The 112,676-nt window shown below is 48.7% G+C and overlaps 1 protein-coding gene across 1 annotated transcript; it reads right to left on the bottom strand.

The window, feature by feature from the left end:
- Positions 1-5,389: 5,389 nt before the first annotated feature.
- TLL2 (tolloid like 2) lies at positions 5,390-112,333 on the bottom strand. The gene is made up of 21 exons (XM_084749680.1): positions 111,638-112,333; positions 90,403-90,513; positions 66,398-66,472; positions 56,622-56,777; positions 53,501-53,618; positions 48,033-48,211; positions 46,498-46,603; positions 40,148-40,272; positions 36,843-36,958; positions 32,168-32,270; positions 25,718-25,834; positions 24,689-24,834; positions 23,387-23,582; positions 18,485-18,610; positions 17,660-17,820; positions 15,865-16,045; positions 13,647-13,772; positions 12,157-12,284; positions 9,368-9,581; positions 7,126-7,376; positions 5,390-5,609 (listed from the first exon to the last, which is right to left on the bottom strand). The coding sequence occupies exons 1-21, from the start codon at positions 111,804-111,806 to the stop codon at positions 5,475-5,477; spliced, it is 3,039 nt and encodes a 1,012-aa protein (XP_084605806.1). The 5' UTR covers positions 111,807-112,333; the 3' UTR covers positions 5,390-5,474.
- Between the last annotated feature and the right edge of the window lie 343 nt (positions 112,334-112,676).

Here is a 112,676-nt window from a genome sequence, read left to right as displayed (position 1 = left end):
TCAAAACCACCAAGAGGAGACTGTAGCATGAGGTAAAGAGAGGAAAAGCTGAAACGGGCAGAAAGACCGGAGGAGGCTTGGTGTGGCACAGACCTGTAGGCTTGGCATGCGTGCAGACTTCCACCTGGTGCACACTCAAAAATCTCAGGCTGGTGTGAACAGGGACACAGACTGGAGGCTAGGTGTGCACACAGAGAAAGCCTTCAACTAGGTGGGCTTTTTTTCATCCCATCTGCATACCTCAATCCCATGGGGACTTAGAATTTCCCAATGCCAAGGCTCTGCCTTCAGAGACTCTCTTTAGAATGACCAGACTGGGTCAGAGTGTTTCCTGGATGTTAATGAATAGTCAGGAGCAATAGCCATTGTTGTCATCAGTCAGTGAGCAAGGCATTGGATCCCTCCACTGGACAAGACCCATGTGGCCTCTATTTCTGGGGGCTTCTAGTTCCCAAGACCACTGGTACCAAGAAGTCACAGAGTCAACATAGTGAGACCCAAATGTAACGTCACAGCTGCCTCTGTGGAAGGTGAGTGCACCGACCCAGCCTCCGTCTCTGAATCTACAGACTCAACACAACTGTTCCCAAGCCACTTCCAATGTACGCTGCTGCCAAAGACATAGAATTAGAGGTGGACCCAAGAACTTTGCCAACCTCCAATCAGAGAACCTTGGCCCATGGCCTGTGGCCTGGCTATGCATGCACAGGGCCACTGAGGTCCCTCCTGGCTCTTTTCACAATGTACTCAGTGATCTCCAACTCTCTTTCCGATGGGTACACCATCTCTTCAGAAGAATGCTTGTCAGCTTGGTTAAGTGGTACATCAGCTGGGCGTCTTGTACCAGACATCACCGATGGATGGAGCGGAGCATGCAGAGAAGAGAGTCAAGGAACAAGGCTCTGGGAAACAATGGGTTGCTCCTGAGGTTTCAACAGCAGAGACTCCTGGACAGCCCCCTGAGGTGACCCCTCAGGGAAAGTGTGCTCCAGAAGGTCTCAACCCCTTTTGCCAACAGAAGGAGTAGCTACTTGATCTGTAATGAGTCACATGCCAAGGAAGACTGACTGCTTCCTGGTCCCCAGTACAGGTCCCCTCCAATTCCTAGATGTGGGTTTGCAGGATGCACTTGGATGTTTTAGGCCAAGGAGGCAGGATGTGTGAGGTAAGCAGGCTCCCCTCCTCTGGGAGTGCAGACTCCTTAACTTACAAGGCATATGTCAAGAATTCGTGGAGCACATCCAATCTCCCAAACCTCACAGCTTAGTAACACTATTAGAGTGTCATTTTCCGCCATTTGTGAACAACATGGTGCCATTGGAGAGTATCTTATCTCCTATTGCTTGCTTGGTCAAAAATGGAAATTAAAAATGTAGAAGCATGGTTTCTACCAAACACATATTCTTTTTACACCGTTATAAAGTTTTTCCCCCAAAACAGTTTCATCCAACCACAGTAAGTTTGGGGCTTCCGGTATGGGGCCAGGAGGAGCATCTCCTTAGAGATAGCAGAAGGAATGTCTTTAGTGGGTGAGGGTTGGGACTCAAACCCTGGTTGTCCAATCATTTATGTTTTCCAGTATTAAAGTTTGGACATACCCAGTCATACCAGTGGTTTGTGAGGCAGGAGCTCGGTTATCTTAAGAAGCTGGTCCTGTCTATATGCTAAGCGGCTGCCTAGGATGAGAGAGTTGCATATGCTGGGTGCCTTATAAAGAACAGGGTGCCTTATGCATATACTTCTGGAAAGGTCAATTCCAAGACCGAGGTCCCAGCAATGTGGATGTGTGATAAGGTCCATGTCTGGTTCATGGACAGCCATGTCCTTGCTTTGCTCTCACATGGTGGACAGGGAAAGGGAGCTCTCACTTTCCAAAGGAGCACCCCCTAAATACATCACACTGGGGCCAGGGTGTCACTGTACTCATGTGTGCTACAAAATACTATTGCAGTGGACTTGTTCTGACTTCTCCAAATGTTTCTCTAAAATGTCAGTAACAGAGACTGGAGAGATGTCTTGGCAGCTAAGGGCGTTGGCTGCTCTTGAAGAAGACCTGGGTTCCATTCCCGGCACCCACATGGTGGCGCCCAACTGCCGGCAACTCTAGTTCCGGAGGATCTTATGTCTTCTTCTGACCTCTGAAACTACTGAGCATATACATGCATGTAGTCAAACTCTCATATATAAAAAAATAAAAACAAATACTTAAAAAAAAAAGTGTTGTCCGAAGTAGTAACACAAACCCAGAACACAGCAGAAAATCCACATTCTTTAATGAAACCACCATTTTTAGACAAGGGTTATCATCTCCCCGTGTTCTTGCCAAATGACACTTTACATGAAATGTAGTTATTCAAAATAAAAATACACTTATATTTATAGATAATAGCTTTCTTTTAAAAAAAAAAGAACATTTTTAGATATTTGGAGTACTGATTGGAACTTTGATCACAATCTGCAAAACAAACTTTAAAAACAACTATGGATGCTAAGGGACCACCTCTTCCCAAACTCCAGGGTCAATACCAATGTCTATAAAAGGCAGGAAAGGGGCCAAACTGATGTCGTGTTCTTATGTAGATTTTTCTGGGTAACTGTCTTTAGAGAATTATTTATTCAGGCTGGGCAGTTTATGAGTACTGTGACTGTGTAAAGGGAAATACAGAGAGAGGAAATAGTGAATCAATTCACAGCCTCCCCCCAGTGTTTGGAGAAGTTTTCCATCCTGGGGTGCAGGCTCAAAGTTCTGCTAACTCAGGGTACACTAGAATTAGATCTGCCTGGAGACAAAGCTCCAAATACCTCCTTAGGTCATTTGTCCCTGAGGTAGTTCTTGGGTCTTAGAGCTCCATGGGACACCCAGGCCTGGCCCCAGATAAAGGGGACAGTAATCTGAAGAGCCTTGCATCCCTTTATCTATCCACATCCAGGGACATTTTCAGGAAGGCCACTGAACAATTGGAAGGACCAAAGTGGGTACCTGGGTCTCCCTGAGGAGTTGACTGTTCTTGGAAGGCAGCCTGTGGTTCTTTGCAGGGCCTGTGTCATGTGTGAATCCCTGTGGGTGTCAGCCTCCAGAGGAGGGGCCCCCAATCCCTGTGGGTGTCGGCTTCCAGAGGAGGGGCCCCCAGCAGCCCTGGTTGAATTAGAGCCTGTCTTCTGGGAATATGTCACTCACAGGACTAAATAAGAGCTTTCATGTGAGCCCTATTGTTGGCCTCTGCTAAAGCTGCGTGCTTCTGAAAACATCATCAGTGTGTCACCAGGGTGGCAAATACTGAGGCCAACTCTGTCCCTCCAAGGTTCCCATTTTTCATGGCGTTTGCCAATCTTATTTCAACTTCTAAAGGTTAAAAGTACCAAATTTTTGTCTCTGTGGAGTGAGGTTGGCAAGAGATACCTAATGCATCCTGATTTCCACTCTTGACAGACAAGGTGAGGCAAAAAAAACCTAAACACACACACACACACACACACACACACACACACACAGAGCATTCGTGCATGCAGACACGCATGCATGCACCCATGCAGGCACACACACACACACACACACACACACACACAGCATTCATGCGTGCAGACACACACTCATGCACCCATGCAGGCACACACACACACACACCAGAGAAGTGGAGTCTGCTACAGTGGGCCAATAGAATCAGAACCATAGCATATGCTGTCTCTTTTGCCATATAAAGCTCCCTGGGCGGGTGTGCTAGCAATTAGAACAAAAAGATGGAGGTCAAACCTCGCAGTTGAGGGCCAAGAGAAGCTAGAAGAGATTGAGGTTTTGAGGGGAGAGGCGTAATGTGGGGGCCAGCACCATAATCTGATGATAAGCCACAGCCAGTGGGTTGGCGCTGTCACACCACCCCGATTAAGGCTTTGATAGCTGATCCTTACATACATACATAGATACATATATACAGACATATATTAATAATAATAATAATAATAATAATACTTGGATTTTTTTTTCTGTTTTAAGAACAAAAATTCCCATGCATTTCTTTCCCCTTTCTTTGTGTCATTCCAGTTTTTGCTCCCAGCAGTCATTTCAGTTGGACGTCATCCTCTGGTTGGTATATTGTGATTTTTTTTTAAAGTAGAATCTTCAACTTTCATAAACACTTTGTTTAAAGTGATGGTCCATCACAAAGGGACTCTGGCGCTCGGGAGCCGTGCCACTGCTAATGGAAACACTCTCCTGTGCCACCCTGTGTTCGCCACCAACCCAGCAGGACTTGCGGTTATGTAAACATTATTTCAAAATTATTCCAACATAAATGTTCTTGTAAAGCTAACATACCACAGCTTTTAGCTCTTAATGCCCAGAGATGCCTTAATGAAATGCCATTCAAAACGACTTCACTATTTCAATTATACGTTGAGGTGCTAAAATTATGTAAACATCGCCCTCTACACGTACGTCTCTGGAACAAGTGCCAGACTGTTGAGAACTCTGAGTACAAACTGACGCTGGGTCCTGGCTAAGCCCAGCAAAGTTGCCGACCCACTCAACCTATCTGGTTACGCGAAGTGTGCCACAGACAGACTTGCCAGTAGATAAAGGCTCTTACATAACTTGGAATTACTAGCCTTCTCCTAGCAAGACCTGAATTAGTCATGAGATGACATGGCAAATCTTACAGATGCTGTTTGAACTGGCTGTCCAGGGCCTGAGGTTCGCTAGAGCAAGTGCCTCTGCAGCTTGGGGTTCTTGGAAGCCAGTGGGAAACCCAGCACAAGTGGCATCTTCTCAGCCTCCGAGTGGAAGGATATCGGGTGAACCTAGGTGTAGTCTCAGCAACCTGGGGGTGCTCACCAGCCAGTGATCTCCTGGGGATGACCATGGATTCGCCTTCATGAGTGGAGAGTAATGAGAGGAGCACCCCAGAGGAGGCAAGGACAGCCCATGACAGAGGAAAACGCTCTAGCGCTATTACACTGGTTCTTAGGCTAAGCCTCCTCTCTGTGCGCCGGGGGATGCCTCTTTAACTCCTGTGTCCACATTCTCAGGTTTTCTGACTGGCTTGACTCTGGCAGAGCTACGTAAAAACTTCCAACCACACCTGTGAGTAACAACTTAGACATTGCCAAGCTTTTATCCTTGATGCCCAGTGCTGACGGAAGGCAGCCACGTCACCAGGATAACTTCATGTTGCTGGTTACCTTTGGAAGCCAGTCCAGAGCTGAGAAAGAGGCAGCCTTTTGCCCCATAGGAGAAAAAGTTGGAGAACAAGTGTGAAGGAGCACAGCTTGTCTACACTAACCTCAAACCTTGTTCTCCTTTAGAAGCTGCTATTGATAATGCTGCAGCCAGAACCAACAGGGCACCCTTTCCCCTCCTCCTGGTATGTACGTTCAGCCAGATAGATAATTCGTTGTGGAGAAAAATACTGTACACTGGGGTCTGCTCGTTTGTTAAGTGTTTAAAACATCCTAGTTTCTGTCTTTCCAGAACCGTGGCGCTATTTCCTCATGTGCAAGGCATCTTGGAACTTGGTGCTGGTGTATCGTGCATGGAAGCCTTTCTTGTTGATGGTGTCATCTGTGTAGAATCGAATCATCAGCGAATCTCCTGCAGAGTAGATTTCCTCTAATGGCTGAGGGAAAGAACGAGGAAAGCTAGATTTTAGGTTTGTCGGTTACTGTTGGGATTTAAAGGAGGATGTACTGAGAAGGCGCCTAAGGATGACCATGGCTGCCATGAGGTCACTAGAAACTCTGACGGGCATCTCAACAGGCTCCTTCTCAAAAAAAGACTCCCCGGGCCCTGCTTTTACCTATGTTGAACCTATGCACATAACACATATAGCATCCATTAGGACCCAGGCGGGCCAGGCACTGTGGTGACCACACTCAGACCTCCTCTAGTGAAAACTTCACAAAAGTGTCATAAGACAGGTACTGGCTCCATTTTACACATATGAAAGCTAAGAGCCAAGTTCACATAGGTCAGCAGGACCCACACCTGGGGCTCTGTGATTTGTAGTGTGATGTGAATGCAGACCATCGTTCAGGCCTATGTCCTGTCCTGGCCAACAAGTGGGCGGAGCTGTTACTCTTGTCTGGAGGCTTCTGCCAGGTGGTCTGCAAGGTGGGAGCCAGATGCCAAGGCCACTGCCTGCTGGATCCTAGGGATGCCAAACGCAGCTTCCCAGTAATGGTGAACCCCAAGGGGCTTCTCCCCATGGACTCCTTGGTTTCAGGAAATGTATCAGAAACATCGGGAGGTCTCATTTGGTTGTTCTTTCTTTGGGGGAGGACAAGAAGAGACATGAACTCCGGGCAGAATGTCTGTTTTGCACCAGGAGCAGTAGTGCAAAGTGATTTGCACACAAGCCCAGGCAATAACAAAGAGGCCTGAGCAATCAGCAAAGACAGGGGTCGAAGCCCATGGCAGATGGTGTACGGTGTGGTGTGGCTGGGGAGTGGCCAGGACACTGGGCTCACTGGTTCCTATACAGTCACTGTACAGTCTCCTATGCATAGACTATCCGTCCACCCTGACTCAGGTACTGGGGATACAGTGAGCCCAGGAGGTGTACAAAAGAGGGGGGGACAAAGAAAGAAAAAGAAAAAGAATGACCTTGAATATAAACATTGTGATTATACCAAGAATGATTTGTAATCTCCCAAGACACTTGGTTTTGCTTAGGATAATAATTGTGAATACACCACGTGGTAGTGGCGCACACCTGTAATCCCAGCACTTGGCGAGGCAGAGACAGACGGATCTCCGTGAGCTCAAGGCCAGCCTGGTCTACAGAGTGAGTTCCAGCACAGCCGGGGTGACACAGAAAAAAAAAAACATGTCTTGAAAAAAGGAATTGTAAATATGTATGTTTGTATACATGATGAATTAATAAAGCCCAGAAGCCAAATAAAAATTAGGGAGAGGACTCTCTTCAAAAACAGGGGCAAAGTGCGAAAGGATGAAGTGCTCTTCCACGGCTGATAATGTCCTTCCTGTGACTGGAAGGCCCCTGACTCCTCCCAACCTGTCTCTGGGGAGTCCCCTTTCCTCTCCTGGCTCTTAGTGGCAGCACTAGCTAGGACCCCAGCTCAGGTGTGATTCCCCACGCATCAGGAGGTCGCTTGGCTATCCCTCACACTCACCCCTGAGCCACAGAAGCGGCCAAGCCTCGGTGCCGAGCTGTCATAGCCGTCATAGGCCTCCATGTAGTCATAGCCACAGTCTGCCTCCTCCTCGACTTCAAAGGTCCGGAATATCAGCTCTACACCATAGCCATCCTCCGCCACCAGCACCCAGTCACAGCGGGCCTGGCTTGGGTAGTTGTTGTCCCCAAACTGGGCGTGAGAGTAGAGCTCTTTGGTCTGCACTTCAGCTTTCAGCCTGCCCCCACACTCTGTAGCAGAGAGAGAACAACAGCTTACTGGCACCCACTGGCTCTGACATCCCCAAGAACGGGCCTTTAAAAAGACTAATTGCTGCCCTCTCTCCCCACCAAGGGAGAAAAGGAGCCAAGGAGTGGATTGCCTAACTGTTTGCAGGGATGGGACTGATCTAACTACTTCCAACCTAGGGGATACTGGAAGAAGATACTGCTCCCACCGGCTCCAGGGCATATTGTAATTTGTAGTGTTGACCAGCAGAGGGCAATAAAAGCATGTCAGAACTGCTGCTGAGCCCGGCAGCACAGAAACCTCCCTCTCTACTGGAAAGGGCTGCTAAATGGGGGGGGGGGGGGGGGAAGATAGGGGTGGGGGGAGGGATGGGGGTAAAGGGTAGAGGGATGGTAGTGTGGGGAGGTGCAGGTGGAGTAGGGAGGTGAGTCTTTACTCCTGTCTTTATTCTAGCTACAGTTGCTTCATGCCTGACCTGCCTTTCAACTCATGAGACATACAATGAACACAGAGAGGGCAGAATGCCTCCTCCCCCACCTGCGGCAGCACCACCACCCCACCTCCCCAGCGACCTGACACTCTGTAACTGGACTCAACCCTTGGCAACACTCACAGGTCGGAGGGAGGTTAGGCACCTTGCATCCAGAACCACCCCGACCCCACCCCCACCCCCACCCCCACCCCACCCCCACCCCCACCCCCACACCATCCATTCTTCCATACAGCCTTGTGGCTCTCAAACCCTGTCCTGTCCTCTGAGGTGTCCCCACACTCTGCAAGCCCCTGCTGTAAATAGTCCTTTTATTCAGTTCTGCAAATGTTTCCCAAGTAAGCCCCAATTCCCCATGGACACCTTAACACACCCTGAATGGCTATATTTTATTTTACTTTATTCCGTGTGTCTGGGTGTTTTGTCTGTGTGTCTGTGTGTGTGCACTGTGTATTCGCAGTGTCTGGCGGCCAGAAGAGGGTCTGAGAGGCCCCTGAAACTGGAGTTACAGGCAGTTGTAAGCTATCATGTGGGTCCTGCGAGGGCAGCTAGTGCTCTTAACCACTGAGCCACCTTTCTTACCCAGAGCACCCATATTCTGCTCCATGCACAGGGACAAGAAGGTGAAGTCACTATCAGTGGCCTTAAACTCTTGTGGGGGAAGCATAGATCCTTCAGAGGTTAGAGAGGGTCTCATGAAATGTGGGGCGTCTGCCTAAGCAGGGAAGGCTAGACTGCTTAAGCATGGGGACTGTATTTCTGTTTGCTCCGAGCCTTGTTTTCTGGCTCTGATTTAAAGGGGTGGGGTGAGGCTGGGGGAAGAGGGGCTATAAAAGAGCCACAGTGGGAAAGGAGCTTTTAAAAAGAATGGCAGTGCCCCACGATCGATTGTGACCTCCTGCTCAGTGCCACAGACAAAAACCAGCAGGTTCTTGGGCAGCCCCTGGCTCTCCCACAATTAAATGCCAGGATCAAAGGGCCTACATTCCTCCACAGGGCTGACTAAGATGACAGAGCAGAGTCCATTTCCTTATTGGTCTTCTTATATTTAACAGTGTGGATAGTTAACATTTCCTTCCAAAGGACCCAGCAGAGCTCCTGACGTTTGGAGCGCCACGAATTAAAAATGACAAGCAAAGGCAGAATTTTCAGAAGTGGCCCCTTGAGAGTAAAAGGACTGCTTTCCACCATTCAGTTCTCAGACCTTTGTACTTCCCAGGCCAGCAAAATAACAAACACGTTTTTAAGGGGGAAGAACTGGAGGAGGAAAAGAGGAAGATGGGGGCGGGGCGTGGAGACACAGCCCGGACAAAGCATTGCCACATCTGAGTTTGTCGATTAAAAACATCAAAGGAGAGTCAGCCCATCAGCCTGTGGCAGCTGCGGGTGCTTCTGGTGCCCCGCTCTAACAGGGACGCCTGAGCACACTTCTCACCGAACCCTGCCCTGGCAAACAGACAGAGGGCGGTCCTTCACCAGCCTGTGAGGCCGGCAGCCCCGCACCTGTGCTGTGCACAGCCTGGAAGCCTTTTCTCTGCACCGAGGCATCCGAGTAAAACCTGAGAAACAGGCTGCTGCCCGTAGCCACCACAGCATCCGGCTTCTTGCTGCCACAGAAGCGGCCGAGGATGGGGGCCAAACCGTCCGTCCCGTCATACAGTTCCAGGTGGTCATAGGCACATTCCTGATGCTGTTCGATTTCGAACTCGTTGAATGTCTGGGGATGGGAAAGCAGAAGTCGAGGCAAGGGTCAGGCATTGAGAAGGGGAGGGGAGGGGAGGCACACACGGCCTGGCGGTATCTGTCTACCAGCTTTGCAGGGGTGCCCACCATTGCCACAGTGATACAACGACCAGACCCAGAGCCAGGCTCCCAACTGCCTAGATCCACTTTCCCCCACCCTTCCTCTAATGCTGGGAGCCAGCTAGGACTGAGGGCTCACCATGCTGGCAGCTGTGTTATAAGCTTTACAAACGTCCCCTCATCCAGTCCTTGCACAATTCCTGCAAGAAGATACCAGATGGCTAGACCTGTGATAGGTAACCTGGAACCTGTGGCTTCAGAGATGCGGCTGTTAGCCTGAGCCCACAACCACACAGTTGAAATTCTACTGGCTTTGAGCAGGGCCACGCAGTCCTGCCATCATTCTCAAAGCTGATGACATTTGTTGGGTATTATTTCCTTTCCAATAAATTACGAGAATTTTCTCACTGGAATTCTAATGAAGTTATGGAGATCTATTAATATCTCAAGTGAGCAGAAGGAGAAACTGAGTCATAAAGATGCTAATTGGTTTGCTTAAATCTATTCATCTGGAGTGAGAGGGGAACACGCCCCAGAGCCGACCTTTTCCAGGACACCCTATTAACCATAGCCAGATCCTGCCTTTCTTCCTGTCCCTCCATCAAAGACTGTCCCTGGTTGATGGCCTGGGGAGCTGGACAGTTTCAGGCCATGTATAGCTCACTGGGTGCTTGGGAGAAAACTGAGTGGCTAATGAGCTGCCTGTGATGTCATGGTGAGCAGGGAGTGTTAGGTGAAGGCTTGGACCAAAAGCACAGATCAGGAAGGGGGACACTAGTGGGGTGTGTGTGTGTGTGTGTGTGTGTGTGTGTGTGTGTGTGTGTGTGTGTGTGGGGTAATCATTACTCCTTTAGTAACAAAAGACAGAATTCAGTCAATACACCCATCAACCATTTTCAAAGAAAATGTCTTTCTCAGACTGAAACTTGTGTGCAGACACCTCAGATAGAGGCTTCTCACTGCGCAGGTTGGGAGGTCCCACGCCCAGGACACACTGTTCTCTGTGATCACCAGGAAAGGACATTGCCAAACAAAAGCGCAGCTTTCCTGCAGATGGCAGTGTAGGGCAAAGCTGGCCTTTCAGGGGTACTCCCTAAGTCACCCTTACCCAGATTCCACACTGTTCTGAGGGACCTAGGGCAGAAGAAGATAGTTTCTATGTAGGCAGTACATGTCATGTACAGGAGGTGGCTGAGGAGCATGCCCCATGATCTGGTGTCCCTTCTGTACCCATGATGCCTTGGGAGCCCATTAATCTATCCTTGTACAGCAGGAAACACCCTGGCACTAGCATCTACAAATCACCCTGCTCTTTCTGTTCTCTTCTCTCCTCCATGCATTTTTAGTGTGCCATTCATAAGGCCCATCTGCTCATCTCAACAGTCTGGGTGTGTGTGTGTGTGTGTGTGTGTGTGTGTGTGTGTGTGTGTGTGTGTGTTCCAATGTATGTGTGCATGTGAGTGTGTGTTCCAATGTATGTATGTATGTATGTGAGTGTGTGTTCCAATGTATTTGTGTATGTATGTGTGTTCTAATGTATATGTGTATGTGAGAGTGTATGTGTGTATGTGTGTGTGTGTGTTCCAATGTATGTGTGTGTGTGTGTGTGTGTGTAAGAGAGAGAGAGTGTGTGTGTGTGTGTGTGTGTGAGAGAGAGAGAGAGAGTGTGTGTGTGTGTGTGTGAGAGAGAGAGTGTGTGTGTGTGTGTGTGTGTGAGAGAGAGAGAGAGAGAGAGAGAGAGAGAGAGAGTGTGTGTGTGTGTGTGTGTGTGTGTGTGTGTGTAACAGGTTCTCTAACTGTCAGTTGCTTCAGACTCCAAACACTATAGGTCAGGGGTAGGGAGCTAGGCCATAGGAGCCAGAGAACAGACTCAAGTTTTTTGGTGTTTTCGTTGTTTGTGTTTGCAAGACAACCCATCAGATACACAGATGAGACTTTAAATGATTTGCAAGGTAATTGTTGCTTTTTTTAACTGGTCCTATTGTTAATTGAAAAAGATGTAGATTGCAGAAGAGTATTAATAATTATATTTATTCTATGTGAGTGATTTGGGTAATTAAAAAAGTGTGGGAAACTTCTGAAGAGATCCACAAATTTCTAGAGTGGGAATGGGGCACCTGAGGACTTGTGACCTTCCCTCTCAACCTTCTGTGTAAATTAAGTCTTTTGGGCTTGTTTTCTTCTTGAAGACTGAAATTAATGTTCTGTAAGAGATCAGCTCTGGACACAACTGAATCTCATACAGCAACTGCAGACCTGCGTGGTGGCTGCTACCTTTCTGGCGCTGGTGTTACAGAGCTCTGCGCATGCTCCCTTCATCTGTCCAGCAGCCCCTTCCCCCGCAGTACAAGAGTCACAGCATCGTGTCGTTTCCCAACAGCAAAACTGAGACCTGGACATGCTCCATGCTGGACACAGAGCAGGGATCTGAACCCATGCCTGCCTACCACCAAAGCTTATGCTCTTAACAAACCAATGAGGCAACTCACAATTTTCACCCTGTGCCCTGCGGTTGACGAAATGTTCCAGGTACATTCCTTCCGGCTGGGGTATTTGTCAGGCCAATTCGGGCTCATCAGGGTCCCCTCTGCACTGCTGATCTTGTACGCACAGCCAGCTGGAGGTCAGAAAGGGACACACACACGCAGAGGGATCATTCAAATGGGGGCAGCATCATGGGGGGGGGGCCTCAAGGTCAATGTCCAATGTTTGGGCAGCCAGCTTGGATCTGGTGTGACCGGTGTTGGCTTTGTTTGAACTGGCCCAGGAGGAGAGAGGTTTCTGTTACTATGACTGTTCCCACAGAGGTTGGCATGGGAACATGGTAGAGTCAGAACATGGTTAGAGCTTAGACACTGGGGTCGGTGGTGTTCAGTGAGAGTACTGGCTCCACAGCTTATGGTATTAAGACCTCTCAAGTCCTCAAGTGTAAACGGGGTGCCAGGCTCATGCACGTGGGTTAATGTCACAAGTAGAAGGTCCAGAGAGTGCCACTCATGGTAAATGTTAGTTAACAGAGATCCCTATGAGAGCACCATGCCTTTCCTCCATCAGTCTCATCCATGGGACACCTGCTTGGTCTAGGTCACATGTTATTAGCCAGGAGTGGTGCCAGGGCTTGCTTGGTGACTAGTATTTTGAGTTTGTCTTCCTCTGTGTTAAGTGGGTTGCATGCACCCTCTCACTTAGTTTCTCACATCCCCAAATAAGAAAACAGAAGGAGGCAGGTGGTCTTCACCTCTTCCCCCCAACTCTGCTACTGGACCCAGGGCTGGACAAGGCCTGAAGCTGTGTTCATCACAGACAAACAATTCTGCTTCACTGGGCAAGGTGAGAGCTAAGAGCAGGATTTTCCCACAAAGGCTGGACTTGCAAAGCTGTCTGACTCTGAAGGATCTCAGCAGAGAATGAAGAAGGAAGTGAGCAAAACTCCTATTTCACTCTCAGTCCTAAATGGCCTTGTTATGACAAAGACATAGGCCTAGTGCTTGCTGACACCTAGAATACACAGTATGTGCAAGACTGTCTCAAACACATCCTTGTAGAACCCTTAGGGAAGAGGCATGCAAGAGGCATGCTTACCTTATTTGTCACAGAAGAAGAACCCAAGGCTCAGAGTATTTAAGTAGCTGCCTGCAGTTTGCACAGCTGGTAAACGGCAGAGCCATGGTTTAGATCTAGGTGTATTGATTCTGGAGCGGACTAGATTAACTAGTCTACAATAGGCACTCATTTGGGGCCTCCTGAAGAGACTGGCTGTCCCCTGGGAGAGCCACCAGAGTGGTGTCCTGCCGGAGGGCCACTGGGATGAAGATTCAGACAGAGATCTGATGGCACTGTGCAGATGGCGGCTCCCCAGGCTGATTCCCACCCATCCCTTCCGAGGCTGACTCCCACCCTTCCCTCCGCCACCCACTCACACGCGGAGAGAGGCAGGTGCGCCCAGACAGTGCCCGCCCAGCAGGTGCAGCAACCTCACCTTCTTTGCAGCCGTGTCCATTTTCGTGGAGCCGGTACCCGTTCCTGCATCTGCACAGGTAGCTCCCGAATGTGTTGACACACTCCTGCTGGCAGCCGCCATTGTCTTTAGCACACTCGTCCTTGTCTGCTGAGAACAACGGACTCTCCTGAGAAGGGCTGCCAGCTCGCCACTGTCCCTGTGGCTCAGAACACCTGCTCCTCCAAGGAGCCTCCCAGATCATAATCCCTTAAAGGGGTGGCAGTCATGGAGGGAGCATCTTTGCTTGTGATGGGCACCCATTGGTCTCTTTGGGGTTCTCTGTGCTCCTAAAGCGCTGTCGTCTGTTCTTGTCTTGCCTCCCACCCAAAGCAAGGTGCTCCCAGAAGGACGGGCTCACATGAACAGCAACAGCAGCAACAATGAAAACGACCAGCATATACTGAGTACTTACCACAGAATAGGTCCCTGGCACCTCCTATATGTTACTGTTATCTAAGTTAACTCCCTCTCAAGCTTAGAGGAGCATATATGTACCCCCAGTTTACGTGCACAGAAACAGGCTGAGGCAGCTCAGATTCCCAGCCATTCAGCAGGAAGCATTTTATGACCGGAAGGTCTAGACACACACTGTCCCCTGCATGTGGAGAGGTAATTGCATGGGCCAGGAGCCACATGGTGAGTGCTTGAGGCTGTGTCTCAGTTGTCTCAGGCCTCCTTGGGATGCTGAAGGGGAAAATGAATGGGAGCCGGGAAAGCCCTTGGGAGAGTGTCTGGCCCCCAGGAAGTGTTGGTTGTTACAATTGTGATGACATGTGACCTCCAGTGTTGGCTCTTATCCTGTGATGCCTGAGGTGCTAACTGCTGTGGCCACCGTTCTTCTGCAGTAAATGAGGTTCTACTTCTACCTTACTCACTATATACAAGCCTCGGGGATGCTTGCTGCCACCCTTCCCTAGTACTCTATTGCCACTATCGCCGTGGTGACCTACGACAGTTCACATTGTAGCTTCATCCTTGTATTTCGTGGGGACAACCAAGAGCCCACCCACAACTCTTAGATGCAAACTAACTGCTGCAGCCCAGTACAGGCCCCTCCTCTCCCTCCTCTCTTCCAAAGTCCTCTTGCTGACAGTCGTGGGTCTCCTCCTTGCTCCCCAGATCTAGCTTCTCCGTCCCTGGGTTCTGTGTGTAAGCATGAAGCTGTACCCCGACATTAGGACCTTGACTCCTGAGGAGATTTCTCAGCTCCGTTTTGCATGGCCTGGTTTGATAGCATGGCCTCCCTGCTCAGACCCTACCAGAGCTGTGCATCTTGTCCCATGGGATCTTATTCTTCAGCCAGCATTCATGGCTCATTATGGCCATGCGACCTGGCCCACCTGTGGCCTCCTCAGATGGCCATGGTCCCTGCCACTCTGGTTTTATCTCAGTCTTTGTGAACACTGAGGAACACCCCATACACACACACACACACACACACACACACACACACACACACACACACACACACCCCGAATCTAACCTCGTGACATCCCCTCATCTCCAAACCTTGATCGCTTCCTTTCTAGTCATATACCATTGCTTCCTCAGCCCTTCAGATCTGGCCCAGATCACACGCATCGGGCAGAGAGCTTTACCCGCTGCCTCAGGCCCCTTCTCCATAAATGCCAACCCTTGTCAAGCCTGACCGAAGGTGAGGCTTAGCAGGAGGAAGATGTCTTTCTGGCCTCTCCAGCCAGAGTGAAGCTTATGCAAGGCCAGATGCCATCCGGGCAGCCCCTGAGCTCAGGTCTGTGTTGTGCCCATGACACGAAACAGAACTTGCTCAGTGAGAGACCACCTGGCCCAAGAGCCAGAGACAGAACTCTGAGCACCTGCAAAACCAACACATTATGGGCTGCTTCGACACTGAGCCCTTAGTGACCCAAACACCCCATCCAGCAGTTTATACGCCAGCGGGATGTGACCAACAGGACCAACATGCTCTGTGGTGTCTTTGGATTCTGATTTCTGCCTCATAGAACTTAAGAGAGTAAAATCCTTTGTTTTAAGCCACACTTGGTGTGTGACAACTTGTTGGGGTATCCCCAGCAGATGAACTGGGCCACTAGTATTTAAAAAAAAAAAAACCACCCTCAGGGTAAAAGAGGAAGAGGAAGTTGGAGAAGGCATAGAGGAGGCTTCAGGAACCCAGGGTCCAGGAGCCTTCGGGCCTCTGCAGGCCCGCCCCACCTGCCTGAGAAGAAGTGAGCCCGGAAGCCCCGCTTGGAGACTGTGTTGTCAGACTTGAACTCCACGCGCATGTTGTTGCTCTGCGACGTGATGACCTCAGGGGTCTCGGAGCCACAGAACTTGCCATGAAGCTTGGCGTCGGGGGAGAGGCCACTGCGCACCTCTACGAAGTCATACTTACAGACCTGTGAGGGAACATGGACCAGGGCAGTGTGCTGCCCCTCAGTTTCTCCACATATGTGTCCTCAGGGGCATTGATGTCACCCCTCCCTCTGTAACCTCTTGCCACCATAGTTGTGGTGTCCTGGAACTCTTTGTAGCTTCATCCTTGTATTTCATGGGGACAGCTAAGACTCCATCCAGAGCAGTAAGAGTGCAAACCAACTGCCCAGTACAGTCCTCTCCTCCCCCTCCTCCCATCCTAAATCCTCCCACCAACACTCGTGGGTCCTCATCAGCATCCTCATCCTAGAACTATACTCTTCCCTGTGAGTAAATGGGCTCAGCAAGTCTTGGACTGAGTCCTCTGGATTGTCACTATGCTGGTGAGCACCAGCAGGTGATGGCTACTTTGGCTTTCTAGCCGAGGCTCCGTGAGGTACCACTGCCTGGCAGCAGAATGCAGGATGCTTCTACTTGGGCTACCACAAGGCACAGGCTTCAGCAAGGGGCCCCTGCTGTTAGGAGACGGCAGAAGAGGGGACAGCAAGGGAGGGAATGCCTTCAAGCAGCCCCTCTCCATGATAGTCTCATGCAGACAAACTAATGCTCAGAAGGTAAAAGACATTTGTCTCATGTCACTTGGCTCAGCAGTGAGAGAGCTAGAACTAGATTCCACAGTACCTGAGGTGGCCCAGAACTTTCTTTGAAAACAACTTAAATACTGAATGTCTGGTCAGTCACTTTCAAATGGCTATTTTTTTCTTTCTGTGAAATACTCATTTTGAGGCTAACCCTGATGGGCTCTAAAACTCTCTCTCTCTCTCTCTCTCTCTCTCTCTCTCTCTCTCTCTCTCTCTCTCTCTCTCCCCCTTCCTCCCTCTCTTAAAGATGTGTTAGTTGCATCTATGTGTGTGAGCGCAGGTGGCCATGGAGATCAGAGCAGTTGTAAGCCCACCAACAGAGGTGCTTGGAATGGCACCTGGGTCCTCTGTAAGAGAAGTATACCCTCTTGACTGCTGAGTCATCTCTTGAGCGTCCTGCATTGGGATGTTGGCATGGAAGCCTCTCTTAGTGCCCTAAAGAAGTGATGGAGTGGGTAAGAGCTGGCTGTGGCTGTTGATAAAGTGACCGCCTAAGCTGGGCTGTGGCAGGGGTACATACATGGAGAAGCCCACATAGCCTCAGGGGCTTATACTAAACCCAGGTACAGACATGGGGTGTTCCTGTCACCATCCTGACGTCATCATCCATGGCCACTTCCAAGAGAAAGGAACAGGCTATTTCTAGTATCCTTGACGGCTGCTAGCCCTCAGCACCTTTTTTCCTCTTTGGCTAGACACTAGTCCTCAGATCCTCGCCTTGGAGTTTAGATCTGCCCTGACTACGCTACCCACAATGCCTGCATCCTTCACTCTTGGCTCCATCTTCCTTGCACTCAGTGAAAAGGACATGCAGCTAAAGTGACTCAATGACACATGCCCCCCTTCTCTCCAGTCCCCATTTCTGCCTAGTCTACCCCTCCCCCGCAGGTCTCCACAGAAGTGCACCCAGGCCACCTTCACGCCTGAAGAGCAGGCCCTCGCTGAGTCACTTCTCAACCCAGCCACCACCCCGTGAGTTACAGGGCAGAAACTTACGTCATTGCCTTCCAGCTCAAATGCTTCGAACTGCAGGGAGATGCGGTACTGTGTGGGGGCCACCACCTGCCAGACACAGTTCTTGTTTGTGGGGTACTCCTTCGGCCAACCAGGGCTGGTGATGGTGCCATTTAGCTTGGTAAGGAATCCACCACAGGCCACTGCATGGAGGGAAACAGACTTTAGAGCCATCTGTCTTTGGTTCCAAGTGACCGCCATTTCCCCCCAAGCATCGGGAAGACCTGATGCTCTTTAGTAACCATGAAGGAATGAGACAGTGAATGGTTTCCGCTGAGGCTTTACAGGAACAAGGTGGGGACATGCCTACTGTTTTTAAAGTGATGATGTCACATTTGAGCTGTCACACGGTAGCACAGGTGGGGGTCTCCACAGCTCTTGGACCAAAGGAGAGTGAGAGGTGCCTGCACCAAGCTACTCACTGCGCCTGTCTTGTGGGAGCAAGCAGGTTCGTGTAGATGGGTAGGTGGGCTGAACCCAGACCACATGGGAAAGAGGCAGATGAGAGCTCAGCAACTGAGTCATGCCAGAGTGCTCACAGTTCCTTGCGATTTTGCCATGTTGACCACATGAATCTTACGCATTCACAGTAGGCAACAAGCTGCATCCTCTGTGTCACAGTGTCAAGGGTGGCTGGAACCTGTTATGCTTGCGACTGTCCCCACTTGTTTCTACTTCAGAAAAGTAGGTGGCTCTTCCTGTACACTGTTAATTTCATAGTCAGCTGACTGCCCATCTCTGTCCCCACTTCTCCTAAAACTTGTCTCCCATTCCCTGTCATTTCAACTAGACAGGTCCAACACCAACCTTCACATGTCTTCTTGTCGGAAGCCAGCTCGTAGCCAGGGTCACAGGCACATGTGTAGCTGCCGAGTGTGTTTACACAGCGTTGCTCACACCCTCCATGGTCTGGCCAGGAGCACTCATCCACCTCTGTGGGGAGAGAAAGTGACAGGGCTAAATTGTCACCACTAGGCACAGTCCATTTCCTCCCTTCCATGTCCTAGGGCTCTAGGTACATGGCTCTGTGACAAGAGCTAATCCCAGTGGCTACCTCCTAAGAACTCCCGTGTCTACACTTAACAGTCATGTGCAACTACAGGCAAAGGTGGGATCCTGATCACATAAACGGGAGAGTCTAGTTAAGAACTTTTTGGAGGGCTGGAGAGATGGCTCAGAGGTTAGGAGCACTGACTGCTCTTTCAGAGGTCATGAGTTCAATTCCCAGCAATCGCATGGTGGCTCACAACCATCTATAATGTGATCTGATGCCTTCCTCTGGCTTACAGGTGTACATGCAGGCAGAGCACTGTATACATAAGAATAAATAAATAAATCTTTAAATAAAAGAATTTTTTAGAGACATTAGGTAAGGGATTGTAATAGACAGATACATTTCTACATGAAGAGGTACAAGTATCCTAGACAGAACTAGAAGCCTGCTCCACAGCATTTTTATAGACATTCTTATAAAGTTACAGAAACTTGGGCTCAGGTTAGCCACTGCTCCTGGGAGAAGCTGTTGGGTAGGCAGAAAGGAGGGTTGGGGTGGGTAGCCTGAGGGGTTCAGCACAAGCCGTGTGCTCAAGGCATTAAACAACACTGAGCAGGATGGTTGGGCTCTGACCGTAGACAGGACACAGGAGTCGCTGGGGAATCCCCCCAGAAGATGTTAGCTCACACGCCACCGAAGAAAAGAAAACTCTTAGCCTTGGCCATCTCCAAGAGGAGTTTTAGAAATAAAGAGGAAATTGTTCAGTTGCCAGGCTGTGGTGCATCTAACCTCGAGAGTGACAGAAGGCTGGGTATGCTCTGACTGTGCCAGAAGGTCTAACGAAGGGACCACTCAAGATCATTTAAAATGCAAACTGGGTGGGGCAGGAACGGGAGTACAGATCCGTGGCACCAAGGAAAGTAGGGGCAGAGAAAGCATGAAGTTGTCGGCCAATTCTTGAAAGAATCAATTGCATAAGACATCTGAATGGCTAAGAGCTGGGAACAGCCTGACAAGTTAGCTACCCAGTCTCACCACCATGGCAGGAACCTTTAATAATATCCTTGAAACATGGCTTCTCAGAACCTTGCCTACTGTTTCTCAGAGATTTTCTTGGGTTGTCTGACTCCTCAAACTACCAGCAAACTACCTGCAAAGTGCAACCCTCTGTCTACTAGTTTTCCCTCTCTACCACCTTCTTCCAACTCAAACGGACCTACCCTTTGCCCATCTTCCTTGTCTGTCCTTATCAGCCTGATTGCCCCTTCCCAGTGAGAAGAGAGCTTGTCAGTGCCCCAGTGGTTCACTCAGTGGATAGCATACAGAGTAACTCTGAGGACTGGATGTTCTTTGGCCCAACAATGACTGAAATGAGTTGGTCTTTGGGTGCCAAGAGATACCGTAGGCAGGGAGGTTGAGGTGAGGTGAGGTTATCCAGGCCACTAATAAATGTAGTATGAAGCATTTTGAAACAATGTTCAAGTAACTATTTACTTATCGTGTTGAAATATGCAAAGCACTTTCTTAGACATCTGCCAGGAATTTTGAAAAGAAGGAAATAAAAAAGATAATACGGGGCGGTAGAAAGAGTCTGGGCTTCCAGCTGAGCAGGGCCCGACTGGACCAATTGACATGACCCAATCACATGGACGTTAGCTTCTCTGAGCCTTCCTCTACCTTGAAAATGACAAGAGTAGCCTTGGCTCCTGTGGCGATCGAAAATGATGCCCGTGAGGGACTGGCACATCGTCAGTGTGCAGGGTGGCCACTTCAAACAGCTCTGCAGCAGCTTCTGCAGGGCTAGCAATTGTAAAGATGACAACGCGGGGAGTAGAAGGCGAAAGCAGCCTGGGCCTACTCATATCCAGGGGCAGGAGAGAAGGGCGGGGCAGATGGAGGGAAGGGATTCAGGATGAGCCAGTGAAGAAAGAATAGTCGGACGGGGAGGGACGGCAGCAGGTTCCAGAAACTGATCAGAGAGCAGAGGAAACTCAGCAAAGATCCCATGATAAAGGACAAAGATAAATAAAGACCTAAGGGGAGGGGAGGAGAGGCCTGATGCCAAGAGATGCGGTGGTTGTGGGCAGGGCACAGAGGCAAGAAAGGAGGGAGGATCACGATTTCTTAGCATAGTTGTTGCCAAGTGAGAGGTGAGAAGCTGGTGGAATGGACTTAAAGCAAAGAAAACAGCATTCATACAGAGACAAAAGGATAATCTGCTGGCCAGGGTGATAGAGAAAAGCTGCAAGGCAGTGGGCTGTGCTACTGTCCTCAGCACTGCGCCAGAGTGGGTAAGTGCCAGGCAAGGGGACATCATCATTCTTGCCAGGGTCTGGCTAGCTCCGTGGCCTCCACAGGGCCACCTGAGCCAAGCCCACTGGCTCATGGTCACTCCACATAGGGCACATCTTCTAAGAAGACCTGGGAGTGTTCAGGCAGAATCTGGAGCTCTGGCTTCTCTCCGTCCTCTAGGTACACAGAAAAAGAAGGAGCCAGTCGGCTGCTCAATAATGAGACCCAGGTAAGATCTTAAAATCATTGCAGACAGAGGTAATGAAAGGAAAGTTAGTGCCAACCACAGGACTTTGAAGGGATGCTTTGAAGAAAGCCTCTACCACCACCCTTCACCCCCTACGGTCCCTCAGCACTGCAATGATAGTGCCTAGGGATTCAAGATGGATTTCACACTCCTTGTGTAGGGGTGTGGGACCAGCCAAGCCTTGAATGCCACCATCCTCTCTTGAAAGAAACAGAAGTGTAAGGCTCTGCCTGCTGCCTAGCCAATTGGCTCTTAGAGGGGCTGCCATCTGGCACCAGGAGATCAGCGCCGAGGCCAGCTGGCACCCCGGCCAGTGTGATAGGCCAGCTGGGCCCCAGGCAAAGGCTGTTGCCAACTGGCATCGAGGCCCAAGGTTCTCTGGCTCACCCCAGCTCTGCCACAGGCTTTGTGGCTGTGCTTCCAGTTCCCTCCCCCTGGCAAAGGCACACGAGCCAGACATGGTGTTCTGGGGCATCCTACTGTGGCCTCCCTGGCTGGTCAGAGGAAGCTGGGCGTTATGCTTTTCATTCTGTCTCTTGCTCTTCCCTGCATGGCACAGAAGGGAAGAACAATAGCCCCATGTATCACGTGGGGCTCAACAGCTTACAAAGCGTCTCCAAGCCATCATTTTATTGGAGCTTCACAATGCAACAGACTGTCTTCTTTCCGTTCTGCAAAGGGAGACTGGGGCTTCAGTAAGGGAGTGAGGCTGCCTAGCAGGGTGGTATGTCTTGAAGTCAGGTCTCCTGACAGCCAGCCCTTCACGGAGAACCCAGGGAAAGGTATCTAAGAAGAGGCAAGGCCAGAGATAGCGGCTCACATCCGTTATCTGAGCACACAGAAGCTGAGGCCCAGTGAGTCACAGGCCAGCCTGGGTTATTATGGTATAATACCCTCTCTCAAAAGCTACAATAATAAAATAATAAGGAGGCACAAGGAAGATGGGGATGGAGGGAAGGAATTAGGATTTTTGTCTGTCCCAGGCACGGCACACAGGAGATGGGAGAAGGGAGGAAACAGCTCTCTGATGTGGGTTTGGGTGGCTGGACACCAAGTGGTACCATAACGAAGGAGCCATGAAGAAGAAGCTGCAGGGACCCCTATCTCTACCAAGGGCTTGTAGCATGCATGGGCACACAGCCATGGGCCTAGGGGGTACTCCCGTGTCTGTCTTAGGGATGATGTGCATCCTTTGGGGGTCCTGAGTGCCTTTCCAGAGAAAACACAAAAGCCCCTTCTTATTCTGAATTGCTCTGTGATCTGGGTCTGATTCCATCAAGGAGATTTGTTCCCCCACTGTCCTCCCACATCACTCTCTTAGGGACCAGCAGGGAGGATGGGAGACAGTGTCTCAGGAATGGAAGACCTGGCTTGCTCCTCCCTCTTGCACCAAGAAGTGTCAGGCAAAGTTGTAGAGGCTCTGGGGTCTGGAGCCAGACAGGGTTTGCATCTTTAATCTGCCACTCATCCCCAAGAGCAACCCTGAGTGACCTTCCTCAGCTCTGACCAATATAATCCAAACCTAACTGGAAGGGTTATCACAGGAACAAACTGGTATCAGGTAAAGCAAGTATCCTCCACAGGCTGTGGGACACGGTGAGCTCAGTTAATAAAGTTGCCTTGAGTGTGTGGTTATTAACTCAGGATTTTGTTAAGTGTAGTTTGACTGGCAAAATCGCTAGGCCTTGAAGGCTGGGTTCACTAGGTAAAGTGCTTGCTGTCTGAGTGTGGGGACCTGAGTTCAGAGCCCCATGAATGCCAGGTATGCATGGCAGCCTGCTTATAATTCCAGCATCAGTAAGCTGACTAGCTAGGCCAGCGAAAAGAAGAGGCCCTGCTTCCATGGACAGGGTAGGAAGTGTTTGAGAGAGCCTCCTAATGACAGCCCCAGGCATTCACATGTGCACGCACACACGTACACACTTACACACACCCACGTTTCTGTGAACATGCTATCTCCCTCTTCCATCTCTCTCTCTCCAAATAGAATAATTTCCTTGTAGAAGCCAAGTGGTGAACCCCCACAGGGCCCAACTAGCAGTTATAAATGACCAGCCTCCTCCTTGCAGGAGTTTTGCTTGCTGTTAAAGCCTCATCTAGGGTTTGAGATTCTTATGCTAGGGAAAGCAATACTTCTTCCCACAAACGCACACAGGAACAAGCTGCCAAGCCATACCCTTGAAAAAATTAGCCGCGAAGCCCGCTTTATTGATGGAGCCGTCGGACACAAACTTCACCCACAGTCTATTGGCACTGGATTTCACAGCCTCTGGCTTCTCATAGCCGCAGAAGTGGCCAATAAGGGCACTGTCCTCTGTGGGGCCGTCGCGGATTTCCAGGTAGTCGTACGCACAGCTGTCATGCCTCTCAATCTAAAGAGAAAGACAGAGGCCATGTGGTGACACTGGTGGGCGTGGCTTCGAGGTTTTTTCTTTAACTGAGAATCAAAACCTTAATCATCACTCTCAAATCTAACTCAGCTGAGCTCATTCTCAGCTTGTCCGAGCTGTCTCTGTTGCCGAAGTCAAGGCGAACCAAGCTGAAGAGGGTATAAGAGAAACAAGGAAGACGGGCTTGAAATAAACTTTTAGGTTCCTGTTTTTAACTAAAAGTGGGAACTCGTGTTTCTTGTGTGTGTGTGTGTGTGTGTGTGTGTGTGTGTGTGTGTGTGTATGTATGTATGTGCATGTATCTCTGTGTCTGTGTATGTGTGTCTCTATGCATATGCGTGTGTGCATGTCTGTGTGCGTGTCTGTGTGTGAATCTGTGTGCATCTGTTTTTGTTTGTTTGGTTGGTTGGTTTTGGTTTTTTCAAGATAGGGTTTCTCTGTGTAACAGCTTTGGCTGTCCTGGAACTTGATCTGTAGTCCAGGCTGACCTCGAACTCACAGAGATCTGCCTGCCTCTGCCTCCCAAGGGCTAGGATTAAAGGCATGCACTATCTGTGTGCATATGTGTGTCTCTGTGCATGCCTGTGTGTTTGTGGGGGGGGCTGTGTGTCTGTTTGCGGGGGGGAGTGTGGGCAGAAGTAAACACCTTAGGTGTAGTTATTACTTTGTGTTTTTGAGACAACCCTTCTCATTAGCCTGAAGCACACCAGTTAGGCGAGGCTAGCTGCCAGCAGCCTCAGGGATCTGCCTGCATTGCCTCCCAACCGGTGTACAAGGTAAACCATTATGTGTGGCTTTTTAAGATGGGTACTTGGGATCCAACTCAGGCTCTCATGAGGGCAAGACCAGAACACAGTTCACTGACTGAGCCATCTCCCCAGGCCCCACCCCCAGAGCTTTCTGTTTGTTTTCTGGTTGAGACAAAGCCTCAGGACATGGTCCAGTCTGGCCTAAAACTCACTTTCCTCCTGCCTCAGCTCCTGAGTACAGCATCTTTGTAGCGCTGTAAGAGCCTAACTTTACAGAGCAAAGAGTGTGACAGGAGCAGATACCAGAACACAGTCTGGAAAGCATCCCGGCAAGCTCACCTCAAAGGACTGGAAGGTGAGTCCCACGTGAAACCCATCCGCCACGGTGATCCTCCACACACATTCCTTGGAAGGTCTGTAGTCGTCAGGGTAGTTGGGAGATTGGATCTGGCCTGCATCTTTGGTGATGTCTCCCCCACACATGGCTTTAGAGAGAACACAGGGGAAAAAGAGCATCTGCGATCTCGTCTAACAGATGCAGGTGGCTACATATCGCCACTAGGTGGCTGTAAGAGCCAGCGTTTTTCATCTGGGTTCTAACAAAGCTGGCTTTGGGAAAGTGTAGTGTTTGTTGCAGCCCTGTAGCTCCCTCTCTCTATACACCGGAACCATGCAGGGCACCGTTCCAACTGTGGGGGCCTGGCCACACCCTTAGAGTCTTACTCAGGTGGGCCCGGAGAAGGTGGAGCTGCAGAGAACGTGCGTGTTTGCATACACTGATGGGCCCGCATGTACGCATGTAGACGTGTTCCCTTTTCCTCTTACAAAGTAAAATTTTGGAGTCTCCAAATTCTTGACGATTCAAGGCGAAGCAGGGGCCTCTGCTACTTTTCTAGTTCCATTCTTTTGTGAGTTGGGGGAGTTAAAAACATACAGAAGCAGGCCTGGGTGATCTCACGGACCTTATCATACGTGAAAAGGGACCTCTAGGCAGAATCAGGTTTTCTTCTCACGGATGAAGCAAGAACTGAGAGAGGCCAAGCCCTCTCTTTGAGCTCACACAGGTGCTCAGAGGCCACTACCACCATTATAAGACTATACCCTGATGCCTTTCACACCCCAACTGGACTGAGAGGGGAGCTCACCACAGACACACATGTATGCATGTAGACAGAGGCAGAGCTCGGCACACCTGGCCTTTGCCTTCCAAATGTGACAGAGGCAGTGTAAAGTCCTCAGCTTGGACCCTGTGATAAGAGCTAGACCCTTTTGCAAGCTGCCCCATATACCTGGGGAGGAGTCGGGCTGCATTAGAAGGGCAGATGTTTGTCAGTAGCCATCTGCCCGGCTGCTTTATCAAGAACAAACCTTCATATACTGCAAAGAAGCCCTTGCCCAGGATACTGCTGCTGCTCCGGAATTCCACCCAGAGCCGGCTGTCCGAAGAGATGACAGGCTCAGGTACCTTATCACCACAAAACCTCCCTGCAAAGGGAAAGGACAGTCAGAACACTGTGGACATCGAGCTCACCTCACCACAGCCTGAAGGGAAGCTAGGAAGGTAAGCAATGACCCTGAAAGCGACAGCTGATCCTGTAGTGCACACAGGGCCAAAGATGGGCTCAAGAGTGACACATCAGTACACCCAGGGGGGGACAAGTGCAAGGCAGAGGGCAGGAACCTTCTCCTGCCACATGGCTCCTGTGTAGGTCCTGTGGTGCTCTCAGGAGTCAAGAGATGGTGCTGAGTTATTAATGATGCTTATTTTCCTCTGATGCTTCTGAAGACACCACATGCTTCCTGGTGGGCACTGGGCATTTTGCTACCCTTGCCTCAGGAAGTAGAGCCAGAGACCAAGAAACCAAAGCTTCTTTGCATTTGAGTTAATTCATGCAGACTTGGGGTAGAAGAAGAGGGGATTTCCCAGCCTGCTGGTCAGAGAGACCCAGAGAGGAAGGGAGGGAGACAATGATGAAGAACTTTGGAGGGACACCATGGAGCCCCCTAGGGACTGATTCCTTGTCTCCTTCCACCAAACTAAGACTATGGCCAGGGAAGGATGATAGAGACCACAAGAATTTGAATTTGAGCCCCAGGAGTGATAGAAGAAAGCCACCCAGGCATGGTGGTGTGTGCTCACATCTAACGCAGGGGAGGAGTCACCTCGTTGGCCAGCTTATGGCGGGTGGTGTCTAAAGAACAACACCTCGAAGTGGTCCTACCTGCATATGCATACATGCTCCTGCACACACAGTCACCTTCCCCCTCCCCCCACATACACAGGTCCTACCTGCATATGCACACATGCTCCTGCACACACAGTCACCTTCCTCCCCACCCCCCCACCCCCCCACCCCACTCCAACACCCCCCCCCGCCCCACATACACATGTGTGCATATGCACTCATGCAGTCAAAGAAAAAAAATATCAGGGGCCTATAAGCTTTGGGTAATACCAATTATTATGACGCGTTTTTAGAAAACAGCAGGTAAACAGAAGAGAGGACTGCTTTTTAGCAACAAGAGAACTGAGCGGTCAGTCCGTCAGCAGGATTCCTTCACCAAGCCCAGCTTTCCAGTCGGCTTCTCCTTTTAAAACCCCAGCTGCCACAGCTACTGAGGACTGCTTTCAGATGAGATGGGGGAGGTCCCCATCCCCATACTGAGAGATCTAACTCAATGAGAAGAACCATCTGCCACCCTGCCACAGGATGCTCCACCCCTGGCTAGCCCAGCCCAGCCCAGCCCAGGCAGGTGCATTGTTTTGCCTCGGCAAATCTCCCAAATCTCTTTGTAATTCTTAGCTGGCATCTCAGCTTTTTTTTTTCCCCTTCATCCTGGGAGCTGTATCAAAGCCCTCTTTTGTCACTGGCCATGTCTGTGTAAAATCCTGTCTGGAGCACTTTACGTGGACTGCCTCGTTTCATCACCACTTATTATGGTTTGAACCTTCAATACGCCCTTAAAAGCTCCTGTGTTGAGAGTTAGGGTCTCAGGGCAGCAGTGATCATCTGTAGGGCCTCAGGAAAGGCTTACTGCATCACAAAGCCTCTGACCTTATCAATGGATTAGTCCACTGATAGATTGATAGCTTTAGGGGTGAGGGAATTAGGTCATGGGGGACATGCCCTCAAAGAATATTCTCTCTTCTCCATACACACCAATGTTAGCATTAAGTACCAGCATTGTTTCCTGCCAGGTGCTTCTGGCCTTGTCACCAAACTAAAAGCAATCACGTCAAGTGACTGCCACAAGCTCAAATAAACCTTTTCTCTTTCAAGTTGATTCCCCTCAGGTATATTGTCACAGACACAATGCTGCCCCCTTTAATCAGGTATTGTTGTTATCCCCATTTTACAGATGAGAAAAGTGAGGATGAGAGCATTTGCCTCAAAGTTGGAAGCAAGATTTGGAGTTTGACAGCTTGAGATCCAGACGTTTACAACTTTCACTGTCTCCTTCATCACCATCACCATCACCATCACCAACACAAGGAACATGGGTGTAATTCTGAACATTGTTCAGTTTTGGATACAACACCAAATGTGCTTTCTGGGAATGCGAGCGCCACGTTCGCTTCCCAGCTCAGAGGAAGATAAGTACAAACGAAGATCAAGCCCTCAGATCGCAAAGCACGTTTGTGCCAGGGCCAGGCTTGGCTGATGGCCTTACGCTATCATTTCTGTCCATTTGGGAAACCACCCTTGGCCAGGAAGCGTCAGTAGTGGGGCCACGAGACACCGATGGAGCAGCCTGGCCTTTCTGAACTCCCCTCCCTGTTTCAAGGTAACAGGATAAGGGGCTTTTTGTATGTACTATGGTAACACCAAATGCCAAGGCAGTCTGCAGACAAAAGGACAGTGCTTGGAGTCACTTCTCTAACACCAAGAGGAAGGAGGATCCACCTTGCAGGACAGTGTTTAAGATTACCCACTGGCTCGTCTGTAGGCACCACCCCTGAGCCCCCACATGCATCCTGTAGAAGGTAAGGAGCCCCTGGGACAGAAAAGCCCTTCTGTGATCTTTAACTAGCTGTGAATTATTCTCATCTACTTAATTTTCTTTTGAAACCGGTAAGTGAAAAACGTGGGTCACAAACAGCCTCCCCGGGAAGGAAGAGGTTGGGCAGGCTGTGGAGAAACAGGCGCAGCGACGGTGTCAGTTCCTACACTGAAATCTGGTTCCTGGGCTTAGAGGCGTTTAATAAGGATATCAAGAAGAGGAAATGCAGATGAGGACACTCCAAGTGGGCTCTGTGGGGAGTCATAAAGGGTCCATTCATAAAAAGTTATGTGCGCATTATGCCTGGATTTTCACACACTGCCCTGGGGGGGAAAATGTGATGCCGAGGTTTTCAGAGCAAAGATGCCTACTTTACAATCCGCCCTAATCCGTTCTCCCTCCTGCCAAAGGGGCATTGACCTGCCTCCTCCCAGCAGATTTCATGGCACTGACCCCTCCCAGGGACCAGCTTAGCCAACACAATGCACTTGTTCCAAACACAAAACTTCACTAACGACTGCATTTGGAAACATCAGAGCAGACCAAATAGTTGGCAAAGGAGGGCGCCTGCAAATGAAGAGCGATGGTTCTAGGCACCCGGCCATGCCTTGGCTACATCACTATGTGTGAGAGAACACACACACACACACACACACAGAGAGAGAGAGAGAGAGAGAGAGAGAGAGAGAGAGAGAGAGAGAGAGAGAGAGAGAGAGAGAGAGAGAGAGATATTCAGGAGATTCAGTAAAATATAAGCCCTAACCTCCCACCAAATCAACCCAAGCCATCATCATCACCAGTAAGTTGGCCAGCTGCCCAAGCCCTGCCCCAGTACTAAGAGTGTAGCAGAGACACCAGGATCTCTATGAGAAAATTCCCATTTGCCATTCAAGCAAAAGGAATGCCTGGAAACCAGCCTGTGTCCACTCTCAGGAACGTGCCTTGGCCCTCTCTGGGGAACTTGGGCTCCTTCTTCCAGTGGCTTTAGTCTAACCCCTTCCTGGGGTGTGGGGCTGCCAGCCTTGGCAAGCAAAAACTCAGGAAGCCTGGGCCACTTTGAGTCCCAGATGAACAGCACATGGGCTATTTCATCTGACAACATGGGAGGGAAGGACTGCAAATGTTTAGCAGTCACCTGTCGCCTTCACCGGGACACTGGAGCTCTGCTTTGACTTCAGTCCCTAGCTTGCCGTGAGGCCTTAGGCAGCCAGTACATGTGGGAAGCTTGTCTTTCCCATGAGGTAGGGGTGGGGGGGTGGGGGGATGGGGGGTTGGGAGATGAGGGTAGGGGGTGGGGGATGGGGTGGGGGATGGGGTGGGGGATGGGGTGGGGGTGTCAGTGACTTGAAGGTATCACTAGGCTGAGGGGTCTGTGATTCCTTGTACTCATGAAGCTCTTCCCACAAAGCCTTTGTAAAACGTTATAGTAGACAATCCAAACCATCGAGAAGTGTGCAAAACCTAACACAGTGCTGCCCAACACCTGCACGCCTCTTTCTTGGAGCTAACCAGTCCGTCCTCTGATGAGCATCCTTTCTGTGTGCTTGGTACTAGACAAGGGCACGAGAGGGGCCGTGATATCAATCTCTGACCCAATCTTGTGGGTTCTGTTTAAGCTATATTCCAGGAGTCTCGTCCAGAAACATTTTCCAGGCCACGCAGACAGCACTCAGACACATTTAGAAACCCCTGCTCCCGGGAACCCAGGCTTGTTGGGAGGTGATGGATTCAGGTGAGTACATACACGTGCACTTGCACATATGCGTGGATATGGATGCAGTTGTATGTGTATCCAGGTGCACGCGGGGCCAGAGGTCAACATCCTGTGTCCCCCTCACTCTTCATCTTATTTTTGAGAGCAGGGTCTCTTGCTGAATCTGGGCCTCACTGATTCCACTGGCTGGCAGGGCTAGTGAGTTCCAGGGACCCAGCTATTTCTATTACTACCCCTGCCCCCAGTACTGGAGAAGGACACACACTACAGTGCCTGGCTTTTTATGTGGGTGCTAGGGATCCAAACTTAAGACCTCATGTTGTGTAAAAAGCACCTCACTGGCCGAGTCACCTCCTTGCCCTGTACCCTGTCATTTTAGCACAACTGACCAACGCTGTTGCGACCTGTATCTCTGGCTGCTACTTCAGTGTCTGTTCATCATTAGGCAGGAAACAGAACCCAGTGCAGTCTACTATGTCATGGGCAGTATATCCACTTGTCTGTGCCAACATTCCTATGCATACTCCTGGGGAAAACTTGGCTTGTGCATCTGAACTATTACTAACGACCAGATGGATCCCTCCCCCCCATGCCCCCCACCCATGATGGCCGTGCAGACCTTGCCCTAGCTGCTCCCTAGCATTTCAGAGCTTCCGAGGATACAAATTCCCGCCTATTTGTACCTTTGAGAATTTAAATTCACATCCCTCTAGATAACAGGTCCATTTGTGCTATTCCCATTCATCGCTGGCGTGACTCACGCAGAAGGCTCCAGGTTCCCTAGAGACTGCTCTCTCTGGTGTGACGTCTCATCCCGGTCCCCGGAGATCTAACACAGCATCAGGACTTTCTTGTCACCACCTGCAGCCAGCCACTCTGGCAACTGTCCCTTCCCAGGCTCATCTCCAGCCATACAGACATGTGTGGCTTTTCCCACTCACATAAAGGAATGCCAGGGACCAAGTCATCACCAAAACCTTAGACTTGACAGGCCAGGAGGCCATCATACAGACTGTTCTAGCAATGAGGATACCCTGCTCTTGATTGTGACTCCTTCACCTGCCTCTCCATTGGTCTGTTTCTCTCTGCAGCTCCATTATCAGCTGTCTTCTTCCTCAGGCCAGCGAGGCCCAGCATTGGCTCCCAAAACCCAAGTCCACTGATCTTCTAGGCAATGTTAATTGTCCCTAATCACCAAGAGAAATCTATCTTGGGGGAACCTTTCTCTTCATAGTGTCTTCCTGGGACCTTTTGCTCAAAGGTCTAAGCTGTCTTTGGCGGATGAGTCCATATTCTTGTCTTTTCCACAGAAATAACACCTGCCCTTCAGAAAGTCCGGATGAGGCAAGTAAACCATGAGCAGAACAGAAATGTTTAAAAATCCTTGACCAGTCTGAAAGAACTACTACGTGTATTTCCATGTCTATTTTTATTTGAGATTTATATCATAAATCATAAAATCATTCCTTGCCGTTGGATTCAGCCCTCACAATGGCTTAAATGATTTAGTTTTGAACCATCTGGGGCAGCACAGTTAGACTCCTTATTTTTTTTTTTCACGTGGTTCATTCCGTTCATCTCTGCCTGGGACAGCAGTTAACTTTGCAGCTCCTGGGTTATACACATCTTTATGTACTCATACATGTTTGAAACAATTCTATTTACTCTGTTCTGTTAACATGCTTTTTGCAGGTTACCTGGTACCGGAAAAAAATCTCTCTGTATTGATACACACTCAACTCCAACATTAGTTTTAACGGATGGGACTTTTCTGGTTTACTCTGCTAACCTTTACGGTTGAACATTTAAACTGCCTCGATTCATCCTGCTTCAGTGCACTTCCCTGTGGCTAGAGCTGTGCACACTTCCTTAATTAGTTCCCTAGGAGAAATTCCAAGAAGTGGAGTCACGGGGTGCTGCCAGTTTTTAAGAGCCGTGAACACGTGTGGCCAAATGGAGTGCTCAGAGTTTTACAACGACAGGAGCGCCCGAGAGCTTCCTGTGACAGCTGCCACAATGGAACCTTCCAGATAGAAACAGCACCCCCCCCCACCCTGAGAACACACCCCTTTTCTTCTTCCTTAAGGCCGAAGTCCACTCACCCAACAGGGGGGCCTTTCTCCAGTAACCATCCCGGACCTCCACGTAATCGTACCAGCACAGGCGGCTCTTAAACAAATCCATGGATGTGAAATTTAGGATGATCTGTAAAGAATCACCATAGAGTAGGTTTGAACAACAAAGCCTGATTCTTAAAGATGCATCTTCCGTGCCAGTGCTCTCATGTTACCCCTTAGCATGCAGAGCCCTTAGCCCGCAGTAGGAGCGTCTTCTCAAAACACACACACACACAGGAAACCTCCTGACATCAAATAATAAACCTTAGGCGGGATGGGGAGTAAACATAAGGAGATGGGTCCTTTAGCTCCGTCTGGGGAGTCACTTGAGCTTTTGAAGTGGCTAGGTGGTTTACAGAAAGAAAGACACATTAAAGGATGGGCCAGGGCGAGCTGAGACTGGGGATTTGGGAGGAGGCAAAGGGTCAGTGAGGTTCAGAGATATGAAAAGATCTTGTAACACCATCAATCATTCCAGAAGGTCTGGGGTTAGCTCAAGTGCATCAGCATCCCCTCAGCCATGACCTCCCACTTCTAAAGGTTTGTAGTCTCCACAAGCCTTCAGTCCACCCACTAATGTATTCATCTTGTTATTCCTACTGGTTGGCCTTATAATGTGTGTTACTGTGTCGTTCCTCTGCGATGTCCCCTCCTAACGGCTACCGTTGGGATGATTCCCAGGCTGCCCACAAGTACAGCTTCTAGGTCAGTCTTCCACACCTCACATCTCCCATGCTCAGGAAACCCTTAAAGAAGCCCCTCTGCCACTGCCTCATACGTCAAACTGCTTGTTTTCCAGACTCTCCAAGCCCAGCCTCTGTGCTTATCTCTACGCTCTCTCAGTGTTACAGAAGCCTTGCTCATGGCATCTGATCTGTAGGCGTCCCCGTTCTCTCTCCCTCTCAGAGGTCTCTAATCGGACAGGTCTGGACTCACACCTCAGCTCCACCCCTCACTGACTGTAGAATCTTGAGGAAGTGCTCACCTTCTCTTCTGGAAAGCAATGTGCACACCACTAGGTTGTGGAGGAAAGCTGCATACAAGGTGACTAGTGCTGTGTCTAGCTGTGTCTGACATACGGTTAGTCCTCCATAAGCACACTTCTAAAAGTCAGACTATATTGCATATGCCCTTAGCATATCACAGCCGACACTGCCCACCCTCACGGGCTTTCCTTCTCTCCTGATTAGCGCTGAGAGTGCCCACTCCTTCCTTAGGGTCAATACCCATGCAGTCAGATTCTTCCACAGAGCCCAGTGGCCTCCTAGGAAACGATGAGTGAGAGCCAGAGAATAACAGATGGGGTTGTATGTGGGTACGTGAGCGCCGTGGACATGTCTATAAGATTCCTAGGGAGAACCCAAGCTGAGGAGGATCTTAAATTGGGATGTCCCTCAGTTTCTACCAAGGCTGCATCATGCTTGTGATCAGGTGGTAGGGTTCAGGAATGCTTATAAACTGGTCCCGCAAGAATTCTTTAGTCTTTGCTCTTTTCAGACTACAGTGAGAAAATGTTAGTACAACTTCCTTGGAAACACATTCATGGTCTGACCGAGAGGGAGAATTATCCAGGCTAATTATTTTAATTATGTTAGTGAACCATAAAGACCAATGGGGAAGAGGTGATGGGCAAGAGGCGATACAAGAATCAATCAAGTTTGCTAATTACCAGAAGCTCTAGGGAAGGCTGGGCGAAGCAGAAATGGGAATAATTGCAGGAATTTCAACGATGTATATTCTCTGTGCCCCCAGTGAGCACTAATAATTGAGACTTAGTGAAGCTTACACGGTCCGAACATATCACATAGCCCTGCTGCGCAGCAAGTCAACAATGTGGGGATTACCAGGCCCCCTCCTCTTCCTCCTCCTCCTCCTCCTGCCTCCTCCTGCCTCCTCCTGCCTCCTGCCTGCTAGCACCTCTAACAGACACAATCATATCCAAGCAAAAGATCTAAGTCTTGGGTTTGAGAAGAAGAAAACCACACTGTGTGTGTGTGTGTGTGTGTGTGTGTGTGTGTGCATATATCTGTGCACACACATGCAGAAGGCAGAGGAAGATGTCATCTGTTTTCCTCTATCACCCATCCCTTATTTCCTAGAGACAGGGTCTCTCACTGAACGAGAAGCTTGCCATCTGGCTATGGTGATAGGCCAGCAAGCTCTCAGGATCTGCTTGTCTCCATGCCCCGATGCTGGGGTTATAGGCATGTATGGACCATGCTTGGCTTTTTGTGCAGGTGCTGGAGATTTTAACTCATGTGCAGACTTCCACAGTTAATACTTAACTGTGAGCGTGCATGTTCATGTGCAAGTGTGTGTGTGTGTGTGTATGTGTGTGTGTGTGTGTGTGTGTGTTTGTGTGTTTGTGTGTGGGGGTGTATGTGAGCTCTGTCTGCTCTGTGTAACAAGTTGACGGTCCAGTGTTCAGGTTCTCAGGCTGTTAATGGCGTGGGCTCACATCCCAACTCTCCATCAAATTTAGTCACCTTGAGTAAATCCAATTTTCTACTATATGAGAAGCAGGGTATCAGCATCCAGTGTGTGGGGTTGATACAAGGATGTAATTAAGTGACCTACATGGTTACTGAGGAAAGACTTCAGTCTGTAGCAAATGCTTTCAATGGGCCCTAGCCACCGTTCTCTGGCTCTCACAGGACACTTAAAGTTATAAATTAAGAATATCTGTCGGCTGCCTCGGACACCTGAAAAATACCCAGTTTATCCCCACCACAACTAGTTGTCCAGGTTTCACCCCACCCTCGTACATCTACATATCCATCTGGCAAAGGCTCATTGAGCCGTGGCTGTGCCATACAAAGTGAGAGGCTGGGACTGATGTGGACAATCTCTGTCCTCGGTGTGCTTAAGGGCTCTCATGGGCCAGCACATCAGTAGCTGTGATGTTAAGGCATGCTGAGACATGGGTGCTCCTAGAGAATCTGGGAACACAGGGACATCCCCTTACCTAGACACAAGGAAGGAGGCCTGATCTGGTCTGAGAAAATTTGAAAAGTGTCTGGATTTGTAGAGCACACAATGAAAAGATAAAGACTGGCGAGCTGGCTCAGTGGTTAAAAGTGCATATTGCTAGCAGAGGACCCTAGTTCAGTTCCCACTGCCCATGTTGGGTGGCTGATTAACTGCCTGTAACTCTAGCTCCAGGGGATCTGGATCAGCCTCAGCTCTTCTGGACTCCATGGGCACCTGCACACACACACACACACACACACACACACACACACACACTCACATGCATGGACATACCACACATGCATACAAGCACGTACACCCACCACATGTACACACATGTCCTTAAACACACATATACACATACTTAAAATATAAAATAAATATTTTAAGAAAAGATAAACTTCAGAGTTCAAAGCCCAGTTCTGTATTTTACTATGGGATTGGGCAATTTCCCTTCACATTCCTTGTCCACAAAATGGACATAACAGCACCCTGTAGTGGAGCAGGGCAAATCCATCATTGGAAGAAAAGAGGCCCTGGGCCTAAGCTCAGCTCTAGAGGGCCATGGAATCTTCAGGGCCAAAGGAACTGTGGGTACAGAGCTTGCTACGTACAGCTCCTAATGTCTTTTTCCAGGGACCCAGGGCCTTGGCATTCCCTAAGGCCACTTATAAGACATGCCATGCCTTCCTTCCTGGATCTGACAGCAGACACATGTCTGGCCACCCTATCGGAAGGCAGCCATGCAACAGCTGCTTGAGAGGCTGAAGTGCGTGATGCTCAGGGGTGTGGGTCAGGGTATCAACACAGGTGGAGATAGAAGGCTGGAGAAGAGAAGCCAGTTATGTCGGCCACGCTGCCACCTACCAAAGCACTCCAGTGAGCCAAGAAACACTTGTCCTCTATAGTTTTACAACAGTGTGTTTGTCAAGGTAGAGGACAGAGCGTGGTTTGCCTGGCAGTTAACTTGATCCATATCTATGTGGGCACTTAGTACATGCCAGGTGTCAATTTGTACGGGTAAGACTGGCCGTGAGGGCATAAGACAAGGGCTGCAATGCAAGCCGTGGTGCTCCTGGCACTCGGTGGGTACTCAGAACAGCTGCTACCACTACCAGAACAAGGTAGAATCCTGCTACCCTACCTGACCCAGAGTGCCACAATAGTCCTGAGGGGGATCCGACCTACAGGACCCAGAGGGTCCAGGAGCCCCACAAGGAGCCCATCAAGGCTGGTGGATCTGGACCAAGGTGGCCTGCACAAAGTGCTGCACCAACCAAGGACAATGCATGCAGTGAACCTAGACCCCCTGTTCAGATATAGCCAATGGACAGCTCATTCTCCATGGTTGTGAGGAGAGTGAGGACTGCCTCTGACATGAAGTCTGGTGCCCCCAATTTGATCACTTCCCCTTGGTGGGGACTCCTGGTGGCACCACAAAAGAAAGGGAAGCAGGCTATCAGGAGAGGAGGTCTCCTTCTGTCAGAGGTCTAGGGGAGGGGAATAGGGCTAAAGAGGGAGGGAGGGTGGGAACAGGAAGATACAAACAAGGGGAAAACAATCAGGATGTAATCTGAATAAATTATTTTAAAACTGGTGTTAACCGTTCATGTGTATGGGGTGCAGCTGATAGCCAGGTGTGTGCACAACATGTACTGATCCAATCAGGGAAGTTAATGCTCTCACCTACCTTTTCCCCTGGGGTGACGGAGATCCTCCAGACACAGTGGGAGTAGGAGGGATAGCCATTCGGGAAGCCGGGTGCCGAAAAGTTTCCTGTTGTGTCCTGTAACGTCTCCCCACATGCTGCAGAAGCAAAGTAACAACTCTGATCCAGGCACACACAAGGCTCCCATCTGAGCTACCCCGCCCAGGCCTGAGGAGTATAAGCCTTTCCCGAGCCAAAGCCCTGATGAGGAGACAGCCAAGTAGATGCTCTTTTTTTTTTTTTTTTTTTTTCTGGCCAGGGCAAACAAAAGTAGCATTTTGGGGCCAAGGGGTAGAGCCCAGAGCTCCTGCCAAAGGCTCACAGGATGCAGTGTGGCTTGACCTGGGTACAGATCTCAAGTCTCCAGCCATGAGCTGAACCAACACAGGGGGGCCAGTGAGATCGCATGCATCACGTGTAATGGGTTCACTCAGGGTCTGGCACCCACAGAGTGTTCCAGAGATTGTAGAAATGATTTACTGATTGATTGATTGATTGATTGATTGATTGATTATGAGAAAGGTTGAGTCCAGAGCTATGGGCATACAAGACAAGTGCCCTAACACTGAGTTTCATGTCTCCAGCCACACTGGAGCCTTTATAACTGCTAATAATAACAACTGAAGCAGGGAGAACACAGAAGTACAAGTCAGGAAAGCCAAAAGAAAACATTCTTCAAAACTCATTTATGCCGTTAGTTTGATCTTGCCTCCCTCTAAATTCTTTGCTTTCTGCTATTCACCTCTGAGAGAGCCAACAACCAAACAAGAAAGTAGAGAAAACGCAGAGGTACAGGCAGTTATCCCAGGATGCTCCACAGTGTGCTCTTGGGCCCATTTTGTCTTTCCCAAGCCAAAGCCCTGTGAGTGACTGATCAGGAAAGAGCCAAGTAGATGCTCATTTTTTTCTGGCCAGGTCAAACAAAAGTAGCATCTTGGTGCCAAGGAGTAGAGCCCGGAGCTCCTGCCAAAGGCTCGCAGGACACAGTGTGGATTGACCTGGGTTCAGATCTCAAGTCTCCAGTCATGAGCTGGACCAATTCCAGGGGGGGGGGAGGGGCAGTGAGATCTCCCTCATCAGATGGAATGGGTCCACTCAGGGCTTGGTACCCACCGAGCGATGGTTACCCTGTAATGAATGAGCTTAGAACAGAGAACCTGCACGAGAAAAAAAAAGTACTTCTGATTCATCCTTAAAAGCAATGAAGAAAGAGGGATTCCTGTAGCTTGGGAGCAAAAGATATTTGTATTTTCTGAACCTTTGGGATTGACACCCACCTAAAACAAAGGCAGTGCCTTGCTAAGAGAGCCCAACCATGGGGGCTATCCACAAAGTGCAGGACACAAGGATCCATCTACTCCGTCTCTTGATGCCACTTCTGCTTGGCCACTGCCCTCGCTTCCAGTGACCCCTTGGCTTGCCCTCTGCTGCCTCTGGAGCTGCAGGAAAGGGCATGTGGAGGGCTGCCCATCATTTGCCTCAGGAAATCCTGGCTGTCGGGGCCTCAGTATCACATTACAGAACAAATGCCAGGCATAGTGAGGCTCACTCCCAGCAGCCAACACCCCCCAAGGGTTCTGTGGAAATTATTTTAGAATAATCATCAGCATTCTGCAAAAATAGACGCATTACTGTGTGCTCCAGAGTATTTACCAGCTGCCTGGAAGCCTTCTGGGAAATAAGCAGCATATACAGTGTAACTAAATAAATACTATGGCATTTCCCAGGGACTGCTATAAGATTTCGCTTTAAATTCAGAGGTTATATGATATGTGTGTCCTGTATTTCGGCCGGAGTATGCACCCAGATGATTGAGAGCTGGTTGAAGATATTTCCTCATTCTGTGAGGACGCAGCCTACACAGCACTCTGCAGTCCCCATGATCCTGCATGGTAGGGCAGTGTCACAGCCCAGGTTTTCTCCAGTGGCCCCAGTTGCAAAAATTCCATCGCAAATCAAAAACACATCTGGTTTGAAGGGTATGGAAAAAGCCTCTGGAGCCGTTTGGTGATGGGACCTTCCTTCTGTTTTCCCCAAGCCCCTAATATTCATTCTGCCCCATCGGTGGCACAGACTTGGCTGCTACAGTCAACATTTTGAATGGAAGACACTGACCCCAGGATGACAAGCTAAGAAAAGATACCAAAGCAGATTAGTTTTTTGGTTTTTGGTTTGGTTTGGTTTGTTTTTGGTTTTTTGAGAGAGGGTTTCTCTGTGCAGCCTTGGCTGTCCCAGACTCACTTTGTAGACCAGGCTGGCCTCGAACTCACAATGATCCGGCTGCCTCTGCCTCCTGAGTGCTGGGATTACAGGCGTGTGCCACCACCGCCCAGCCTTAGATTAGTTTTAAATGTCAATTTGATACAAGATAGAACTCCCGGGATGAGAGTCCTACTGAGGAATTGTCTAGATCAGTTTGGCCTGTGGGCATGCCTGTGGGAAATTGCCGTCATTGTTAGTTGTTATTTGAGGTAGGAGGACCCTGCCTTACTAGGTAGCACCATGCCCTAGGCAGGGGGTCCCAAGTTACGCAAAGACAGGAGACAGCTACATGAGATAACGAACAAGGAAGGATCCATGCTCTTGACTGTGACCGTTTAAGTTCCAGCCTTGATTTCCCCCAAAATGGATTGGAACTCAAAACCCTAAGCCAAACAAACCCTCCCTCTTCTCCATTGCTTTTTGTCAGGAGATTCAATCACAGCAACAGAAATGAAACCTGAATAGAGAGGGAGGCAAAGAGGCCAGTCTGAGGAGAAGGGCCTGCTTCTGTAGCTCAGAACAAACTTTTGCTCCACCCCTAAGGCACTCGCCGGTCTTTAACTGCACATGGCTGATAACTAACCAACCCTGAGGCCACAGCACGGAGGCTTGCTCTGACTGTAGCATTTGGGAACCGGGGCCCCTCTCATCCCCAAAGCATTTCCTTCACTCTGTCTTTCTGCCAGAAGCTCATGGTTCTTCCTTTGCCATATTCGCATTCCCTAGTTCCCTAGAAAGAAGAAGCAATGGGTCACAGTGTACTGGTCCCTCTGCACTCAGGGCTTTGCCAAGGAACTTCAAAAGCCTTCCATAGCAGGCTATGGGCTCCGAGCCTGCTATGTGCCTCGCCAGTCCAGCCTTCTGCGCTGCACTGCACACTTCCTAACGAAGACACAAGCAACCACAGCTGCCAAGGAGCGGCCCTTCCAGTTCCCAGCAAGGGGATGGGGTTTGCTTGCACACAGCATGCGTGGTATAGCATGGGATTCTAGGAGTCGCTGGGAATCCCCGTGGCTCTCAGTTACCTGGGCATTTGTACAGCTTCCTGGCTTGAGCTATATCTCCCTGACTGAGCCGCACGCGTTGCCCAATGGTTGGCCTGACGCCATTGTCGTCTCGACGGGGGAGGATGGTGTCTAAGAAAACTCCTCTACAGGAAGAAAAAAAGAGAGAGAGAGAAAGAGAGAGAAAAGTCAAGGCTGCCAGGCTATGTGTGAGGAGACTCCCAGTCTTTTTTTTTTTTTCTTTCCTGGTAGCCCATCAACATCCCTGTAGCCATTGCTTGCCGCCCTCCCACTGCCGCATGACTGAGTGGTTTCTTTCACTCTGAGCTGCCTTGCACTGTTCCTTCCCGTCGTCTGCCTACTCATTTCCCAATGGGAAGGCAACTGCCAAGTCAAAAAAAATATACCCTAGGGCAGTAGTCTGAAGCCTGCCTTCCGTGTACTGAGTGTGCACATGAAGCTCTTGAGGCCCTCGCCTTGGGGCCATCATGTTGCACAAACCAGACACCACCATTCGGAGACCACAGTGTGAGTGGTGCCCCCTGGAGCTGTGTAGATAAGTCTTGGAGCTGCTTCAGGAAGAGCCTGGGAACTGGTCCAGCAGCTTGACAGCACGCACAGGTGGATGAGCTGTTCAATTAGACTTGGAGTGGCTTTGCTGGCCAGATCAGATAGACCTGGAGCTAAACCAAGAGCACTAGAGGTCATCAAAAGATGCCAGGCTGGATATTCCTATGCCCGACCTGCCTCTGCCGTTGGGTTTAACTTGACAAGCCCTTTCTCTCCTCTGAACATTTCTGAGCCTCGATTTACTCCTCTGTACCATAGGAGATTGTCTGGTTGGTCATAATGACACCTTCCAGCCCTAGCACCTTACTCTATACTCATGTGACTAAGATCTAAAATGCCAGGTCATTTTTAAAACACAAGAGTACGTCCAGATGCCTTGCTGAGCCCTGGCCTAGTCACACCCCACTGCAGAGTAAAAGACCCCTCCTCTGCCTGTAGACTCTGTGCCAAGCTTGTCCTACAGGTTGTCCTTTCTCCAAGTATCCTCTGTTCCTTTCTTAACCAACTCTCTGAAAAGAACCATCTCTATTCCTTTGTGATGTTCAGCTTTCATTAACTCTTCACTCAGATTGTGATCTCCTTCTAGGTCTCAAACTAATTCCTGTGTATACTGTCATCTCCCCAAACTACCCACCCCCAGCCTCCCTACCCCCGTGTCTTGCCTACTCACTGACTCCTCATCAGCTATCTCTCTGTCTTAAAAGCCTTCTCGGACCCTTTCTACCCCTCCCATCTGGTGTTACGGTTGTGTTGGTGATGTTTTCTCCTCTGTCAAAAGTAAGTTTCTCAAGACTGGATTTTTCCTTTCTGTTCTTAGGAAGTGAGGGGGCAAAAATACCAAAAACACAAACTCCACTTTGATTAAATTATGCAGCCACAACCAGTCACCATCTTCAACGAACTTCACAGAATAGCTATTTACATGCAAAAGAACCAGCTACAACGTACACAGCCTAGCTATTAACTGTTCTCCCTGTGTGTCTCTGTCTCTGTCTGTCTCTCTGTCTCTGTGTGTGTGTCTCTGTCTCTGTCTCTCGATCTCTCTGTCTATCTCTCTATCTCTCTCTCTCTCTCTCTGTCTCTCTGTCTCTGTCTCTCTCTCTGTCTCTGTCTCTCTCTCCCTCTCTCCAGCTCTGTGTTGTCTTAAATTCTCTGCCACACTGGCCATGACACATCTCCATGGCTTTCTGCTTATACCAATCACCTTGTTATCTTTGTGGCTACGAAATGCTTGTTTCCCTCAGGCAGACTCATAGCACACTTTCTCTCCGATGAGCCCAAGAGAACCCAGCCCGGAGTTGGGGCTCCTTGCCCAACATTTAGCCCTCTGACCTGACTTTCTCTGAGTCTCATGTCCCCATTTCCCAGAGTTCACCAAGACACTTCAGTGGCACCGCTGTTCTCCCCTCCTCATACTAGGTTTTAAACTCTAAATCATGACCCCTAAGACAACTAAAATTCTGACTTTGTTTATCCGCTGCTCAACAGAGACACTTCTGCCCAAACAAAAAAACATGGCACCCTGTGACAGTTTCCCTGACGAAGGAATTTTGCAGCACAGACAACAACGGTGTTGTGTAAGGAGTAGCCTGTGGCTTAGTGGTTGACTGGCAAAGCCGCCAGTGGGCTTGGCCTATATAGACCATGTTCCCTCTTCCACTGTTTTTAGTGCCTTCCAATGTGTCAGACCCTTCCTGTCGTTTCATCTTCAGAGGATTCTGGGAGCCAAGCCTATTGTCACTAGGTTCCCCAAGTGACTTGATATAGGGACAGAGATAAAAGTGGAGAGCCAGCCCCAGCACCTAGGCAGGCCTGGAACCTTCTGCCAGATGTTTTCATCGTTTTGTCGAGTGCTCACAGAACTGTGCTTCCATGCACAGTAGGTGCTGGCATGAGCACACAGAAGGCTTGAGACAAAGTAGCAGGCTCGACATGGCCTCACACCCAGTCTTTGGAGCTAGGACATCAGGGCAGTTCCCTGGGTTCCTGGATTCTGCGTGTGCTCTCAGAGCCATCCTGTATGCAGCACTGGAGCAATGCTTCTTTCCCCTTTCTGGATGAACAGGGCCCAGCACCGACTTCAGGCTAAACTGAGAAGATTTGGCAGATGCCTTAGGGGATAAAAATGTCAGCTCTGAGTTTTCCAAACAAAGACATCCCTGTACCAGAGAGCTGTCTCCTCATCTCCTGGACCTGTGCCCAGCAAAACTTCTAAGGACATTACTCCCCACCCGCCTGGGACCAACCAAGGGGGAAAGGAGAAGAAATGGCCATAAAACCAGAGGGAACAGAGCTGAAAGGAGACAGCTCAGGTCGTAAAGAGACTCAGAGACCCCGTTTCCCATCAGCAGGAAGGGCTTTGTCCCACAGGCTTGTGTTCTGCAGGCAATTCACTGCTCTTTCACAAGCTGAGAGGCAAGGTACCGTGCAGCCCCAGAAGAGGAAAGAGTTGCACTTAAGAAGTAAAGAAATGAAGCCGCTTAACAAAATGCCAAAAAACAAAAAACAGCCTTCTAAAACTTCATGCAAGAAACCAGCAAAACATACTTAAGTGTTGGGGCGGGGGGGGGGGGGGTGGATTTCCAAACTCCTGGGCAAGAGCTGATAGGAGGGGCTAGGGTAGAAGATTAAATAATGCACCTCACCATCTTGATAGTGATGTCCCTTTGAAATACCAGTTGTCATTTCTCTCATTAAGAGGGAGAACGTCACAGAAATAATGTCACGCAGGCTCCAGAGCCTGGTCTTTAGGAGGCTTGCAGCTACCCAGGCTGCCCTCTAACAGCCCTGAGTCCTTAAGCAGAGAAGGGCCTGGCCAAATCTACTGAAGGCTGAGAGGTCACGGAAAGGAAGACCACGGGCTACGGCCAGCTGGTACTGAGCACTGGATGTATGACTGGCTGGCCATCTTAGACTCCACAGCCCAGTCAAGCTGCCGAATGACTGCTGCTGTGTCTCTGGGCAAGACCAGAGAAGAATGAACTGGGCTGACCCAGAGTAACGGGGAAAAAAAAAACCCCAAAAACAATAATTTGTGGTTTAGGACACTAGTTTGGTAGGAAAATTGTGCAGCTGTAGGTATTGTAGAAGTAGCGGAAGTCAGCCTCGGGGAGCACTGCTCTGCAACCACTGCCCATCACACCCCAGTTCTGTCCCCTAGCCGCTCTCCCTCCTAGGGACTCTAGGTATTTTGGATGAGGTGTGATTATTTTGTGGGTTTGGCCCAAGGATCATCCCTTGGTACCCACCTTGGTACCCACATGGCAGCTCATAACAGTCCACAGCTCTAGTTTCTGTAGATCCAATGTGATGGCTCTGAGGGCACCAGGCACAGTGGGGTACACTCAGCTACATGCGGGCAAAACACACATGCATATAAAACAAAAGGACATAAAGTGAGAGAGAAGAGAGACAGAGAGAGAGAGGGAGGGAGAGAGGGGGGAGAGAGAGAGAAAGAGGGGGAGGGAGGGAGGGAGAGAGAGAGAGAGAGAGAGAGAGAGAGAGAGAGAGAGAGAGAGAGAGAGAGAAGAGACTAAGCATGGGCCTGTTTGTGAGCCAGAAAGCAATAGTTCTCTGTGGCAGTGGTTCTCAACCTGTGGGTCTCAACCCCTTTGAGGCAGGGTGTCACATATCAATATTTATATTACAACCCACAGCAGTAGCAAAATTACAGTTATGAAGTAGCAACAAAATAATTGCAGGGTTGGGGGCCACCACAACATGAGGAACTTTATTAAGGGGTCGCAGCATTAGGAAGGCTGAAAACCACTGTTCTATGGTTTGTTTCAAGTTCCTGCCCTTATTTCTTTGAATGGTGCACTATGACTTGGAAATAAAAGATGAAATCAATCCTTTCCTCCTAAGTTGCTTTTTGTCAGAGTATTTTATCACAGTAAAAAAAAAAAAAAAAGGAAACTAGAACACCTCCCAACTCCAAAACAAACCCCCAAGGGCCTAGTTTACCAGTTCAGAAGAGGAGGCCCCTTTGCTTCAGATTCCCTGTGTGGTAATGCACAGAATCACCTGTCTACCCCTCACTCACCTGTGCCAGACTCAGAGATTGCTGCTGCACGGAGCTGGAGCTGGAAGGGGCCCAGAGAGCAGCTGCTTCACCCATCTCAGAAGGAAACCACCAGAAACCGATCTGAGCAGCTCTCTCAGATGAAAAGGCTGGGAAGCCTGCAGCAGGCAGGCCACAACTGAAGCAGGTATGTGCCCAGAGGAACAGCATCCCTGAGGAACCTCGGTTTTACCAGATTGGCAACCTCATGGCTAGGACACCTTCCCTAAGAGCCAAAGAGCTCTCAGCAACCGGTTTCCTATCCAGAGCCAACACTCCCAAGGAGACTCAGGAACGCCTTGTTTTCCTCTTTGCCATGCCTACTAGGAAGCACAGGCAGGATTTGCTGCCTGCACTGATGAGCTTCACAGCCTGATGATATGTTTTCTGAGCACTGACTTCACTCTAGACTTCACTTCAGCATTGCTCTGTTTTCCCATGTAACCCTTTTGTGCAAGAGCATGTGTGTGTGTGTGTGTGTGTGTGTGTGTGTGTGTGTGTGTGTGTGTGTGTTGGAAACCACCTCAGACCTTTCTGGAGGGAGGATTAGATAAATGAACAGACTAGTGTAGGAAGATGCTTAACAGCCAACAGGGGGAAATGTGTTTTCTTTAAGGACTGGAAAGACCTACCAGCTGGGACTTGTGGGGATGCTCTTCTGTGCACAGACACTTACAGGGCCTAGACACAGGAGCAGTGTGGAGAACCCTCCACATCTCCCTGCTCAGCTCCACACATGCGACAGACCCCAAGGGTGTTTGAGGTAAAAGCAGGTGCAGCCCTTCATTGGTGAGTAGCACCCATTCCCTGGGACCTGAAAGCGGGAACCTGTGTCTTTGTTTTCACTCTCATCTGGGTTCTGAGAGTGGAAGGAATATCTTGTCTATTGTATGCATGCAACACCTGTCAATTAAAAAAACAAAACAAAACCTATGGCCTATGGCTTAGGCAGGAAATAGGTAGGACATCCAGCAGGCAGAAGGGATTCTGGGAAAGAGCCAGGTGCTCAAGACTCAGCGGCAAGACGTGAGGAACATGGATGCGTGGTGCCTGGGCTCAGGTAACCAGCCACGTGGCAGAATGTATATATCGGTATAATTGGTTATTTTAAGTTATGAGCTAGTCAGAGAAGAGCCTAGCCATATGGCCTAGGTATTTGTACAATATTTAATGAGTCTCACGAATCGTTATTTTGGGAGCTTAAGGATGGGAGGAAAAACCACCCGTGAAATAATGGCGTACTGCTACACCTGAGCTCTCTCGAGATGGCTAGAGCCTGGCTTTCTTTGTCTTTGAAAAGAGCCTGCGATTTACAGCCCTTCCATGCCTGACACAGCCTAGCTTCCAACACACAGAGCCCCTTCCAGGACAATGGGAAAAACACCTCCCGATGTGTTCGGGATATATATTAGTTAGCAATGCCCCCACCCGATGGGAATTCCACAAAAGGCCTCCGGGTTATCCTCCCAGATGACCCTTCCATGATTTCTCTTTTCCAGTTTGCTCCTTGTGACGCGGGGGCATGATGGAAATGCCAGCTTCTCAACGGGACTCAATCTTATTAGCAAGAACATGATTAGATTGTGTTTCACTGCAGCCCAGAGGCCACTGTATTTCAAGGATGAACAGGCCAGCCGTGGTAGGAGCATGCCGGCACCCGCTCACTCTCCGCAGACCTCAGGACTCCTACCCAAGCCTGAGGCGGGTGCAATAAGACAGACGTCCCAGCAAAGGTTCCGACCTTGAGAAGGTGTTCCGGGCGTAATGCATGATGCTGTCAAAGTCGTAGGTCTCTCCCAAAGAGCTCACCTCGCCGGCTTCCATCTTTAAGAAATTATACTCCTGACCTGCGACACAACACTCTGTTAAGGACCATGGAAACAAGGCAGACCGCGAAGGGAAGCTGGGGAGAAAGGGGGCCCAGGGCAACTGCCTGCAGCTCCTGTTGCTTGGGCAACCAGACAACAGGGCTTGTTGGGCTTCTTGTTACTGTTTGGGATAGATTAGAAATTTAAAACATAGGGCAAGCCCTATGTTCTCTCTGTCCCACTGTCCAACACCCGTCCCCAAATGCCATTTGAAACTTTCAACTGTGCTCGCAGATAGATTAGCACTCAATCTACTTGCCCAAAACTATTTCGTTAGAAAGAAAAATCACCCAAAGTTCTGATCTTACAATGTGAAGAAACAAGAAAATAAGCAGGAAATTTAAACCCCAAATGATCAGTCCTTGGAAGCAGGTTTAAAGCAATCCGGGGAGCTTGGTCGGGGATGTGCTCACCTCACAAGCGTTACGACTTGAGTTCGATTCCCAGAACCCAAGTAAAAAGGCTGGCTTGGTGGTCTGAGGTTGTAATTCTAGCCTTGGGGGACTGAGCTGGCTGGATCCCTAAGGTTCAGAGGCCAGCCATTGTAGCTGCTTTGCCAAGCCCAAGGTTAATGAGAAACCTTGTCTCAAAAAATATTATAGAGAGACCCTGAGGAACAACACCCAAGGTTGTTCTCTGGCCTCTACATGCCACAAACAAGTGGACATACATGTATGCACGCGCGCGCGCGCGCGCGCGCACACACACACACACACACACACACAGAGAGATTTAAAGGAGCCATACAACTCAGCTAGCTACTTTCATACTGAATATTGACTTTTTGGTTGCAGGTTTTTGTTTGCGTTTCTTTGTTTTGAGACAAGGTCTCATTAGTTGCCTGAGATGGATTTGCACTCACTCATAGTCGAGGCTGGCCTCCAACTTGTGATCCTCTTGCCTCAACCTCCCTAGCGTGTCACTTCTAAGCCAGTGCTGCCTCATGGGGCTCTGACATGGGAGAATGCATACATGTTTGATCTGCATGTGCTGTTTGCATTAGGGCAGGGTGCTTTTTACATGCATTTGCTTCTTAATCGCATTGCAATTTCAAAAGGCTGTATTGCACAGCAAGGGTGACTTATGAAAGCTGCCAGGAGAACTCTTTTGGCTAACCAGCCCCAACACTGCCATTTATGAAACTGTGGCTAGATTTCACTGCCTCTTACAACATGGGGAATCATGGTTTCTACTCTGCCATAAGCCATAAGCTTCAGTATGTGCGTTCTCAGGAAGGCCTCTCAGGTGGACAGCGGCAGAGCACATAACGAGCGCCTGCAGAGTAGGGTCGCTGCCGCAGCCACCAGCCATAAGCCTGAGCAGCTCCCAGCAGGCCCTCCCCTCACTGACCCAAAGCCTGTGGGCATCCGACCTTGCTGGCTTCTAGACTCCACCCAAGGTCCCTTACCTGGCTGGATGTTCTCTCTGATGATGGTGACATGCTGGTCTCTGTCGGGCCGAGTGTGCTCATGCCAGAACCCAACTACATGGCCCAGCTCATGAGCCACGATGCCAAACTTGTCACAGTTCTTCCCAATGGATATGGCCTGTGGGCCTCCTCCTCGGCGTCCCACGTAGGAACAACAGCTAGGTGATGAAAAATATGAGAATATCAAAAGAAAGAGGCAAGCTCTGTTTCCACTTCACCTTGCCACCCATGGTGTAAAGGTGCATTAAATTAAAAAAAAAAAAAGACATTTCGGAGGTAGAATTTTCTCATTGTCCAACTCCACTCAACAAGGCCCTAATTCACCCAGAATGCATCTGCCTTCTGGTGGCCACAGGTCATCTAGAACCTGAAGACAGAAATGGGCTTCCTACCCAGAGTATAGTGTGCCTACACCCATCTCTCTTCTGATTTTGTGTCTATGGGGCCTTTTTTTGAGGACAAGAAATAGGTGGCTGAGTTCTAGAAAGGGCCTCTGGATGTCATTATCCATGGCCTGAGTGAGACTCTATACTGGCCATAATCATAGGTAAACACTGGTTTTATAAGACTTTATTATTGTTTAGCCATTGAGTGGTGTGTGTGTGTGTGTGTGTGTGTGTGTGTGTGTGTGTGTGTGTATGTGTGTGTGTGTGTGTGTGTGTGTGTGTGTGATGATAGCAGCACATTAGTGTGAGGGTACACACATCCTTGTATGCATGTGGACTTGTTGAAGAATGAAGTGGATGCTGGAAATATAACCTTAGAGCCTCAAGCTTCCAGGGCAAGCATCCTTACCCACTGAGGTATCCCTCCAGCATTTTAGCATTATTACTCAACTATGCAGCCAAGGGTAGCCTAGAACTCATTATGTAGCTCAGGCTGACCTTAAAATTCTTGCTATGCCAGCCTCAACCTCTGGAATGCTGGGATTGCAGGTGTACACCACTGCACCAGGCTTATCAGAATACTTAATAAAGGTATAAAATAGAAACCAAAGGCTCTGGCGAAATGGCTCAGTGGTTAAGAGCACTTGCTGCTCTTGCAGAGGAGCTGGGTTCAGTCCCCAGCCCTCACATGACAACAGCCTGTAATGTCAGCTACCATGAGTCTGATGCCCTCTTCTGGCCTCTGGAGGCACTAGGCCTTCATAAGGGGCACAAACATACACACAGGCAAAACACTCATACAGATAGGAAAAATCCTTTTTTTTTTTTTTCCCCAGACTGGGTTTCTCTGTATAGCCTTGGCTGTCCTGGCTTGCTTTGTTGACCAGGCCAGCCTCAAACTCACAGAGATCCACCTGCCTCTGCCTCCCTGAGTAATATGTTTTTTTTATTAAAACATCCAATAATCCTGCACCCACATATGTTGTATTGAGCATGTAAATATACATGTCAATGTTGCAAAAGACTGAGCTCTCTCACCCTATATAACACCCTTATCCAAAGACAACAAAAATATTTTCCCATTATAAAACTATATCAGACTGTGCATGAATGAAGAACATGTTTAAAACTTTTCATTCATTTTGTCATCAGTCCCTTTAGTAGAGTCACTTAGGTGTTTAGTTTCTCAGTTGACTTTGACTGGGCTTTCCAGGCACAAGGTCACATTAATTCTCAATAATGCAGCCTTGGCCTTGTTTCTGCCCATCTCCACAGGGTTGACTCCACTCTCCTGCCTCGGCATGTTAGCATCCCCAGAATGATGTTAAATAATTGTGGAATCTCTTTGAACTGCTCTCGGTTCTAACAGAAGTACTTCTAGGGTTAATATGCTCTTGTACAAACATAAAGCTTACACACGTACATGAAAAAAGCTTCTGTGTGCATGAAAATTTGCACTTTTATACCTGGCATCTATTGTTGCAATACTTTTAATTAATTAATTAATTAACTTATTTATTTATTTTTCTTTTTTGAAACAGAAGTGCATGCTGGCAGTGCAGACACCTTCAGCTCTGTGGAGATATGCCCAGATCCTCTCTCTGGTCTGTCAATCATGCAGCAAACTTCTTCCTTGTTGTGAACAGGTCTTCTTCTGTAGACAAACTGGTTGGTAGCCTTCCTTCTGCTTTTCCACTGGAATTAACATCTTAGTTGGAATTCTGCAGAGCTGTTTGTGTAAGGCACATCTGTACTTGTTAATTTCTTTATCCATTATAGGTGCTTTTCTCTAAAAAGATTTGGAAATGTTCTTTCTCTTACATGCTCCAAAGTTTTCATATTAAAATAACATTGAAAATTCTAAAAGAATTCCTTGTGAGACTCTGGATTTGGTACTTCGAGGGAAAGTCTTTCTTCCTTCTGTTTATCGGTTTCTTTAAAAGTTACTGTTCTGTCCATCTGTACCAGTCCTGCACCCAAAGAGCCCTGTATGCTACCATGGGGACATTGCAGTCTGTGTTTATCACTGCTGCCTGTATTCATGACAGCAAGAATATTGAACAGCCTAGGTGTCCATCAACAGGCTAGTGGAGAGTGAGGAAGTGTTACACATACACAGTGGGATGCTATTCAGCTGTGAAGAAGAGTAAGATCAGGAAAGTGAACGGCTCTATAAAGCATAATACTAACAAGATGATGCAAACTCAGAAAGACAAAAACTGCACACACAAATCCTAGCCTATAGTGTATATGTGTAAGCAGGCAAATATGAATAAAATAGAAAAACTTAGGTGCTAAGAGAGGATACTGTTCGGTGATGAGAAAGGATGGATAGTGGGCAAAAGGACACATAGGACAGGAAAGAGGAAAGGGGTCTGGGAGGAGGAGACTACAAGGGGATTGGGGAGGGGGGGGGACAAGAACCACAAAAGTACATGTTGTTAAAATATGCCCCAATGGCATCTAACACACTATATGCCAATTTGAAAAAAAAAAAAGAAAAGGGTATTGGGGCCAGGCATGGTAGAGCTCACCTTTTAAGGAAAGGTCCTAGAGGCAGAGTCAGGGGAGGCCAGCCTGGCCTACATAAGTCCCAGGCCAGCCAGGGCTATGTGGTGAGCCTGTCCCAGACAAACAAAAACAGGTTATGGGGTTGTGCCTTGGAACTGGCCGCGTTTCTTACCCTTGGTGTTGCCAGCAGCTATTTGAGACTCTGCTGCCATTTCTGTGGCTGTGTCCGTCTTCTCTGTTTCTAGTTTTGTGTGTTTCTGCACTGTCCCTTTTTCTTGCCTCAAGTAGTTATCCGCTGCCTCTATTTGATCAAAGAATTCACTGCTGGGTTTATTAACCCTATAATGTTTTGCCTTGTGTTCTCATTAGGCTTATTCTTTTGTGATGGTGGTTTACACACACACACACACACACACACACACACACACACACACACACACACGGGGAGGAGCACAATTAAGAGATCACCGCTTCTATGAGTTAATGATGCCATCGTCATTCTTAATTAGCAATGTGGATATTTTGTGAACATATCTTTAGCTTTATCTCCTTCCCTTTGAATTGTAGAAATTACTAGACGTTACAGCTTTTTAACCTTGATTGCCTGATAAATAATGCCTATAGAGCAAGTGGAGTTTTTAACAAAAGAGAAATGTTTATTCTATTTTTATTTCCATGCCATTTGCTTTGCAATGTGAGACTGTTTTAACGCTGTTTCTAACTTTTACAACCTATTGAGATGTTCTTCTTAAAATCAATTGTTTATTTTTGTTTTTAAAATGGGGGGGGGGCATATGTGTGCCAGAGCGCTCACGTAGAGGTCAGAGAACGGCCTAGGGTGTTGGTCTTCACGTTCTGCCTTGTTTGAGACAGGGCCTCCTGCTGTTCACTGTAGAGTTCACCAGGCTACCTGGCCGGTGAGCTTCTGAGGGTCCCTCAGAACCCTCTCTGCCTCTCATCTCCCCATGGGGATGCTGCAGCTACAGAATCCCATGCTCCCTCTGGCTTTACGTAAGCTCTCAGAGTCTGAACTCAGGTCCTCACACTGGTTCAGAAAGCACTTTACTAGGAAGCCAGCTCCCCAGGCTACTGAGCTATTTAGTGGACAGACAGGTCTCTCAGTCTTCCGTGTGCATTTAAGGACATGGCATCATGGTATAAACTATCAGACCTGCAGAATCAACCCTATCAATTATATCTTCCAAATTATCTACAAATCTCTTTTTTTTTTTTTTTTGGTCAACTTGATGCTGACCTATTTGGTCTTAGAGAAATAAAGAAAGTGTCTTAGTGCTGTTTTTCCCTGCATTTTCCTCTTTGGTTCACTAGGCTTGTCTCATGATTCCTGAAGCTATGCTGTGGTGAGTGAAGACGGATAACAGCCTTACCTTCACCATAGCTTGTACCATTTCTCATTATAAAGATCCTTTTTTTTTTTTAGATTCTGACTTTACAAATGAGAAGAAAGCTGTGGGTATGGGTCAATAGTAGAGCACTTGTCTAATATGCACAAGTCCCTGGCTTTGATGCCCAGCACTGAAAAATTAATTAGCTAATTAATTTAAAATTTTAAACCCAAGCAGAGAAGGTCTTCTTTGTACATGAACTTGTTGTTGGCCTCTCCTTCTTCGCTCGCACTTTCTGCCAATTTCTTTCCCTTTCCTTTCCAAGTTCACTCGTTTTCTTTAGTAATCATCCATGTGAAGAGTATGTGCTTGGGATTTTTTTTTAAAATTCAATATACGAGGCTTTTCCTTTTGGTAAGAGAGCATATCTTGTACATTTATCAGCATGATAGATATCACGGTGTGAGTGTGTGTGTGTGTGTGTGTGTGTGTGTGTGTGTGTGTGTGTGTGTGTGTCCACTGTACTTACCCTTGCATGCATGTGTGGAGACCAGAGGTCCATGTCAGGGATTTTTCTCTATTGATTTCCACTTTGTTTTTTGACCAGGGACTTTCAGAAAACCCAGAGCTCACCGTTTTGGCAAGCCTGGATGGGTAGTGTTCTGGGGATCCACCCGGCTCTGGGCCCCGGCTCTGGAGTTATAGGCACACCCACCACACCTGGCTGTTACACAGGTACTGGGGACCTCAACTACTGTCCTCAATGCTTGTGTGTCTAGCTAGCCTAACAGGTTTCTTCCATAATAACCCACTCACTTAATTGTGCATTCTGTTTTCTTTAGGAAGTCTGTAAGCTCTTGGGGCCTCTAACATGGCAGAAATACATACATTTGAATACCCACTTGAGAGCAGGGTAAACCTGCCACTTCATCAGCTATCAGTTCTTCAATGGAGTCACTTTCCCCACATGAAACATCAGCCATGCTGTCCGGGGGACAGACCCACCAACAGTGAGCTAGTCTTCCAGGAGCCGCACTATGGACTCACCTGCTTTGTGATTTCACTGGGGACAAAGAGCTTCCAGCAAGCCCTGCCCTCTGGTATACCACAGCTCAGTGGAAATGCACAGTATGACAGAACATTCCAGACCTCGTATCCTTCCATCTGTTACCTTATATTGTACTGAGGCAGTCTTCCTACTTACCCACAGGTTCTATAACTGAAAACAATAAAGCTTTCCTCATCTGTCCTCTCTACGAAGGTCACACAGGTATGTTTCTCCCAGTGTCTCATGGCCTGTTTGAAAATGGCCCTCTGGCTGCCTGAAATGACAAAGCAATGCTGGTCACTTCATTCTGGTCACACTTTCTTTAGGCAAGAAGGCACGGTCTTAAGACAAAGTTTGTCATCATCACGTGTACACACACACACACACACACACACACACACACACACACACACACACACTGTAACTAAGGGAGGTAACGGATGCATTCATTAATTGGGTTGTGGGGATCATTTTATACAGCACTTAGAATACTTTCTGCACATATAGGTTTGTCAAATACTTCAAATTGTTTTTAGAAGCTTTTCGGGGAACCCAGAGTAGAAATCCACTGGAAATCACAATTTCCTTTGCTGAGGATGCTGGTGCAAGTCAGCAATCCAAGCACTCAGGAGAGAGAGGCAAGAGCATCACCATGAACTCAGGGCAAATCTCGCCTACACAGTGAGTATCATCCAGCTAGGGCAACTTCACAGAAAGATGGCTCAGGGATTAAAAGCACTTGCTGCCTTTGCGGAGGATGCAGGTTCAATTCTCAGCACCAACAAGGCCACTCACAATCATTCCAGGACATCAGACACCCTCTTTTGGCCTCTGTAGGTACTCCATGCACACGTGTAGGCAAAACACTCATAATAAATGAATAGATAGATAACGGTTTGACTCTGTGGGCCGGAAGGGATGCTAACAGTAGACAACATCTTAGGATCCACAGCTTCTCCATTGTATTAAAAGTATTTTTCTAAACTTTTGTCTTACACAGGTCATTTAATTTGTTGCAGGTTTCTGGTTTGGAGGAAGCCTTCCCTCCAACATGGCATTTTGCCCTGATTTTTTGTCACACCTGCAGAGACTGTTGCCATGTACTCTCTAAGTTTATTTGCACACCTGCAGTCAAGTGTTCCCATGCACTCTCTAAGTCTACTTGCACGCCTGCAGGAGAGTGTTCCTGTGTACTCTCTAAGACTATTTGCACACCTGCAGAAGAATGCTCCGTGCACTGTCTATTTGCACATATATCTGTGCACTTTGAATGGTGTTTCAGTGTTTCCTGGGGTCCCCCATCTTATCTTCTTGTAGGGAAACAGATGAATTGTATACTTTTTCCAACTCTGCAGAGCTCCTTGTTTGAAAAGTTCTTAACTAATAGGGCCCCAAGCTGAAAGTCATGTAAAGTCAGTAAGTATTCACCAGCATCTATCAAGATAACAGAATAAAGAATATTTTAAGCTGGGGGCAGTGGTGCACACCTGTACTCCCAGCACTCAAGGAGGCATAGGCAGGCAGATCTCTGTGAGTTTGAGGCCAGACTGGTCTACAAAGCAAGTCCAGATAGTTAAGGCTACACAGAGAAACCCTGTCTTGAAAAAAAAAAAGGAAAGAATATTTTAACTTTGTTAAAAACAACAAAAATAATTCAGAAGTACAAAGGAGGATGGAGCAGAGACCTAAGTTTAGAATGATGCAAAATAAATAAATAAAATGAGGAAAACCAACATAGTCTATAATACAATATTAGTATGATGTTATATTGTCTCAAAAAATATGCACATAAGATTAACTTAGCTGTCTTTTTAAAAATCTATCAATCTATTTGACATCTTGGTATTCTTAAAGATTCACATTATTTGTAGCTCAACCACTTATCAAACTAGCAATCCTACTAAATACATGATAATATAAAGCCCTGTACAAAATATCCTAATATAAAAAAGTTAGCTCCTGTTGATGAAGGTAATATAAATCTCTAGTCAGAAGAACACAGATCACGCCAGACTAGACAGAGCACAGTGAGTGTGTGAACCAAAGAGTGGTAGCAACTGCTCACAGGGCTGCATCTCAATCTCTGGGCATGTGGCTTTCTCTGTCAGACATCCTGAGTGACAGAGAGAAGACTTCACCTTTTTTCTCATGGCAGCTCCTGATTAAGCACATGAAAGCTGGAGTAATCTCACCTAGCAGAGCGGGAGAGCAACCTAGGAAGGTCCCCATCTCTCCCAGGCTCTGTGCATCCCCTCTCAGGTCTGTCAATCAATCAGCTGCTAACTTGCTCATTCACGGTTCTCAGTGGCTGTGGCAAGTCATTGATCCATCTGCCTCTGTTGGAAGCCATAGTACCCCAGGGAGGTAAAAAGCTAATAAAGGCACCGAGAGGCTGAGAAGCTTGCTCAGTGGAACCTTTTTGTTCAGGCATCCGGCCAGTGATGCACTGCAGGATTGCTGTGGGCAGATACAGAGAGAGTCCCTCCCCTGTAGCAGGTACTGTCCTAGGTGCTGGACACATAGGCATGGATAAAGAGGGTTTAGTCCCTGCTCCCACAGAGCCTAGGCAAAGATAAGTGAACACAAATATGAGCAAAGAAACTCTGGACCATGGTGAGTGTTGTTAAGGTTACAGAGGGAGCTAAGACATGACACAGCTGGTGGGAGAGGGGCTCGAGGCCAGGGACAGCAGCCCCAGCCTCAGTCTAGGTGACTTACATAGTCTAAAGATAATGCCATGGAGGCATTGGGCACAGTTCTTATCTGTGTTAACTCATTTAATTCTGGCGTCAGATCTATTTGTAGAACAGGGAACTGCAGACAGAGGTGTTGAATGATTTGTCAGGGGTGGATCCAGGATACAGAGCAGGGTGTCATTCCAGATTGTGTGACACCCTATGTGTACCCTCTGGTTAATGGGGAGCACTGCTTCCAAGCCAAGGGACTACCAGGTTCGTGCTGCCGAGGCTGGGAGCCACCATGGACAGCTCCGCTCTTGTTGTCCACTTGCACACTGGGTAGGCCCCTGACAGAACATTTAAGGGTAGCCCTGAGGAGGACCCGTCTCTCCACCAGGTCTTCAGAACAGAGTGACCTCTGCAGACACAGTTCCAACAGAGGCCTGGTGTCAGCCTACACAGGCACGGGGAGCCTTAGTGGGTGAGACTGCTGTGGTTCTGGCAGCCGCTTTTCCCCACCGAGTCCCTTCTAGGAGGAACTTACTGAGCCTGAGTGCCTAAACACTGACTCCAAAGGGGTAACATCTAGGGCTACTGACCAGTAAAGTTCCCTCCGATGACATAAGGAATGACCCCTCCGGGCCATATCCGCTCTGTCCTTGATGTTGTGGCTCTTCTGACGCGAGCAGAGAAGGTCTTACGTGTGGCGTTTGAGGTCCCAGAGCCAGGCAGAAGTGTAGCATCATTCTCACCATCTGCAAGGCGGTCAAAGGGTCAATTACTTTGGCCACAAAGCCTTCTGCAAGTTATGCTTTAAACTTAAGATTGTGCTGGTGGTGGACTGACACAAAGGGTAGAGGAAACCTGCGTTCTAAGGAAAGATGTCACCCACGAAGGTTTTTGAGACCCTGGGAGGTAATGCTCAATCGTTTGTTTTTAGGTGAATTGGCTAAGATCAGTTCTGGGGAACAAACACCCTCTTCTGCCCTCCATGGGCCCTCCCACCCACCTCACCTTTACACATACACAAAATTAAGTTTTAAATATTTTCTGAGTTAAAAAAAAAAACAAACCAAAAAAAAAAAAAATGGGGATAAGCAGAGAAGACTGTTAAACCTGGCATTCTCCGACTGAAGCTACACCATGCTGGACCTCAGTGTAGTTATTTTTTTTCTCTTCATTTTTTTATGTCTCTTTTCTATCCTTTAAAAATGATATATAATTCATACCCATAGCATTCGCTTTGATGGTGTTCAGTCCCGTGGGTGTTAGTATATGTCCCCGGTGTGCAGCCATTGCCCCGGTCTGATTGTATGAGTTTATCATCACTGTAAAAGGAAGCTCTGCCCCCATTGGCAGTCACTTGCGGTTTCCCCCTCTGCCTTGCCACCCAGTGGTCTGCTGGGTTTCCGTGTCTGTTCTGGTCATTCCATATGAGGGCGATCAGACCACAGCAGCCTCTGCCCCTTTCCCTTGGCTTATTTTCAAGATTCATGCACACTTTTAGGAAGAACGAGCTCTTCTTCCTACTTTGTGGCCCAGTAGCATTCCACTATAGGGGTTGGCCACAGTTAGCTATTCCTTGGTTAGACATCAGAGTTGTCTCCACTTTGGGGTGATTAGAAATTACACCACTATAAACACTCGTGTAGACATTTGCTTCAGCGGGCATAGGTTTTTTCCACTCTGCTGAGCATGTGCGAGGTGCAGAATGCTGGATTACATGTCTCTATTTAGCCTTTTCAGGAACTACAAGGCTGTTTCCCAGAGCCAACTGTACCATGCATGTCCTCACCAGCAAAGAGAGAGAATTATACACAAAACCAAGTGGGATTTGTTTTAATTTGCAAGGCTTGTTTAACATGTCCATATATGTATATTTGTATATCAGCAAGCTAAAAAATAGTAAACTCTTTCGTATTATTAAATTTTCATTTACTATGTTTTATTTGTTTATTCTGTGGGTGTTCATGTGTCTAAATGCATGCCATGGCATGTGGATGAAAGTCAAGGACAATTTATTGGAGTTGAATGAAATTCAGATTTTCAGATCAAGAGGCAGGCACCTTCACTCACTGAGCCATCTTTCTGGCCCCTACCATATTTTTGAGGTTTATTTTTCTTTAAGTGTATGTGTGTGACAGAGAGGGGAGAGAGAGAGAGAGAGAGAGAGAGAGAGAGAGAGAGAGAGAGAGAGAGAGAGAGAGAGAGAGAGAGAGAGAATGCCACTTATATGTGTAGGTGCCAACAGAGACCAGAGAGGACACTGGATCTCCTGAGGCGCATTTATAAGCAGTTGTGAGCCACCTGACAGGGGTGTTAGAGGAACCGGAGGGTCTTCTGGGAAAGCAGGAAGCACTCTTGACCCCCGAGACATCTCTCCAGCCCGAGTTGTTCTTATTTCACTGATGGCTGCTGCGTGTGAGTTTAATTAGACTTTCGGAACATCTCTCCTCAACATGAGTGTCACCAATATGCCTGAGCCGATCTCCTCCTTCCCTTGTGTTCTCCTTTTTGTCTTCCTCTTAGTCTTTTTCTTGCTTTTGATTGGATTAAGAAAACTTTCTACACATGCTTTTAATTTCCCTTGGCTCTCTTTTCCATTCATTAACATTGGTTTCCAGTTTTAATAACCATGCACAACTGAGTGGAGAATAAAGAATTGGTGGACTAGAAGATCTGTCTGAAGAAACCAGAGTCCCAGGCTTCGTTCTGAGAGCCGAGATGCTCTTCATGATGCTGTTCATATGCCTTAAAGCTCCAGCAGCCTCTATTAGCAGCTCCTTACATGTTTGTGGGACCCGTGCCGTCCAGTTCACCCATTTCCTGTTGATTGGCACCTGCGCCTTCCCCACTTGGAATCACATTCTTTAATGACTTTAATTGTTCCTTCATGAGAATGATAAAATTTCTCAGTCTTTATCTGTAAATACTTTTATCCCCCATACTGAAAAAAAGTTCATCTGGAATGCATTTATTTATTTATTTATATTTACTTATTGCCTAATTATAATTCATTTTTAATTTATTCCCTCCCCACCCCCTGTCTCAGTATTGGGGGTTCTCTGACTTTTCTAGAATTCCTATTGGTTGCCTATTAGACATGATCATTCAAACCTCTCTCTCTCTCTCTCTCTCTCTCTCTCTCTCTCTCTCTCTGTGTGTGTGTGTGTGTGTGTGTTCACGTTTTGTGTCTTTCTCTGAGTGCTTAAACTTGCATGGTTTCCTGGGATCTACTTTCGACTTCACTTAGTTTCTTTTCAGTTGTATTTAGCACACCATTTATCTTATACCTGCTTCAATGAATATAGCTTTCATCTACTAAAGACCTAGCAGAGTATCTTCAAATATGTCTTTTTTTTTTAACCCTCTGTGTAGTGGAAGCTTTGGTTTCTTTAAAAACTCAATTGTGTTATGCAAACATGTTTTTGTTTTAGTCCCAAGTGTGGGACATGGGGCTGCCTTTAGTTCGTCCACAGCTGATAACAACCTCTCGTGGCTCGGAGAGCGGTGCAGTGTTTGCCAGCTGCAGTTAGTTTCGTTCTGAGGATTCTGAGAGCAAACAAACACCAGATCCGAGAGACAAGGGTGCTCTGTGAGTGAGGACACCCCGAGGAGCAGTGGGAGGAGGAGGAGGAAGACTGCTTGTTTGTCCTACTGCTGCATTTGCTATTTGCTGGTTACCGGACTGCTGAGACTGGTATTGCCCCCAAAGAACCCGACAAAAAGAAGCCGGAAATAGTAAAGAGGCCTACACCTCATCTCCCCACTAACCTTTCTCTCCTACATAGTGTTGGGGATGGGGGTGGGGGTGGGGTTGGTGGAAGGGAGGAAGAGGCATAAGAGACCCAAATAAAATAGATAATTAATAAAAAGTAATGACTACCCTCTGTTTTAAATTCTTCCTTTGGCTTGTTCCTCATTTTAGTCATACTTATTAAAATTCCTTCTGACTGCCATATTCTTGGAGGAATTCTCCAGTTTGTTGTCTTCCGGCCTTTCCTTCATTGCTTCATTTCCTGTGTTTCTAATGTCTTAGGGCTGTTTCTAGCCTAGTCGTTTTTTTTTTTTTTTTTAATTTAAAATTTTCTGGGAATTTAATACACAAATACTACATTTACATGGTTTCCGCTCCTCCTTCTTTCCCTCCAACTCCTCCCATGTGTCCCGGACTCCCTCCAAAATATTTGACTGCTTCTCCTAGAGTTCCTGTTGTTTTACACATACACACACGCATTAAAAACCCTACTGAGTCCATTTAGCACTGGCCATATGTAAGGGGTTTGGGGCCTTCTCTTCCAGGGGTACCATACACTGTAGATCTTGGCTGTGGACTTGCTTTTTTTTTTTTTTTCTTTTCCTCCCTCAGGACTCTTGAGAGTCTGCGGGCCTCTCTGCAGGTGAATTTTTCACAACAATCTCTGAATTGTGGTGTTCTTATACAGGAAGACTGTATGTTAACACATGATGGAGACTCTTGCAGAAGGTATTTCTGCACCCATTCGAGCCTGGGGCAGACAGCCAGGTTACGTTCTAATCTCCAAGTCTTTGAGGACCTCTGTTTTATGTGAAAATTCATTCACCACTGCCTGCCTCACATGGCGTGAGGGGCGCATCTCCTGAGCCTGTGTTGGCATTCCTTTGATGCTAGCACAGCAGTTCTGACCCCTGAGTGCTGGTCCAGCTTCACTGGGAGGCTCTTCACCCTCTGAAGTCTTCAGGGAAAAGCCCTGGTCTCTCCTCACCAGCCCTCTCACCTGTCCCTTTGAACCGGGAGCTGCACTTCATCTGTGGTAGATAGAGCACTGCACACATAGGCTTGAATATGGCTTCCTAGAAGCTCGCTGCCCTATTTCTGCACCTAGAAAGTTGCTATAGAATGCATTTTAAGCCTGAAACTGTTTTACTGCTCAAATTTCTAGAACAGAAGTTGTACACTTGTGGTCTTGGGATCAGCCCAACCCACAGATGTGTTTTATTTGGCCTGGACACTTTTGGCATGTAATGTTTTTCTTTTCTTTTCTTTTCTTTCTTTTCTTTCCTTTTTTCTTTCTTTCTTTCTTTCTTTCTTTCTTTTTCTTTCTTTCTTTCTTTCTTTCTTTCTTTCTTTCTTTGTTTTTCTCACTTTGGAAGGCAACTCTTGAAAAATCCAGATATCTAGATATTTCACATAACAGTTTCTTTTTAAAGGCAGGAGGGCCTTTCTCTATACCTCAAGCTTGCCTTGAACTTGTGGAAATCCTCCTGCCTCTGCCTCCCAAGGGATGGAATCATAGGTATATGTCACCGTACCTGGGATCTAGTTTGCCTTTGTTTGTGTTAAAAGTAAAAGATCTGGATGTGGCAACAGTGGACCCATCTACTACTGGGTTAAACCCCACTGGAGCAGGGAGCACCTTATCCCACAGTCAGGTTGCAGGCCCATGGTTAGGACCCCTGCTCACAGTCAGGCTGCAGGCCCATGGTTAGGACCCCTGCTCACAGTCAGGCTGCAGGCCCATGGTTAGGACCCCTGCTCACAGTCAGGCTGCAGGCCCATGGTTAGGACCCCTGCTCACAGTCAGGCTGCAGGCCCGTGGTTAGGACCCCTGCCCACAGTCAGGCTGCAGGCCCATGGTTAGCACCCCTGCCCACAGTCAGGCTGCAGGCCCATGGTTAGGACCCCTGCCCACTTTCTATGCTCACCCAGCCTGTTTACGTTGCCCCTACCCTTATTTTATTTTGCTAATCCAGACATAGAGTCAATTGTTTCAAGATTTCAAATGACCTTGCCGACCGGAAGCCCCAGGAGGGCAAGAACTGAGGCTGGCTTCTTCGCTGCTCTGACCCTGACGCCTGCACAGTGCCTGGAGGGTGGCAGCAGTCAACATTTTTGTATTTTGAATGAATGAATTAACAAATAGACAGGCTGTTCTAAAAATAACCAGCCCAACAGTCCAAACATCTCTGTGGCGGAAACCTCTCCAAAGGGTTGGCAGCAGTGGAGCCCACAACGCTAACGTCCCGAGACTCATCCTGCCTTAAGTAATCGCAGGCAGAGATGGAGCAAGTGGAAGTTTGTTATTTGTATTCCATATGGTTTTCAACAAGTCTCTTAATTTTCCTCTGCTGCCAATTCTCCTTTGGAGAATGGGCAAAAATACTTGTCCATTCGAGGGACGAGCGCGGAGACATCCCATGTTGCCTGGACAGGCTGTGCTATGTGGACACGTGACCCAGCATTGTAAGGGCCGATTTTATGTGGCCAAGTCAGCATGGGAAAATCTTAAGTGCACCTGGAAGCAGGCTGGGGTGTAATTTCCAGAGATGGCTTATTGAATGACAGCTTCCCCTTCGGTCCAGTGAGAAATTTAATTTGCCGAGGCCTCAACACAGGAAGCATTTGCCGATTAAAAATATGTCTAAACAGATGTTCTGCTTAGCCTGGAAGAGGGATCTTAATGCAACTGTCATTATTGGATTTTCTTGGATTACTACTAGCTGGAACCAGAGTCCAAATAGGAGGATGTAATTATTTATTACGGCCAAGAGCTCTGCATTTCAAGAGGAGCTCAGGGGCATCTGAAAGGATTTAACACGCTGGGGGTGGAATGGGGGGGGGGACACAGGCCATTTAAACTCCGATTCTGAAGGAGGGAAGAGGCCATGGCTGTTCAATATTTCATTTCCAGTTGCAGGTATAGCTATGCCCTAAACAGAAACACAACTGGCCGAATTTCTCAAAGAGCTGTAATTTTTACATAAGGCCAGTGGCAACTCACACACCAGAAGTAACCATCCTGAACATCCACCTGCAAAATTCTCACCCCAACAGGCAACGACCGGAACCATCACATCATGATGCCCACTGTCCAAAGACTCAAGATCAGTTCCTTGCTGAAAAGGGAGCTGTAAATTATCTGATGAAATGGCTCTTAAACCTGGGTGTGCCCTAAAAACACTGAGAAACCTGTTTTAAAAACAAAAAACAAAAAACAAAAAACAAAAACAAAAAAAAACAGAGCTATCTGTCCTTGCCCTGAAACTGTGACCCAGGCACCTGTGGGTTTGAAAGCTCTTGTTAAGGCCAAAGCTCAGTGGAGTTTGCGAACCGTTGATAAAGCTCAAAGGCTGGGATTAAGAGTTTTAGGGGCAGTGAACGTAAGATAAATGCTCACGATAGATAATTGCTGCCATTTACTCCCCATGTGTTTCTGCACAAACTTCCCCCTTGAGCCTGACCACTTCCTGAAGCAAGTCTGTGGGACACGCATGGGACCGAGCAGACACTGTCAATCACTGGCAGTTAGGAAGGGCCATGCAAGAGCTTCAGGAATTGCCTGCAGTCAGAACAAGTTAAGATGGAAGCCCAGAGTTAGTGAGGCCATGGTTTCACCTGCACACACAGACAGCGACATTCAGGGGTTCGGGTATGGATTGCTATTTTTGCAACAGGGGAGGAGCAAGACCCCAACAGTGAAATAAAGGCAGCTTGTTCAAGCCAGTCCCTTCATTCCTCCCACATCGTCCCTCTAGGACACTGCTGGATGCCTGCCTGGGGGCACATCTTGTTTTTATTTGAACTGAAGATATGAAACGCCAACCTAAGGTTTCTCTTTCATTGCAGCCTGCCCATTTTCCACAAACCCAGAATGATCCTTGTTTTGGGGTGCAAACGACTCCCACTCTTCACTTCAGAACAGAGGCTTTACAGCTTGGTTCCGGAAAGGAAAGGACCATGTTCTTTTATGAATATGGTTCCAGATATCAAAGTCCACTCAGCTAGCCAAAGGTGCGCCCTTGCAGCGGTTACACGCCTCCCCCTCACTAACAGCATTACAGACCCAAGTGTATGCTGAGCTCTCAGCTTCTGGGAATGGGCTGCTCTGAGCAAGGCTTTATGGGAATGTTGAGTGAGCAGTCTAGAAATCCAGTCCAAGGCTGCGGGCACAAATCCCCACTTTCAGGACCAAAAGAAGCCACATAGTGTCAGGAAGCCAACCTCTGGTAAAAATGAAGCCAGAATTCCCCTCAGCTTCCCCTTTCTGCTCAGGCAGTGTCATTCTGGATTTGTAGGAAATGGGCAGACCACAATTAAAGGGAAATCTAAGGTTGGCGTTTCATATCTTCAGTTCAAATAAAAACAAGATGTGCCCCTAGGCAGGCATCCAGCAGTGTCCTAGAGGGATGATGTGGGAGGAATGAAGGGACTGGCTTGAACAACCTGCCTTTACTTCACCTTTGGGGGCTCGCCCCGCCCCTGGATTAAAGACCTGTTTATCTGTGGCTGTGATGTAGAGGGAAGAGACAGACCCAGCCTCGACATGCATTGACCTCTTTGGACAAACCAGGGTCATTCAAGGGGCAGCTCTGTGGACCTAGCAGGCTTCAGAGGTGTGTGGGAGGGAAGGAGAAAGTGTTATCTTCACTCTGCTTTAAAAAAAAAAAAAAAGTACCCAACATCTGCTGCAGCGCTGATCCTGTACGCAGCCCAACCAGAGGCAGCATCTTAATGGGCTGCAGGAGGCCTATTCCTTCCTGTCCTCTGTGCAGCTGCGGAACAGCTGTGGGATCTCAGTCCAGGGGTAGATGATGCGCTCTTAGTGTCATTCCTGAGGGGAAAGTGGGGAGGAAAGAAATGGAGGGGAAGCTGGACCTGGCAGTGTGCACCTGTCATCCCGGCACTTGGGGAGGCCGAGGCAGGAAGATCTTGAGTCAAGACCAATCTAGACTACACGTTGAGAACCTGGCTCCAAAACAAAACAAAAACTGGAAAGCCGAGGTGCACTTAAGCGCCTCGTTTGCACCGTGTAGGAATATTTCTAATTCTGTCCAAGCTTCGAGTGAAGAGTTAGATAAAGTCAACTAAAAGGCTGAGCTGGGATACCTACCCACGCAGAGACATGATAAATACACAGTTTTTTTAAAAAAATTCTTTAAAAATCATGCTAAGGAAATGAAGGCATGTGTTCAAGGATGTTTGTTTCAGGCATGACTCACAGCAAGAGCTGGGAGTGGAGTGAATGCTAAGGAGAAGGGAACAATTGGATAAATTGTCTACACTGAGAACACCTTGTAACTAACTGTTCATAGGACTAAATTAATCACAACTACTTTGGAGGAATTTCTCACAAATCAGTGGCAAAGCATGAGGCATTACAATCAATCTTATATATATTTTTTAAAAATTACAAACCTTAATGCATGCATGCATGTTGATGTGCATGCTTATATACGTACATATCCTCATGGGTCCGTATGCTAAGATAAATGCATGTGCAAAAGTGTGTAGGGACGTGAAGAAATGTCATTATCTGGGAAAAAGAGAAAGGCAATTGCAGGGAGTTGGGGAGATAGCCAAAATCAGGGGGAAAGGGCAACAGTAAAAAAAAAAGCGCATGATGATATCAAACCATTGGTACATTTTTGTGAATGTATATTTTAAATATTTACATGTGTGTGAGGAAATAATATTGAAGCAAAATCATAAACTACAGCAAGTAGTGGTTTCTACCGCATCCCTGCAGGGGCATTCTTAAAACACAGGATTCTGGCATTTGAATCCTTTGCTCTCCAGTCAACTCAGCACTGCCCTGAACAGGAAACGCTTCTCCAAGACTGAGATAGGTCCAGACCCCACCAGCCTTGGGTCTCTGAACCTTTACATGCAGAGCCCATTGGGATACTCCTGGGAAGGGTTTAGGCTGGCCACAAGCCATCACTTGTCTCTCTTGTCCCTCCCTGGGCAGCCAAGGACTCTAGTCTACAGTGGTCAGCCGCCCCATCCCAGACCCACTGTCCTTTCTTGCCTATGGACCCTCTTCTTCTCTAAAATGCACAGTCCCCTGAGTCTTGTCATCTCTTTTCTCAGACCTTGAACTCACAAGCCAAGTACCAGAGAGAAAAACAAACCCAGAGGGCAGAGTTTTCCAATGGTCTCCAACCAATAGACCCTGTCTTTCCATACCTCCCCCCCACCCCCTGCAGCAAGACAGATTTCCATACCCAATCTCCCCCCCCCCAACACACACACAGCAAGATAGCCCCCCCATTCCACCAAAGGAAACACTTCCCTGTGTCCACTGCTGGCTATGCGTATGCCCAGCCCATCTGCTGACACAGGAGGTTCTAGGTTTCAGAAAAGACACCCAAAGCTGGGATTTGGGGGCATGATGGTACCAATTGACGGGGACAGGGTCTCCTTTCAGAGTGATGACAAAGGTCTGAACAAGACGGAGAAGGTCACACCACATTGTCGATGTGCCTAATACCACTACACAGTGCACTTTGAAATGAGTAAAGTGCTATGCTAGATTTAAGTTATTTATCAAATTTTGCCACAATCTGAAAGAAAAATAAAAGGTCCTCAGTGGTCTGGAGGCCTCACATACATTACCCTTTCTTGCTGCCTGGATGCTGGTATTGGAGGCTGTACCATTTGGCCACCTTGCAGATGGCTCCTCAAGCCCACCTGAAGGAGGACAAGAGAAGAGAGTTAAGGGCACACCTTTCAGAAGCATCAAGGGAAAAAACCTACCCACTGCGTGACAGAGCAGCAGGGATATGGTCAACTAACTAAGGCTTATTAGGTCAGTGAATGCTTTTTTTTTATTTTAGTAGCCACTCATAAATTAGTAAGACTACCATCTTCCTTGGTCAGTCAAGGATGCTCGGGGAATTCAAAGCAGCCATTGGGGGGTTGTGGGGAGGGTGGTCCCAGCTCAGTTCCTCCACTTGGAGAAGATGAATGAACGCACAGAGAAGTCAGGAGTCAGGTCCACACAGGTGGAGCACATCATAGCCACGGGACTCCCGGTGGAACTCCGTCCTTGGCGCTGGCTGACGCTGTTCTGGGCTTTCTCTCTGTGTTCTGGTTTCCCCCACAGAGAGAATCTTCTTCAGCAAACTGCTGAGTGACTCTGAAGACACCACACAGCAATGACAATGAGGATCAAATGTATTTCTGGGCAGCCACAGGTAGCCACCCTGCCAGCATTCACCTCACCCAGAAGATGTCAGTCTCCAACTCCTAACTGGCCCTACTGTGTGCTGGGTGCAATCCTAGGACCATAGGTTCAGCTACAAACAAGGCAGACAGGGTTCCTGCCTCAACACTAGAACTCTTTAAATGGCGAGCCGGCAATACCAGTGGAGCAGCTAACGCTAAGTTCTAAAGATCAAATTGAGGAGAAATGGGGCCTACATGGGAGGGTGAGAGGGATCATCAATGGGTGCTGGATAGGGCACCAGGAGATACGGTAACCACGAAAGCATGTCAAAGCCTCCAAAGAAGAATCTACTGACAAACAAGAAGGCATTTCTTGCATTGGTTGAAAGCCATGACGCTTAAGAAGCAACCTTCCCTTGGAACATTCTGGGCTAGGTGGTGTCTAACTCCCTTAAAGAAGCTAAGGCTGAGGTACATGCTAACAAGCCCAGAGTAGCCTGGCTCAGGACATGGTCTCTTGGTCAAAGACTTAAGACCTATCCTCTGCCATCACTGCCTGATGAAGGCTCACACTTGGCACCACTATCCAATAGGTAGCCTGTGTCCAGGTCCACACCAGTGAAGGCAACGTTCATCAATTCCTGAGTGGCAGGCTGCCCCCTCCACCGCTGTGACTCAGGCAGGGCCTGCAGCTGCCCTAGCCTCCTGTAGAGGAAGGACCCCAACACCAGGCAGGGATGGGAGACTCCCTGCATCCTGCCTGGCTGGCCGGCTTTGGAATGCGCTCACACAGCCCCTGCAGCTGCTGGGGTCTATGCTGCCAGCTCTCGGCCCTCGGGTATTCCAGTTGCGATATCATTTCCTCTCGGGCTAAAGGTCAGGGGAAATCCTGACGGTATGAAGTCCTTCTGCAGCACAGGAATGTGCCATCTGCAGTGAGAGGGGCGGGTCGCCGCCGTCAGGCTCCGGGTCCAGCTCAGCCTCCGCCCCACTGGCTGCGCAACTGCTGCCGAGAACCTGGGCGTTAGCATCTTTGGTCTGTCAAATGGGCTGCTGCGGGAACCAAAATGAGGTAATGGGTTTGTTTAGGTATGTGTTCATTCAGAAAATATGTATCCGACACCTGTTATGTGCCAGATTCTGTTACTACTGCTGGGGGGGGTGACCTCAGGAAATTATATTCTGATGGAGGGTGAGTAACTATGAAGAAAAAGAAGGCAGGTTCCAGGGTGCCGTTTTATGTAGGAAAGAAAAGCAGAAGTCTGAGGAGAGACAAAGTCTATAGATATCTGGCAAAGAGCATTCCAGACTGAGGAGATAGCGGGTGCAAAGGCTCTGGGATGGGAATGTGCTCAGCTGCAGGGAGCTGGGTACGCCAGGAATAGAGGGTAGCAGAAAGCCTGTCAGCCATCCACTGCCCAGCCAGCTAGTGTGGGGTCCTGTGGGCATTCGCTGGGCTTCATCTTTTATTCTGAGTATCCTAGGTAGGATGCAGAAGACACCTAACTGCACCCATGTGCTGCAAACCAGGAACTGTTGGCAGTGGACAAGACGGAGGCATGAGAGCTGGGGTTTGTATTTTTGACTGTCATGGCTCTAACATGGTGTCATTAAGGTCAGATGTTCTCTCACAGATTGCTTTGACAAGGCTCTGGGCTCTTTGGAATTGCCTGTACCTCCCAGGCACCTCATTTGTTCTCGCTCTGATAGGGTCCGGGTCTGAAGGGGGAAATAAAAATCTTCTATGACAAATCCCAGCTTTGAGTGGAAGCACATGTCTGCCAACCCCAGCAGCACTTGGGAGGTAGGGACAAAGGATCAGGAGTTCAAGGCCAGTCTGAGCTAGGAAGCAAATTCAAGGCCGGCCTGAGCTGTGTGAGCTCCTAACTCAAAAGACAAAAACAAGACACCACTATCAGAATGGACAAAAACCAAGAACACACGTCCCTCGTCTGACCTCACCCTCAAGGGATGGAAATGCTGTCTTTTTTCCTCTGAGCGGCACAGGCCCAGGCTTCTAGTTCTGCCTGGGATCCTCCTAGCGACAACAAGCCTTGTCACTTCCCTGTTGGAAACACTCCCACTACCTTTTGGGATGAGTTCCCGCTCTGTGTGTGACTGAAGAGGCCTTTAGTGACATGGCCCTCTGAGCATCCTCTGCCTCACCTTCTGCCTCCACTTCCACAAGCTGAGCCACACTAAGCTGTAGGGAGATAGGTTTCTATTTCCCATTTTCCTCCTTTGTTTTTGTTGAAATGAGACCTTATTACGCAGACTGGGCTGGCCTTTGACTCAAAATCCTCCTGCTTCTGCCGCTGCCTCCTACGTGCTGGGACTCCTGACATGTACCACCCCGATGTTTTCATCTTAAACATCTTCAAGCACACCACTGGGCCTGGCTAGCTCTTACTGATTCCTCAAGCCTCTAACTGGATGCCACTTTGTTTGTGATGCCGTAGGATGGTACCCCTGCTCCTCCTGGGTTGTCAGCCTACCTCCTCTGAGCTTCCTCAGCCCCACCCCCCACTCTGTCCATAGCTCTCACTGCATGTTCCTGGCACCTCTTTTGTGCTCAGCAGAACCCCCTTGGTAACCTTTTAGGTTTAGTGACATAAAGAAAAAGGCATCCCCTCCCCAAACCCTAATATTCAGAACTTGGCTTGAGGCTGGTGCCCAGTTACATAGGTGATGAATGGGCCAGGGAGCAAAAGACTGGGGCAGCTTCATGGTGTCCCAAAGGAGGATGGCAGTCATTTCCAGGTCAATTTAATACTGTGGGGGGAAATGTGTGTTTCTCAGCTTTATTAGAGAGAAGGAGGCAGCTGTTGAATAATGGCTCTCAACATTGGCCATAATTTTGAATGACCCTGGGAAATCCTGTGAAAAATACTAAGGCCTGCTCCCCCCCCCCACCCCCCCGGACTCAAACCTTCAGAAGCTCTGTTTTAATTGGCCTGTGGCATGGCCTGGATGTGGGGACTTTGAGACACCTCACGGGTGATCTGAAGATACAAACAAGGTTGACCATGGTAGCCAGGAAAAGAGGCTTCTGCTTGTAATTCCAGCTGTCACAAGCCTGAGGCAGGAGGATCACGAGGTCCAGGCCAGCTGTGCCACCCCTGCCAGCCAAGTAGAGAAGTTGGCCTTTAAAAACTCAGAACTGTAGACGAGGACTCATCTTGTGCTACATTCGTTTTGTTTACATGTGTACTGGCGCTTTTCCTGCATGTACTTATCTGCACTGTCCATGGAGGCCAAAAGAAACTGGAGTTACCGATGGAGTCACAGGTTTGTGAGTTCCCATGCGAGTGCTGGGAATTGGAGCCTGGCCCTCTGGGAGACCAGCAGGTGTCCTAAACCACTGAGCTGTCCTACAGCCCATCGTATGATATATACATTTGCAGGGGTTGCCTTTGTTTGTTTGTTTGTTTGATTTTTTTTTTCAAGACAAGATTTCTCTATGTAGCCCAGGCTGTCCTGGAACTCATCCTGTAGATCAGGCTGGCCTCGAACTCAGAGCTCTGCCTGCCTCTGTCTCCCTGAGTACTGGGATTGCAGGTGTACTCCATCCCTGCCTGCCTGAGCCCTTTCCTTCCAATCTCACTAGGAGCTGAAGATGTGGAGTTGGGGTTAGACCCATACAACTCTAGAAAAAGCTGTGTCACCCCTAAAACGATGGAAACTGTTCCTTGACAGGTGGGGCTCAGGCTGAGACTACAGCTGTAAGCAGGGTAGAGAAGACAGACAGGAACTGGGCCAACGACCCCATCGGTCTTGCAAGTAGCCAGGTGAGAAAACACGATGGCAAACTAACCCCTGCATCGAGGGGCTGAGACAGGGGACCCCTGGAGCTCGACGGCCTGCCAGGCTAACCTTCTTGGCAAGCTCCAAGTACATGAGAGAGACTGTCTCAAAGGGAAGGCGGACGGTGTCTGAGGAATCACACCTGATGTTGTTCTCTGGCCTCTACATGCACATGTACGCACATGAACATGCGTGCACACATGTGTGTCACGTGCACACCATGCAAAAAACAAACAAGTAAGCAAAAAAGGTGCCTGCATGTGTGTGCACGCACACACAAATACCTATGTATATGTATACACATGTACATACACACATGCACATGTCTGTACAGGTATATATACACATACATACAAGTATATCTCATTCACACATTTGGCCGTTATTTAATTACCTCCTCAGTGTAACAATATGCAAAGCCTTGTAAATTTCATTAGTCACAGGGGTTTATTCAAACTGTCTCCTTTGCATAAGAAACCCAGGCTTACAGCTGGTGTCTGGGAAAGAAAGCCCTCCAGGCCTTGAAAAGAGAGCTTGGCCTGTCCAAACCCTCTCTGAAACACAGTGGAGGTCAGCGGCCCGTGATGCATGGGGCCAGACTGAAATGTCTGTAACCAGCATCTGCAATTCAATCCCACAGCTTCCTCTATGGAACAATTCACTGAACTCCAAGTTGTTCTTTTTTCTAATTCACCATATAATTCACCTCCCAAGTTCAATTAAGAAGCAATCTGTTAGCAACTTCGGGAGCAAGCTGCTTTTCTTTGGGAAAGTCCAATTTTCTTCCGCTCTCAACAAAAAGTACCTTAATTACATGCATCATAATAGACACTGGTGTACACACAACGCCCTTTCACCATAATTAATGAAATATCGACGATACACAGCCAAGATATCCAAGCAGGAAGAAACAGGCTTCTTCAAACCCCAAGGGGATGCTGCCTTGTTTCATAAATCAATATTGCCCATTTGAATAATAGTGACTATGAATATTCATTAATATGGAAATGCATAAACAAACTTTAATTATTCTTTCTATCCTTCATTCTTAAAGCATAACACTACTCGAGCCCTAATTTTCTTAAACACAAATCTATTCTTAACTGCAGATTATTTTAGGGTGCCCTTATAGATAATTATAGCAGAAAATGCCTTTGATTTACTTTAAGAAAAAGAAGGAAGGAAAAAAAAAACCAGCACAAGATCCTAAAAGCCAGTTAACCAGCAGCCCGTTCACTTCAAAAAATCTTGGGTGAGCACCTGCCCTGGGCAGCATGATGTGGGCTCCTGTCCACATGGCCTGCCTTCATGGTGTCTGAGTTCTAATGGATTAGCATAAACAATGAGCTCGTTTTGGGGGAGGGATTAAGCACTTTGGAAAAACTGTAACTGAGTTTTATGAAAGATGGTAGGTGGGGTGTGAGCCGAGAGTTAAGTGAAGAGAGGCAACACCTATGTCCCCAAAAACAACAACAATAACAACAAAAACCAAACTTCAAGTCAAAGGCCTGGAGAAAGACAGAGGAATATATTGCTGGAGTTGGGGCTCAGTGCACACTGTCAGGCATAACACTGAGGGGACACCTCATATCTGGGGACACCTTGCCACCTTGCCTAATGGTCCATTTAACACATAGCAAACTTCCAAAGAAGTGTTACTACTCCTATTTACGTAAGAGAAAAGTGAGGTCTGTAACACACGACCCAGGTAGTCAGTAATTGGATTTGCGTTTTCCCAAGGTTGGCCCTTCAGAGCCCAGAAGCCACACCTTACCCCATGCCTTCACCCCTCACCAGGATAGGTGTGCCTAAGCCATGCTTCAGGAAAGGCCCAGTAGGGGCACACCTCCACTGAAACTCTCAGGAACCAACTGTTCCACTGAGATTTTAAGTACTCGGCAGGGAAAAAAGGCAAAGCCCCTTTAAAAGGTCGACCCAAGAACAAACAAGGCGATCACTATGGTAATCAATGTGTGATCTTGAGCAACCTCAGGCCAAATAGCTTTCAAATTCCAAATGCTACAGAAGAGAAAGGGGAAATGAGTTAAGAGATCATTGCCAGATTGTGTTAATGAAATGATTTAATCCTGGCGAGGGAATAATGACAGGAATTCTGCTACAGTTCCGGTGGAAGAGAAACATCAACTGGTAGCATTTTGTAATTTCGTAAAACACACCAATGTCTTCTAAAACAAGCAATGGTCTGTCTTCAAGGTGTCTGCCCTGAGGGACGGACGCTTCAGGCAGGAGGACAAGTGTCGCTCATCTCAACCTTACAAGTAGATTGTAGCGTCTGTATCCACAATAGGAGAGTGCTAAAACAAAGTATGACACAGTGGCACAATTGGTAACCTTTTAAACTATTTTAAATGTTCGCTGAGTGGAAGAAATGGTATATTGTAAGATAAAAAATGTAAAAGCCCCCCAAAACAAACAAACAAACAAAACCCACAAGAAACAACAGGTTAGGAAACAGTGCCCAGTATAACAGAGGTAGACTCCAGTGTGACCCCACAGACACAGAAAGAGCCCCAAACACAGGGGACAAGTATGATTAGAAAAGGCCTCAGAGACCATTGTGGAGGTCTTGGGTCATTTTGAACATGTTTTGTTCATTTCCGCACACATGCATAAGCACAAGTGCACTAGCCCACATGCACATGCAAACACACACACACACACAGTTGCCAGGGAAACCTTCTGGTGGGGAGGAAACCTAGTTATGTTTATGCAGATAGGAAGCTGTAGGCCACCCTCTACTCCCTCCCCCACCCCCACCCCATCTTTTTTCTCTCACCACTGGAAGAAATAAGATGCCTTGGCAGGAAGGCATCTCATTGGTGGGATCCAGAGAGAACCTGTCAGCATCCTCTGAGGCTTGTCAAGACCCAACCCTGTTTTCTAAGTTCATAGGTAAAATATTTGTGGTTTTGGCACAGTTTGATGAAACCTAGGATTTGCTCCTATCCCTAGGCAGAGGATCATGGGAGACTATTTTTGAGACAGGACACCACTCTGTAGCTCAGGCTTAAATGGAGTGTACTACAGAGCCCAGGCTGGTCTCAAACCTGTGGTGATTCTGACTAGCCTTCCACAGGCCCCTAAGTGGTCTGGATCCCAGACCAGAGTCACCATGCCTATGGTGGCTTTTTATACTGGGAGACTATCCAATCGTGTACACGTGAGTCCTCCTTTTCCAAGGACCACCAAGCCACATACCCACCCTGCGTGGTATTGGGCCTCCACTCATCATGGATGCTGTATCTGTATGTTTCTGTTGTCTGATTGGTGGATGAGTTAACACATAGACCCGTTGCTTATGCATGCTTCACACTTCCAACCTTCTTCTCCTGCCCCTGGGGCTCCTTGCACCCTTGTCTACCCACTCCACATCAGCCATGTACAGCCTGGCCTTGCCTTCTTGGCTGTGTCCACTATCTTTTACTGTGCAAAAACTGTCCTTCCCTGCAGGGTTGTTACGTAAGAGAGGGATGATGCACACAGTGCACACAATGAGACCCGGTGCACAGCCTGCACTCACTGAAGCAGCTCCTGTAGCTCTGCGCACATTAGGCAAATGCTGTAGCACCAAGCCCTAATATATGACTAAACCATCAGTGGCATCATTGACTGGCAAAATCTTCTTGAAGTCTGAAGGGGTAGACCTGGATGGAACAGCCAGCTGCAGGGGCAGTTACATTTCATGCCCAAAGCATCACAGGCCAAGGTAGGAGTCCAAGTTCTCCTTAAAACAGTCAACAAATGCAAGTCAAAGTCAGAAACTCTTGCTGAAACTAAGGCCTCTCGCTGTAGCTGGCATGGCATCTTTTTAAACCCACTCCAGATGGTGCCTGTCTATAACAGTGGGATAGGGAGGAGTTAGGTAATAAAAGCAATGGGAAGACCTTAAGAAAAGACCCTAGAAGCCACGTTCTGTGTAGTCATCCTGTTGCCCCTGGACGAATGGCCCAGAATGGCCAAGATTCCCTATGCAGTTCTCACACTGTAGGCTGACACTCATAGAGGTACTGTGGATGTCTGTTGGGCACTTTGCTAAGTGCTGTGCTCCTACGTGTGTTTTCTCATTTGCTTCTAGGCATGGTTGTATGAGGTAGGCCCTACTGCTAGCTTTCACTTAAGGGAAAGCTGAGTCTTCACGCCACTCAACATTACCTGCAGGCGCCCAGCAGGTAAGAGGCCAGCCTAGGGGCAGTCCTAGTCCCATCCGCTTCCCCTGGTGGCCTTCATACAACGGGACTAGAGATGCCAACCTTGATCATGCGTGCCCCAGTGGAAGAGATAGGAAAACCTCTGCTTCCTGGGCAGCTAGACAATAACAGGTTGTGTTCACAGAAAGAACTCTTTGAGTTTATCTCAGGGTGGCTTCTGGAGGCTTAGGGGAGCCTTGTGCATATCGTGAGAAGTTCCCAAGTGATGGAGCCTCGCCTCCAAAGAAGGAGAGCAGGGAGAAGAAAAGCAGAGGAGAAATGGAAGCTGGTGTCTCCTAGAGGCTACCCTCTGTCTCCCAGGGGGTCCTCTGGTAGGCTCAGAGCTCTCAGCCTCCAAACCAGGCATCAGGCTAGGCAGCCAGGAAGACTGAGAAGGTTCCCTCTGGATACAAAGAAAGGCTCTCTTCACTCACACCTCCAGAGCTGTGCAGGGCATCCCTACTGTGGCCTGGAGCCACATTCGCTTTGCTTCAAGCCGGTTCTGTGACACGATTGACCAGTTCCCGTTGTGCAGGAGACACAGCTATGGAGCAGACCTAACCCAGAGCTAGGGAGAAGAATAAGAGCAGCCTGGGGACAGAACTCTGTTTCCCAACCTGGAAATCCAGGAGGGCTTCCCAGGAATGACATTGGAGGACACGAAGGGCTTTAAGACCCAGGGAAGGGAGGGTCTGGCAGGATAGGATGCAGGAGCGGAGTGGAATGACCAGTTTCACAACACAGAGCCTGACCTGAGCCATCTTTGGCAGGTACTTAATGTTCTCTGCTTCGTGGAATGGTTAGAAGAGGATGTACCGTTTCACGTGTCCGTAGCATGTAGGACGATGTGTGGGATGTAGTCTCATTGTTATCCTTCAGGTTGCCTTAGGAGACCTCAACCTTTTTTTTTTCTCTCTTGATGACTGAGCTCAAAACAGGACCTTGTTGGTCCTGCTTCCTTCTCTGCCTGCTCCAAATGCAGCTTTCCCCAGACAGTCTACAGCCCTGAGTCACCGTAGCTCACCCTAAGCCAAGGCTGCCCAGCATGCACAGATAGAATGCTAGCCTCACTTGGTGGGGTGTGAGACTATGGGGTAGAGCCACTGAGATGGAGCCAAGTGAAAGAGAGGGAAAGTGGGACAGAGGATGTGCCCACTCTCCCTCCCAGAAATGACTGTTAAGTTTGGGTTCTGTGAACCCCAGAGGGAGACTGCTACTCCTTTATGGCCCTTTGTGGGGGAAATCTTTTTTATACTGACTTCCAGAAGCTTCTGAGATTCGTTTACAAAGCAAGGAACGGGCGGGGCAACAGCAGTGGAAAGATCAGTCCCCAGGACCTTGTGACTGATAGGAAAACAAGAAGAGGGCAGCAGGGACCATAGTGCACCAAGAATGCCCAAGGATGAAGCAGGCTATAGTGGAAGGCGTAGGGGCATCCACAGGCTTCCTGAGAAGGGCTCGCTGAGCCTGAAGCAAAGGCGGGTTGAAATGGGGAGAAGAAAGAAGGGATTCAGACCATCCAGGTATTGCTATGGAGTAGGGTAGTCTTAAACCTCCCTGGGTCTGATCCCACTTATCTCCCCATCCTCATAGCCACCCACCAGCTATCTACCCTCAACTGTCTGCTTCCTGGCCTGTTGAGTTTCTCTTGCTTCATCCTGCAACGTCTTCCCCATAGCACCTCCAATCAAAACCCTCCAGGGCCCCCTGGGCCTCTTGGGGGGGGGGAGACACACCCCTTCTCTAGGCTTTATTCACACCTCTTTCAAGTCTCTGCACTCACTGGTCCATCCCCCTCCCCCACCCCCCCATCACGGTGCTTCCGTAGTACCTCACGCATATAAGTACGTGGGTATGCATGCCTATGTATGAGCATATGGGGGTCAGGGAATGACATCAAGTGTCTTGAGGAAGAAGACAAGTCCCCTTCTGACTTGTTGCCTTGAAACGGTGTCTCTTGCTGAACCATAACTTAACATTTGGCTGGGCTGGCTGACCAGCAAGCTCTCGGAGTCTACCTGTCTCCAAATACCAGGCTTTTTATGAGGATACTGGGGGTTAAAATTCGGGTCCTCATGCTTGTAAACTAAGTGTTCTCACTCACCCACTGACTGTCTCCTCTCCCCTGGCCTATGGAGTAATTCTCTGTGAGTCATTCCTACAAAAACGGTCCACTCCTTGAGGATCAAGAGAACAGCTTGGGTATCTGAAACCGCATAGTGGTTATAATGAATGCCCGACAAGCAGGTCCCAGGCCTAGAAAGCTGGCTCAGTGGCTATGAGCACTTATTGCTCTTGCCGAGGACCACAGTTCAGTTCCCAGCAACCATGTCAAGCGGCTCCCAACCACCTGTATCTCCAGTTCCAGAAGATCAAATGTCCTGGCCTCCATGGGTGCCTGCATGCATATAGTGCATATACAGACATGTGGGCACATGCATATACACACTAAAAATAAACCATACATATACACAAAATTTAAACGCACAAGTGTGTCTAGTCCAAGTGGCACTATGTACATATATCTGCAATCTGGGTTAAACGCATTATCGTTTTCCCCCTTAGATAGGAAAGTGAGGCTCAGAGAGGCCCACATAGCACATGGCCTGCAGGCACCAGCTGCTGCTTACAGAGCTGAGGATGCTTGATATCAGCCCTTGCCTCGTTGCTCTGCAGAAACAGAGAGAGAGAAACCTTGGGCCATGTGGACTATGTAGCTAGGTGCTGTTTGCTCTTCAGAAAGAAGATGGAGTCAATCCTCATTGCTTGCAGTGACGTTCTTCAAAGTGGCTGTGAGCACTCAGCTAGTGAAGTGAGCCCTGAGTCCAGTTCCTAGAGAAGTAAGACACTGTCCTGTGCACAGCATGGCACTACCAGCTACATATAACACAGAGAGAATAGTTCTATGTGTGTTTCTGCTCAGATGCCTTATTTAACATCTAGTATGCATTCACCAACACTGACTTTTCAGATAGCAGTAGTGTAACTTAGGCCTCAGTGCCACTCATGGGTTCCTCTTTAAAGCCCCTTGTGACCTTCTTGGGATCAGGAGATGCAGGCAGCACTTCAGTACCATGACTGGGCATCACACTAAATGGCAAAATCACCAGCAAGAGGCACAGAAACTCCCGATGAGCTAAAAGCAATGCATGGGAAACCCACCCTTTGGGAACTGATTCGGGACACTGCCCCTCCCCCCCAAAGCAGGAACCAATAAGAAAATTCAAGAACACAGAAGCTCCAAAGAAAGGAAGAGAAGACCTTGAGGCCTCTCTTGTGAGCTGGAGGAGCTCAGAGCTGAGTGGTGGGGACTGGGAAGGAGCCAGACAGAGCCTGCTGGAGTGTGAGCTGTCATTGGCCCTGCACTGCATGGTGGCCTTGTAAAGGGTAACAGTAATGGACAGTGATAGGGTGCTTATGGGCACAGGCCAGCTAGAGTGGTGAGCACACTGGCCACTAGGTAATATATCCAACAAGTGGAGGTTCCCCGAAGGTAGCCCCTGAAATGGCAACTCCTGGCCAGTGCCCAGTCTCGTCCTGTAACATCTACACTGTCTGCTTTCAAGAGAAGACACATCTGTAGTGCATGCTTAGATACAGAAAGAGAAAATGCTCCTATACAGACAAAAATGCAAACAAATACACCGCCAAGACAATGTGTATAGTGGCTGGGATTGAATTCTGAACTGAACTCTGAGCTTGAACTTGGAGGAGTAGAACACACAGGGACTAGAACTTTCTCACTGCCCAGCCACGGCATCAAGAGAAGTTGCAGAAGAATTTTATCCCATGCTCTCTGCAGAGATGCCCAATAACGATTTACAGATATCTCAAAGGGCGAGTCCAATATGCTAAATCACAGAAAAAGTAGCAGGAGTTTGGGAAATTAAAGACTTCAAGAAAGGAAACAGACCCAAGCCATCTCTCAGGCAGGAGGGGCATCATAGATTCAAGACCATCCTGGACTACATAGTGTACATGCTCATGAGAGAGAGAGAGAGAGAGAGAGAGAGAGAGAGAGAGAGAGAGAGAGAGAGAGAGAGAATAGACAGAGACAGAAGGAGAGACAGAGAGAGAAAGACAGACATAGATAAACAGAGAGAGAGAAAATGTGAGCACATGAGACAGACAGACAGACAGACAGACAGACAGACAGACACAGAGATAGACAGAGACATCAGAAGGCAAAGATCGATGCTCTGGGTATTGGCATGTCAGTGAAATGTGACAGAGAGATCGATGCACACTCATAGTCACCACAGAGCTCAGGAGGTGGCATGCTATATTACAAATGGATGCCCAAGACTGACTATTCCTTCTCTCAGGCTGCCAGGTAATAGCTGAAGTTTCAGGAGCCGACCTTAAGGAAGAAAAGAGAAGTGATCCTAACCAACATTATGAGACTTGCATTAAAAACCTAACATTGTACCTTTTCCTTGCTGGCTCAATGTGCAAGTTCAAGTGACTAGAGCCAGGGACCAGGCAGGTGACACATGAGGATCTCAAAAGAGGACTCAGAAATGATGGGGGGCTGTGGCAAGTCACAGGGAAACTGCCCCCTCTGAGCTCAGATTCCGTTGTGCAACCCACTGATTGCTGCCATGTGGACTCTGGACCAGTATGACTGGACCTTCCAGCTCTTCAAGCCAGTGTTCTGGGTTTTTATGAGAAATCTGATTTTTAAATGTTGGCAGTAAATTGTAAAAATGTAAGCACACTACAAAACAAACAACACACATCTGCAGACCAGATTTGGCTTGGGGGAGGGTAGGGGACTGACAGTTTGGGACCTCTGAGCTGGAGGGCGGAGGTGACAGTCATGCCTGTAGGCAGGCCAGAAGCGAGGCTCTGGGCTATAGTCACTGGGGCCTGGGGATGAAAGGGTCTTAGAATGCACAGAGTCAGAGAGCAAGGGGCACAGAAGCAAAGCCCGGCTCATTTCTCACTGTAGACAAGCAAGGGTCCTTAAAGGGGACCAGAAAAACAAGATAACCAGACCAGAGTGTGATTATCTGGCAGCTACACTGGAAGATCCCCTTGGAAACTGCAGAAGTGATTGACATGCCAACCTCAGTGTAAACAGTCCTATAAGAACCACACCCTGGTCCAGGTCATCCAGTACATCATCCTGTAGGAAGCAGGCCAAAAGCCTCACCCTAAACTCACACCGGCCGGCTGACGCACCTGCCACCCAAAGCAGTGTCCCAGCACCCTCCGTCTCAGGGGCTTAATTCCCATCCCTTTGTAGGAAGCAGTCTGGGCTTTCTTTGGCTCTTCTGTCTGGCCCATTGATGTATTTTCTGCGAAGGAACAAAGCAATCCCACAGTCTCACATCCTTCCAACTTCTGGGAGCCCTCTGGGCAGTCTTTATAAGGTGCCGTGTCAGATGCAATTTAAACAGGAAGCACCAGGTGAAGGCTAACCAGAGATATTGTTGTGACCCAGTCTGTACCAGGAGCAGCAGGGGTCACATGGCCAGTCCTCACCAGCATTCAAGGAACGTACCAAAACAAAAAACAAAACAGGACACCCCCAAATGACTCATTCCTGGCTCTCGGGAGGAGGAGTCCAATCATCCATTTCATAGATAAAGAAACTCAGAGTCCTAAGATGCCCCTAAGAGTCCATCACAGGGAACTCCAGGGCTGTGACAATGGTTTGTTAAAAAGCTTGTTCCACCTGTCACAGTACAGCTGGCTAGACCGCTAGCAAGGAACATATTTATCAGGGTGGGAGCGGGGGCTACATTCTATAATTATCTTTTTTTGGTAATATCCTCTACTCTCAGTACCCCTACATAGATAGGTACCACAGTAAGGGACACTTGATTTGATGGATCGTAATATAGTGGCCATATCAGAGCAAGTATAAGAGCAAGAAGCATTTTGCGGGTCCCTGAAATCAGCCGTCTTCCTTTCTTTCCACCTTACAAGTCCTGGAGAAGGCAGCCCTCCTCTCTCTCCCTCTCCCCCTCGTCCTCTCCTAACTATCAGCTGGCTCCCATCCTTTGTATATGTGTTTGTATGATGTGTATATAAAGTGCATATATGATTACGTGTACACGTAGTATGTGTGCATGCGAGTGAAGACACACACACGTGTCACAGCACACACGTAGAGGTCAGAGGACAACTTTAGCTGTAGGTCACCTCCTTCCACCTTATCTGAGACAAGTCTCTTTGCTGTTCACCGCACTGCATGTTCCAGGCTAGCTTCCAATGAGCATCAGGAAGGTCTCCTGACCCAGCTCTCCCATCCCACAGTAGGAGTACCGGGACTACAGATGCACGGTTACCACTCCTGGCTCCACGTGCATCCTGGGGACCTGAACTCAGACCCTCATGCTTGCTCAGCAAGAATTTTATTCACTGAGCCATTTCTCCATCCCTCATATAGCTATCATCCATTATTAATCAGCCATCCAGCTCCTCGCAGAATAACCCCTTTCTTTAGAGCTACCCTGAGTGAATTCTCTGTCTCATACCTGAGGACCTGTTGGCTAGAATGCCACACATTACCCACTTGCTTATCACAGCTTCTGATTTTGATTCAGACTCCCAGATTCATGGCCCTGGAGGGCAGCGAGTCCTGGGATAGATTGAGAATGCCTGCCTGCCTGCCTGCCTGGCTGGCTCAGCACCCACTGTGGCTCCAGTTGCGACAGATGCAGTGGCGATAAATATCAGCTCCAAGGTGAGCTTGCTTTCCCCAACACTGGAAGTTTTCAGTGAGCTCTGGCTGCTGTCCAAGGTGTAAGTCAGCCTTGAGTGAGGCCCCAGAGGAAGAGATCGACGATAGAATCCTTATGTTGTGTTCTTTCTTCCTTCCCAGAGAGCAGATGTGCACTCTATCAAATGTCTATCATTTCAAACGGTCTCACCAAATAAAAGACTTCATGGGTAGAGGCATTGCCAAGCCATGCTGGTCCTAGTGCTGGAATCCTGGCCCTAGAACTTGCTGACCACCAGACCCTCTTGCGTCCAGGCTCTGGCCCTGGGGCATCCTGACCTCAATAGTGGCTTTAAGAGCAGTTCACCCTGCCCTCTTTTGGCTCTTACCTCACCCCCCTGATTTTTTTTTTTGGTTGTTTTTTTGTTTGTTTTGTTTTGTTTTTTTGCTTTTTGTTTGTTTGTTTGTTTGTTTGTTTGTTTTGAGACAGGGTTTCTCTGTGTAGCCTTGGCTGTCCTAGACTCACTTTGTAGACCAGGCTGGCCTCGAACTCACAGTGACCCACCTGCCTCTGCCTCCTGAGTGCTGGGATTAAAGGCGTCTGCTACCACACCCGGCTATCACTCCCACCCCGATTTTGATTTGTGGACTTTTGCTTTAGTTTCAACTCTTGCCCCGTCACATTCTCCCAGGCCAGTACTTCCTTATGTCCGCCCCAAACCCCACTTCCCATAAGGACCAGGGCCTGCTCTACCCTCCTCTTCACAGCTACCAGCATGGAACTAAAAAGTCTGCTAATGGCCTCCCTGGTGCTCTCTGCTTGGGTTCCTCTACTCCCAGGCTGGGCACACTCTTACGCCTGTCTGGAAAGCAATCTTTGGGGGAGGTGGGTGGCTGTCACAGTGAGGGACACTTCTGATGCCATCTCCTACCCCGCCAGTACTCCAGAGTCACAACAACAATCACTTGCCACTACAGCTCCCCCTCCTTAATGGTAGAAAAGACATGGATATAGCTATATCTTGGACCTGAGTACAGATTAGCATTTTTTTTTTTTTTTTTACATGAAAGAAGGGAGGCAAGAGAAAAAGCTGCTAATCGTGAAGTTGACATCAGAGAGACGGCAGGGCTGTGTGACACAGCCCGGGCCAGGCCGTGGATGACAGCACATGAAGACTAAGTTCCATGCTGTGGAACTCCAAGAGAGGTCTCCTGGGAGGGCAGGCTGACCACGGGAGGTCAGCTGGATGGCTTCAGATTACGAAAGGATGGAGCAGTGGGCAGGAACCTGGATGCTCTCTCTGTCTCAGAGATGTCTTGAGGACCGTGTTTTCTGACTGAGAATCTGTAGGAAGGGACCAGTAAGATAAGCTGCTGCCCATATGGCTAATGGGTATCATTTTCAGGCACTCCATACAAAGTGATGTGGATCTGCCCAGCCCTGGGCCAGCACTCTGAGGCTGAGACCACTCTCTGAGCTTTCACTTACTCCTAGGCCTTTTAGACATCACACAGTCAAGCACACAAGCCTAACCATAATGGTGTCTCTGGAAGTGTGTGTGTGTGTGTGTGTGTGTGTGTGTGTGTGTGTGTGTGTGTGTGTGTGTGTGTGTGTAGGGGTTGAAAGTGAGCCAGGAAGGCCACTTTGCAGTTCTAAGCTCCTGGTCAGATCCAACCAATGCAATATATAGTCCAAAAGTGGCATCACTTATATATTCAGCCTGATATGGGCACTAAGGAAGAAAGGTCAAGACCAAACTAAATAAGCCACTACTGTTGAGAGTCTGATGAAGGAGAAATGCAAGCTGATTGCAAGTTGATGCTGAATGCAAGCAAGAATTTTGTGCAGAGCCAGGTGTGGTGGTTCACACCTGAAATCCTAGCACTCAAGAGGCAGAGGCAGGCAGATCTCTGTGAGTTGGAAGCCAACCTAGTCTACAAAGTGAATCCAACAGAAAAGCCCTGTCTCCAAAAACCAAAATCCAGAAAAAAAAAAAGTCTATGCAGGATAAGGATGGCTCCCCCACATGACTGCAGAACTCATATTTTCTTTGAGGATGGTGACCAAGGGGCTGAATATTTAGCAGCTCAAGAGGACAGGTTAGAGCTAATACTTGAAGCTATTTCTAGAAGCAGGAAGTTATAAACCTTAAAGTTTGACTCAAGATAACAAGAGACATAGTTGCTGCCAGACAAGTGTCCAGGTGAAAAGTAGGTAAGTGGGTGATTCTTGTGGCATTTGGTGGAGGATCCACAGCCTATGTATGTGACTGTTGGGCCAACTTCTTGCTGGGGCAGCACCAAGGCTTGCTGGGCCGGCACAGAGATTTCCTGCATGTTAGTTAGGATCAAATCTAAGAACCTCCCCAGGCGTGTTGCTACAGACCTGGCTTTAGCACTCCCACTGCGTCATGGCAGGGCATTGCAAGGAATTCCTGGGGAGTTCAGGGTCTGGGACACAGATAAGGACCAGAAAGACCAGGAGACAAGGAAATTAGCAAAAGGTCAACCAAGGGGGACACCACAGCTGTTGGCGTCATGCTCTGGGAAAATGTTTCCGCTTACTACCTTTATTTGATTCTCCCATGAGATAAAGAGTATAGAAGATGCCATATAAAGTATCCCATCTGACAAATAGGACATGAGTTAGTCTAAACCCACAGCCATATAATACAGAACCAGGAATGCAACTTTGAGTCTGCCCAACTCTTATGCACAACCATCCACAAGGTCAGATCCACAAAATAGAGGCCCAAAGTGAACATCTTCAAGGCTGCAGAAGCACACAGAAAAGGGAAGGAGTGGCCAGAATCTTAGAACTTAAAGACCAATAATGTTTAAACGTCTTGAGATTTTAAGCAAAAATGTGTGTGTGTGTGTGTGTGTGTGTGTGTGTGTGTGTGTGTGCGCTATCTCTGTGTGTCTGTATGTATCTGTATATCTCTGTATGTGTGTGTGTGTTTCTGTGTCTTTTTCTCAGAGACCTATTCATTGATGTTCATAGACTGCCCCCAAAATCGAAATGTGAAGCCCAACACACTTCAAGAATAAAAGGCACCAAGCCTGTGAGTATGGGCCCCTCCTCACCCAGCTCCTGGGGATCCGGTGAGAGAGATGTGGATGAAGAAAGCTCCCTAAGCCTTCTGACCCTCTCCAGCTTCCCAAGCCAGAGGCATCAGCAACCCAGAGCTCCAGCAACCAGGTTGTCTCCAAGATGGCACTGGATAGTATCTAGTGTGTGAGCAGACAGAGCTGAATCCTTGGTGCTGTCCCAGCAAGAAGTCAGCCAGACAGTCACATACATAGGCTGTGGATCCTCCACCAAATGCCACAAGAGTCACCCACTTACCTACCTTTCACCTGGGCACTTGTCTGGCAGCACTCTCACCCCAATGAAGAAAATTGGTAAGATGAGGAAGTCATGTCTATCCAGGCTGGAGAATGCCTCCCCTGTGTGTGTGGATACTCAGAACTCATGGTCTGTCTATGGGCCTGTTTAAAGTCACCCTATCCATTAATTCCCTCAAAGACCCTAAGGCTAGACACCGTGTTGGGGAGCACATACACGCAAGTCTGTTTTCAGATCCTCCATCCTTGGAAATCTGAGCCCAGAAAGCCTGAATTGGAGTATTTGATTCAGACACCCACAGCAGGGGTGTCTAAGTCTTTGGTCACATCCCCTCCTGTGGTCTAAAACATCAGTATTTAAGTAGTCTTGAGATAAGTGAGAATGAGGTTCCGTCTGCCACCCCAAGCTGTGGTCAGGATCAGAAGTAGCAATCAAGAAGCCAAAGAAGCTATGGGCGAAGGCTTTATGATTGGAAGATGACACTCAGAGAAAGGACACAAGCTGTCGCTTCTGCCTGTTTATTTACTTTGAACCCTGAAGCCAAACTGCTGGGGCTCTGCAGATGCTCTGCACAGACGGCAAGAGCTAAGGAAGCAAGAGTTACGGCTAGGCTGGCCTCTTCAATGGGGATGGACACAGCCCAGTGGCTCAGAATAGACGCGGCAGGAAACATCGGCTTCCATCACTGCCAATAAGTAATTAAAAGCACTTCCCTTTTCAGAGTTCTCATTATAGAGATGAAGAACTCAGATCCATTATCCCAAAAGAGATAGCTTCCTCTATCTTCCTCTAAGGTACATTGCAAAGACAGTGATGTTCAAAGCAAGCTTCCTCCACCCATCGGGGAAAAGAAAAACAAAAAAAGGCACACATTGACCACACAGGCTTCTGCCTAGTGCCTCAAATTCAAAAACAGGGCTGCCAGGTCCTGCCAGGCATACGGGAAGAGATGCAAGAGGGTTGGAAAGTGTGTGTGCCTGTGTGTGTGTGTGAGAGAGAGAGAGAGAATGTGTGTCTGTGTGTCTCCCGTTAAGTACTTCCTTCACTACACAGCTAATCCGATTAGCAGCTTTAGGAAACTCCGCAATGTTAATTCAAGAGCTCCATTCACAGAGAAGCTAGGCCCATGCCCGCCCAGAGCTCCATTCTTCTCACAGCAAATCAAAAGCATACAGAGGAACTTTCCCTGAAGGATACGCTCTTGCCTCCTGGCCCCACGAAATCCAAATGCCACCGCCACATCCGCGGGTCAGCTAGCTGCCCGGACTCGGGAATGAGCCCATCCCAACATGAAGACGCTAGAGTGCTTTTTACAACACACCCACACGAGGCCGTTTCAACAGCATTGTGGGCCAGGTGGCCTCCTGCAGCTGGCAGCTGTGCTGCGTGAAGAGGTGTCACAAAGGCACCCAGAGCGGAGCGGAGCGTGAGTCACCAGCTCTCTGGTCTTCATTTCTTTGTCTGTAGAATGGGGACTTAGAGCAGAGCGAGTTGTTGGAACAGAAGGCTGGACGGAAGGAAGCTCAGGGTGTGGACAGACACGATGTCATTGGGTTGGACAGAGGACAGGAGGGGAAGGGAGCCTGTCTCTGTAGACTGTGAATTGGGAGCCAGACTAAGAAAGCTTTCGGAAAAGCAATGGGGACATCTGAAGGAGTTTAAGGGGGCAGAGTTGTGTTCGGCCTGTGGCGTCATCCCTCCAGGGTCTTCCTCCATCCTTGCATGCCCTTCTCTGTGTCCTGTGTCCTCTCCACCTCCTGGGAAGATTTTGGCCACTGGATTTAGGCGTCTACTCAAAATGAAGGAGGATCTCACCTCAAAATCCTTACCTAACTAGATCTGCAAGGCCCCTATTCTATGGGTCACTTTCTGGAGCTCTAGTAGACCTGAGTAGGGGAGCACTATTCCAAATAGTACAATATAGTACAGTGGCCAGGAAGATGACTTGAAAGCAGGCTGAGGGAAAAGAGAGCTGAGGCAGGGAAGCTCATTAGAACTCAACTCAAGCCTGTGGCCTAAGTGGAGAGTGACAGAAGTCCCTACTGGGAGCCCCAAAGCCTTCAAAGGCCTCTTATGTACCATTGTAGAACCCCAAATGGGCCCCTAAACAAAAGCATGGCTCCCTGTTATTCTAGACTCCTTCTAGAATGTTCTCCATTCCTTCCTGATGGTGAAATGGCAATGGGACGGTCAGGGGAAGATGCAGCGAGCTGGGCGTTGGGACACCTGTGCTCTGGATCGAATGCTACCACTGAATAACTCAGAACACGAGCACCTCCAGGGCATCTCTAGACAAAGAGGACGGCTGGTCCACCTTAGAAGCAATTGCCATCCCTGTGTTCTGTAGCCTGCAGTGGGGCTCCAGCTTTGTAGGAAAAGTGGGCCCTTTCCTGCTGGAGCTCCTTTTCAGCCTCCAAGAAAGAAGCTTGCCCTTATCAAAGCTTGGAAAGTTGGTGAGCTGTGATAAAGAACACATCCCTCCCCACATCCCAACCTAGTGAGAGTGGGTTGAGGGGTGGCTCTTTTTTAATTTATGTTTTAACCCAGAAAAATGCTCAAAGATCTATGTACAAACTTCTTCCCTGCAATATCATCCCCATTTAAACATTTCATTAAAAGGGAAACAGTCTTCTTTCCCATACCTAAGGGCTCAGATGTGGTGTGCCAGGGCTGCCTGTGGACCACTAGTGCCCTTGGCATCATAGCAGCTCACTGGCATGGTGTGAGAGGCATCTGTGATGGAATTTTACCGAACATGTAGCACATTCCAGTTTAGTCTTTATGTTTAAAAAGTGTGTGTGTGTGTGTGTGTGTGTGTGTGTGTGTGTGTGTGTGTGTGTACAAGGCCATGACACTTAAAGGAATTCAGTGAATAGATAGTGTCAGTGATTCCCTGGGGCTGGATAACAGGGTTTTCATTTTCCACTTATGTGCTTTGCACTTAAAAGAAAACCAAGAAGTATTAGTTTAATAAGCAAAATCAATAAAAAAGAATATTCCCAACCCCAAAACAAAATAACTATTCTAGATGGTTACAAAGTGCAATTGACCCTCAGAGAAAAGTAAATGGAATAAAAATCACTTTGCCATGAAAATACACTGAGAAGAAAGCCTGAGCTAAGCTGAGAAGGGAGGGTTATCACTGGTACATTCAAAGCCTTGGTGTCTGGCCCCCACTGCCTGAACCCTTACATATGTGGCAATTCCCCGCAGTCTTCACTTTGATTGCAATCCTTTCCTACATCTGAGACTATGTTGCTCATAGACTCCGACACCACAGAGGAAGTCCTTCCGGTTCCCAGCCGCTCACAGTGGTTCCAAGACCCACTGACAGCACTGGCCTTCATCCGCTAACCCCTATGGGGAGCTTTGTAGCCAATCCCACTAACTGTTCATTTTCCTCGTATGTCTCGGAGCATCTGACTCTGGACACATCTCCTCCACCTCTCTCTCTCTTTTTAGGAATATTCCTGGCATCGCCAAGTACACTGTCAGGGATTCACCTGTGCCATCACTGCCAGCAATCAGCGTGACCAGGTGTTCACATCCTCAGCCAGGACTTGGCACCCTCAGAGCAGCTGATGGGCTATAGGGAGTAAAGGGTTGAGCTGCTCCACCGAAGAACAGCCAAGTCCACGTGAGCAAGCCATAGTCTTCTTGAGACGCTTCGGGAAGGGTTCCTGTTAGCCATAGGTAAAGCCCAAGTTCACTGGGGAAGACAGTAAAGGAGCTGTTTGCCATCTGTCCTAGTCATTCTCTTCAGATGCAGCTCCTGCTGCAATCTACCCACAGAGCCGTCCTCTGGGGACCACACCTTACCTTTGAAGCCAGAAGCCCTCTTGTGTTTCTTAACTAGGCACCTGACTTCTCCTCCCCCTGAAAAGTCTTCTCTCCCACCCTCTCTCCCAACTGGCTTTCATGGCACAAGATGAGGATGCCATTTATGTGATGCCCTAAGATTTTTCCACTCACAGCTCTCTCTTCTCACTGGTTTCAGCTTATCACACACTCACCAGTAAATACCTCTTATTTCTTGAGATCTTATGTGCCAGGTACTGGACTAGCCTGTTACCTTTATCAGCAACCTCAAAAACTCTATGAAATCAGTCCTAGTTTCACCTCTATTTTACAGGCAGGAAAACAGGGCCAGATCCACACCCATCTGCCTGGGGCTAGGGTCTCCAGGAAGGCTAGGGTTGGGCTGTTTTCTTTTTCTCTCTCTTGCCAGCTCTGAACTTGACCCAGGATGAGGTTCCAATAGCTTCAAGAGAAAGAAGAGGAGGAAGCATGTGTGGGGGAAAGGCTGACAGGTAGTAGGCTGCTGCAAGGCTCGGTCATCAAATGACAAGTTACCATCTGCCACATGAGGATACCCAGCCCCACACTGGCTACTCAGTCCCCTACACTGCTTCTAAGGACCAGAAGGCTACAAAGCTAAAGCTGCTGGGCCCAATGTACAGGGAGGTGAGGAGCACTCCAGGGACCAGCCTCACTGCTCTCCATCTCAAGTTGGCAACCAGGAGAGAGAGAAGAGAGAAAGTAGCCACAAAATGATGACTGGGTAGGTCTCCTGCCCTAGACAACATGAGGACTTGTCAATCAAACAAGCGCACAATCTCCATAGGCAAACATCTCATTTTAGCCTAGTCTTCATCACTGACCGCGTTGTCAGGCACCATTTAAGTCCAGCCCACTTAACAATTCTCTCCAGTCTGGGACAAACAACACCTCAAGCTAGAGCCTCAAGAGCCAACACTGGGCTCTAGGCTGAACCCTCCAATGGAGGCAACTGGAGATTTTCTTAGAAGGGTCAGCTAAGTTGGGCTAGGGCAATGGCTCCACTGATGAAATGCCTGCTGTACATCATGAGGACCTGGGCTTGAATGCTTGGCTTTCACATAAGTGTGTGGTAGCACACATCTGTAACTCCAATGCTGGGGCCAAAGTTCAGGGAGAGGCAGATCCCTAAAGCTCACTGGCCAGCCAACCCAGCCAAACTAACTGATGAGCCCCAGGTTCAGTGAGAGACTGTACCTTACAAAAGGCAGAGTGACACCTGACATGGACCCCTGGCCTCCACACATGTGCACATACAATTGTATATGATCTTGTATGCACACATGCACAAATATGAATGAGTACATGCAAGAAAGTGAGTGAGTGAGAGAGAGAGAGAGAGAGAGAGAGAGAGAGAGAGAGAGGAGAGAGAGAGAGAGAGAGAGAGAGAGAGAGAGAGAGAGAGAGAGAGAGAGAGAGAGAAGACAGTGAAATTTTAGGTCCTAGACCCATGCCTCCATCAGAGGAGGTGGCGTAGTCCCTCCAGGTCTTCCAGAGGACCTACAAGTCAAAGATGCCAGGGTTTTCTAGCCGAGTCCTCAGGCATTCCACTGGTACACAAGCAGATCAGGGAGCCAATACTTGCCAGTGTCATGTCCCTCTTTTTCTGCAGATAGCTTGGTCCAGTCTTCAGCCTTGTCAATGTGAAATAACTTCAGGTCATCTTCATCCAGGGCAATATCTCCCCAGAAGACAGCTAGCAAGAGAAAGCACAGTGTGTCAACTAAGCCTGCAGGCCAGAAAAAGGGATTTGCTGATTAACCCTCTGAAGTCATCAGAAGCAGGAAGCAAATCCTAGGAAAGACAGGCCTGCCAATCTTAAATTACCTTTAAATAAACCTTAATTGTATTAAGGTTATAGTATTTGAGATAACCACCACAGGAACCCAGAGCCTTGGCCTACGAACACCCCATGTCACCCTAGCTCCAGGCAGCTCTGGGCAACACGTCACTCAGAGACAGCTGTTTCTCTTTTCTTCTGCCCCCAGGATAGAGACGAAAAAGCACAATGCCCTCACTTTATCATATTGCTCACGGTATCCGCTGCCATCCCTGGAGAACAATTGTGGCCTTTCTACATCTTCCTTCTCAAGCAATGTTCTGGACAGTTAGGTCCAGCGCCTGGGATCTTGAACACAGGTGGTACAAACATGGCTTAGCAGGATGTTGTGTACATCTGCGTGGGAGGCATGTCCCCATAGGACTAAGTATTAAAGGTAAGGGCCTAGATGGGCCCCACTGGGGGGCAGTGGGGCAGAAGCATGATCCCAGACCCCACCCCTCCCTCCCCCACCTAATCCTTCCCACCCTACCCCCCACCCCTGTTCCCTTTGCACTATGATGATGTGGTGAGCTGTTCTGCTCTACCAGGTGACTCCCATGGTGCTGTTTGGAAAATCACTTGATCCCTTTTGCCTTTGGCTTCTCGTCTAGGGATACAGTTGTAACTGGATGTCAGGGTTGCACGGGACGTAATGAGATGAGGTTTGCTAACAGCAGGCACAGGACTGGACAAGTCAAGTACCTGGTGAAGCACAGAGCTACCCTGATTTCCACTGAGTTCCCCTTGGCACCTGCTTCTCCCTCCTCTTCGCCCTCTACCCTGAAGACCCCTGCCAACCATAACTTCCACATCTCCTCTGGTGAATTCTCCTCCCGCCCAGGCACACCTCTCCTGAGTCTGTGTTGCTGTTGGATTAAGCTGTGTCATCTCCTCACTGTACCTGTGCCTGACAGGCTTCAGGCAGATGAGGCTGGGGAGCAGGGCAGCACACTACAATTAGGGTTACTGTGTTTTACAGTCATCAGAGGATTCAATCTGTGTGTCCGTTTTCCCCCCTTCCTTATATTGATATTCCCACATAGGTTCTGTACCCTCTTACAAAGAAAACAGATCTCAGCAAAGAAAACCATTGTCCTTAGGGTCCCATGGCCAGCAAGTGGCAGAGCTGACTCCAGCCCCATCACCGTCCCCTCAGCATCTGGATCTATGCACCTCCCCCTCCCCCTCTTTACCACACTCTGAATGCCCTGAAGACAGGCTCAGGTTTATGCATACATATTTTACCTGTCAAAAACCACTTCCTACACTAAGAAAAGCCACACCAGGATCACAAAGTATGAGACAGAATCACAGAGCTACTGCCTGCGAGATACCACACACACAACTCTACCTCCCTCAGTCTTAGCCTCTCTCAGATGGGGATAAACAGTGATATTACTTCCTTCCAGGGTAGCTGTGAGCATCAGGTGAGATGGTGTGGACAAGTTTTAAGCACAAAGCAGGTGCCTTGACCCACTAAGTAAATACAACAAGATATCTCTGTGCTGTAGACCTCAAGATCTTCAACAAAAAAAGGCCACCTGAGTAGTGATATATAGTTAGACTGAATAATATTTTTAAAAGTGACCCTCACTCCCACCCCAAACTCTGCCCTTCACAAATGCCCAGCCCAGGGCCGACCTTACCACAGCAGCCACAACAGGGTGCGGGCTGGTTTTGAAGCATCACACAAGGGGCAGATCTTGTGATCAGATAATGGGTTCCATCCCACCTCAGGGGCCCGAGAGCCCTCGCCACAGTTATGTTTCCCTCCCTGTGGCCTCCACCAACTTCCTGTGATCCCAAACTCTGCCTTCCTCTCCTGATTCCATCCCAAGACCTCCAACACTGAACCAATGGCTGTGCCACCCAAGACAGACCCCACAGATGCCAAGGGAAAACTGTACATCTAAGAAACACTGAAATATTAACAAAAGACAGAGTGTGAGCTATGGACGCCTTCTATGGGGAAAAAATTCTCCATGCCCATCACCCCTTCTACTGCCAACTGCTAGTGAGCCAGACTGTTATCCATGGGTCAGCAGCATCGGCAGCATCTTGGAGCTTGACAGGAGTATACAACCTCAGAGGCCATCCTGGGCTTGCTGAGAAAGGACTTTCATACTTAAAAGATCCCATGAGCAAATCATGTGCACACTAACCTCTGAAAAGCACTGGGAAGAACAAGGGACTATCCCCAACACCTGTGACTCTAAAATCACAGGCTCCCTGCCATTTCTGTTATATATTTCATGGCCGTGAAGTCAAGCTGGGTAATCTTTGTGAGATATAGAACTTAAAGACACAGCCATAGAATGACTCTCAAATGCACTTCCACGAACATCCCCTCTGCCCTCATCTCCAGTTGGCTGAGAGTTTCACCCTGCAATTCAGGGAGCTGCCAACAGGAGGCACTGTTTGATTATGGCATCCTGACTCAGAAAGTAAATGGCATTTCAGGAACAGACAATGAAGGATCAGAAATAAAAAAAAAAGAAAGAAAGAAAAGAAAAGAAACCTTGAGTTGGGAATGGAGGCTTGTGCCTCCATGTGACCCTAGTACTCAAGAAGCTGGGAAAGAAGGACCTCCGTGAGTTCAAGTCTAGCCTGGAGCTATACACTGACTTCTAGGCCAGCTTGGACTATGATGAGAGACCCTGTCTCCAAAAATTAAAATAAAATAAAAAATGGAAGGAGGGAGGGAGGAGATCTTCATAAAGTGGTCAAAAGAAATTTGTGTTTGCATATGTGGTATAAATACAGTTAGTGTAAATGTGTGCATGTCTGTGGAGATGTGCATACATAGGTAGGTGCATGTCTGTGGAGATGTGCATACATAGGTAGGTGCATGTCTGTGGAGATGTGCATACATAGGTAGGTGCATTTCCATAGAGGTCAACAGCAAGTGGTTTTTTTTTCAATTACTATCTTCCTCAAATATAATTTTAAAGTTAATACATGTGAAATGTAGAAATATACAAAAGAGACTGATTTAAAATATATACTTTCTTTTTTAAAATGTTTCAATTTGTTTTACTTATTGTTATTGTCCACATGTGTATGATGGGGAGGCATGCACATGCTATGGCAAGCATGTGAAGGTCAGAGGGCAGCTTTATACAATGAGTTCTCTCCTCCTGGCTTTATGTGGGCTCTGGGAACTGAACTCAAGTTGTCAGAATTCACAGCAAGCCCTCTTACCTACTGAGCCCTAAAGTCAAACTCTGTAATAATACTTAGTAAGTGGCATGCGGTCACTGACGGTGGAGCTAGAGTTGGTGTGCAAAGTGCTTCTCACAAGCTGGCGAAGCAGTGCTGCTGCTGTGGTGGTGGTGTGTGCAAAACATCACAGCTCCTAAAGTGCATTCTTTCCTGGGGCTATCGTGTGTCCTTGCCCCTAAAGGAGGAAGGCCCACAGTTTGACTGTTGCTGGGACAGGCTCCTGCCTAGCATCCTCTGCCCTAGAGTGTGCCCATCATAAAACCTCACCCTGCCTGTTCTTTTCCATCCACGGTAGCACTGTCTCTGTCCCCGGCCCATCAGAGGGAGACCTCCTTCCACGCCGTTGCCATCAGCAGGCCCACTTGCTAAGGTGTGGCTCCTTAGCTCCCAGCAGGACATCAAAGGGAGGCACTTAAGCACGAGAATAGAAGATGAGCCAAAGCTGGGCAGGTGGCACAGTTAAAAGCCTGCTGGCCAAAGGAGTGTCATGTACAAAGATGTGACAAATGGCAAAGCTCTGTCAGGGCAGGAACAAAAGTGGCCCTAGAGAAGAAAGGAAAGCACAGATTCCTGAAAATGATGGGACATGAGGTCACAGACACTGAGAGGTTGAACAGGGACAGAGGAGGAAGAGCAGGCACAGAGAGCCAGGGCTGGGAGAGAAGCCAGGGTGCAGAGAGCCTGAGGGGTTTCTCACTTGGGGACAGCATGGCATGGTTTGCCACCCCTTCCATGTACACAGTCTCCCCAGCATGGGGCCTGGCCCTGCCCTACAGAACTGTCTCATAAATGAAGGAATGAAATGACTGTCCTGGAAGAAGTCCCGAGGGAGGTTGTGTGCAACCCATGGAGGCTATTAGTGAGAAATCGCATCTTTGGCTCCAATTTCAGATTTGAGCCCAGTTCTGTTCCCATACGGGCCCTAGGATCCTGGGTGGGCTCAGCAGGAAGTGCTCTGTTTCAGATGAACACCTAGCATGGCCAAGACTGGACAGTTGGGCAGGTGCTTCAAGGGGGACAGGGTGCCAGAAGGTGGCCCTGGGGGTCCTTCACCGCCCTCCCCATTTAGAGTTCCTAGGAGTCTTGGAGACACTGGGATTCTGGTAGAGTTGAACGAAACCAGGTGCCTGACTCAGGGTGCCAGACCCACAGAGCTGGGAGTCTGTGAGCCAGACAGCGGCCCAGCTGGGCAGAGGGAGATCCCTTCCAAAGCTGCTGTCAGCACCAGCCACCCTCAACAAACTACGCCTCACTAGCTCCCAAATAGCACAGATCTGCTGGCCCCTAGCCTTCCCAGAGCCTCTTGGCCACAGGCCTCATCCGGGGACTCTCTCCAAACCCTAGGAAACCTGGCCTCTGCATGGAGAGACCCTTCAGCAGTGACTACCTCTCATACCCTCCCCTCTCCCAACCAGCCATTTCCTGATTCTCTCATCTGCACTTAGAGCCTGGGGACTTTTCAACCCCCTTCCTATCTACCCACAAACCTCACACTATGGGGCTACATCTCAGGATGTCTACACTGGTGAAGAGGGTATGGCATACACATCCGCAGCTTACACAGGAAGCTGTTTATGATCCCATATAAGTAACATTTGCCTGCCTAAGCATTTCTTCAGCAGCACATGAGACAGCTGAGCAGCTCCAAGCTGCTGGAGGTCTGGCCCACAATGCACTTGCACTGAGCACCTAAGGAGGATGTTGATGTACGGAAACTCCAGGTCCCAACCAAAGTGATGAAATCAACACCTCTAGGGAGAAGTCCAGGAACACACATTTACACGCAGGCTCTGGCACACCTGATTCTGGTTCACACTAAAGTTTGGGAACCAATGGTCCTCTAAGGACCCCCCACCCCCCAGATCAATTGTTTGGTTTTCTTCTAATATCTTTTTTAAAAACACTGAGATCTGCCTTGGCTCAACATTTACCCACCTTGTGGCAGCTCAAGAAGCTAGGCATCTTGCTTAGGACACTTTTAGATGAGCACCTGGGGATGAGGCTAGGTTACTGTGGGACCTAAATCTGGACGGTTCAAATTATTGCTATTCCTCTCAGGAAACTTGAAGAAGCAGGGTGCAGGAGCCAGAGGCAGGAGAATTACAGGGAAATCCTACCCAGAGATGCCTTTAGTTCTGTGAGTTTCCAGCAGAGGGATTTGCCAGGTTTGGAGCCGTTTTGTGTGAATCTTTGTCAGGACAGTGTATGTACAAACAAACAGGGAGGGTTTTTTTTTTTTTTAGTAAAAAGTTAATCGGCTTAAAGTGTGCAACTAAATCAGCAAAGCTTACATTAAAGTGACCCACAGAGAAAGGACCCCATGGAAGGCAAAGCTCTAGGGAAGACAATATGGCCTCTATGTTCTTTTGTAGTGCCCAGCTATAAATATTCATGGGACAGCGTTAATGGGGTCCACAGCTCTATGCAACCACAATAGTTTTTTTGTGTATCCTCAGGACCATGAACTTTGAAACCATGACCCTAAATTTCAGGACTCTGCATTCAGGCGCACTTGGTAGCAAGTGGGTGGGGAGAAGTTTGGCTTGGGAGGCCAGAGAGGAAGCAGGCAAGTGTGAATCGTGCCTCCTGCATCTTTGGGTGCAGATTAAAGGGCAGGATCTGTTTAGTATGGGAAACCTCCTGTCTGCGGGGTCCACAGCTGCTCCCCGGGAAGTGGCCTTCTTGAGGCATGGATGGCTGAGCTATGCGAGCATATGGCAGAGAGGAGTGGGAGGCAGTAAATATTTTAATTGGGCAAAACAGATTCATTGTGAGTTTTATATTGAAGTGTTAAAAAAAATCATTTGGATCCAGGAATTTCTAAGACAGCAAAAATGGAAAAGCCATCTAAACAGTGTACTTATTCCCCGCCGGAGGAAACCAGGGAGATAAAGCATCATATCCAGGCCAGGCACCAACTTCCCATCATGCTTTTCTTCCTATGAGGGATGACATGTAGGAGGCACACTTGGACCTCTTCAGATTTGTTCTCACTCAGACCAAGTGCCCTTCATTGATCTCAACCTTCCTACCCATTGAGCCTGAACACGGCCTCTTAATCCATCCTAGCACAGAGCCACATAGGTCCAGTGCTGACTGAGAAATAGAGGACAAGCGGGGACTTGTCACCTCCACCCTCCACTGTACCAGTGCCCATTAACTATTTGCTTTGGTTAAGGATGGTTTAGTCACTACCCCCCTATAGCCTGACTGCGGAGTCAGAGACCCTGTAGGACCCAAGTGTCCATGGGACTTGTAGGTCAGTCAGGACCTGGGAGAGCGCCCTGCACCACAGGGTCCTATAGAACAGCTCTTGAAGCTGTTGGCCTCTCGTGGCAGATGATCCAAGAGGGTCTGGCTGGTGCGTGTGCTGCGGGCCACCTCGCTCAAGGTGGATGTGGTCTTCTGCCTTGAGTCCTCATCTGTCGATCACAGTACGGTCACACTGATGCTTCAGTGACCATGCCACTGCAGTCAAAAAGTACCTGTCAGCAAAACGAAACTATAAAATGTTTACAGCAGATTGGTGTGGGAGGGCCTGTGATAGCTGCAAGGTTACCAACCCTTTAAAGCTCCAGATGGATCTCATCGTGTGAGCCTTCCCCACCCAGCTGGTGACTGCTGCGATACACTGGAAAGAGCTAATGTGTTACACATATCACGGTCCCCTGGCCCAGTAGGCCTGCTCCTAAGCCCGCATCTCCTGGTTCCCCTGCTCATTTTTACTATGGAAGAAACACTGACAGACAGCACAGGGGAACGAGGGAAAGGAGGCCCGGGTATTTCTTCTCTGCCGTGGTGCTCCAGACCTGGCTGTGGTACCTCACACATTTGCCTCCCCTCCTACCAGCTCTGGCACCAGTAGCATTGCTTCCTCCCTGGTTCCTCAGCTCAGGGAGAGCTGGCTTGTCTGTGAGGACCTCATTCCCTTAACTCTGTGTCTCTCACCTACTTTTTTTCATAATATGAACTGGCCCATGGCGATCCCGTGTCCTGCAGGACATCCTCACTCACGTAGCTGTGGTAAGAAAACCTTTTCGTTATTTCTACAGCTAAGAAAGAAGAAGGGAAGCTAAACAACTCCTCTGGACCGAATGATGCTCCTCATAGCTAGATTCCAGCAGGATATGACTTTCTGCCATCTCACACCCGAGGCCCCTAACAACAGAAACCCGCACTGACTGCACTCTGTAACAGGGAGGAAAACGCAGTTTAGGTCTCTTAAAAGCCAAGAGCGTCTCGGGTTTTAATTGTACATCATGTGTGTTTGACTTACAGGACCAGGCACATTTCATGAGCCCTAATCTCTCCACTGTGGGATGATCTTTCATAGAGCCATAAATTACACGAGCAATTGCGCATGACTCATTCTAAAGCGGAAGGCCACTGGGGACCTGAGCAGTGAGCAGAGTGGAAAGATATACTAGGTAGAGAGAAGACGAGGCCGGGGCCTGGCTGCAGCCGAGCCACAGCTCCCCGCTATGACTCTCCAGGGATGCTGCCCTCCACTCCACAGGGTTCCCTCACACTGGGAAAATGAAACGTTTGGAATAGACACCGCCACGGGTTCCCCCCAGCCCCGGCATTTCCACGAGGTTTGGCAGCACAGCTGGATAACAATGCCTGTGGCCTGTTGTCGTGACTGAACCGTCCACATAAAGGCCCAGCGTGTTTGGCTGACTGTGGCAGAGGCTGTCTTTGCTTTTACCAGTTCCCTTTTCTGCTTCTACAAGAGAAGAACCTCAGACTTGAGTTCAAATGCTCTTGACATAAAACTCCCAAATTCCCAGGGGCTAGAGAGATGGTTCAGAGGTTAAGAGCACTGGCTGCTCTTTCAAAGGTCCTAAGTTCAGTTCCCAGCAACCATATGGTGGCTCACAGCCATCTATAGTGAGATCTGGCGCCCTCTTCTGATGTGCAGGTGTATGTGCAGGCAGAACACTGGACACATAATTAATAAATCTTATTAAAAAAAAAAAACTTCCAGATTCTCAAGTGGCTACCTGTGGCCACGCGATTAAGTTCCAGCCAGTGAGGTATGCATACACGGCAAATGGGAATCCTCTTCTGGTGTTCTTTATATGAATTTCCTTTCCCTGCCTCTCACAGCCAGATTGCCAGTGGTGCTCTGGGCTCTGGCTGCCATCTTGGATTGTGAAGACAAGGGAGAGCAAGTGGGAAGATGGAAGAGTGTGGCTCCTGGAGCCTATCCGGGATGGAGCATCCATGAACCTGGACCACAGACTCCAGACTCTGATGTGACAAAGAAACAGATGTCCAGCTTCTTCCAGCCGTGGACATGCACTGCCTGTGAGCCCTATTCCTCCTTGTTCTCTCACATTCTGCTGCACTCTGGAGCTGGGAGCTGTAAAAATTCCCCCTTTACCCTCTGTCACGCGGGGAGAGAGGCCTGCATGATGCTGCATGACGGAGGAAGGACCTCTGCCCGCTGGTTCTGGCCCCTGCAGGACTTGCTGCCAGCCACATTCAGGAGAACCACTGGCACCAACCATCTGAGGTCTCCCAGTCTCCACTGGGCAGTTCCTAGACAGCAGGCTTTCCCGCTGCTGTACATTTTCCTCACTTCTCCAAAGCCTCACTCACCCACAATCACTGAAGTTGAAAAGAAATTAAATGGAAAGTTCTAGAAAGAGACGATTAGTGTTTTAAAAACACATGCTGTTCTCAACGGTATGATGAGATCGTGTGCTGCAATGCCCTGTCCTGTCAGGCACATGGCTGTCTACCCATCACACACACGCTATACACACTACCTGTCCATTAGTCACTTAGTGGCCATCACAGTTGTCAGGGCCCACAGACACAGTACATGTGAGCGTCTGTGTGTGTTCCACCTGCCCGTATCTTCCTTGACCGTAGTCAAGGGACAAGCTCAAACATGGTGGTGACAAGGAAGCTCCAAGGCACGAATCATGAGACACATTAGCTTTGGCACTGTGGCCTATAAGGGAAAAGTAAGTATAAGCCAATTGTGTTCTTTCAACGGCTTCACTCACTCATTGCAGGTCTTGGAGGACAAACCCTGAAAATAATGGAGCCAGAGTTTTCTCCGTGAACTTCAGCCTCCAAGGGTCACAGCCACACCCTCTCCTGAGAAGCTCGAATTTTAGCCTGAGGGATGGAGCGGGAAGCCCACTTCTTTCCCAGGAGTTGCTTCATATACTAGCATCTCTGCTCTCTTCTGAGTTCCTCTACCTTCTTTGCAGGTTAACAGCGGTGTACACTAAATTTCCAAATAAATGCCTGGTGTGCTTTCATCCACTCACCTGCACTATGATAAACATACTGAAGTGGGTCAGTCAGTGAGCAGCCACTTAATCCTGACTAATACAGGCACGAGCGGTGAGGGGCAGAACAGCGGTATAGGATGAAATGCTTTTTCTGCTTTAAATAAGTACGTAAGTAAATAAATAAATAAAAACCTCCAAAAATTACCTGTGGCAAATATGGCAGAGAGCAGCCGACATTCTTACTCTTTAAGAGGGCACACTCAGTACTAAAAGCATTTCTAGGTGTTCAAAATCATTTGGAAAAGAAATGCGAACCAAATTATAACTAGAAGTTGAAAAGCCAGACCAAACCAAACCAAATGCTTTTTTTTCCCAAGCCAGCACTCATCTTCAAAAGCTGGAATACATGGTATCGATCCTCATGGGAATTCAAGGAAGAGAGAACAGTGTGGTTGCCGATTTAATGCATTCTGCTTTTGCTCTGCCAAGGATCGCCCCAGAGCCTCAGGTGTGCTAGGCATGTGCACTACCACTGAGCTATGTCCACAGCCCAAACCCCCAAAGCATCTATTTCCAGCAACTCTATTTATAGGCACCCAGTATAAAGAAATAAAGATGCGTATAAGGATCCAGTTAGCTAAGCAGTGGTACCCACGCAGAATCCTAGCTATCTGAGGAGCAAGGCAGAAGGAGCAGGAGTTCAAGATCAGTCTGGACTGCATAGGGAGTCTGAGGCTGGTGCAGGCGACTCAGCGAGACCTTGTCTCAAAATAACAACATGAGCCGTGGGCGGAGTGTTTCTGTAACATGTTCAAGGCCCTGCCTGGATTCACTCCCCAGCCTTCAGTAAATAAATATTCAGACACAAGGATGCTCATCGCTTACAAAAGAAAAAGAAAACGATTGAGGGGGAAATCTGTCTGTCTTACAAAGGGGACTTGTTGAGCAAATGATGATGTATCTATGCAACCATGAACAAAACAACTTAAATCGATGCTATGTAAGTCGGCTTGTTATATAAGCAGCTTCACTGCCATAGAAAGAGGTCTGAGGCACTAAGAGGCTAGAGAGTTCAGAGCTGCACAGCACATTCAGAAAGGGGGACCCCCAACTCCAAGCACATACAGGGGGTCTGAAAGCACATATGCCATATTAACAGCAGCTACCACTAGAAACTGAGATGATTGATGGTTTCAGTTCTTCCTATACATAATTTCTAAATGTTCTACCATGATGTGTAACCCAGAAAACCCAGTTTGTGTTAGAACACAATCTCAAGGATGCCTCAGCGCTGGCTGAACATGTCTAGACAACCTCATCGTGTTGCTGTGGGGGCCCTCTCAGTATCCCTCTCAGCACAGAGCGCGATCTTGTCCAGTAACCTTTCCCTTCCCATCCCAGGATACAATGGTCCTCATCTCCCAGAGCTAGGTGTCCTGGCCGGGTGCTGCTGGTTTCTGTAGACCCTAAGCATCCTGTATCTTCACCGGAACAATCTTCCATTCAAAAGCAACCAATAGCTCCCCACTTCCCGTAAGATATGTCTCAAGTGCCTCAGCTTTGCATCCGCTTCTTTCCAAGTTTATTTCAATCTTGTCACCACTGTTCTCCAAAACAGACCAGAGTACAGCCCCAGCTCCACCACATCCCAAGGCCTCCCCTGGGCTTGCGCTGTTCTTTCCAACGCTCTGCCTGCATCCATCGCAGCTTCTCCAAAATCCACCCACCCTTCTGGCCCAAGCTCACCACACTCTTCTCCAGTAATCCTTCTATAATTGTCCCCATGGTTAGTCCTACATTTTGGATCCACATGGTATCCCATTTACTCCGTTTTTCATTTGACAAATACTGCTGACACTCACCAGGCATTGACACCGTGTTGGCGGCAGGAAACTGAGCAGGCCTGCTGCCTCCCCTTAGCAGCTTGGTGTGGTGTGTGGACAGTCATCAGGGAAGTGGCCACACACCAGTGACTCTACCCTGGTCTGTTTTTTTTTTAAGTGCCATATGGAAAAATGAAGGCAATGAGCAATCTCTGAAAAAGAATCTAACATCATGTGGGGCTGGGCAGGTGGCATAGAGAAACGGGCAGGCTGAGTCTTAGAGAAGAGGCCAGGAGCTGACTACATGGAGAGCCCTGAGAGGCTACTAGGAAGATCCTCCTGTGAGGGAGAGTGGCAAGGGAAGAGGAGGGGCTTCGGGAAAGGGCAGGCAGTGCCCCTTCTCATCCCAAGCATCCTAAACTGGGTCTGATTCTACAGACGTAACTCCGATGTGAGTTTTAAAAGGCTGCTCTGCCTGCAGCTTGCTTAACAGACCTGGGGAGTGTGGGAACCCACATAGGAGCTGGGGAAGGCTTAGACCAAGTGGGTAGCGGTGAGGATGGAATGACACAGACACTGGACACGGAGCTGGCAGGACTTGGGTCGGGCTACACGGCAGAATGAGGAAAGTCAGTGGCTTGCAACCAGGTTTCCACTAAAGCATCTGGGTGGACTCCGCACCTGGGACCACTTCTGAGCCAATGGGTAAAGGCAAAGAACTCACAGCTGGCTTGACAGAGGGGACAACTGGCCAGGACCTGGAGAGCAGGTAGCTTGACATTTCCTATGGGAGCAGGCTTCAAGGGCTCGCACCAGTAACCCAGATGGGAGGAAATGGAAGAGTGGGGGGAGGGGGAGGGGGGCGCAAACTGCAGTATGAGGAGGGGAAATAAGTGCCCCAGCTGGTGAAGTGGGCAGACCCAGGCTGAGCACCAACACTTGAGTGCTCATGCAGCCAGGCCTCAGAATATTGATTGGCAATTGGCAGGGGTGGTTAGAGTATGGCGTGATCGTAGACAGGTCGCTAGCCAATCAGCAGGAGAGCTGGGCTTCTGTTGCTAGGTTAGCATCCAGGCAGAAGTAGATTATGAGCAGGCGGAGTGGGTACCAGGAAAAACATCTCATGCATATCCGTATCTGCCACCCTCTTCTCACTTCACGACTAAGAGCCAACACGCAGTGGAAATTAACACTTGTCACTTGCTGTGGATCCCAAGAGAACTCTGCGGCCTTGAGAGGGGGAGAGAGAAGTACACACGAGAAACTGGCTCTGTCACTCACAGGGAAATTCTTAAGTGGGAAACAGTAATGGAACCGCAGAGATGACCTACCAAGGACAGCTCACCAAACTCGACACAGTGACAGCCACATCCAATCTCCAAACAAGCCATCATGGTGGACTTGAATGCTATTCTCATTTCCCAAAGGAGTAAACTGAGGCTCTGAGAGGTTAGGGAATTTGGCTGAAATCACACAGGTAGTAAAGTCACTGTGGTCTGCAAGCCACGGGATGCCTATTGACGGCACTGCTCTTGGCCGCAGGTTGGTCCATCTCTACTCTTTCCTTCTTGGGGGGGGGGTGTGTGAAGGAGGGGTCAGGGCCATGGCTGTCACCTGACACCCCTGTTCTGCCCCCAGGTCTTCTGGAAGAGGGTTTAGGGAAAGACAGGAGATGTGTTTCAAGATCTTGGATTTATTCACTGACTCTTCCCAACATCCTGCAACCAAGAATATCATGGGCCAGAATTCTCTCATCCTTATCAAGGTCTGGACCAAGGTAGAAAAACATGGAGGGATGAGGGGCTTGCCTACGGCATCCTGAAAGCCTCGAGACTGAGAAGAATAGAGGTGTTTGTCCATGTTCTGGATAGAGAGATGTTCCAATAGGGACTTGATTGATGCCCCTGTCCCCACGCTAACAAGTTAAATGCCCCAGCCCAGGTTCTTTCCTAGGCAACACCTAGACCATGGCCTGCAATACCCACAAGAGCCTTAGAGCCCAGGTCATACTCCATCAGCTTCCAAAGAATCTCCCAGTCTATGTGGAAGATTGGCAATTGGTACTTTGTAAAATAAAAGGTTGGTGTATACTCACTTATATTGAGACACTAGCCAAAAGGGCATGGCCCATGAAAGTCTTCACTTACCAGCAAAGTAGGATAGAGGGGAGGACATCCTCTTGGAACTATAGGCGAGAGAAGCATGGGAGAATGGCAAAATAGAAGGCTCCAGAGGGTCCTAGAAACCTACAAGAACATTATGATGGGCAGATCTGGGCCCAGGGGTCCTGCTCAAACTATGGCACTAGCCAAGGACAATACGTGCAGTAAATTTCAAACCCCTACCCAGATCTAGCTAATGGACAGGACAGTCTTCACAGTTGAGTGGCAAGTGGAGTCTGACTTTCACAGGAACTCTGGTGCCCCATATTTGACCGCGTCCCCTGGATGGGGAGACCTGGTGGCACTCAGAGGAAGGATAGCAGGCTACCAAGAAGAGACTTGATACCCTATGCGCATATACAGGGGGAGGAGGTCCGCCTCAGTCACAGTCATAGGGGAGGGGAGTAAGGGGAAAATTGGAGGGAGGGAGGAATGGGAGGATACAAGGGATGGGATAACAATTGAGATGTAATATGAATAAATTAATAAAATATAAAAAATATGAAAAAAAGAAACGGTGTGGCCCGAGCTCAAAGTCAGAACAGCAGCGGTGGGTTAGCACCATCACTTTTCCTCTTGGGTCCATGGTGAAGGTGAGAAGCGAAGCTCTGAGGACTCAGTAAGTGACAGCTCCTTCTTAGACTGCTTGACAAGGTCTCTGGGGAAAATGTACCTCACTTTCAGATGTACTGTGAATGACAACCTCACTGGTACCTAGGCTCTTGGAAGTTGGAGACCATATGGACACAGTTTTGGAGAGGCCAGGAGGAGCCGGGTCCCGTTGTTTATCCCCAGACGTGGGGCTGGTTTCTTGGATGTCTTGCTGGCAAGCTCTCAGCGCATCATCTTCAATGGGTTCATGAGATTCATGGCTGACTTGAAGTTTTGAGGGGCTACACGCATCAGCATGACAAGAAAACAGAACTCTTAAAATGTCCAACCACTGGGCCTCCTGCCTTTCAGCAAACTGGCTGGGTTTATTGAATGATAGTATGAGCAATAATAAACACTGTTGGAAGTAAATATCTCCCATGTGCCAAGCATTCTCCTAAGAGCTACGTCTATATGAAATCATGTAATCTGCCTAGAAACCCTATGTAGTCAATATTAATATAGTGTTTTATTTGTCCAACAAGCCAAGACAGGTTTTCTTGGGGTTTAGCTCTGAACTCAGACATTTTACAGTACAGGTACACTTGCTTTGTCCCAGCTGTCTCTCAATAATGGAAACCAGTGATCACATAAACAGATTCACTCTGGAAGCTCGGAGATGTGACAGGTCATTAGGGAGCCACATAGTTGTACAGTTATTCACATCCACTGAGTGCTTTCCTTTGACAGGCACACTATCAAGTGCCTTGCACACAGCAGTGGCCTGCTTACAGGGGCTTCTGCTAACCGCAGTATACAGTTGAGGAAATGGTGTCTTTAAAAGCCAAGGACCCTTAATGTCTCACAGTTAATAAGTGACAGAGGATAGAAAGTATGAAATGGAAAGGCTGGGCTGAAGTATGGGTGTGGAACACTGTGTGAGAGGGTCCTAAAGCCTTCTGGTGGGCAGCCAGAAGACCATAACTGACCACGGACGCACTATGGAATGATTTGTCCCCTTGGCTTCCATCCAGATGCATCATCCTACTGAGCCAACTGTGTCCACCCTGGGTGTCAATCTGCAGGGGCCAGTCTTAAGGTCTGACAAGCTCTTAGAGACCTTTAATGCCAGCGGAGAGGTCACCCATTCCAGGGTGCTGCAGATCTAGGCTTATTCACACTATCATCATTCTCTGACTCCTGTGCTGAACCAAAGAAAAAAGGATGCCCCAGGAAGGGGCATGGAAAGCCCATCAAGGTGAAGAGGAAAAGGTGGGTTCCACTGACGTAAGACCTGGGAGCCTACCTCTCATGTCACACAGTGCATATTCCTGTCTACTGAGTGGCACCGAGATGGTGTTGAAGAAAGTCAAAGCGCCAATGACAAACAGAAAGTCCAAGGCGGGAACTCAGTTTCCCCACATGCAGAGTAGCAGCCACCACACTGCATGTCTCCATTGGGGGTGATGCTGAGGAACGTGAGGGCGGTGTTACTTGCTATGGCTGGGTCCCCAGGGCAGCCATCTACCAAGGGGCCCAACAGGCTCTCATTCCCAGACACTGCGGACCCAGTAAAAGTCTCGGCCATCGTTGGGAGCCCTAGATTCCATTTGATGCTACGTGTGCTGCATCTGCTCGCCTAAGCAGATGTAAGAGCCGAATACTGAACTGACTCTTACAAAAAAGCCCAAGGCAACCAGTCTCCTCCCTAGACATGTGTCCTCCCCTTAGTCTTTGCTTACTTTTATTTTTATTGAAATTTAATGAATATGGCATGAAACTCATGCTTTAAAAAACAGTTTTCATACTTTTTTAAATTAATTGTTTTTATTTTATGCGTACAAGCATTTTGCCTGCATGTATGTCTGGGCACTTCTTGCATGCCTGGTACACACAGAGGCCAGAAGAGGCATCAGATCCCCTAAACTGGAGTTATAGATGGGCCCTGGGAATCAAGCACAGGTCCTGTGGAAGAGCAGCCATGCTCTTCATTGCTGAGCCATTTCTCCAGCCGACCCCCTTTACTTTTGAGACAACAGTGGATCCTGACCCCTGGTCACTTACTTATTGCAAGCGCTTCCACAAATGCACTCAGGAAGTATAGTTATGAGCACCTGCTCTGTCTTCTGATGGCATAAATGTCAATCATGGGTACCTCCTGGTGCCAGAAACTGATAACACTTGTACCGTGCAGCCCATGCGGCAACCCTGAAGGCTGGGTAAGAGGTTCTTTGCAAGTGAGAAAACAGGATGAGAGGGGTTAAGTAACTTTCTCACGTTCACAAAAGGGTAGACAGGTGGACCAGGTGCTGGGGACTGGAAAGGCATTTAACATACAAGGCCTCCGAGAAATTTAATTCCATTAAATCAGCCATCTGCCCATCAGCAAGGACCTTATGACACGAGAGCGTGAAAATAAAGATGTAAAAATGCCAGCTGCTCTCACCAGGATATAAGCCTTAGGAACCTCATAAGGGACAGGAAGACAAGCTTGCGCGAGAGACCACATGACCCTCAGCTCTGCTTAGAAAAGCAGGGCACTTGCCCCTGCCACAAGGCACTTGACCATACTGTCCTTCTGCCTCCTCTCCTGACAGTCTTTGGTAAGGGCTGCTGCAGGCCCAGACTGAGGGCAAATGTATGGTTCCTTCAGCCATGAACCCAATCCACATACTATTAGCATCCTTCCTGCCTCCTCCATTTGGCAGATACTGGCAAATACCACAGTGAGCTGGATGCTGCTCTGGGTACCAGGCATAGAGACTGAGCCCCAGATATTATGAAGTTGAATGTTCTGGCCTCACATCAAGACCTGGAGGGCTTCTAACAGCAGCTGCCCCAGAAAAGTCTCTGAGTAAACCTTCAAACAGATGTCATTGGTAAACTGAACGGTGGTGATGCATGCCTCTTTAATCCCAGCACTTGGGTGGCAGAGGCAGGGGGAATCTCTGAGCTTGAGGACAGCCTGGTCTACAGAATGAGTTCCAGGACAGCTAGGGCTACATAAGGTATCTTGAAGCAAATAACAAGGTAGAATAAGACCCCCAAATTCCAGACAGAGGTGAAATTTGAAATTATGGGCAGGGACCAGGGATACCCCAAACTGAGTGGTGAACCATTTGTCACACCGCAACTCTCACTCAGACTCCTGAGCCGTAAGTCACCAAGGACCAACAACTCCACATATAATATATGAATCTAGGATTCACAGCTGCTGGATGCTTTTGGCATTTGCCAAGCCACTAGCTAAATAGTAAGTAGGTGTAGATTCGCTGGCAGACAGTTCCCTTGAATTTAATAAGTCCAAAGGCTGCCCAAACTTCACGCAGTGTTGGTGACCTGAGTCCCGCACTCTCCAACCCACTGTGAGAAGCTGCATGTATCTACCGCCGGTCTCCCCACTTTTCTACTTTAGAACTTTCTCTAAGTCTAGAGAACCCAGTTAATGCTTCAAGAGTAGGGCAGGTCGTTTTTGCAAAACTGGCTGCAATAGTATCTCCCACTCCACATGCTTTTTAGCGTAATTTTTCCAGCTGTCCCATTGGTGAAAAAGGGAGTCATGTTCCCGCCGCTGGAACAGGGCCAGAGGCAAGTCATCATGCCGGACGTGAGGATGCAAGGTGGTCATCAAAGGCACTGAAACCTCCATCTGGCTCTCTTAGATACACCTAGCATTCCAGTGCTGTGCTGTGAGGAAGCCTGCCACAAGGCCACATGGGAAGACAAACTGAGAATTCCCATCCAACAAGCCAACGGACGGCAGGCCGTAGGCAGACACAGGGTCGGGAAGACATCAGGTGGGGCCAGCCCTTGTCTATCCTTGCAAGTCTTTCCAGCTGACATACACACAAACACACCACCCGATCTGTCCTCAGTCCTCTAAAACGCAGATGTAACGACATAGCAGTCAGGTTGTTCTACACCAAGAATAGAACAGGAAGTGGAAGAAAGCACAAAGGGCTACAGCCTTTGGGTACACTTCAGTTTTCCACTCTCTAGAAGGTGCTTGGAAGCTTCTGAGAGGCCCTGGAGAGCCCAAAGCTCACTGTCTATAACAGATATCTGAATCCCACCCCCCTCGTTGAATTCCTCCATCCCTCCCTTACACTTCCGGCTTCCTCCCTGCTGTTTGTTGGGTCACCCTCCAAATACCCTGTCTACACACGGGTCCTTATATTATGGCTTTGCTTCCTCAAGAAGCCAGCTAAAACTGGTTCCTGGCTACGTTACAAAGCAAAAGACTGCTCCCACCTCTATTTTGCAGATAGGGAGAGTGATGCCTAACAAAATGACACCCTGTGTTAATAGCCATATAGACAGCAGGGGCAGGAATGAAGTGAGGAGCCAGGTCCCTGGCTTCACTCAGCTGGGGAAGTGTGGATGAGAGCAGGCAGACGTGTGTGTGTGTGTGTGTGTGTGTGTGAGAGAGAGAGAGAGAGAGAGAGAGAGAGAGAGAGAGAGAGAGAGAGAATACTGCCATCACAGAGATGCAGAAAATGTCTGTGACTTCTTGTACAGTGCCTGGCTATGTGGGCAGTAGCTAAGAAAAAGGCAGTGATAGACCTATGGACCAACAGACACTGTGCCCAGAAGCCCATGGCTGCTCCCCAGCTGCATGCCAGCAGGGTTCCCACTCCCCCACCATCTGACTTAGTAACCACCCTCTTTGCAGCATCAACTGTTAGTAAATTTAGACTTGACAGTTTAAAACAGCATTAAAGCTTCAGTAATGAAGATGCTCTTTCAACACATCTCTAGGAAAATCCATTTATAAAGCACACAATAGACATACCTGTCACTCTATGTACTTTAATCTGTCAGAGACCATTCCTGTCCACAAACTAGGACACAAAGACCCAGGGAAAGCAAGGGACTTTTCCCAGGTCATGCAGCTTGAACATAGCATGGTAGGGAGAAGTCGTTAATGGTTGTTAGTGGTAAAGTGGTAGAAACAGTAAGCAGAGCGTAATAGGATGATTGTGGTACTTACCAGTTGACACAGCGTTGATGGCTAGGCTGGAACAAAAGTCACAGAAACATAGAACACGGAGCAGGGAGAAGGCAGGGTCTCAAATACAAGTCCCTACATGATGTCATGTAGGTTCAGGCTAAGACAGGCGATGTAGAGCAAGAAAGGAATTTCTTGGCTAGCGGGATGGCGTAATGGGTGAAAGCACCTGCCGCCAAGCCCTGTCACCTGAGTTCAGTCCCAGGACCACACAGTAGGAGGCAACCAACTTCCTAAAGGTGTCCTCTGAGCTCCGGGGCACCACCAGCACACCCCACCAAAACACAACATAAAGGAAGAAAAAAATGTAAGTTTAAAATGTTTAACATGTGAGAAGCTCCTCAGATCTGTCAGATTACAGCCCTAGCCAACTCAATATGTCCATACTTTAGGGGGGGAAACTGAGGCCCAGAGGAGACAGAACTCGTCCACTGACAGGTGGGGAGTAGAACCAGCACCCTCCACTCTGCATCATGGATGTACATGGAGACGCACAGCAGTGAAGGGACAGGTGGGAAATGTTTCCTATGTAAAGTGCTCACTCTGGCCGGAGCTTCCAGGGAGTTAGGGGCTCACTGGGATAAGGCTGTTTCTGAAGGTAAGCTTTAAACATGCTACCAGGAAGTGCATGCCATTCAACCGAGACTTCAGCGAAGTGCCACCTGCCTTTTGGCCTTCTGTGACAGAATTCCCAGGAGGGTGGGCAGACTGAGTCGCACATTCTTGCTGCAGGTCTCCCTTGCCATCACTCTCTTCTGGCTGCTCTTAGTATTAGGCTAGTTCAGGGAGCTGCCAGGATGGGAGTGAAGCCTGGAAGGATCCAGGCATGGCTACAGAGGATGCACTGACACAGCTGGAGCACACTCAGGCCTCTCTACCTTCCAGCCCTGCTTGCCCACTCCGTCCTGTCTGTGAACAGCCAGAGCAGCCATGTCTTTGTTCCCGGCTTTTTTCTCTAAAGTTTTCTCTAAAGTCTTTGCGCAGAAGCAGCACTCTGAATCCTTAAGGCCTATTTCTTGCCTCCTAACCCTTATCTTTTCCCACCAGCAAGTGAAACAGGTGGGACAATTGCCAAAGGAAAGCACTACTCGCATGACCACCATCCGGGAGCGCCCTAGAGGTGGTCTAAGCCCAGCACCTCCCTGGGTTCCAGCTGGGAACTGCCCATTCAGCTCCTGGCTTGGGATATGCTTGGGTCGTTCAGGGAGAGACACTTAGGAACCTTTGCTAGGGCGCTTCATCACTCCCCTCTATCCCTCGCCACACATCCCAAGCAGGCTTGGTAGCTAGAGGGAAGCAGAAACTGTAGAGCAGGGACCACAGTTTGCACTAGAAGGCTGGTGCGCCTGGTGCTGTTCTGGGGCGCAGCTTCCTGGTGGAATTAGAGCACCTGCTGACTTCCATCTCGGTGCTGAGGGGGACTGCGGGAAACGCTGGAGCAATACAAGTCACGGGGATTCTCCCTAGGCGTCTCTTTTTTCTGCCTTCGGTGAAGCTTTTCCGTCTTCTAATCTCTTCCCAAGATTAACTACAGACCTTGGGAAACTTCGCGGGAAACTTCCAGCTGCTGTGAATTCCGGTGAAGCCAGTTACCCTAGAACACTGCGCCCAAGCCAGGCTCGACTCCTGCAGTGTCCGTAGGTAGCGGGTGCTGACAGAAGACCCAAACCCACCCTGTCCTACGCAAGCTTTGCCTGCGGCATCCGCCAGGATTCCCTTTGGGGCCACTCCTGCACAGGCTGCCACCCGATGTACAGTTCTAACCTGGGACCAGGATGTCCGGGACTTGTAGTTTCCCTCGGACATTGCCCCCCAGCCCCCGCCCCCTGGAGTCCGGGACATCTCCCAGGATGGACTGGCCCGCCTTGCCCACCACTCATTTGCGTTTCAAAGGCAAACTTCTGTCCGAGTTGCCCGGAGACGGACAGTGGTTGTACCTACCGGCTTTGCAGGGGTCGTGGTAATGCAGCTGCTGCTCCGTGCCCTCCTCGCCTTCCAAGGCCCAGTAGTCCAAGGCGACATCCGAGCTGTCCCCAAGCACCTCAGCACCACGGGGCAGTGGTAGCAGCAGCAATAGCACTAGGGTGCCAGGAGCAGTTGCCTGGGGCATAGTAGCAAGGGGTTGGCGGGGCCAAGGGACTTAACAACGTGCACGGAAAGCTCAGATCCAGAGAGACACCACACACAGGGTCGGTCGTGGTGGCTGCTGCTTGGCTCCCAGGCACTGTTAGGGTACGGAGCAAGCCCAGTAAGGCATTCTTGTCCGGCCTGGGCACCGGGAAGCCTCTGCTCAGCACGACTTGCCCAGTGGACCAGGCTGCTGTGGCTGCGACTGTGTTGGCGGCAGCAGTGGTAGAAACAGTGGCCGCTCCGCCCCTCTCCGCCAGGGCTGGACCACACGCCCTCTCCAAGGGCCCCGGACAGCCAATCATTTAGGCGCCCTAGGCGAGGCCCCTCCTCTTCCCTGCACCTCGGTAACTTCGTAGGAAACCAAGCAAAAGGAAGATGCTGACAGGACAAGTGTTGGGGCCCCTGGGGGGCGCACCCACCTAGGCAAACACACGCGTGTACTGGCACTGACGAGTAAGCAGCACGGCTCAACACTGAGGCGCTCTACCCATGTTCTAGTAACTAATTTTACAACTCCCGGATGCACGCGTGGCACAAGTGGCAGGACGCAGGACCATCAGCCTGGTGGGAATTGTCCTGTCCACATCGCTGCCAACTTTGTGCTTTCAGAATTCATTTCTCTGTAGGATGCAGTGTCTCTCTCACATCCTTCATCAAAGGAAACATATTTGAGGAGTAGGATTCTCTTTCCTCTCTCAACAGCCCCATCAAACTCACCCGCAGCACCCATGAAACTCCCAAGTTGTGTTTGAGACACTTAAGGATACAATGTAGGACACACTTGCCTCTGGATGACCTTATCCTTCAGTAAGCCAGTTCCAGTTCAGGATGCTTTTGGGAGTCAGACTCA

This window comes from Acomys minous, assembly GCF_964271855.1.
Source record: "Acomys minous genome assembly, chromosome: 2".
Taxonomy (NCBI): Eukaryota; Metazoa; Chordata; class Mammalia; order Rodentia; family Muridae; genus Acomys; species Acomys minous.
Note: the sequence above shows the minus strand (reverse complement) of the source record. Positions and strands in the feature narration are given on the sequence as shown.

Excerpts from the sequence above, each read along its gene's own strand:
- TLL2 (XM_084749680.1), bottom strand. The coding sequence starts at position 111,806 with ATGCCCCAGGCAACTGCTCCTGGCACCCTAGTGCTATTGCTGCTGCTA. Across the intron at positions 48,212-53,500 it reads TTCAGTTATAGAACCTGTGG|CTGTTGTTCCTACGTGGGAC; the intron begins GTAAGTAGGAAG and ends TTCATCACCTAG. Across the intron at positions 23,583-24,688 it reads TCACCTTCCAGTCCTTTGAG|ATTGAGAGGCATGACAGCTG; the intron begins GTGAGCTTGCCG and ends CTTTCTCTTTAG.